This window comes from Pinus tabuliformis, chromosome J (assembly GCF_031772625.1).
Source record: "Pinus tabuliformis cultivar Carrire ecotype Pingquan chromosome J, CPIR1, whole genome shotgun sequence".
NCBI classification, from domain to species: domain Eukaryota; kingdom Viridiplantae; phylum Streptophyta; class Pinopsida; order Pinales; family Pinaceae; genus Pinus; species Pinus tabuliformis.
In genome coordinates, this window is record NC_142295.1 from 1,173,413,325 (window position 1) to 1,173,557,503 (window position 144,179).

Consider the following 144,179-nt stretch of genomic DNA (forward strand, 5'->3'; position numbering starts at 1 on the left):
TGAGATACTCCTTGAATATAGGATTTATTATTGGTATATTAATTTTGTCATCCAATAAATCTGTATAATAAAATTTTAAATAAATTAATTAAAAAAAATTCAAAATACAATTTAAAATTTAAAACATAATTATTTTCTTTGCCTTTCCAAATTCATAATTTTTATTTTATTTTCTACAATAACATCCATTTTACACCATAAAAGTTTGTTGATGATATTTTTTTTAAATATTTTTATTCATTTGTTATGATATTTTTTTAATATTTTTATTCATTTGTTTATATATATAGATAGAGATATTTGAAATATTAAATTTATATAATATTTTATGATTTTTAGAATATTAAATTTATTTAAATATTCAAATATATAATTAAATTAATGGATGTAATATTTCTGGATAAATATGTAAATATTTGAGTTTCTTTATTAAGTTATTTGGAAGATTAGAGCATGTTAAAGTGTTTGGTGTGAATAAGTTATGAACATGGATATCTTTAATTTTATTAATAAAAGAAATTTAAATAGTCAACTATAATGTTAAAAGGAAAGTAATGCTATAAGATTCTAGAACAGTTGAAAGATAGTTACGGGAAGAGTAATTTCCTACCCAAACTCCTCTCCCTAGAGATAAGCTATCTAAGTTGTGAAGAGGAAGCCAAGAGGGAAAGGAGGAACTGAAGACAACCTTTAGGAGAAAAGACTATAAAACTAAAACCTCTAATAGGACATTGCCAAATGAAGAGTTCTTGAGTTGGTTGGTTAGTGGAATTCTATGTGAAGCTTTAGTGCTCAGCCTTAAAGCCCTAGACTGAATCTAGTTGGGATTAAAAAAGTTCTAGGTTGGACCTATTGAGGTATGGATATGAAGTTGGCTTGGGAAAGTAAGAATAAATTCATAAATACATGGTCATATATGGCTTCATCTCAGCAATCATTAACAAAGAAAACTAAGAATTCCATTTATATCGAAATTGAGCCATGTAAGAGGAGTAACTAATTCATTATAATCACAAAACAAAAATTATAAACCATATGGCTTTAGGGTTAATATAAGACCCATCGATGGAGGGTTTATAACCTTTGTTTTGAGTTCAAAATACTGTAAATAAAAGCTCTTACACTTGAAAATTATCTCTAACCATTGCGGAAGGTCATAACTTAACAACATAAACTAATATATCTCATGTATTAAACATAGTGAAAGTTTGGGTATCACTGTAAAAGAAAAAAAATACATCCAATACTCCATTACTTATCAGCCTCTAGGGCTTTCGAGGGTCACAAGACCATTAACTTAAGAACCCCTTTGTAGCTCATGCAAATAGAGGCAACACCAAATAGTAAAACATATCAGGCGACAAAACTTAGGGTAGGGTGTGGCTGAACATGCTGATCTGTGGGATACAATAGAGAAAGGCTAAGAAGTGAATCTGGTACCCATTGAATTGAAAGGAGGCACACACTCGTACCAAATCTAGTTGAGATGAAAACCTATACATGTCAATTTGAGGACCAAAGTTAGCCAAAGTATAACCAATAATTTTAGTAGGTATCAAGAGGGTTAGGGTTGCAAAGAGTTACACCCGTGTGTGGCACACCAGGTGGCGCTAATCCCCTATACACCTTGTAGAACAAACCAAAATAACCATTGTTAACCATGGGAAACTGAAAAGCTAAATAGAAAAATGTCATTCCAAAGAGAGAAATGGGTTTGCCATGACACTGAGACCTAGAATTGAAGTGTCAGGGTTTGTTTCTCCTCCACGCCATTACTTCTCTAAGAAAGAGAGGCTCCTTTTATGTTTCCATTACAAATATTCAACCTGTAGATGATATGGTAATTAACAATTGAGAGTTTCAAAGGAACAATGGAAAATTGTAATAATATGACATTGAAAAGTCTAAACCCTACTTATGGAGGTACTAGGTGTTGTCTCAAACCTCATGGTGAGGGTTCAAGTTGCAGAGCATTTCCTTGGTGAGCGAGAGTGCGAATGAGTTGAGATGGCATGAGAGGGAAGGGAGCTTAGTTACCTTTGTAAATCCTCCATGCTACTAAGTTTAATGTCCATCAAGTCCAACAGTTGGAGCGTCTAGAAGTTTCCAACGGATCCACATAGCTCATTGCATGATAATTGAATAATAATATTATGTATTAGACTATAGAGTTAAACATAATAGCACGATAATACCCTATGCAACATGTGATTCATGAAAAACTCCCACATTTTCTATATAGCACCAAACACTACTATTATAAAAATTATTCCAACATTATAAAACTATAAACATGATTATATATGCACTATAAGTGAAATACAATGCATATAACATATGGAAAACTGATATATATATATATATATATATATATATATATATATATATATATATATATATATATATATATATATATCCTTTTAAAATATATAAGCATGAGTCAAGCCCCAAGGGTTAGCTCAGTTCGTCAAAAATCGTGCCTCGCCATCGAGAGGTCACAGGGTCGATTCTACCCGAAGCCCTTGGGGTTAGGTCTTGCTAGAAGGTCAAGTGGTGATTAACCCAGATTTTCCCGTGGATGTAGTGACCACTCATTGACCAGGGTGTTCATGAACCATAGCGTAAAAAGATAAAAAATAAAAAATAAATAAAAATATAAGCATGAGTCTTATTTTGACAATGTGTTCACAAACACTAAATTTACCTTATGACCAATTAATATTAATGCTAGAACTTTGTCAAATGTAATATAAAATTAATTTTTTTTATTGAGGTAATTTTGAGGTAAGGGAGATATTACAAGTGGTGTCAAAGCCTAGTTTCCACACTATGGCCTAATTGGGTAGATTAAGAGAATAAAAAAAGATGTATTTTATGCTCCATAGAGAAAGAAATATGAGAAGGGGAAGTGGTGTGATGTTTACACCACTGGTAAGACCAACCATGGGGTCTAATTCAATACCATGTACAACACTCAATCTAGAAATGTGGATATAACTAGGGGATACGTTTCGGACCACAACTACTATGTTGTTGGAGATAGTACAACATTTGAGGGTTGAGATGGCGAGTTTAATGGTTGATGATGAGAGAATGATGGAAGAGAAGGAAGGGATAATAAAAATCTTAACTAACAGACAAAGTCATAGGAATTTAGTCTTAATTGTTGATAACAGAAACATGGTAGAATCACATAGGAGGGAGGAAAATGTACTTGAGAAGAGTCATATGCAATAGTTAGAAGGTGATTGGGGAGACAAACAAGAAATAGTATGGAAATGTATCTAGGGAAAACATGCATAAAGAGTAAAAAATATAGAAGACAAAATTACAAGGAGAGATGAGAAAAATAAAACCTTCAACCTTTGACGGTGGGTCAGAGGAAGCCATAGAGGCATGGTTACTAAACGTAAACAAATATTTCTAGATTTGCGAACATAATAACAACTTGAAAGCTCATTTAGTGACCTATCATCTATAGTGAAAGGAAACTATGTTGTGGAAGGGAGTTAAGTAAGTGCATGGATTTGATGAACAAGAAATCACCTTAGAGAATTTTCATAAATATTTTAAGGGAAAGTACCTCACTGAATGATTTTATGATGATAAACATAAGGAATTCCATGATTTCATAATTCGAAAGTTTTCCATGGATCAGTATGTGCAAAAATTCACTTCCTTACTGTAGTATGTTCCTTATATATAATAATAAAAGGCTAAGGTGCAACAATTTATAAGTAGCTTTCCAGAATACATGAAAGAATGATTAGAATTTTGTATCCCTAATACTATGGATGAAGATGTTTGGAAAGCAAAAATTTATTATCAAAAAATGAAATAGAAGGATAATAATTAGACATGGACAACCAAGAAAGGGCAAAAAAGTTTAGAAAATATTAAAGACACAAAAAATATAAATGCTAAAAATTCCCATAAAAACCACCAAGGAAAAATTGGGGGAAAAGGACAGCAAAAACCTCGGTTATAGAATGAGTTAGAACTACCAAAATTGTTTAAAAAAATGAATCCATTTGACAACCACATAAGCCACTATTACAATGTTGGGGTTGTGGAGAACCACATTATATCAAAAATTTCCCTTATCGAGGAAGAACAAATCATGTAGAAAACATGCAAGAGGCTTCTATTGTAGGTGAAGTGGCAAGGATTTTATCTAAAATCAATGCTATATTAGATGGTCATCATGCCAAATATCAACCTACGATGATTTAATTTTAAGGTAAGATTTTCAGTCGCACTGTATCTATTTTAATAGATATTGGAGCAAGTTTAAGTTATATAAATCCTAAATTATTTGAGTTATGTTATCTTCAAGCTAATAAATTTAAGAACTCGAGGTTGGCTCAATCAGCCACAAGGGCAAAAGGGAGGGTGGTAGCTAAAGTATGAAATTATTTAGTTGAACTAGAGGGTCATCCCATAAAGGTGAATTTAAATGTTTTACCCTTAGGTTCCTGTAATGTTTTGATTGGTATGGATTGTTTGGAGGCGCATTGATCTCTTGTAAATTGTATGTTATGAAACCAACTCACAAAAAGATATAAAAGATAGATGAATTCCTTAGAAATAAGCCTCTTCGAGGGGGAAACCTCCTTTACATTACACAAATGAACAATTCTTGGATGATTCAAATAAAAAGACCTTCTTTCTATATATAGGAATCTAAGGGGTCATAATATAATCAGAGCTGACATAAAAATAATAATGTAAGGGCACAATTATAACAATAGTGGGCTTCTATGGGGCACAATAATAACAATATGGGGACTACATGGGCACAACAATATAATAAGGGGGTTGTACTAAAAATTGATCTTTTTCTAAATATGAGGTTGTAATACATACCTTTTGTAACAGTGGTACACCATGTAGATCAAAATATTTCTCCATCTATAGTATCCAATTTACCAGATGCTTTCCATCAAACTTCCTCATCTCGCTTTTCTTGATTTTAGGAGCTCGATCTTGAAACGACTGTAGCTTTGTAATTTCAGATCTCCACATTCTAAGATATCTTCTTGCGGTAGCTCTTTGATGTCTCTTTCTAACCACATACATCTGATTAGAATTTGATTATCCAAGAAAGAGTTATGCCAAATATCCCACGGTGACCTGATTATAGACTAGTTCAGTAGAGTGAACTTGTACGACATACCACATATCACTTGTTTTGACCTTAGTACCAGAAACTGATATAAAGAAAACTAGAGGAAGTCCTCTTTCTAAAACTTCTTACGAAATTTCAATTTGATGCTCAAAGAGAAAGTTATGACAATTTTCCCTGTGTCACCTGTTTAGGATGTAATTCAGGAGCCTGCAAAAACCATAAATGTCTCAGATTATATCTCCAAAAATATAGCGAGACAAGATGTAAAATTTGGAAGCGATGTTTAGAACGATTCCTTCTCAGATGGTTTTTTTTTAGCTTCTCAAACTTCATAGTGAAAAAGGTATAGCAAAAATGCACGATGACCTATTTGGAGCAGCGAAACCCTAGAATCCATAGCTCTCATACCAATGTTATGAAACCAGCTCACAAAAAGATATAAAAGATAGATGAACGCCTTAGAAATAAGCCTCTTAGAGGGGGAAACCTCCTTTACATTACACAAATGAACAATTCTTAGATGATTCAAATAACAAGACCTCCTTTCTACATATAGGAGTCTATGGGGTCATAATATAATCAGAGCTGACATAACAATAATAATGTAAGGGCATAATAATAACAATAGTGGGCTTTTATGGGGCACAATAATAAAAATATGGGGACTACATGGGCACAAAAATATAATAAGGGGGTTGTACTAATAACAATAAGGGGTTACAGTAGTAGTATAGGGACTTAACATTGTAAAGGTAAGAATATCATTTTTTTGAATGAAGGGGGGTGTTAGAAAGGAAATTAAAGGAATTAAGAGGCCTTTACAGTTGAGACCAATCACAACCTCATAATTGGGAAAATTTATTAGAAAGGGTTATCAAATATATGTAGTTTAGGTAGGATACAATAAATCTAAGTAAAAGGCAGCAACATTAACGAGTTTACCAATTTTTTAGAACTTTGTTGATGTATTTCCGAAGGAAAATCTTGGACTACCCCCTAAATGAGATATATATTTTAACATTGAACTAATTTCGAGAGTTTCCCTAGTGTCAAAGGCACCTTACCGTATGAGCATTCTAGAATTAATAGAAATAAAGATTCAATTACAAGAGCTACTTCATAAGAAATACATACATCTAAGTGTATGACCTTGGGGAGCCCCTGTCCTATTTGTTAAGAAAAATGATGGCACTTTAAGGTTTTGTGTTGATTACCAACAATTAAATAAATTGAACTTAAAAATAAAATATCCACTACCTATAATTGGTGATATGTTTGATCAATTCAAAGGTGCTACTGTATTTTCTAAGATTGACTTGCGTTTTGGGTACCATCAAATAAGGATACGGGATGAAAATATATGTAAAACTGCATTTAGAGCTCATTATGGACATTATGAATTTTTAGTTATACCTTTTGGGCGTACTAATGCCCCAACCACATTTATGTGCCTTATGAATAACATATTTCATCCATATCTTGACAAATTTGTGCTAATTTTTATTGATGACATCTTGATTTATTCTAGCAATATGGAAGAACATAAGAAGCATTTACAAATAGTATTACAAACCTTGTGGGAACATCATTTTATGGAAAATATAGTGAATGTGGATTTTACAAGGATCAAATACAATATCTAAAACATGTTATCACTTAGGAAGGAATAGCGGTAAATCCGGTAAAGATTAAAACTATCATGGAATGGCATATTCCAAAAATTGTTGTAGACATCTGATCCTTTACGAGGTTAGCAGTCTATTACAGCCACTTCATTGAAGGATTTTCTACAGTATCTTATCCCACAACATAGTTGCAGGATTTTAGTTTATTTTTAATTGGACAATAAAATGTCAACAAAACTTTGATCAACTAAAACATTTGCTCACTACAACCCCTTATTTAAGGATAGCAAACCCGAAAAAGGAATTTGTTGTCTGTATAGATGCATGTTAGGGAGGGAAAGGAGGTGTATTAATGTGGGAAGGTCAGGTGGTAACCTATGAGTCTTGGAAGTTAAAGGAGCATGAACCAAGATATTCTAATTATAATACAGGATTAATTGTCGTAGTCCATGCTTTGAAGGTATGGTGGCATTATTTATTAGGAAAGAATTGTATTCTAATGACTAACCATAGTAGTTTAACCATATTCTTTAAGTAACCTAACCTTAAAGCCTAACAAACACGGTGGAATAATTTTCTAAGTGAATTTGACTTTGATATAAAATTCTTTAAAGGTATGGAAAATTGGGTTGCAGACGCTCTAAGTAGGAGTTGTAGAAATTTTGTGATAGAATTGCAATTTCTCAAGTAATTTTAATCTAAATCAAGAGACACAATTCTACTCTATTGATCTACATAATTCAATTCACAATTTAGAGCAACAATCTCAGACATGTAATAAGAAATAACACACATGCACAATATTTTTATAAGGGAACCCAACTGGGAAAAACCCCTCAAGTCTCTTCACATTAATTCGATGAATAGAGATGTATTACAATTTCATTCCCTTTTTGAGCACAACCATCATGTGAATAACCTATCTTTCTACTCAATGCGAATATTTGACCCAGAATTAGTCAAATTCTTCCTATGCTTGAGCCCCTATTTCCTTTTTCTTTTCTTTTGGTAGGTAAGCACCCATGGGGGATTTGAACCAGTGACCTATCACAAGGAGTGCCTTAACAATGCACCCAATCACCGTCAATCCAAAGCCCTGTGGGCTTTCCTATTTCCTTTTCCAAATCCTAGAGAATTAACCCTTTTTTTATGAATTTTCCTCTAATTCATTGCACGATTCCCAAGGATTGATCATCTAACACCTGTACACCCAAACTAGTTTATAACTACTTGTTAAAATTCCTTAGAATCTCCACCACATCTAGGAACTTGAATTCTCTACATGCACTAGCTATTTTAGGTTGATTGATTAGTTAAGTAGATGATCATTGAGTTAGACTATTGTCCCACTGCACAACTGACCTTCTATTAGTTCTTCCAACTGTTAGAACTAGTTTAACTAAACTCAATTGGATATAAATGAAGTGGATTACTAAAATTTAGCAATCACGCATGTTTAACTAAACTCCAAGCCTTCTAATTTGGATTTACTGAGCTAACTGGGTGACAAGATCCATGTCACACGAGTTAATTGCATCCAATTTGTTTGTTGATGTGGAAATTCAAATTTTCTTAATTTGACTTAGTAAAAATCAAATTGAGACTTTCTTGGTGCACTTCCAACACTTCCTCTCAGCATGAATGGGATTATCAACCACCCCTATCCAGCACCTGTGGAACTCGAACTTCCCTCTTAACAAATCCTTTATCAAAATGTCAACATCTTGATCCTCTGTCAGAATGTATTGTAGCAATATTATCATCCTGTGTACCTAGTCACATAAATGATGATATCAAATATCTATATGCTTGGATCAATTTTGAAATATCGGATTCTCAAATAGCTCAATGAAAATCTGATTATCACAATAGATCACAGATGGATCCATCATCTAACCAAATACTCCCACAAGTAACTTTCTCATCCAGATCACCTCACATGTTGCTTGATTTGTAGCCATGTATTATGCTTTTGCCAAGCTGAGCTCCACAGATAGTTGCTTCATGTTATACAAGGAAACCACTATGGACTCAGCACTAAAAATTCCACTTGATTTACTCTTTCGGTCAGATGGAATCCCTACCCAATTTGCATCTGTGAAGCCACATAACTTCACTCCTTTTGTCTGTCTATACCATAATCCACACTGGGTAGTGCCTTTGAGGTACCATAAAACATGCTTAGCTACATTCCAATACAATTTGGTTGGCCTAACCATAGCTTGGCTCATCTAGTTGACTGCATAACACATATATGGTCGTGGGTTCACACGATACATTAGTGAACCCACTAACTATCAGTAAATGGTAGAATCCACCATGTTCACCTAAAGTGGTAGTCTCCTTCCTCTCGTTGGTCGCTAGAGGTGTATGCATGGGCTTAAAACTCTCCATGTTGAATCTCTATAATATCTTGTTGGAATACTTGCATTGAGACATAAAAAACTCCCCATCACCCTGTCATACTTCTAGCCCGAGGAATTAGTGCATGAGACCCATGTCCTTCATTTCAAATTACCTCGCAAGGTCCTCCTTGCCAGAGTTAATCAACTTTTGATCACCTATTAATATTAAATCATCTACATATAAAACAATGATAATAAATTTACCTTCTACCAAAATATGATAGAGTTTAGCATCCGCTTCACTTTTGGTGAGGCCCAAACCAGTGAGATAATTGTCAATCCTAGTGTACCAAGCACGGGGTGCCTATTTGAGACCATACAATGATCGCTTGAGTTTGCACACATGAGATTCTCGATCAAATGTCTTAAGAACTTCTAGTTCCTCGATGTACACCTCTACCTCAATAAAACTTTTGGGAAATGTTGTTTTTACATCCATCTGGTGGTTCTTCCACCCCATCTGTGGAGCCAGTGCAAGAATTGATCTAATGGATGAATACCTTGCTACAGAATCAAAGGAATCCTCATAGTCAATTCCCTCAAATTGAGAGAATACTTTGGCCACAAATTCAACCTTATACTTTTATATGCTTCAGTATATTACATGATTAACCTCTAAGATCCATCTCGAACCAATAACTGATTTATCTATCGGTCTTGGGACCACTTCCCAAACATTGTTCTTCATGATGGATTTGTATTCTTCCACCATTGCATCAACCCAAACTAGTTTCTCAACCGAATCCTCAAAAGATGATGGCTTAGTCTCTAAATCTCAGTCATTAGATCCATGTAGCCAGTGTACCTCTCAGGTTACCTCCTTTGTCTGCGAAAATTTGAAGGAAGTCCCACATTCTCCCTTACATATTGCAATAATCAATCAACTTCCCTGGTTCTTTTTCTCCCTTCTATGGATGGTTTTACATGAGTGGATGTCTCCACTCTTTGTTCCTCTATTTGTTTCTTCTCCAAAACTTCTTGACGATCCTCCTTCAGAGATAAATTATCCTCTTCTTGTGGAATCTGAAGCTCCCTCTCGAGAGAACATTGCCTCTCTTTCTCCTCATCAAACTTTACATCCCTTCACACAACTGTCATTCTAAGGGAAGGTAAGTACACACGTTAATTGTGTGGAGTTTTGGTGTAACCCACAAAATATCGTAACTCTATTGTAGGCTCAATATTCTTCCTTGAATCCTAGGGGACATGGCAGTAAATAGAGGCTCCAAAAATTTTGAAGTGGGACACATCTAAATTTCTCCTCGAGAAAGCCTCCTTCGGTGTAATCATAACCAGAATCTGATGAGGACTCTAGCTCTACAACTAGATTTTTTTGTTACATGAATATTCCCACAAATGCAGTTGTAGGCCTTGTTCATGTAGCATATCTCTCATAACTCTAACAATGCTTCGGTTCTTTCTCTTAGATATCACATTCTGTTGTGTGTTGTGGGGTGCTATTAACTCTCTTTTAAATCCTTATTTCGCATAGAAATCCTTGAAATTCGAAATATACTCACCTCCATTGTCACTCTTAAGAGCCTTCACCTTCCTACTAGTCTCTTTCTTAACCAGTTTCTTCAATTCTACAAACTTTTAGAATGTCTCATCCCTCTTCTGCATGAAGAAGATCCAAAACATTCTTGAAAAATCATCAATAAAAATAACAAATTACTTATGTATGGAAGTGGAGGTTGTCGACAAAGTTCGACAAACATCAGAGTGGGCTCTTTCCAAGACTGCATGTGCTTTGTTTTCTTGTTCATGGAATGTGGATTTTACATACTTACCCAAATTACAAGCCTTTCAAACATCTTGTTGCTCAAGTTCTCCTTTAGGGAGGCCATTGGATATTTGCTACATAATTTTCAAGATGCCATGATGCAAATGACCCAATTTATTATGCCAAAGTTCACTGACATCGTGACTCTTCAATTTCTTTCCCTTATTGCTTAATGTGGCATAACCTTCCATATCAAGGTTGTACAAGTTCTTCACATGAACACTGATCTGCTTCACTTGTCTAGTGGCTATGAGTCTCAGGTATGTTGTCCCTTTACTGGAGATCATATCATAATCAAGGTCTTCCAAAAGTTCTACAGAGATGAGATTTTTCTTTAGGCCTGGAACATGACATATTTTAGGTGAAGAGGAGATCCTTACTCCACATGAAAGGTTACTCTACCAATCTCGATAGCACTGTACCTTCTGTCATCTGGAAGCTCAATATGAATCTAGAGATATTTCCCCTCCAAGTCATTGAAAAACTCTCTACACCTTGTCATACAGAATGAGGAAACAGAGTCCAAGTACCACACACTCCCCATCACATTGCTAGCCATGCATCCGATAAGGGTGAAGTCTAGCTAAAACTATGAAGCTAATGCCTCATGTGCTGCTCCTCCTGAGTTCTTCTTTCTAGAACTTTTGTGTGGAAACTTTTTAGCATAGTGCTCGAATTCATGATAATTGAAAGATTTTATTTTGGAAAAGTCTTTCTTCTTGCCCACTTGGCTGGATTCTAGTTAGGTTTGAGATTTCTTCTTTTTTCCCTCCTTTCCCTTTCCAACCAATGCAAAATTTTAGTCATCCTCACCCTTAGATGAAGTTCCATTTCTAGTATTCCACCTGATCTCTTCTTGAACCAAATTATACCATAAGTGTTCTCAATTGGGTAATTTATCCATCCCATTAACCGAGTACTAGTAGTTATGCCATATTTTTGGAAGGCTTAGAAGAGCTAGGCTCACTAGGTCATCTTCTGCAACATTCACACTAACCCCTCCAAGCTCATCACAAACTTGTTTAAATCTGCTGAGATACCGTGGAATAGTGTCATTCTTCGACATCTTGATATTTCGAAGTTTGTCTTTAAGGGCCAGTTTCCCATGGTCATTACTATTATGGAATAGATCTAGCAGTGCTTACCACATTACGTAATGAGTTTCCCATTTAATAAGTTTTCCCATGGATGTTTGAGACAATTTGGTCTCGTACTCCCTCCAAGATTATTCTCCTTACCTTAGCTACATATTTCTATCATTGGGCTAGCTTATGGGCAACAACTGATGCTAGTTTTGCAATGTCTATCTTGACATATTCTAGTAATCGGCTATCATCAAGCATCACCTCCATGCGATCCTTCCATGCAATGAAATCCAAGTTGCCTTAAAAGACATACTCTAATCTCAGCCCATTGAAGGTCATTTTCCTGATCCTGAAGAAATCCTACTACCCTGAAGCTACAATTTCAAACTTCCTAAGAAACAGCTTTGAAATTCTTTCTCTAATGTGAATCCTACTTTGATACCTTGTAGAAATTTGGTGATGTAATTAAACTACTTAAGAAATCTTAATATAAATCAAGAGTAACAATTCTACTCTACTAATATGTGAAATTCAGTTCACAATTTAGAAAAACAATCTCAGACATGCAATAAGAAATAACACACCTGCACAGTATTTTTCTAGGCAAACCCAACTGGGAAAATGCCCTCAAGCCTCTTTGCATTAATCCGGATGAATAGAGATGTACTACAATTTATTTCCTACTCTGAGCACAACCTGCAAGTGAATAACCTATCTCTCTGTTCAATGAGAAGCTCTGACCTAGACTTATTCAAATTCTACCTATGCTTGAGCCCCCATTTCCTTGCACAAATCCTAGATAATTACCCCCTATTTTTTAGGAATTTCCTTCCAATTGATTGTGCAATTCCCAAGGATTGATCATCTGACTGCATGCAACACTTGTACACTCAAAATAGTTTACAACTACTTGTTACACTGCATTGGAATATCCACAACAACTGGGAAATCGAATTATCTGCATGCACTAGCTATTTTAGGTTGACTGATTAGTCAACTGGATGATCATGGAGTTAGACTGTTGTCCCACTACAAAAATAACCTTCAACTGGTTCCGCCAACTAGTAGAACTAGGTTAACTGAACTCAATTGGATATAACTGAATTGGATTACTAAAATTTAGCAATCACACATGCTTAATTGAACTCCAAGGCCTCTAACTCATACAATTTGTAGCTACTCCAGCATATTTGGCTCATGTCTAGTATGAAGCTGACAGGGCTAACAATTTTATTAAGCTCAATTAGCACATCTGCCACTAGGCCCACGACATATTGGACAGAGCCAATGCTAAGTACAAGCAGCTTCATGATCAACATCGGGTCCCACACAAGTTCTTGGTGGGTGAAAAAGTTTGGTTACATTTATAGAAGGGGCACCTCGTTGGGCCCGAACGCAAGCTTTGACCACTTCGATATGGGTCTTACACCATCACTAAGGTTGTAGGGGACAATGCTTTCAAGCTCATCATTCTACCATTCCTCAGCTTGCACCCATTGTTCAATGTGCACTGCCTTTGACCATACTTTCCACCATTACTCGACACATTAGACATTGCAAAACAACTCACACCAACAGAGTTAAATCCATACTACATGGAATAGGCCACAACTGATCGTATCATGGAAGAAAGATCAATAATACTCACCAAAAAAATATATAATTATATGGGGATTTCAAAGCTCAACAACTCCTACACCAAGGCAAGTGGCTCACTAGGGACCAAGTTCAACAGAAGTTTCCCCATCTCATTGAGGCACTCAAGGCAATGGGGACAATGGATTACTAAGGGGGGAGGAATAATCTAGGTAGATATTGGTGGCCAATTTTCTATTCAACTTGGACACCTACTGCTATTTCTTTCATTTTTTCAGTTTCTTTAATTGTAGCACAATTTACTGCTTTTGGAAGCTCTTTGGGTCCTCAACTTTTGGAGCCGTTTTGAGGCCCTAAATGACGTTTTTTTGGAAAATTTGGAAAAATTGAGGTTTTTATTAATGTTTTTGTAAAACGTTTTAGTCCTCAAACATATGTTTCTAATGAGGTATTGTGCATGTCAAATGGAGATCGTATTCCAAAGTTATGACCCTAGGAAGTTGATGTACCGATTTACCCAAACGGGGCCCATTGTTTTTGCGCTTCATCTCCTAGGGGTAAGTTTTTGGATGTTTAGGGTTTTCAATTATTTCTAAATAATAAATAGGCCTTCAAGCCTCATTATAACATAGTTTAGAAGCATTTAGGCACCACATCTCTTCTTAGAGATAAGCTACCATTGCTCGAGCTAGTTTATTTCCATTTCTGTATGTAAGCATATTTAAGTTCTTTGATATTAAAGAAATGAAGTTTTATTTCCACTTCATCTCTATGTATATGTGTATTTTTGTATTTTTTTTCATTCCTTCATAAGTCTAGATCCATCTTTCTTGATATGGGAAAACATATCCTTTTCCCTTTTGTCCCATTTGTATATCATGTCCTTCTTCACCATCTGCTGCATGGGTTTAACAATGTAAGCATAATCAGAGATAAACTTGTGGAGGAATTTAATATTCCCCATTAAGGACTACATATCTTTCTTATTGATTGGGAATAGAATCTGTGTGATGGTTCTAACCCTCTCAGGTTTTACCTTAAACCCACTCTTTGTGATAATATCTCCTAAGAGATTTCGCTCGAGTATTGCGAAAATGCTCTATTTGGGATTAAGGGATATCCATATTTGAGACATCGCTCGAAAATTTTCTTCAGATGGTGTAGGTGGCTAGGTCTCATTTTTTAAAACACTTTAACATCATCTAGATAGACCACTACACTTTTCCTGATGAGTCCACAGAATGCAATGTCCATGGCACATTGAAATGTCACACCGACATTGACCAACCCAAATGATATTATTTTAAATGTGAATGTGCCCTAATTCGTGTTGAATGTTGTTTTAGGTATTTCAAGCTTTCAGACTAGAACCTAGTTGTAACATGAATATCCTTGTAACAAGGAAAGAATCTCTGACCCCTATATTATCTACAATATTTGCTCCATAGACGACACAGGGTAGATATCCTTGTTCGAGGCGTGATTCAAGTTGCAAAAATCTACACACAAGCTGATTTTCCCAGACTTGTTTCTTACTAGGACCAGATTTGATACCAAGGTCCAATGTTGCACTTTGTATATGATCCGAGAATCCAATATTTTCCTTAGCTCATTTTCAATTAGAGGCTCAAGTGCTAGATGTACCTTCCACAAATTTTGTTGGAAATTCCCCTCGCCTTCTTTAATCGAAGTTACGTGCTAGATTATTCACGTGTCATAAGTTTTGAGCTCATCATACATCCACATGAAAACATTTTGGTACTACTTGAATAAGCAGATGAATGCTTTCCGCTCTTTCGGTGTGCAGCAAGTAACGAGATTAACAAAATTCAAATCTTTTTTTGTTCCAATATTTATTTTCTCATGTGACAACATTGAGCTATGGGTTTTTGTGTTAACTTCCCCTCTTAAGAATTTTTCCAAGTCATACAACTTTTCCAATGATACCACGCCTTTCGGCATGGGTTTCTCTTTGTTTACGTGAGCTGCATCCTACAACACTCTTGTTCTCATCTTTGTCGATAGCTACATCCTTGAATACATCAATGTTTTCCATAAAGTGCAGTATCTATTGGTCATCATTGAAAATGCATAAGTTAGTTATATTGTTAGGGATGGATGGCTTATAAATAATCTCTATGGAAAAATTGTCCCTAAGCTATGATAACCTAGCAAAAACATTTGCTAATGCATATGTAGTTGTATTATGCATTCTAGGAACATAAATAATATTGAAAGCATGGAAATGAGAAATCAAATGCCACACCTCGTGTTGATAATATGTTTATATGAGGTGACACACAGTGTATAGTATCACGTACCTATTTTGTGATAATTTCTGAGTCACCTATTGCTTTGAGGAATGGAACATTGAGGTCAATGTCTCATTCCAAACATAAGATGAGTGCTTCGTTTTCGACAGTGTTATTGGTGCACTCAAATTCCAAGTGGCTAGAGATTATATGTTTCCTCTGTCATGGGTCTATTAAAACACAACTAGACATAGAGCCCTCTTGCATCTTAAAACCGTCAAAATATATTGTCCAAACATCATATGTAAAAGGACTATGTATTGCACTAGTACTACTATTACTACTACTACTAACTGTACAAACGTCATTTTTTCCTATTAGACTAGGATGGAGTTCCAATTGTGTGTCAAGTGGGACTGGGGATGCATGAGCAAGATACCACCCCAGATAAATTTCTAAGAAGCAATTTCTGAAGATAAGATCTAAGAAATCCATAGGTTCATTTTTATCTTCGAAGGGAGTGATAGTGTGTTTGATGTAAGGCTCCGAGTTAACCTCGATTTGATTATTTATTCCCTTTACAAAAGCCATAAGTGTGACCAGTCCATAGAAAAATACCCTTGTAATTTTCTGGACGAATATCTGCTTAGCAATACACCATATGCTTCTGGGAAGATAATTACTATATTTATACATTGGTGAACTTGTTAGTCGGATGATAAAAATATAAGCACATTTATGAGGTCACCAATAGCACGGACAAGAGTTTTATCTAGACGAATGATCTGCGCATCTATTTTATCCCATTTTGCATTGATTTTCTTTGCTACAGATAAAGGTATTACGTTTACAGATGCACCAGAACCAGCTAAGAAATTGTGCACATTATATTGAAAATTTCAAATGTTAACCAAAATGGAGAGAAATGTGTATTTTCATCCAATGTTAAAGTGTTAAGTATGAGTTCTAGGGAATCAGAGGACTTTCCAGATCCCTTCTATGAAGAAGCATCCTTACCTAAGGTAGATAGTTCGAGTGCGTGGAGAAGCATTCCCCCTTGCCTCACGATATTAGTCAGTTCAAAAAGTAAGATATTCACGTGAGCTTTCTTCATATATTCAACTAGGTTGTACTCCAGTGTGGGAGACATTCCCGACGTGTCTGGTGGAGTTGCTTGATCTTCTACTTCTAGAATGCTGGAATTACTTTTGTTGTTCACGAAAGTACTTTTCATTGTAGTTGTATTGCCATACTTGCTTTGAGTGTTCTAGGATGAGTTAATGAGTAGTGTGATCTTTATCAACAAATTATATTTCAACTTATAATTTTTCAACCCTTATTCAGAGTTTGGTTCTTGGCTTCTCAAGTTATATCGAGTTTTCTGCTATTGAGTCGGGGCCTCACTCAGTGATTCTTCCTCAACAATCTTCTTCTTAGATGTGAAAACACAACTGAGTGTATTCACTTCATGTCTAACATTCATAGTTTCTTTGGCAATAGAATTATCTTCCTTCTCTTTAGCTAGCTTAGTCTAGTCATCATAAAGTATTGTATCAATAAAATTCACATCAAGAGCTTTCATGTTGTGGTTCTATTGTGGGCATGTGTTCTTCGAATGATACTCTTGATGAAATGAGAAATATTGTTCCAAGCCCATACTCTCAACATTCAACACAACGTTAGAGCTCTATGAAGACTCGGCTGGTTGGTTTCTGCTACATTCAAAGTTGGAAGCCCTTTTTAGAAAGTTGAACCTAGGAGGCTTGCTGCTCATAGTGGTCTCGCTTGACCTTTGTTTCAATTTTTCAAGCTCATTTGACAAAGACTTTATGGTGTGGGTCAACCTCTCGACTTCCTTCTCCTAGGCCTTACTTATAGAGGCTTGAGACATTTTACCCATGTATTTGGAGTTATTTATTGGTTAATCATCTTTGATGACTCCAATCGCACTCAAGTCATTTTCAATTGTGATCACTTCTTCATAAGTTTCAACTAATGTTGGCTTTGCAGTTCTTTTCACGAACTGCGCAATGCTTGTTGGTAAGGCATATGCGTAATAATCGATGGTGATGGAGTCATGAGGTTTTTTTATCTGCCAGAAATATATTCAAGATAAGGTTAAATATCTGATTTAAATATTTCACTTTCTCTTTATGCTCCATCTTAAGATTTCCCAACTCTCTTAAAAGCATGGTGTTATGAAACCAGCTCAAGAAAAGATAGAAAAGATAGATCAACGCCTTAGAATTCAGCCTCTTCGAGGGGGCAACCTCCTTTACATTACATAAATGAACAATTCTTGGATGATACAAATGACAAAACCTCCTTTCTATATATAGGAGTCTAAGGAGTCACAATATAATCCAGCCGACCTAACAATAATAATATAAAGCCACAAAAATAACAATAGAGGGATTCTATGGGGCATAGAAATAACAATATGGGGGTAATAGGGGTATAACTACAATAGTAATGGGGTAATCACTAGTATTATAGGGACCCAACATGCCCCTCTCCTTCAAAAAAGTGTTGTCCTCAACGCTTGAGTAGTTCTGGATACTTCTGCATAAAATTCTCATCCTCCCATGTGGAATCTTCAGCGGATAAGTTCTTCCACTTGATAATATACTCTGAAATTGATCGATTTCGTAGCTGTCGAGTTCTTGTTTCTATGATTGCTTCCGGTTCCAATATAATTTTTCCTTCCTCATCAAGTTCTGGCAATATTGTTTGAATTGGGAGCTTGTCACCTATAACCTTCTTTAAACATGAAACATGGAAGACTGGGTGCAATCGAGAAGCTGCAGGAAGCTCCAATTTGTATGCCATAGTACCAATCTTTTGCAACACCTTGTACGGACCATAATACTTTGGTGATAATTTATTATCCTTCTTAGCTTGCTTTAGGGACATTTGCTTATATGGTTGTAGCCGTAGGAATACCCAATCACCTACATCAAAACTTCTTTCACTGCGATGTTGATCTGCCTGTTGTTTCATTCTATTTTGTGCCAACACGAGGTTATCCTTTAAGAGTTGGAGGACTTGTTGTTGATGTTCGATGTGATGTTCCACTGCCTGAACCTTAGAATTTTCTCTTAAATATGATGTGATGGATGGTGGTTGATACCCATAAAGTGCCATAAATGGGGTCATTTTTGTTGCTATATGGAAGGAAGTGTTATACCACCATTCAGCCAGAGGCAACCATTTGACCCATTGTGTCTGTTTATCAGATACAAAGCAACGAAGATATCCTTCCAAACATTTGTTTACTATCTCAGTTTGCCCATCAGATTGAGGATGATAAGATGAGCTATGAGCTAACTGAGTACCAAGACAAGAAAATAATTCTGTCCAAAAATTTCCAGTGAAAATGGGATCTCTGTCACTTACAATAATCTTTGGGTTTCCATGTAGCTTTTGAACTGTTTCCATAAATGCAGTAGAAACTGTACTGGCTTTAAATGGATGTGATAATGCACAAAAGTGTGCATACTTGGTAAGTCTGTCAACTACCACCATGATGACACTCTTTCCCTCAGACTTGGGTAAACCTGTGATAAAATCCATTGAAACCTCCTCCCAATGTTGGCTTGGAATGGATAAAGGTTGTAATAGACCTGGTGTCTTAATTGTTTCAACTTTATTTTGCTGGCAAACCAAACATTCCGCCACAAACTTTTGAATATCTGATTTAAGGCCATCCCAAAAAAATTCCTTCTTAACCCTGTGGTAAGTTTTTAAAAATCCTGAGTGCCCTCCTAAGGGAGAAGTGTGCAATTCCATAAGAATCTTTTGTTTTAGCTGGGAATTCTTACAGAGGTATAAGCGATCTTTGTACCATAACGAATCATTTTTCCAGCTAAATGTATCAGAAGTACTGGAATCTTGTTGTAGCTTTCGAATAAGTGCCCACACTTCTTCGTCATTCTTCCATTCCTCCCTTGCTTCGTTTATCCAATCTGGTTGGATAATAGAAATGGCACACAACAATGCTTCCACATCCTCATCCTTTCTTGAGAGTGCATCTGCCACCACATTTTGCTTCCCTTTTTTGTAGATGATTTCAAAGTCATAACCCAACATCTTTGTGACCCACTTTTGTTGCTCTTCAGAGGATAATCTTTGTTCTAAAAAGTATTTAAGGCTATCATGATCCGTTTTTACCTTGAAGTGTCTTCCCATTAGGTAGGGTCGCCATTTCTTAAGTGCATGGAGTATTGCCAACATTTCCTTCTCATAAATAGCTTTGCTTAAAAACTTTCCCTTGATTGGACGACTTTCAAAAGCAATGGGTCTTTCATCTTGCATTAGAACAGCACCAATTCCATTTCCTGAAGCATCACATTCCACAATAAAGGTTTTTGTGAAGTCCGGTGTAGCTAAGACCGGTGCTTGGCACATTGCCTCTTTAAGATGTTCAAAGGCCTTTGTTGCTTCCGGAGTCCATGAAAATGAATCTTTCTTCAATAATGTTGTTAGAGGTGCTGCTATTCTCCCATAATTCTTAACAAACTTGCGATAATACCCTGTCAACCCAAGAAATCCTCGCAGATGCTTTATGGATGTGGGGATTTTCCATTCCTTAATGGCTTTAATTTTGCTAGGGTCTACCTTAACTCCTTCATGAGATACAATATGACCCAAATATTCCACCTCCTGGACTCCAAAGAAACATTTGGATCTTTTTGCATATAATTGTTTCTCCTCCAATAGTTGTAGCACCCTGTCAACATGTTCAACATGATCCTTCCAAGACTTGCTGTAGATTAGTATATCATCAAAAAATACTAACACAAATTTTCTAAGGAATGGTTTGAAAATTGAATTCATCAAACCTTGAAATGTTGAAGGTGCATTGGTAAGGCCAAAAGGCATGACCAAAAATTCATAATGACCCTCATGAGTTCTAAATGTCGTTTTTGGAATGTCTTCAATCTTCATTCTGATTTGATGATATCCCGAACGAAGATCCAACTTGGTGAAGTAAATTGATCCATGCAATTCATCCAGTAATTCATCAATAACAGGAATGGGGAACTTATCTTTAATAGTGAGCTTGTTGAGCTCCCTATAATCTGGACACATGCGCCATGATCCATCCTTCTTGTGCACCAATACTACTGGAGCTGAGAAAGAACTTTGACTCGGTTGAATTATACCAGCCTCTAGCATTTCTGCAACCATACGTTCAATTTCACTTTTTTGGACATAGGGATATCTGTACGGCCTGATGTTTGGAGGAACACTTCCTGGAATCAGATGAATAGCATGATCATGATCACGCATAGGTGGGAGACCCTTGGGAGTCTCAAATACCTTGGAATGATTGTCCAAGACTTTTTGGAGATCTGGAGAAATAGATGATTCCAATGTGGAAACATCTAGCGAACATAATTGTGCAATTACACCTCTTTGCTCCTTTTTTAGAAGCTTTGTCATACCATTAGAGCTGATTATCTTTCCTGGTTTCCCTGCAATACCCCTTAATTCAACTTCCTTTCCTTCTGAAGAAAATTTGATGAAAAGTTCTTGAAAATTAAAAGCTATTGTACCCAAGGATTGTAGCCATTGGACTCCTAGTACAACATCAGCACCTCCCATTGGAATGGAAAGCATTGGGCTAGTCAATACATATTCTCCCATGGATAGCTTGATATTATGGCACTTTCCAGAGCAATTTATTGTTCCTCCATTTGCAATCATCACTTGACACTCTGGTGCTGGATATAGGAAGCAATTCAATTCTTTTGCTACCCTACAATGAATAAAATTGTGGGTGCTTCCTGAATCAATCAACACTATTACCTTTTTCTTCTTGATTTGTCCTTCTATCTTGATGGTTTGAGGAGTGGTAATTCCCGCCAATGCATTACAAGATATGGTCGGATTTATTTGTTCTTCATCTAGGCTTTGTTCCTGGAGTATATATTCTTCTTTTGACCTTTCTTGCTCCTTTTCTTCTTCCTCTTCACAATCTATGTAGAATAATTTCTTCTCAGCACACTTATGACCTTTAGTGTATTTGCTATCACAACTGTAACAAAGCCCTTTTGCTCTTTTTTCTTCCAATTGTTGTGGTGTCAACCTTATAGGTTGTGGAAGACTAGGGGCAACAACACTTCCGTCTTTATAGTTGTGAGTGGTATGCTTCCTGGTTGCCATAATTTTGCTTTCCATTTTTCTTGCTAACCTGAATGCCTTCTCTAATGAATCAGGTTCCCAAAGGCGAACATCATGTTGGATATTATCCTTTAAAGACCCTATGAACACATCAATCCTATGCTCCTCTGGAATATCTTTTACCCTTATGTTCAATTTTTGGAACTCCTCAATGTGCTCCATTACTGAACCCTTTTGTTTGAGACTTATCAATTGGCTAAAAAAAGTGTTGCTTTTTGTATCTTCATAATGTGCTATCAATTCTTCCGTAAAAATTGCCCAAGTGATAAATTGTTTACGAGAGAAAAGCCATTGATACCATACAAACTGATTTGGTTCCAAATATACAGTTGCCATACGTACCTTTTGTGCATTTTGCACATTATTGAGATCGAAGAATTGCTCCATCTGTAATATCCATGTGGCGGGATCCTTGCCATCAAACTTCCTCATATCGATTTTTGGAATATGGTGATTCTTCGATCCAACATTAGCGTCTATGGAATCATGATTAACATTTCTTTTGTTCTCATCATGAGTTTCCTTTACTACCTTTTCACCATTAGTGACCCTTTCTTGTAGCAACTTCTTCAATTCTTCCATATCTGTCTTCAAATCTATCTTCAAATCTGCCATGTCTCTCTTCAAATCTGTCTTCGAATCATCCATCTTAGCTTCCATGCCCTTTATCTTAGATTCCACGCCACTTATCTTAGCTTCTGTTAGCTTTTGTGAGCGTGACAATTGTTGCACTTGTTCTTGTAATTTTGATATATCATGTAGCATTTCTTCTTCTTCTTCATGAGTCATGCTAGAGCTTTCGGGTTCCTTACTAGGTGTTTGCATTTTCTTTCCTCGGGGCATCAGTTACCGATAATAATGCTTTACTATGCCCTTTGAATTCTGTTAAACCAAGCTTACACAAAAATTAAAAAAAAACTACACACCTTTTTTCACTTTATAGAAGCCTGATATTGAATCTGATGTATCTCTGTAATTTCGGATCATCCAGTTCTCAAATTGCTACCTGTAGTAGCCTTGTGCGTCCTCTTTCCAATGCCACAAGTCTGAGGCAAATTGGATTCTCCAAGGAAGCGTTATGTGAAATCTCCCACAGTGACTTGCTTTTAGACTGGTTCAGTAGAGTGAACTTGTATGACGTGCCACGAGTCACTGTTTCAACCTTTGAATCTGAAACACACTTACAAGAAACTACAGTCCATCCTCTTTCTGTACCTTTTTACGAAATTTCAATCCGATCCTCAGAGAGAGAGTTATGACGATTTTCCCCAGGTCACCTGTTTTGAATGTAATTCAGGAGTCTGCAAAAAGGCCAACTTCCTCAGCTCATATCTCCGAAAATATCGCGCGAAAAGCTCTGAAATTCAGACCCAAGGTTCAGCGCCAATTCTTCTCAAATGGGTTTTTTTTGCGACTTCTGAAACGTCACAGAAAAAAGTTATAGCAAAAATGCCACGATGACCTGTTTGGAGCAGCGAAACCCTAGAATCCAAAGCTCTAATACCAAATGTTATGAAACCAGCTCAAGAAAAGATAGAAAAGATAGATCAACGCCTTAGAATTCAGCCTCTTCGAGGGGGCAACCTCCTTTACATTACATAAATGAACAATTCTTGGATGATACAAATGACAAAACCTCCTTTCTATATATAGGAGTCTAAGGAGTCACAATATAATCCAGCCGACCTAACAATAATAATATAAAGCCACAAAAATAACAATAGAGGGATTCTATGGGGCACATAAATAACAATATGGGGGTAATAGGGGCACAACAAAATAAATAAGGGGTATAACTACAATAGGAATGGGGTAATCACTAGTATTATAGGGACCCAACACATGGGGGAGGGGGTTTATCATTAGCAAATTTCTCAATAAATAGTTTCTTAAAACCCCTAAAATTCTAGATTTATTTTGGAGGAAGGTTTTTATACCATAAAGTTGCTCTACCATCAAAGGTACATATAAAACATTTACATGCAACATCACCATAACATACCTCAAGCATTTGCAGATGCGAGTAAAAGTTGTGTAAGTGCTCCTCCACCTTCACTGCTTAGTCAAGGTCATACCTTGTTAACAACTTCTTTGGGTGCCTCAACAGCTTGTGTAACACACCCAATAGTGAAAGTGGGCCCTGAGTCATCCATTCCAGATCTTGGTCCACCATGTCTTTGTCATCGTTCTTCTCCTCTTCGTCAAAATTTGATGGATCTTCTTCTTCTCTGGAATACGAGGGATCTTCTCCTTCTTCTTCTTAACCCCCTAAATCATGAAAAGTATTGTCCGAGAGTACAACATTATCCACATCACCTTCATGAAAGGATATAGGTTTTTCTAGTTTCTATGCAATTTCCGTAGTCTTTTCTAACTCTTCAATGGTGGCGAGAACCATATCTTCAACTGTAGAGGCCACTTTCTCAATAGAAGTGGTTTCATTCTTCTTGGGAAAATAAGGAATATTTTTAACTGCAGGAATCAATCTAATATCTTTTCCAAACCTATGGGTTATGGCTCGAATGGCCTAGATATGCTCTTATGATATTTCATAATTTTGTCCAATACTAGGCTGAGAAGAATCACCAACTTCAGGAATATGAGTAGGAGAGATGCTGCGAATATTGTTACCTTGACCAAAAGAAGTAGGATTTGGGTGGTGAGGTTATCAACCATAAAAGTCTAGCTTCCCTCCTAGCACCAAAAATGTTGATGGTGCTGGATCTGCTAGCATTCAAGGGGTCTCCCCAATATGTGGTCCAAATTAGACCTCACAACGTTTGGGATAGGAGCCTCATCTGGAATATGGCTCGATTTCCTATTTATTGAATATTTTCCTTCACTCTTACTATCAGCAAGAGAGAGGAATGAAAATGAGCCTTCGAAAACCAAGTGGGTGTGCCAGCTGAGCTTTTGGTTATAAGTGTGTTAAGGTTCTTCTACCATGGAGGGAGAAAGAAAGTGATCCTCTACGAGAGAGGTAATAGTACCACCCTAGTAGAGACACACATAATCAAGAAGGATCTATCTAATATCTAGCGGAATGGTCCACTAAGATGTGATGTTCATTACAACCAATCACCAAGACAAATTTGTCTAGTATCCCATAGAATACTCCACAAGGATATGACAACAATAGTAACCATTACAACACATGCTCAATATGATAAGTACTAAAATAACTGAAATAGTTCAACTAGTTTAGCACAGATTTAAGAAAACATGAATTACAAACATCCACAAAATAGTCTTAAAAATATTCATAATCCATGCATGACGAATGTGTTGGCCATGAGGCTTCTTATATTAAGTCGAAGTTCCAAGAAACATGTATACAATGAACACCACTAGCTCTAATAGTGCAGCGTTGGACTAACTCCTTGCTCCCTAAAAGAACTAGCTTGTATCTCTAATGCCTTACAGGAGGAGCCAAGGTGAAAAAACATTTTCTCATAAAATGAGGGTGTATATATAGCCAATGAGGTGATGCTTCACCTTCCTTCTGACTCTTTGACTACCCTAATCACTGTTTGACTTCCCATGAGATTTTGACTTTACATGATGCTTCATATTCTAAATGTGTCTATTGGACTTCCACTTTACAATACATTTTTAATAAGTAATTGCATAGTCCACAATAATGACGTGGCATATGAAAAATTGTTGTAGCGGTTACAACCAGCCTCCAAAACTTTTCCTTAGCTTTGTTTTGGAGCCTCCCTACCAACCTTTCACTGCACCATGTCTTGCTTTGTCAAGTACAAAAGCTTCAGTACTTTTCCTTGCAGAAAGACAGCCTATCTATCAAAGCTTGATGCATTCCCCTCACAGACTATTCCTTTGGAGTTGGTCCAGTTGTAGGTTGAGCAACTCCTTCAATAAATTGTGCAATTATAGAGGGAAACTAGCCTTCCCTCTAGAAATTTCACAATTCTGTCTGGAAACCTGCTAGGCTCCAAAATTGCGCAATTTTTCCAGTCAAGCTTCATCTAGAAAATTGTGCAATTCTTCCCAATAACGCTGCTCAACCTAGGAATTGCGCAATCTTGGGTAGCAATCAGCTGCTTTTCCTATAAATTGTGCAAACCTCCTTGGCAGCTAGCCAAGCTCCCATCCAGAAATGTGCATTTTCTCCCAGCAGTTGAGCAGCCTCTTGCATTGGTAGTTGGGTTGACCAGTTCCACCAAGGACCAAGGAAACTTGACTTGCATGCATGGCTTGCTTTTTCCCAGGATAGAAAAAGGAAACATGAAAAAAGAATCCCTTGATTCAAGGAGCTATTTTTAGCAGCTAGAGGTTACATGTAAAGTTCGTCTTAGAATCTTTCCTCTAAGTGTTGCTTTTTCGTAGCTTTGTGGCATGCGCGTCATGAGCCCAAACTTATCTATTCAACATACTAGAGCTCATTCTTTCACATCGATCTTTGATATCTGACATCCCACAACACATTGAGGACTCTTCGACACATCCAACTCAGTTATTTATGGGTAAGTGCTCTCAACTTGTCTTTTTCAACATTTCTATCACTTTTTGTGTTTTCACTTGTGTGAGTGTTGTTTTCTTTATTTATTTGAATGCTTGCTGTCATCTACATGAATACTAGGTTGTACTAGCACCGTTTCAATTTTTGTTGCTATCTCACTGCTATCACATCCATGAAATTGTTTTGCATGAACGGTTGCCGATTTGGCGACTTGCTTCATCCACATTCATTTTGTTCTATTTTCTGAATCTTTAATTCAATATTTGAAATAATGATCAATCACTTCTGCTTTCACTCAGTATTGCCATAAATTCACTTTCACATTTTCTTTCAATTTCTTGTCGATGGGTCTGGGCAACCTTGGCCCAGACTCTGCCACACCAAGACAACATTGCACAATTCAGGGAAGGAAGGCTCTGTCTTCCTCTCTAGAAATGCACATTTCTGTCCATGTACTGTCCTCTAGGACTTCTTTACAAATTTCCGAGGGATAGTGACTACTCGCCCAAAAAATTGTGCAATGAAGTCATTGAACCTGCAGTCATTGCGAGTTGGAATTGTGCATTGCGCAAGTCTAGTAGTCAACAATCAGCCTAGATTGCTTATTTCACAAATCCGACAGCTATTTTTGCCTCCCAAATAGCCTAGACTGCCCTCTGCACAGTTCTCGCATCCATTCACCCGTCATTGTAGCAGAAATTGTGTAATCTTTGCCTATCACTCCTCGAGTATGTGTCATGTCATTCCCAAATTTTCTTTCATTTTCACTGACAGATTTCTTTCCATGCATGTCGCTTTGTCTCCAGATCTTTCAGGTGTTCACCCACCTCTTGGTAGTGTAGGATCAATGGATTCCAAGAGAGCAGGATCAAAGGACACTGACAAAAGTGCAACTGGAGTAGCAATTGAGCGAGTGTCCTCAAGTCTACCGATCTATGAAGATACCAAGTTGTTTCTAGACAAGGACATCAAAGTTGAAATGGCAAGAGGTAAATGAAGCATTTGCAATAACTTTTAGGGAATACCTCGAAGACCGCTAGGTGTATGTGAACATTCACAAGTCTAGCTTGTATTGGATTGCATGCAGATACCCCACATTCCCAAGCGTGAACATGATACATTGGATCATCTCTCACACTGATCCCGAGACGAAGACTTTGAGCAGTGTTAGTGGGAGAAAGATTGAAACCTTCTAGGCATAGGATTATGATGAGATGTATCAGATGTTAGAGCCCGTGACTATCATGGAGACTCACTTCAGCTTACCTAGCAGTAATGCCAACTCTAGAGACATTCTGAAGAACTGGGTAAAGTAGCCAGCTAGATTCACGTTGACACCCAACCAAATCTACAAGACAACGATACTACGTAAGACATATCAATACTTGGTCATATTTTCATGTCAATTGTATGGCCAAGAAAGCACTGAAACCTTCCCATAGAGTTGGGTGATCGCGCTGGACCAACTGGCATGAGAAGGATGTAACTCGTCTAGCATGTTGGCTCATCAGCTAAGGGAACAGGTAGCAAAGGCTCAACAGTCACCCGGAGGTATGCAAGTGGAGGTCTACATGTTCGCTTACATCTTAGATGTATTCTATGCCATACATGAGTTCTTGTGAATGGAGTGGGCATGGTCACCGACGAAGACTGTTGTGAACACGTATTGTAAGTTATTGTCCAAATGCAGCTTCATGGGAGTTGTCACACGAATGTCTGATCATTTTGTCACCCCGGTTTACAAGATGATATTCGAATAGGATCCACCCTAGATGTACAAGACACTAATGGAGGCATTGATAGAAATTTCCAATTAGTATGCCTCACTATCCGACACCTTCATACGAATGTTCAGCACGGTTAAGCCTCTACATGTTCTACCGAAGTTTTCCTTGGATATACTCGTCATGCAGGAAGTAGGATATCACATCTCAGCAGGATTGACAACTAGACTACACTGGAAGAAGAAGGCACCTTGGCCTGCTCTTTCATTGGATATTGGGTTATATGAGATCCATATTTTCAAGCAAGTAGATGTCGAAGCAAAATAGATGAAGAAGTATCCATTCAACCTCTGAAGTTACAATCCATATGACCCACACTATATGGTGAGAGATCACTACACTAGAGTACAGTTCAACTAGATCCATGGGGCATTTCATTGGGTGGAGAAGGACCCATGGAGATATTGCTACAATTTATCTAGAGCCAACAAATAGGTCGGCTTTGTTGTGGAGTGTTAGCGAAGCAACATGAAGCAACATCCCGGAGAGCACCAGCACCAGAAGCAGCAACAATAGTAGAAGTAATCATACCAATGCGTGACAAGGGAAAGAAGAAGATTGTCGATCACATGGAGGAAGAGCAAAGCTGCAAGTTTCGAGAAGATCCACATGTGGAGAAACTAGCTTTGGCTATAGAGGCAAAGAGGCAATAGCGTGACAATCAAATCGTGTAAAGGAAAAAGGAGAAGAGAATAATGGAGGAAATAGAGAAGGAGTTGCATGAGCTGAAGGAGCAACTCCAGAAGGAACAAGACTTGTGACAATAGGAGAGAGAAGCGCAACAACAACATGTACAGTACGGGGCACAACATGTGAAAACAAATGAAACAACGCCCATACTGGTAGTGGACTCATGACAACAGCTAGCATCATGAAGACATGGTCAACCATCATAGGAGAAAGACTTTGCTCATGGGATAGAGCAAGCACTTCAGTAGTTGGATATGAATATGGAGCAACAAGAATTGGAACAAGATATCGACCTCATGCCTCACCACCAAAAGGTCGACTTACTCTCTTCACCGCATCCAAAATATGAGCAAGTCTCAAGCGACCAAGGAGGCACCGAGATCTTTGGAGATTAACTGGAAGGAGAGATGCACAACATCTCATTCGACGAGTCTCAACATAGAGTTGTGCAGTCTCATAGAGTGTTGAATTCGGATGATCATACATCTCCTGCACAAGTTGAGGAACAAGTGATCGTTTCTGATGTGCACAAACATCCATCAGCCTTGGCCAATGCTACCAGAGTGTATGCCAAAGCCACTAACTCAAGTGTTCGCTTTCTGATAGCTGAGAATGAGTGAATGGCTAAGGAACTACACACAGCCAAGCAAGGAGGAGAGTTGGTGACAGTGTCCACCTGAGCTGAACTGAAGAAGGCCATACTAGATGAAGTATTGCCCCTTGACACAGTTATGCAAGCGTTGTACTCCAAGTTTGGTATCGTGCATAAGGTGGTCGTCCATCTCAATGGATGATAACAATGATGTGCTAGAAGAGCATGTATCTTGGCGAACTTGCATGCTAGTGTTGATTACATGAAAACATGGACAATGAGATACAAGGGAGCCCTGATTCACTTACCTAAGATGATGAAGGCCCGTGTGGTCGAGATGATGGTACGTATCAGGAGTTAGATATGGAACTATGAAGAGCTCCTAGATATCATCACTAGTATACAGGCTTCCCATGCATGTGTATTCAAGAGGATGGATGTTTTGGTGCACGCACATGTGATCCCATCTATTACGACTCCCACCCAGATGAAGAGAAAGGAACAAGTCTGACTAGAGCTTGACTCGTACTTCGACAAGTTGATGCAAATTTCCACTAGCCTAGAATTTCCAATCTGTGCATACATCATGCACAAGTATGTTTCTGGTCCAGCCGCATTGAAGACAATGATGTGCATTCTTACATATGAGTTGGACAGAGGAGCCTAATCAATGTACCTATATGTTATTGAGGCAAGAGTCAAGTTCCAGAAAGATGTCACCTTGGAGCACATAGACATCATCGCGGACTACCAATCTTGGCATCAGTATGTTACTGTTGATCAGTGCGAGGATGTTGAGGAGCTAGATTTCCATGGTTGTCTAAGTGATAGTGATATCTAGCATGGCTTGGTCAATTCATGTTCTCTCACGTGGAAAAATGTGCATTGTATTGTAACATCTTGTCAAGTGTAAGTCATGTGTCGATAGTTGGATGTAACAGTCATAGAGTAGATGAAGAGTCATTAGGGTAGATGAACTGTCACAAAGGGGAATGTTAAGGGTCACCCTAACCTTTGCTATAAATAGTCCCTCATGACTCATTGTAAAGGCTTTTGGTCAGCCAACCTTCCGATAAGACTATCTTGGAGAGAGCTTGGACAATATTGTAACGAGCCTTAGCTTCTCCACTGTACAGAGCTAGTACATCTCTTTGGAGGAGTACGTGGTTGTGGTTGTAACATTCCGCTGTCGGAACTAGTGTTTGGACATGGATGTATTATATGACTGGAACTTACGCTTCTTAATATAACAAGAGACAACACGTTTCATGCATATGTTATATTGTATTCTATGTTATCTAGTTTACTCTAAATGATGTATGTATTTGTTTACTTACACATTCATGTATAGGTATCTATGTATGTATGTATGAATCTTTCTGAAATGTGTTGTTGGTTTAATTATCACTTTCGATTGCTAGCTAAATTTCCTTCCATGTTGTGATGCATATTTTCTCGTGTGTTCCCTTCTTAACTGCATGCTATCACAGGTTTCTATGCGGCACACTCATCTCAACCCCCATGTGTTAGAACCTCTCATGCACCTTCCTTGGCTCACTGCAGCTGTCACACCCTTGCTACCAACAAAGTCATATTACTTGCCTCTGTGTAAATCACAGTCAAGGCATTACTGTACAACCCACTGCTGTGACTCCTACACCAAACTGTCTGAGGTCTAATTTGAACTTCTTACCGGGGAGATCCCCTGACATGTTGGCAGGTCCAACACCATCAACATTTCTCTCATCCTATTTTGAACCTTTGCATATCTTTCATGGAGTATTGCACTCTTCTCCCTCTACGATGATTTTAGAACCACGAAGAGGTCACCATCACGAGGGACTTTTTCAATCACTTGTCCACTTACATGTATGATAGTGAAGGCGAAGTGGCCTGGCCTGAGTTTCTACATGACTTTCTTTCCATGCTTCTTGAGGAGGATGGCTTTTCTAACAAACATGCCAGTTTGTTGCTTGCACACACACTTCACGAATCTCCACATCGATGGTTGTGCAGCCTACTATTGAGGTATAAAAGGTGTCTTTTTAACTCCTAATTATCTTCACATTAGTTTATTAATCCGGGCAAAATTTTCTATTTCAATAGTGTACACAGTTTGTGGTGTCTATTTACTCAAAAGTAATGTTTCTAAATTGCAGTACAATGCTATCAAATACAAGAGTAAATGGATGCTTTAAATAAAATTCACTTGCAATCAAAGGAAACTCAATGCTCTGAAACTAAATCATTTACTCGACGAAGTAACATCAATTATCAATCAAGGATACAGTAGCAGTAACTCATTCCTTATTTAACTGATGTAAACTAAATCAAGCATAAATAAGATCTTCAATCTAAGATCTTTGATAGTAACAACCAATGTTCTTTACAGTTGTTGATCTCACACACACTACACTAAAGAACCAATTGGAAATGACAATGAATTAAATCAATAATGCTATTGTAACTTATTGAAATACGATAATTATGCTAACTGTAAGAATGCTAAAAATTAAATGATTACAGAAAGTAAATGAGCAACAAAGCTTTATAATAGAAATGAACAACAAAAATTATGTAATTTTAATGAACAACAAAGCTAAGTTACTGAAATGAACAATGAATCTCTTTAAGTAAAATGAATAGCACAACAATATGCTTGCGAAAAGCAATGATCTTGTTATGATGGAAATGAACAACAACGCAATTCAATTATAACATATAAAATAGATCAGTTCATTAAGTCTGGAAATATGAAACAGTAAAGCGATGTGACTACAATGGATAGAAATGAAACTAAACCATCATATGACAGAAATCATAAAGGAATGATACAAGAAAAACAAGTGAACCCATCAGGGTCGGGCCCTTAGCCACTACTGAACACCGCTGAATTACTTCTGTATGAAAGAAGGAACAACAACTGCATTATATATTAATCATATGAAAAATAGTTACAGCTAGTCCATGCTCTGTTTCAACAATGAGAGGCGATAATCAAAGTAAAAATACAAAAGTAATTTCTGAATAATCTTCCCTTGTTCTTCACAATCGCTGTCCCTTTTATAATGGTCAGGCGGATAAAATAGGAGCGAATAGAATAGTAACAACGATCCCTCAAGATCAAGAGATCCTGAGAGATCCACTCAATCTTCCATCTTCAGTTAATTCTTTGTCTTTTGCGCTGATGTTGTGATCTTCTCTGTCCTTGTCCATAATTGCACGCTCCACCTAGGCTTGCTGCCTGTACACTGCCTCCTTGTGAAGGAACAATAGTTACTCCACTTTGTCTTTTTCTTTCTCTCAGGTAGGTAATGGTAGTTTTCCCATTTCATTTTTTTCCTACATGAGAAAAGACAATAATTAGTTAAATTGTAATAATAAATAGTTCCCTAGTTTTTACTATAATCCCTTGATATATGAATATCTTTAGAATATAAAGGGAATATAATTAAAGGAAGGGATGATGAAATAAATGGCAAATTCATACCTTTTCCATAGCTTAACACCCTCCCCTGCTTACCCTTTTTCACACCCTCATGAAAACCATGTAGTTTGAGTGCAAAGCAGTCAAAGAATACACTGGAGAAGGGATGTCATGAGGTGGTCTAAAACCATGATTTTTAGCCAAAATTTCAAAGATGGGCCCTATCTATCCTTCAGGTAATTTGTATATGTCTTTATACCCTTCTGCAGGATACCAAACAATAGGACAACGAAATCGACAGACTAGCCAATATGGTCCTTCCCTCAAGATGAGGTTTCTATAAGTAACCAAGCAATCTACAACTAATTTAAAGTTTTTATAGTTAAATGGTTCTCTGTCCTCTACATTACGATTGGAAGTTTTCCATCTGAGTTTAGCTACTGCCAAAGAAGTGTCTTTGATAGAGAGAAAATACTCTACCCCTTACTGGAAAAGTTATTTTTGGATGGGTCCCAAGGTCTGGATTACTCCTTCCTTTTGCGTTAGACTCTTATGTTTGGTCAGCAGTTGTAATGGGCTTTTCGGTTCACCCCTGACCCAAAGATCCATCCGATTTTCTTGTCTTTGGAAAGTTTTATGGGCTTTGAACCACTTCAACTGGTTAACAGCAAATGAAATGAACACTTGAAACTGTACATCACCCACAAAAGGGCTGGGGTTCTTCTCCATTTCTTCTTCCAATATAAAATTATGCAAATAAAACTCACAGAGTAATCATTGAAATTTTACTCCATGGTCTTTACAGTAGTTTATAAAATCCTCAAAAGTTTTTAATTCTATAGGGTTCCCTTCCCTAACAACCTTAATTTTTAACTGTGAATACCTTTCTAATAAAAATAAAGCATAGTCCTTGGTAGGGAACCTACATGCTGAAAAAATCTGTGTAAAGGCAATAGAGAGTATCCATCTGACACATGATTGTTTCCAGTCTGTTCTTTATCTTTTCCATTCTTTCTTCTACCTTTCGACACTTCTCGAAGGCCTCATTTTCTGACGCGTTGATATTCTACAATTGTCTATGTAATTCCTGGTACCTTTGTTGAGGAATAGTCTCTTCCTCAAGCTTCTCTATAGTCAGCTGAGCCTATGCCAGCTTCTCTTGAAGACTTGTTATACTAGGATCAATACTTATTAAAAAATCTCTGGCTTGGATGTTTATCTGGGTGTCCACACTGTTGGAGGGTATTGCCTCCTTTGAACAGCCGTATTGCAGAAATGTGCAGTCTCTGTTTGGGTAGTCGCTTCTGTAATGGTTGCATGTTGTTCGTTATCGTTTTGAATGAGAATGGGCTTGGTTTGAGTCTTCGTAGCCCTTGTATCATGGAATTCAGTTTGAATGGTTGCATTCACCATTTTCGGGGTTCTATTTGCAATTTTTCTCCTTTTTAATATTCTTATCTCTTGTCTAAGTCTTTTCACTAAGCTCTACAACTTTTGTTGTTCCTTTCACAGCCTCTTAATTCTACTTTTCTACTTCTTGGGAGGAACAACTATTTCACTAATTGTTTCTACTCTTACTGAGCTTGGTTGCTTAGTTGGGTTTTGTTCTCCAAGGGCTATGTCTTTGTCCTGACTAGTTTCCATTTCCTCTGTTTGGCCCACATCTTCTGTGTTTACATTGACCTGACTAGGTTCTTCTGGAGAGGTAACCCTAGTTTGGTTTGCCTTTTCCTGAGTGGTTTCTTCCCTTACTTCTACTTCACCAACTATTTCTTCTGATATATTCCTATTATGGGCAGAGTCCTCTTCTGATTGTGTTGATTCAACATTGGGGTTGAGCAAACTTTCAGGCTGAATATATTCACTCATATTGGCCAAAATCTATGCCAATTCCTCCTCATATAATTGATCTTGTGGTGGACTTGTGCTGGGAGTTAGGGGCAGTTCTGCTTCATCCCTCTCTTCTTCACTAATATGCTCCGTTTCTTCCTCAAGTTTTGATTCTTGGCCATCTCTTCCTTCCAGCTATAAGGGTTGCTCATTTTCAGGGCTAGATAATTCTAAGGGTTGGCTACTACTACCCTAGAGGTTCTCAATTGTTCCCATGCTTGTTCTCAGTCTAGAAGAGTGTCTACGCTTTCGTGGTCTGTTTGCTATACTAGTGGTTCTTTTTCCTTTTGGGGCAGGTAAGGCTAACCCCCTGTCTATAGAAAACACTAATTCTTCCCAACTTGTATGTTGCTAGGCAAGATTATAGCTTACTATCAACTGAATTAGATAATGATGACTTACAACCGTATCTATATGCCGGGATTTCTTTATTCTTTGAGCAGCGTCATGCAACAAAAAATTCAAATATGCAGGCAGGTTTACAAAACATTTCTGTTTTAAACCTGCTAGTAATTTAAGGTGGTGTGGTCTTACCACATCCTTTCCTCCGTCACATGTAATGTAGCTCTTAACTACTCTAGCTAGCTCTGTCCATGGTTTTGCGAGAGATGAAGGCTGGAATCCTTTACCTTTGATAATCAGGTTCTGTCCCTCATCTTGAAAGACGGCCATGGCATCTTAAAGCCTCAATTTTTTATGTGTCAATATGGGTCTAACTGCTGGTAGTCCAGATACCTTAGTTATTATTGTATCCATCATTGTTATTCATCTTCCTCTTACTGTAGAATGATCATCCTACAAATTATGCAAAAATTCGATAGCCACAGTTTCATGGGGTTGCTGCAGACGTGTAAAATATGCAACCCAGCCAGCCCATACTAAAATTTCTTGTGCGACATCGAAAACTGCTAGTGTCTATGGCTCACTGGATACTAATCATCCTCCCATTTTGTCTAAGTTCTGCAAACTATTATTTTTACACAGCAATGTACCGAACCAATAATGGAACAACAAACTGTAAATATCGGATAATACCTTTTCTCTAACATAGATACCATTAAAACTTGCTATTATGGGATATTATTTAGCATAGTACAACCAAATAAAAGACTAACACATATGCAAAAGTTCTTTGGAAGTCACCCACGCCCCCCTAAAAAGTGATAGGTCGCCTTCAACCGGTTAAATGGAGGAACGACATACTGATGGTCATTGTACCGTGGTGAAAAACTGGCAAGGTCTACATATTTATGACAAGATCACAAAAGTATCGAGTTGCTGAAATCGATGCATTGGTATGGGAATTATGAATAAATATGGAGATGCTATGGAGTGATGCGAAAAAGGGAAAAAGGACCGCTGACGTAGGTAATATGCTATGCGGTCATTATTCCACTCAAACTGTTATGATTAACTTTTTAAACGATATTTCATCCATAAAAGGTTCAAAAGGAATTGGGAACATAATCTCTTTTGAAATAAAGATAAAGAAATAAGAAAAGGGGTTATAATTACTATTGATGTTTGAAATATATGACTCCAATACCATCAGTAGAGCTCTATTGCCCATAGTTGTTTATAACCTTGAAAAAGTTACTTTTTCACCCATTGGAACCATAATTCTTTATGTATGCCTAGGAAAGTGCCTTGTGATGTCAAAATGGAGGCCATTGTGTTGGCTTGGTAACCAGATGGATCACAATGCCATTTACTGGGAAGGAGTGAAAGGTGGACAGGCCAGCTCATAATGAGATCCCTTGTTCCAAGGACTTTTATTTTTTTGATGTGTCCATTGGATCATATCCCAGGTGTGGTGGCCATAGTGGGAATGCCACTTCACTGCTTCCTTAAGATCATGGTAGGCTGGCTCATGATGAGACCCCCTATCCTCCATCTGCCAAATCATAAAATTGTTAGTGAACATATGTATATTTTTTTCTTTTCTCTTTTTTTTCTTTTACTTTATATAGCACTTCATATTTATATATAGAGGATGGCTCAACACTCCTTAAGAGTAGCGATGGTGGAAGAAGTATGAACATATGAATAGTAGAAAAGATTCCCTTATTCTTAGTTACTAATTAATAATCAAAGAGAATTATGGGAATTAGGGATGAAACAACATGATAAAAGTAATCAATCAATTTGAGTTCTAGTGAAAATAAGGACAACAAAGTAATATAGATAGTTGTGTCCTTCCCTTTTACTAATCAATACAAAGCGATCTCATTAAAGATGATAATTTTTCTTTGATTTGCTTATTCCAGCAACCTCTAAATTTGTATCCTTGCATAAATTTGTATTCTTGATTCCAAAGGACCATGAAGAGTGAAACAATATTCACAAAAAAATGCACTAAAAAAAAGGGTGTTGTTCCTTAAATGGAACGACTACTGTTCCTTAAGAGGAACAACAAAAAGGAATTTGCATGCAAAATTGTTGTTCCTTAAGAGGAACAACAGAAAGATAAAAAAATTGCACACGAAATTGTTGTTCCTTAGGAGGAAAAACAAGTAAAACAGATGCAAATAAAAGTGTTGATCCTTCAATGGAACAACATAAAAACAAACCAAAGCGAAACTGTTGTTCCTTAAAAGGAACAACAACAACCAAAAAAATGACAAACTGTTGTTCCTTAGAAGGAACGACAGCTGTTCCTTAGGAGAAACAATAATTGTTCCTTAAATGGAACATCGTAAACACGCGGACACCAGTCTGTTGTTCCTTAGATCGAACGGTTGTTGTTCCTTTTAAAGGGAACAACAAATGTTCCTTAAATGGAACAACGTAAACAAATGTAAATGGGACTGCTAATCCTTAAATGGAATGGTTGTTGTTCCTTAAAAGGAACATCAGTTGTTCCTTAAGGGGAACAACAACATACAAAAATGCAGAACTATTGTTCCTTAAATGGAACAACTATTGTTCCTTAAGAGGAACAACAATTGTTTCTTAAGAGGAACAACAAACATTCAAGAATGCAAAATTGTTGTTCCTTAAATGGAACGGCTGTTGTTACTTAAGAGGAATAGCAAAAATACAAACACACAAAACTATTGTTCCTTAAGAGGAACAACAAAAATACAAACAAGCGAAATTGTTGTTCCTTAAGAGGAACAACGAAAATACAAACAGATGAAACTGCTGCTCGTTAAAAGGAACGACTGTTGTTCCTTAAGAGGAACAACAAAAATACAAACACGCGAAAAACTATTGTTCCTTAAATGGAACGGTTGTTGTTCCTTAAGAGGAACATCAGTTATTCCTTAAGAGGAACAGCAAAACGAAAACACACAAAAAACTATTCTTCCTTAAATGGAACAACAAAATGAAAACACACGCAAAAACTATTGTTCCTTAGATGGAATGGTTGTTGTTCCTTAAGAGGAACAACATGAAAATTAAATAAAGATAAAAGTGTTGTTCCTTAAATGTAATGGTTGCTATTCCTTAAGAGGAACATCAATTGTTCCTTAAATGGAAGAACACTAAAATCTATACAAAAAAACTGTTTATACAAGAAAATTTAAAAAAAAAGAAACGTTTATATACAAAATTCAAAAATAAATGAGTTGTTTACTAGATTGATGTTGAGGATGGGTTACCCTCCTCAACGAGAATTTTCATGGTGGAATTTTCTGTAACTATTGGTAAAAGGACTCCCTGGTAAGCGGTTTGTGATAAAGTTGCACTCTATGACCATTCGCTTTGAAAGAATATCCAAATCCATCAATGGTTGTTAATGTAATGGTGCCATTATCATGCACTTTTTGTATCTCATAAGGTCCAACCCATCGGGTCTAGAGTTTTCTGGGGAAATCTTGTAACCTTGAATCGTATAGGAGTGCCCAATCTACTTCATGGAAAATATTCTTTTTAATAAGGGCATCATGCCATTTCGCCCTCTGCTGTTGAATTAATGCAGTGCGTTGATGAGCCGAGAGCCTGATTTCATCTAATTCATTGATTTGTTGTAATCTATTGGTCTAAGCTTCATTTAAATTCAAACCCACCTCCTGTGTTGGTGTTAATGTTTGAATCTTGAATTCCATTGGGAAGATGGGTTCCTTACCAAATACCAATTGATATGGTGAATATCGTGTGGTGTTTCTCCATGTTGTGCGGTATGCCCACAAGGCTTCTTGAAATCTTGAAGCCTAGTCACGTCTGTGTGATGCAAATCTTTTTGTAAGTATTGCCTCAATCACCTTATTAGTACTTTCTACTTAGCCATTTTCCTGTGGGTGATGTTAGCCTCCTATTGCAATAGGTTTCATATTTCATGATTGACTGTTTCACATGCCAAATATGTCATCTTTTTCATGCTGCAAATGTTCCATATTTCCAAGAAAACCTAGAAAATTTAAAAAATGCAAAGAGGGTATGCCTTAAAAGAATAATCAAAGGGCAAAAAGAATGAATTGGCAAAAAGAAAAAATGAAAGAAATACCCCAAACAAAAGGCCAAGAAAGTGTGCAAGCTCAAATGCCACTACTTGTTCCATTTTTGATGAATTTTTCCATTTTTGAAGAGTTTCATAGTTAAGGGAAGACCAAACAGCTTAATCTTGGCTTCCCTAGGTTTAAATTGTTTGTTTTAGAAGATAAAGAATGAATATCTGTCCAAACGGTTTAATCTTGGCAGATTTGTAGATAGGTAGAGAAGCAAGGGTGCTCAACAACTTAATCTGAGCCCCTGGAAGAAATAAGGATCGATTTAGATAGGAGGATAGCAAAAAGAAAAGTTGAAAAGCTGGGTTTGCTAGTTCCAGTGCACCCAAACCAAAAAGAAGACAAAATTCTAGGTAAGTAGGTTGGGTAGGTAGTTCTGAGGTGGCAGAATGATGAATTGTGATTCATTTCATGTTTTCAAGTGTTAAATCTATTCAGATCACAAGTATAAGGCAAAATCCATTTGGAGCAGCTCAAGTGAGGCATGTCTAACTTCCCCTTCTTCCTTGTCCCCAAATCATTCACTAAATTCCCCTAAAGAGGTCAAGATCTACTTGACATCTCTTAAATTCATCATTTTTCATGACTTTTGCATAAGTAAAGATCTGCTTTACTTAGGAGTGCTCACATTTTATCTATAAGTCCTATTTCCCCTTTCAAGCTGAAGATTTCTAAACTTAGCGCTTTCTTCACCAGTTTCATATTAACTTCTAACATTATTATGTAAATCCCCATCTATTTCTCCCTTCCCCTACTAAAAATATGTTATAAATCCCTTTTATATACATATCCCCTCCTCTGGTTGAAAAATAACCATAAATATTCCCTTGGGAATTACTAAGTTTATTTGAAACTTAGTAAGAACCATCATTTTCCTCCTTAACCATCTTCCAAATGATTTGAACTCATTCCTATGCATAATACCCCTTTATCATTTCATAAAAAACCCCTTTTCATACTTTTGGACCCCTTCCAAAAGCATTAACAATCCTCCTTTTGTACATAAAAACCCCTCTGATGCATGAAAACCCCATTTTTTATGCATAAACCCTTCCTCGGATCATAAAAGGCCCGTTTGTATTATCTATACCCTCCTCCGATGGCATTCCCCCCCCCTCCAACGTGATATCACTGTCGGAGGTGGTAACAACATTGGCCCTTTGTATATATATATGCCCATTCCCCTTGGCTCCGATGCGATATCGCTATCAGGAGCCATCCATACCATATATCCCACATATTCCATATATTTTCGCTCTTTCGCATATCCCCGCTTTATCGTTTAAACTTAAGTTTTTTATAAAACTTAAGTTATAACGTTAAAAACCCGTGATTACCCATATATCGCATCGCTCCGCGCAATACATTAAAATCCCCCCCCTGGGTTTCCCCGATTGCGAAACTGCGACTTAATCGCAGCCGTCCATCACCCCCGCCCAGATCAACGGTCTAGAATCCATCGCTCCATCCATTTCGCTATCGGCATTTCGCATATGTATAAAGGTCACACCCATGGTTCCCCACCGACACAATATTGCGATCATGCGGCAACCGTTGGATCAACCCCCAGATCAACGGTCCAGATTTAGTCGGTGCCCCCCATTTCGCTCGCCCATCGCTATGTTTAAATCCCTTCCTCTCCCGATCGCCGATAGCGATATCGACGATCGGCCCATCGCTGAATCTGATATATATAAAGCCCTCCGCCCGCCGATATAGCGATATTGCGATTTAATCCTAGCCGTTGGATCTGCCTGTGCTAGATCCAACGGACAGGATTTAATCTAATGTACAGTGCCACGCCCACCCATATTTTTCATGAATTTTGCATAGAAATGGGTCTTTCCTGTGTAAAAGGAAAACGAGGAAATTTTTCATATTTTCACATATATGCCTGTACGTGCTCTGATAAGGGAAATCATGCATCCTTAAGCCATTTTGGATCGCTCCAATCCTAGTTTTGTTCCAGAAAGCCAGCCTCAGCCTCAGCACAGTCAGTAGCATACAAATCCTCCTCTTTTGCAGCATTTCTTCAGATTTTAGTACTATTTTTGATCGGCCAGCGCTGATAGCATTCCAAAGGCCACAGAAATCATTGCAGTAGTTATTTTTGCCTTGAAAGGGCAGAAAATGGGTGATTTGACAGTTTCAAGTATATCAGGGGAGAGAAAGTGGCCTGATTCAAGTGTCAAAGAGTATCAGAGGAAAGATAAAGCCCAGATTCAATTAAAAGAGTATCAGTGAAGCGGCAAAGTGTATCGGTGAAGAAATATTAGTGGAAATCATAAAGCCTACAACAGATAAACATTAAAAGCCCCCAAGCAAAGTCAAAAAAAGCGGTAAGGCCACTTAAGGCTCTCAGATCACAGATAATACACATCAAAGCCACTCAAGAGAAGTGGAGTAGAGACCAATGCGTAGTTATGATAAGTGAACAATGCATAATAGCAAAGGACACATATTTACTCATTTTTGAGGTAGCTGCCCCAGCGCAACACTTAGATAGATTTTTTATGCATTTACTTCAAGATAAGATAGATTAAAGCACTCATTTCCCTCAGATCTGTTTAAGATCTGCTGTAATAGATATTTTGGGATATTTTCCCTATATAAACCACCCTGATTCATTGTTTAAAGGGTTGGTTGGTTGATAATCCAGAGTTTAGACTTGCGTTGTATACTTGGAGAGCATCTACAATCAAAGATTGCTGGAATTCTTGGATGTTGAACTATCTATTGTGTTTTTAATGGCTAAAGAGTGACTGTGGAATTCCTGTGCTACTACATGGCTCAATAAGTGTTTCTTACCTCTGTTTACAGTTTATATATGCTTATGCCATCATTTTGTCACCATCTAAATAGCAGGAAGGAAGAATAGCTTAGACTTTGCTTGGTAGCACTCTATGCTCAATTTCTGTTATTTCTACATGTTTTCCTCAGAAATAGTTATGAATATGCATACTTAAATGATCATGTTTACACTGTTTCTTTCACATATGACTGTTATTTAGAAATTCTTGACTTCTCCTAGATAAACATTCATTCACCTTCCCTCCCTGTTAGCTGATGAAATATTCTTAGTTGCCTTTCATCTCTGGCCTTCATTCCATCTTTTTCAGCAATTGATATTGTTCTATGTGTAGCTATCCTGATCTGTATTCCTCTTGTGACCAAGAAAATGCAATAGCAAGCCCTAATCCATGACTCCATGCCCAATGGTTTGAACTCCTCATACTATGCATCCCAACTCTGCTTGAAAACATCATCCTTCCCACCAAAATCAAAACAAAACCCATGTACACCATAACTAGCCTAAAATAAACCAAAAACAAAGCTAAATTATAAAGGGAGAGCCCTCTCTGATTGCAGGTAGACTAGGACCTGTAGTCCAAAGATTGGTTTGTCGTTACCTCGGCCGTATCCCTTAAGGAGCCAAGGGAAAACATGAGTGATAACATCATTGGCGACTCCACTAGGGACTTATTCAGAAAATTCCAAAAAACAAGTTAGAAGCTGGCTCCCAAGAAGAAATCACGTAATACTAGGTCAAATCCAGACCCAAATCCCCTAGCTATTTTTGATAATCCCAATTTAATCCCTAGAAACCTTAGCAAACAAAAACAAGAAGATCTTGATGATTCTAGTCCTGAAACAGTTCAGCCAAACTATTTTCCAACCGCTATTAAAGTTTTATTTCGTTCAGCCCCTAGTTCCCCTTGTTCATCATCCACTTCTCCAAGCACCTTTTCCACACCTTCATTCATTGCACATACTACCACTGTTATTACAGTTGTTCCAGCTGTTCCATTTATCCCTGTTGTTCCACTTATCCCTGTAAATATGGCTAACAGATATGCACCTTTACAGTTGCCTGCAAATCCAGGGGCTATGCCTCAAGATTATCAGACTAAAATCACTTATTTTGATGGTACTGGTTCTTACACAACCCTGCAACATACCAAGAAAATGCAGGACTATTTTGATAATTATGAAATAGATGATGATGGTGTAAGAATGAAAACTTTTGTCCAAAGTTTGACTAGAGATGTAAGGCCCTGATTTAGAGCTCTTCCTGCCAATTCCATAGCTAACCTAGAGGCCCTCTACCAAACATTTCTTAACAGATGGGAGAAACGGAAAGATCCACTGCACATTCTAGCTGAATATGACACTATCAAAAGAGGCCCTCAAGAAGCTGTCTTAGACTATTGTGCCAGGTTTAACAATGTTTACAACGCTATTCCATAAAACCTTAGACCTCCACCTGATCTAGCTTTGTACAAATTCCCTGATGGATTTGATTCAGACATGGCTTATCAGTTAAGGGAAAGAGCACCTCAAACCTTAGCAGAGATGCAGAATATAGTTGTTAGTGTGGAGGAAAATCTGATTGCCAAACGAAATAGAGCAAGAGTTGAGAGAAGAATTACTTTCAAAGATAAACCTTCATCTTTTGAGCAGAAACTTGATGCTATAATGAAAGACATGGATAGTATTGGAGATAGAGTGGGAACCATTGAAAGAAAATCCTCATGGGAAGGACAGCAAAAAAAGGCTGTTAGAAACCCAAACTTTAGAAAAAACCAAAACCCAAACGTTGGAAGGGCTAGTCCTGACCATGATATAAGACCTCCTTTTCATGAAAACCATGCTGAAGCATCCACATCTAATGAGCCAACAGAAGACCCTCACATCAACTTAATGGGTTTGAAAAATGAACAACATGTTTTCCTAACTAAGGAAGACCAAGATGACCATGACATAACTCAATTTCAGACCAAGTTTGGAGATTCATTTGACTTCAAACAAGGCTATGATTCAACAGTTTATGAGGTGCACAAACAATACAAATTGAGAACAAGAACCATTGATGTGTCTAATCCCATCAAACCAAAGGATGCCAAGCAGCCTAAGAAGATAAAGGAAAAAGTTGTTATCACAGAACCTGCTGATAAAACAGACCCAAAATTAAAAGAAGTAACCATAGAGGATGTATCTGATATGCAACCCTCTAAAAAGCAGCCTTTTCTATCCTCTCCCTCAAAAGAGAATGTAAACATCACTCCTCAAAGCCTTCCCAAAACTGAACAATCTCAAGATAACAGTCAAAATCAAGAGAAGATCATTGAAGATGCAATTGAAAAAGGAAAATTTGCCAATCACAATACTAAAACACAGTCAGAAAAATCATTTGATTTAGAGGCAGAAATTTGTAAATTAAAGATATCTATCCCCCTCTCTGAGCTTGCCAAACATGATGCATATAGGCAGCAAATCAAAAGATCATTGCACATAACAGAGAACAGGGATGATGTTAATGTTTTAGATGATCAACCTGAGCTCCTTTTCGGTCCTGAAGTCAATGGTAAATCAGGACATGGAGCTATTTTACCCTTTTATGTCAGTCTACACAAACATGATAAAGTGTTGCACAATGCTATGTTTGATTTAGGTGCTTCACACAACCTAATGTTGAAAGCTGTAATGGAGAAGCTAAACCTTGATGTCACTAGACCCTACAAAGACTTATTTTCATTTGATTCTAGTCAGGTCAAGTGTTTAGGCTTAATCAAAGATTTATGTGTGTCTTTAGTCCAATACCCCAACAGAACAATCTTAATGGACGTGGTGTTTGCTGACATTCCACCAAAGCATGGCATGCTCTTATCAAGATCTTGGGGAGCAAAACTCCAAGGATCTCTCCAACTAGACCTCTCTTATGCCACTATTTTAGTCTTTGGGCAACCAAAGAGACTGTATAGGGAAACACTTACGAGATATGTGGTAAGTAGTGAGGACAAGCCCCAAAATTTTCCAATTTACTCAATCCATTCTGATATGGATTCTTTTACCTTGTTTAATGTTGATAGTTTCCCTCCCACTGATGATAAGCCTTTTGGATTTAGAACAAGAAACATGCATAGATGAGGGATCGGTTGCCCATACCCAAGAAACTGTCAAAACAATCAATGAAACCAGCACACAAGAGGAACTCAATAAAATAGAAAATTCAAATCTGCCCATTCCTAAAATAATTGAAACTCTCAATACTAGTCAAGAGCAAGAGCAAGAAATTCTATGGTATTTAGAGTTTGATGGTTCAGTCAATAAGCTAGGAGCAGGGGCAGGAGTATGGATCCATAATACACAAAACAATCATGCAGAGGGTCATGCTTATAGATTAAACTTCAGATGTACTAACAATATGGCAGAGTATGAAGCCCTCCTTTTAGGCCTTAAGCTAATCAAATCTCTAGGAGCTGCAAAAGTTTCCATTCTAGGTGACTCCGATTTGATCATTCAACAGATGAAAGGTAACTTTGTTACTAATGACAATAGGCTAAGAGCTTATAGGACTGCTGCCACAGAAATACTTGATACCTTCACCGAATGCAAGCTTGCCAAAATTCCAAGAAGCCATAATCTACATGCACACAGCCTAGCTACTTTTGCTAGCACATGCAAGCTGCCTTTTGAGCCCAATCACCATTTCTCAGCTGAGATAAAGCACAGGCCTGCTGTCCCTAATAATGTCAAAGACTGGCAAGTCTTTGAAAATGATGCACAGATCAACAATTTCTTGACTTTACAGCAAGAATTTTCAAGTTTAAACATTGATGAAGATGCCATAGATGATTCCCAACAGCAAAATAACGAAAATCAACAGACCATAACAGCTGAAACAGCAAATCAAATGCTGTCCCCAACCATTTTTGATGAGAAAAACATGCAAGAGCTGAAGCAAATACATTTAGAAGAAATAGCTGAAACAGAGGCCGAAATCATTGATTTAAAAGACAATTTTCTGCCTGCTGGCCTCACTCCATTGGAAGACATCTTTGATGCAAATGATGTCCCTAGAAAGCCAAAGACGCAACCATTAAACGCTGCAATTGAAGAATGCAATATTGGGACAGCTGAAAAGCCCAAAATGATAAAACTGTCCAAGTCTTTGCCTGCTGATCAAAAGCCAAAATATGTTGACTTGTTTAAAGAGTTCCAAGATGTCTTTGCATGGAGTTATGAGGACCTCAAGTCCTATGACACTTCAGTGATTCAACATACCATTCCCTTAAAGCCAAATCAAAAGCCTTTCAAAAAATAATTAAGGAGAATCAATCCTGTGCTTCTCCCTTTGATTGAGAAAGAAGTAAAAAGAATGTTTGAGGATGGTATCATAGCACCCATTAGATTTTCAGAATGGGTATCCAATCTTGTTCCCACAAAGAAGAAAACAGGTGAGATTAGACTACGTGTGGACTTAAGAAATCTGAACCAAGTCTCCCTTAAAGACCACTACCCATTGCCAAAGATGGACCATATTCTACAAAGAGTAGTGGGGTCATCTAGAATCTCTTTGCTAGATGGCTTTTCAGGTTTTAATCAAATACTTGTTCACCCGGATGACCAAGACAAGACAGCCTTTACAACACCGTGGGGAACCTTTAAATATGTGAAAATGCCTTTTGGGCTAAAGAATGCAGGTGCTACCTTTAAAAGCGCCATGGACATTGCATTTGCCAAGGAAATCCATGATTTCTTGGTGGTCTACCTTGATGACCTTACCCCTTTCTCAAAATCTGATCAAGAGCACCTTAAACACCTAAGGCAAGTATTCCTAACCTGTAGGAAATATGGCATTTCCTTAAATCCTAAGAAATCTCTCTTCGGCCTAGAAGAAGGCAAATTGTTGGGCCATATCATTTCAAAATATGGTATTAGGATTGATCCGGAAAGGATCCAAGCCATTCTTCAAATCCCCTATCCAAGAAACATCAAAGAATTGCAAGCATTCCTAGGACAGATCAATTTCCTAAGGAGATTTATCCCAAACTTGGCTGAGCTGATAAGAATGCTAAATAACATGTTCAAGAAAGATTCCAAGGTAAAATGGACTTTAGAGGCCAGGCAAGCCTTTGAGGGCATAAAATCTGCCTTAACTAATGCCCCAGTCCTCACAAGTCCTCAATTTGATAAGGATTTGATCATTTTCTCATTTTCATCTGAACATTCCATAGTTGTTGTCCTTTTGCAAAAGGATGATCAAGGAAATGAAAAGCCAATTGAATTTTTCAGCAGAGCCCTAAGAGATGCTCCATTGAAGTATCAAATCATGGAGAAGCAGGCCTATGCCCTGGTTAAAGCAATTAAAGATTTCAGAGTTTACATTTTATATTCACATGTGATTGCTTATGTGCCAAATGCTGTTGTAAAAGACATATTAACTCAAGAAGGCATAGAAGGCAAAAGAGGCAAATGGATTGCCAATATCCTTGAGTATGAAATTGAGACAAAACCCACCAAACTGATGAAGGGACAAGGTTTAGCCAAGCTGATGTCCGAAACCAATTTTCAAGCCTTAGACATTAATCAACTGGACAATGAACAGGAGCTGGCGACTCCACAGATCAGTGAAGCTTTTTTGCAATCCCCATGGTATGCTGATATTTGTTTTATATTGTTAAACTTGTTTGCTCCCCCAGGGTTGTCCAGAACCAAAAAGAGATTTTTAAAGATGAAAGCATCAAAGTTTTGTGTCTTAGATAGTGCCCTGTTTTGGAAGAATCATGAAGGAATTTTGCTTAACTGTTTAACTTTAAATGAAACTGACAGTGTCATGAAAGAATTCCATGCAGGGGACTGTGGAGGGCACTTATATTGGAAGTCCACTGCTGACAAGATTTTAAGGGCTGGTTTCTATTGGCCCTCTTTGTTTGCTGATGTGAGAAAGTTTGTTATTTCATGCCACAAATGCCAAATCTTTGAGGGCAAAAGAAAGCTGCTGCCCTTGCCCCTTAAGCCCATTCCAATCGAGAAGCCTTTTCAACACTAGGGTCTTGACTTCATTGGAGAAATCCATCCATCCTCTTCAGGCCAGCATAAGTGGATTCTAATAGCCACAGCTTACTTCACCAAGTGGATTGAGGCCATCCCATGCAGGAAAGCCAATGATTCCACAATTATCCAATTCCTTGAAACCAACATTTTGTCCAGATTTGGCTGTCCTGAGAAGATCATTACAGACAATGCTGTTGCCTTCAAATCCAAGAAAATGATCAGTTTTTGCCATAAATTTCACATTACCTTAGGCCACTCCACAGCCTATTACCCTCAAGGTAATGGCTTGGCCGAATCATCCAACAAGAGCCTCATCAATATCATTAAGAAAGTGTTGGAAGAAAACAAGAAGAACTGGCACAAAAAGCTTGTAAATTCCCTATGGGCAGATAGATTAACAACCAAGAGATCCATTGGGATGAGCCCATGTGAGTTAGTCTATGGCATGGAGGCCAAGTTCCCTTCTTCTTTGGGAATCCCTGTTATCAAATTGCTGCAAGAAATTCAGGCTGAGCCCAATGATATCCAAAGAAGAATAAACTAGAACATCCATTTGTAGCAAACAAGAGAGCAAGTCTATGACAGAGCTCAGAGTTTACAAGAGAAGCTCAAGAAAATGTTTGATAAAAGAACCAAGGCTGAAGATTTCTTCATTGGCAACAAAGTCTTAAGATGGGATTCAAGAAGAGAGGACAAAGGAAAGCATGGCAAGTTTGATTTCCTACGGAGAGGCCCCTTTATTATTTCTGCTGTGCAAGGCAACAACTCATATTTCTTGAAGAGATTGGATGACACAGAAGCTGAAGAAGGCCCTGTTAATGGTAGAATGCTCAAGCACTATCATGATCCCTTTTGATATATATAACTCAGCTCTATTTTTGTACATTAATATTTGTCTTTTCAGCACTTTTATTTACAACAGTCCAATAAGGGAATAACTCAGCAAATTTTGAATGAAGGACCAAAAGAAAGCTCCATTTCAGATCTCTATTTTTGAAATAATTCCAAAGAAGTGCTCAGGGCAGATTTGCATATGTTTAAAGCAACGAAAAGGCAAGAAGCAAAGCTGTAATTTTCTGCAATTCTGCTCAAAAGGGATACTGCATATCAGCTTATAATAATTCAGTCAAAGGCATCAAAGAGAAGGAGGATTTTCAGTCCTACAACAGCAGTTTATCAAGGCATTTTGACCTACTGTTCCTTGCTTTTCATCTTGAAAAACCATCCCCAAGTGGAGCCACTGTTAGCCTCCTATTGCAATAGGTTTCATATTTCTTGATTGACTGTTTTACATGCCAAATATGTCATCTTTTTCATGCTGCAAATGTTCCATATTTCCAAGAAAACCCAGAAAATTTAAAAAATGTAAAGAGGGTATGCCTTAAAAGAATAATCAAAGGGCAAAAAGAATGAATTGGCCAAAAGAAAAAATGAAAGAAATGAACCCCAAACAAAAGGCCAGGAAAGTGTGCAAGCTCAAATGCCACTACTTGTTCCATTTTTGATGAATTTTTCCATTTTTGAAGAGTTTCATAGTTAAGGGAAGGCCAAACAGCTTAATCTTGGCTTCCCTAGGTTTAAATTGTTTGTTTTAGAAGATAGAGAATGAATATCTGTCCAAACTGTTTAATCTTGGCAGATTTGTAGATAGGTAGAGAAGCAAGGGTGCTCAACAGCTTAATCTGAGCCCCTGGAAGAAATAAGGATCGATTTAGATAGGAGGATAGAAAAAAGAAAAGTTGAAAAGATGGGTTTGCTAGTTCAAGTGCACCCAAACCAAAAAGAAGACAAAATGCTAGGTAAGTAGGCTGGGTAGGTAGTTCTGAGGTGGCAGAATGATGAATTGTGATTCATTTCATGTTTTCAAGTGTTAAATCTATTCAGATCACAAGTATAAGGCAAAATCCATTTGGAGCAGCTCAAGCGAGGCATGTCTAACTTCCCCTTCTTCCTTGTCCCCAAATCATTCACTAACTTCCCCTAAAGAGGTCAAGATCTGCTTGACATCTCTTAAATTCATCATTTTTCATGACTTTTGCCTAAGTAAAGATCTGCTTTACTTAGAAGTGCTCACATTTCCTCTATAAGTCCTATTTCCCCTTTCAAGCCTAATATTTCTAAACTTAGCGCTTTCTTCACCAGTTTCATATTAACTTCTAACATTATTATGTAAATCCCCATATATTTCTCCCTTCCCCTACTAAAAATATGTTATAAATCCCTTTTATATACATATCCCCTCCTCTGGTTGGAAACTAACCATAAATATTCCCTTGGGAATTACTAAGTTTATTTGAAACTTACTAAGAACCCTCATTTTCCTCCTTAACCATTTTCCAAATGCTTTGGACTCATTCCCATGCATAATACCCCTTTATCATTTCATAAAAACCCCCTTTTCATACTTTTGGACCCCTTCTAAAAGCATTAACAATCCTCCTTTTGTACATAAAAACCCCATTTTTTATGCATAAACCCTTCCTCCGATCATAAAAGGCCTCTTTGTATTATTTAAACCCTCCTCCGATGGCATTCCCCCCCCCCTCCGACACGATATCGTTGTCGGAGGTGGTAACAACATTGGCACTTTGTATATATATATGCCCATTCCCCTTGGCTCCGATGTGATATCGCTATCGGGAGCCATCCGTACCATATATCCCACATATTCCATATATTTCCACTCTATCGAATATCCCCGATTTATCGTTTAAACTTAAATTTTTTATAAAACTTAAGTTATAACATTAAAAACCCATGTTTACCCATATATCGCATCGCTTTGCGCAATACATTAAAAGCCCACCCCCCGGGTTTCCCCGATTGTGGAATTGCGACTTAATCGCAGCCATCCATCACCCCCGCCCAAATCAACGGTCCAAAATCCATCTCTCCATCCATTTCGCTATCGGAATTTCGCATATGTATAAAGGCTGCACCCATGGTTCCCTGCCGACACGATATTGCGATTGCGAGGAAACTGTTGGATCAACCCCCAGATCAACGGTCTAGATTTAGTCGGCACCCCCCATTTCGCTCGCCCATTGCTGTGTTTAAAGCCCTTCCTCTCCCGATCGCCAATATTGATATCGGCGATCGGCCCATCACTGAATCTAATATATATAAAGCCCTCTGCCCGCCGATATAGTGATATTGCGATTTAATCCTAACCGTTGGATCTGCCCGTGCTAGATCCAATGGCCAGGATTTAATCTAATGTACAGTGTCGTGCCCACCCATATTTTTCACGAATTTTTCATAGAAATGGGTCTTTTCTGTGTAAAAGGAAAAGGATGCAATTTTTCATATTTTCACGTATATGCCTGTACGCGCTCCCGATAAGGGAAATCATGCATCCTTAAGCCATTTTGGATCGCTCCAAGCCCAGTTTTGTTCCAGAAAGCTAGCCTCGGCCTCAGCACAGTCAACAGCATACAAATCCTCCTCTTTTATAGCATTTCTTCATATTTTAGTACTATTTTTGATCGGCCAGCGCCAATAGCATTCCAAAGGCCATGGAAATCATTGCAGCAGTTATTTTTTCCTTGAAAGGGCAGAAAAGGGGCGATTTGATAGTTTCAAGTATATCAGGGGAGAGAAAGTGGCCCGATTCAAGTGTCAAAGAGTACCAGAGGAAGGATAAAGCCCAGATTCAATTAAAAGAGTATCAGTGAAGTGACAAAGTGTATCAGCGAAGAAATATCAGTGGAAATCATAAAGCCTGTAGCAGATAGACATTAAAAGCCCCCAAGCAAAGCTAAAAAAAGCGGTAAAGCCACTTAAGGCTCTCAGATCATAGTTAATACACATCAAAGCCACTCAAGAGCAGTGGAGCAGAGACCAATGCATAGTTATGATAAGTGAATAGCGCATAACAAAAAAGGACACATATTTACTCATTTTTGAGGCAGCTGCCCCAACGCAGCACTTAGATAGATTTTTTATGCATTTACTTCAAGATAAGATAGATTAAAGCACTCATTTCCCTCAGATCTGTTTAAGATCTGCTGTAATAGATATTTTGGGATATTTTCCCTATATAAACCACCCTGATTCATTGTTTAAAGGGTTGGTTGGTTGACAATCTAGAGCTTAGACTTACGCTGTCTACTTGGAGAGCATCTATAATCAAAGACTGTTGGAATGCTTGGATGTTAAACTATCTGTTGTGTTTTTAATGGCTGAAGAGTGACTGTGGAATTCCTTTGCTACTACATGGCTCAATAAGTGTTTCTTACCTCTGTTTACAGTTTATATATGCTTATGTCCCCATTCTGTCACCATCTAAATAGCAGGAAGGAAGAATAGCTTAGACTTTGCTTGGCAGCACTTTATGCTCAATTTATGTTATTTCTACATGTTTTCCTTAGAAATAGTTATGAATATGCATACTTAAATGATCATGTTTACACTGTTTCTTTCACATATGACTGTTATTTAGGAGTTCTTGACTGCTCCTAGATAAACATTCATTCACCTTCCCTCCCTGTTAGCTGATGAAAGATTCTTATTTGCCTTTCATCTCTGGCCTTCATTCCATATTTTTCAGCAATTGATATTGTTCTATGTGTATCTATCTTGCTCTGTATTCCTCTTGTGACCAAGAAAACACAACAGCAAGCCCTAGTCCATGACTCCATGCCTAATGGTTTGAACTCCTCACACTATGCATCCCAACTCTGCTTGAAAACATCATTCTTCCCACCAAAATAAAAAAAAAAACCCATGTACACCACAACTAGCCTAAAATCAACCCAAAACAAAGCTAAATTATAAAGAGAGAGCCCTCTCTGATTACAGGTAGGCTAGGACCTGCAGTCCAAAGATTGGTTTGTGGTTACCTCGGCCGTATCCCTTAAGGAGCCAAGGGACAACCCGAGTGATAACAGGTGGTATGGAGTTGTAATTTTGTGCCGGATATGGTAATTTCTCAATGTTGCGGCAATATTTTTACCTACAAATTGTGGTCCTCCATGTGCAATTATGTCTCTCGGTGGGCCATATTGCACAAATAATTGGAAAAGAAAATGTATGACTGAATCCTTTGTAGCTCTTGGCAATGCCTCTGCTTCAACCCATTTAGTAACATATTCTGTTACAACCAGTATGTATGTTTTTTGATTGGATGATGGGTTAATAGGACCAACAAAATCTAGCGCCCACTGCTCAAAAGGCTCGATTACTAATTGTGGGTTCAGAGGCATCTCATCAGATTGTCCAGGGCGTCCCGCCCTCAGGCAGCTGTCATAGGCTTGAACAAACTTTTTAGCATCTTTAAAGATAGTGGGCTAGTAATAGCCTGTTTGTAAGACTTTATGACTGATTCTATGGTCTGCAAAATGTCCACCAAAGGGCCCATCGTGGCATGCATTTAGAATGTCAAACACTTCGTCTTCCCAGGTGCATCTTCTGATGTGCATATCTTCCCCTGTATGGAATAAGTAGCCCCCAATCCAAGAGAATCGAGTACTGCATAGCGCTATTGTTTTTCGTTCATTAGGCGTTAGGTTCTTGGGTAATTTGCCCAGTGCCAAGTAATTTGCAACGTTAGCATACCATTGTGTTATAATAGTAACAGAAAATAAACGTTCACCAGGAAATTGATCCTCAACTGTTACTACATCCACTGGCTTTTGCATTCATGAGAGAAAATCAGCTACATGGTTTTCTTTTCCAGGTTGATCCTTAATTGTGATGTCAAATTCATGCAAGAGAATCAACCATCTTGTCACTCTTCCATTTCTAATAGGTTTATTTGCTAAATACTTAATGGCAGAGTGATCTGTATATAAAACTACAAGATATCCAATTATATAGTGCCTAAATTTATTTACAGCATATATTGCAGCTAAGAATTCTTTTTCGGTCACAGTATAGTTGAATTCAGCATCAGATAGATTTTTGCTGAGATAATATATTGCATGTGGCTTTTTATCTTCTTCTTGTCCAAGAACTGCTCCGATTGTTGTGTCTGAAGCATCAGATAAAATTTGGAATGGAAAATCCCAATTTGGGCCTCTTAGCACTTGGGCTATTGATACAAGCTTTTTTAGATCCTAGAAAGCATGGACACACTTATCATCCAAATGAAATCAATATTTCCTGTTAGTGTGTATAAAGGTGCAACAATCTAAGAGAAATGATGTATAAATCTTCTATAATAACCAGAAAATCCCAAAAAATTGCTTACCTCTGTTTGTGAGGTAGGGGTAGGTATTACAAAATTATCTAAATTTTAGCCAGATCTACCTGTATTCCAGCTGCTGAGATATAATGACCTAAGATGAGTCCCTCGGTCATCATCATATGACATTTTTCATGGCTCAAATAGAGCCTGGTGGCAATGCATCTTTGCAACACCTTTTCTAATGCTTGTAATGTTGGCTCAATGTCATCCCCATAAGGTGTGAAGTCATCCATATATACTTCAAGCCCTTCATTTATTAAATCTAAAAAAATGCTAAGTACAACCCTCTAAAATGTGGCATGGCCATTGCATAGCCCAAAGGGTAAGACCCTATAAGCAAATGTTCCCCAAGGACAGGTAAAGGTAGTTTTATCCTGATCTTCAGGGGAAATCTGAATCTGATTGTATCCACTGAAGCCATCTAGGAAAGAAAATAATTTATTTCCTGCTAAAGTGTCCAAGACCTGATCAATGAATGGAAGGGGGAAGTGGTATTTCCGGGTTTCTTTATTTAGTTCTCTATAGTCAACACATATCTGCCACTTTCCATTTTGTTTTGGCACCACTACTATAGGAGAGACCCACTTGCTCTCAAATATTGGGTATATAAAGTTTACAACTAAATTTTTTTGCAATTCAGCTTTCACAATATCCTTAAGATGAGGATTTAATCTCCTTTTGGGTTGGCGAATGGGTCTAGCATCTTTTTCTATATAGATGTGGTGCGTACACAACTGGGGATCAATTCCTTTCATGTCTGGTAATCCCATGCAAAGGCTTCTTTATATTTTCTCAGGAGTTGAACCAGCGTTTCTTCTTGTTCAACAGTCAGGCTTTTGTTAATGTTCAGAGTTTTTCCTGGCTCAATTTCTATGGTTTTGCTGTTGTAAACAAAGGTGGTTGGTATTGATTGATCATGAGTATCTTTCAGGGGATCTTCTTCTACTTCATTATCAAATGCTGCTTCGATCATGTGACATTTTAGATGGGATCTAGTTTCTGGTTGGTTAATGAAGTTGTTAATGATATCATCCTCTATTTGGTCTTTAAATTCTAGGGAATCTTCTATGGTTAATGGTGATCTAATGTTTTCAGTTAGGTATGATAGAGGCTATTTTTTTGTTTTGATTATTGTTAAACTAGCCTGGGCTGGAGGATATAAGGCTAAATTCTTTACATTGCTTCTTCTTGCTATAGTCATGCTTCCTTGTCGACAGCCAATGTAAGCATCAACAGTTGCTAGCCATGGTCTACCTAGAATTAAGGGGTGTCCATCCAGTCAGTTTTTAGGATTGATGATCAGAAAGTCTGCAAGGTACTCCCAGGAGTCTACAGACACCATTACATCATGTAATTTTCCTTCTGGTCTGACTACCAATCCATCAGCCAACTCCAATAAGGTTGTGGTTGGGTCTAATGATGTAATGCCAAGTTTTTGACATGTGGTGGTTGTAAGAATATTGATTGCAGCTCCTAAATCAACTAAGGCATTGGGGAAGGAGCATCCATTGATTTGCACCATGACTATAGGATTTCCTGGTTCCTCATATTTTACAAGTGCTTCTCTTCCTAATAGTAAGTTAGATAGGGTACTGACGACATGGATAGTTGGATTAATTGCTATTTTTCTCTTCGTCTTTTTCATACATAATTCTTCGATAGTTTTTGCATAAATTGGGTTGTCTTGAATAGCCTGGAGGAGTGGAATTTTTATACACAAATTTTTTAGTTCTCCCAGAATATGAAAATCAGGATGTTCTATTGGGTGAGGTATGATCAATGATTCTGGGAATGGTGGAGAAGAGGTGGTTGCTTGTTCATGAGTTTTCTGTCAAAGCAGGTTCTCTTCTTGTAGTGTTTGTTCTATGGGTAAAGGATTTTCAGTTTGAACATTTTTATCTCCCTCTGATTCTATTATACACCCAAATCTTAATTGAAGGTCATTGCACTCCCTTAAGTTGGTTTTTGGTTTTGGTCCTTCAATTATTTGCATAGAATGAACCAGTCTGTTGTTGGGGTTTGAGTTGGGTTGGGCTGGGAGTTGTGGTCTTAAGTTGGTCTGGTGGTTTTGTTGCAATCTATAAGGTGCTAGCAGTGTGGGTTGAGGGAGAGAGATCATTCCAACTGGTTGATTCATAAGTCTTTGCCAGTTTGACTGTCAGTTTTGACTCTGGGAGGTGGAGGGTGACCATTTTGTTGAATATGCATTATTTTGCCAAAATGGTGGACAGTAAGGAAATTTCGGCCAATTGGTTTGATTTGGCCATGGTGATATGGGGAATGGCTTCTGTGACCAACTGGAGAAAGGTGGCTGATTCTGCTACATTCCATTATACCGCTGAGCATTATACCGAGGAGGCTGAAAAGAAGAGGATGAATCAATGGGCATACCTGTTTTCCGCGACTGTCACTGGAGGCACTGATTTAGTAGGTAAACTGGTTCTATTTCTTCTTCTACTTCTTTGTAGACTTATTTTAGTCCTAGGAGTGATGGGTAGCTTTATGTGGCATGATCTTTCATACAAATACCACAGATTTTGACCGTATCTAGTAGGCACTCTTTGTGGTTATGTTTCTTTTTGCATCCAGGGTAGAATATCGACAAATTTTGTTCCACTTCTGCTTGCTTTTGTTTAGATTGCATAGTGTCCAACTACGTTGTTAGAGTCCCTAGAATATCAATTTTGAAATCTTCTAGTAGATTGCTGATTTCTGCATGGGTTATACCTTCACCAGAGATCTTGTTATCCCTTGTGATCATGTCATGTTCTACTGGCTTTAGTTTTGTGCTGCCTCTTGAACTCTTGATACACAAATCAATGATGTCAGCAAAATTTTTCTAATATATGTCACTTTTACCCATAATTTTTAATGTTTCAATCCATTGTTCTTTCATCCCTTTAATTAGTGTAGTTTTTAACACGTTGTTAGGCAAGGGTAAAGATGCATAAGGAGATCTCTGGAGATTGAATTGAAAGTGTTCTACATATTCCTCCAACATTTTGCTAGGTCTTGCTGTCATTTGAAATATTTCATCCTTTAATTCTCTAGATCTACAATAATCCTGATATTTCCTTAGAAAAGAAGTTTTCATATGATCCCAGTTATTTATAACTCTGCCACCTAACCCCATAAACCATCGTAAAGCTACTCCTTTTAATGTGGAGGGAAATAATTTTAGTTTTTGGGGATTGGTGGGATAGTCATACCCTCGGCATAATACATCAAACTAAAATAGAAATGCATCTGGATCCTCTGATGTTAGGCCATGGAATTTAGGAATATTCTTGAGAGGAATGGCCTTCATAGGTGCATTAAATACAGTGTCCACGATGAGATACTGTAGTGTGGAGGATTGAGGTGTTTGCTGGTTCTGGGCCATTTGATCAAAAATGTGCCAATACCTTTCTAGGATCTCTAGAGAGTTATTCCTAGGATGACTAGAAGGAATAGGAATGGGATTAAAAACACTTCCCTGGTTTGGGATGATGAGTGTTCCTTGCTAAACTACTATCTAGGGGGATCTTGGCTCCTCAGGTTCTTCTGCTGTGTTTTGGATAAACTTGACAACACTCCCCTTATCTGGGCTACTGATTGTTTGAACTATTTCGAGAGGGGATATTGGCTTTTCTGTTTCCCCTGTTTCTCCTCCTCCTTCACGGAGATTACTAGAATTCCCTTCTTGTAAAGAAATTGGGCGAGAATTCTCAATTTCTTGAAAATCTTGCTCACTTTATTCTATTTTGTTGTGCACCTCAGCAAAGGCTACAAATGGTGAGTCTGTGGCCCAAATGGAGCTAGTAGGTTGTCTAGAAGCAACTTTCCTAGGGCCTACTGAGGGCTGAGATTCGACTTTCTTAATGATATAGTCTATGAAGGTTGATCAACCAAGGGTCACCAATCCCTTAGCTTTGTCGAGCTTGGGTAGTGGTTTTGGACTATTTTCAAGTTTTTTCTTCTTAGTCATACAAACAACTCAAATATTGATTTCTACCCTAAGTTCTTTAACAATCCTGCTAGAAAGCGGGCGGGGGAGAAAGTATTTTACATGCTCCGTACGCAAGTTCTTACCTTCCATTTTTAATACCAACTATTTCCTAACATGAACCCATCAAATGCAAACTACTCCTTAGAAATGGCTACACTCTCCCCGGCAACGGTGCCAAAATGTTGAGGTATAAAAGGTGTCTTTTTAACTCCTCATTATCTTCACATTAGTTTATTAATCGGGCAAGATTTTGTATTTGAAGAGCATACACAATTGTGGTGGCTATTTACTCAAGAGTAATGTTTCTAAATTGCAGTACAGTGCTATCAAATACAAGAGTAAATGGATGCTTTAAATAAAACTCACATGCAATCAAAGGAAACTCAATGCTCTAAAACTAAATCATTTACTCGACGAAGTAACAACAATTATTAGTCAAGGATACAGTAGTAGTAACTCATTCCTTGTTTAATAGATGTAAACTAAATCAAGAGTAAATAAGATCTTCAATCTAAGATCTTTGACAGTAATAGCCAATGTTATTTACAATTGTTGATCTCACACACACCAAACTAAAGAACCAATTGGAAATGACAATGAATTAAATCAATAATGCTACTGTAACTTATTGAAATGAAATAATTATGCTAACTGTAAGAATGCTAAAAACTAAATGGTTGCAAAAAGTAAATGAGAAGCAACACTTTATAATAGAAATGAACAGCAAAACTTATGTAACTATAATGAACATAAAAGCTAAGTTATTGAAATGAACAATGAAGCTCTTTAAGTAAAATGAACAACACAACAATATGCTTGCGAAAAGCAGTGATCTTATTATGAGGGAAATGAATAGGAATGCAATTCAATTACAACATATAAAACAAATCAATTCATTAAGTCTTGAAATACGAAACAATAAAGCGATGCGACTACAATAAATAGAAATGAAACCAAACCATCACACGATAGAAATCGTAAAGGAATGATACAAGAACAACAAGTGAATCCACCAGGGCCGGGCCCTTAGATGCTAGTGAACACTGTCGAATTACTTCAGTATAAATGAAGGAACAACAACTGTATTATATATTAATCATATGCAAAATAGTTACAGCCAGTTCATGTTCTGTTTCAACAACGAGAGTTGATGATCAAAGTAAAAATATAAAAGTAATTTCTAATAATCTCGCCCTGTTCTTAACAATCATTGTCCCTTTTATAATGGCTAGGTAGATAAAATAGGAACAGTCGATAGAACAATAATAGCGATCCCTCAGGATCAAGAGATCTTGAGATATCTGCTCAATCTTCCATCTTTAGTTAACTCTTTGTCTTTTGCACTGATGTTGTGATCTTCTCTATCCTTATCCATAACTGTACGCTCCATCCTTGGCTTGTTTCCTGTACGCTACCTCTTGGTGAAGGAACAACAGTTACTCCACTTTGTCTTTTTCCTTCTCTCGGGTAGGGAACGGTAGTTTTCCCATTTCATCTTTTTCCTACATGAGAAGAGACAATAATTAGCTAAATTGTAATAATAAATTATTCCCTATTTTTTACTATAATCCCTTGATATATGAACATCTTTAGAATATAAAGGTAATATAATTAAAGGAAAGGATGATGAAATAAATGGCAAATTCATACCTTTTCCATAGCTCAACAACCATTGGATAACATCGTGCACTCACTTGAGCACTTATGTGATCTCATTGAAGACAATTTCTATCATTATTTATCCAGGCCATCTTGACCAAAAATTGTTACAACAATGGAAGGCTCTGCATGAATCGACTATGGATTTTTGGCAGCACTTCCACAATTTTCAGTTTCAATCTCCGAAGAGCCAGATGAAATTTTTCTATCTTTTGGAATGATTAGAGTATTGTGTTAAAAAATCTACTCATCCCAAGAAGAGGTTTGAAATCAAGCCTCACTCAGTATTATTTAGTGATGGAGCTGTCAAATCACGGATAGATGTGGTCACTGTCACAAGTGACTATCTTCCATCCCCTCATCAAACAACTCCATCACTCTAGAGTGATGTTGAGGATCATGCTCACACACCAGTTTAGCTGTCACATCCTCCCAAAATTACTTCGCTTAATTTTTGTGCAGATTTGGCTATGAGTCCATCGAGTTCTCATATGCATTTTATTCCACAACCTCTTTTCTCGCACTCGGATGTCCCTCTGGATGATACTGTCTTGTGTTCTTCCATTACGGACTCTATGCTTATTTTGAATGAGGAACAAGCCACTAAAGGAGTTGGTGTTACAAAACCAACATGTGTTGTCATTCATGAAGAGTATGAGTGAGAGCTTGAGAATCGACACTCAGCGAAGGATGACCCCCTCCCATCCGAGCACCCTCCGTTCCTTCCTGACATCTTTGGTGAACCTATCATCCATGATTTCTCATGTGTATCTTCATCCACGAATGCACCCATCGTTGATCACTTGTAGGACACACAAGATATCAGTCCATCATTCGACAATAGAGATGATAAGTTATTCATTGAAAATCCACTTGATCATTCATCTGACTTTACCAGAAACACAGAGGCTGAATTTTTTCACTTCTCATCTAACTCTCTATTTGATTCATCAGATCTTGAGGATGCTGATGAAATCATTGGTTTTTTCGATCATGGCTGTCATGATCCATTTTCTCTCATATTCAATCATGAGCATGATTCTATCGCAATTGATTTTTTGAAGCCACCGATCTATGATGATCTATCTGACGATGATGTTGAAACACTCTAGGTTGTCGTGGAACTTAAACCCGAGTTGATGGTAATGTCAGGCCCTCACTATTCAGAGGTCAGTTTCACTTCTGATTAGGAAATTGATCAATACCCAAGGCTCCTCATCACTCATCTGTATGCATTGAAGATCAATCTCACACACAGATCATGCTTCCTCCACTCAAACTACACGATCCCATCACTCATGCATTGGAGGGATCTTACATTGCAAGCACACGTGCATGATGCAATTTGTCATTGTTTCTTTCATTTTCTTGCATGTCAGAGTCCAGAATGTGCGTATACTTCATAGCTGCACACAATGTCACACACCACCATGATAAGTCCATGGACTGTTCGTCATGCACTTGCACTCACTCATGTCCCATGGGCACTATGAAACATGAAGTGTGTTTGTCTTCGTTGTTATATCTTTCTTGCTTGCTGGTTCAAACAACTAGGTTGATCATGGACCAAACCTTCACCAACATATCACTTGATGTGATCAGGCACATGCACCATTAGTTTAGGAGTAGGAGTAGTGTTTTCTTTCTGTTGGTTTGCTTGCATGATTGTCTACTTACTTGCTTTTTTTGCTTGTTTGTTTGCCTACTTGTTTGCTTTCCTTTCTTTCACTTTTGCATCTACTTCTCCTTTTCTTTTTTGTTCATTTATTTGCTTTTTTTGTTCATAGGTAGTTTCACATGAAACCATGTATGACTCTTGAAACAAGTTAGGTAAAGTATAAGAGGCCTTGTGCAACTATCACTACTTGGTTATCTGTCATCCTACCTCTATATGAAGAACTTATTAATTTTGGTCCATGATATGTTGAAGGAAAATACGTACTTTTGATGTGAACCCTGGTGAGAACACAACACTTGCATGACAACTAGTGTCACCTACTCTAGTCGGTTGTTTTTGGGTTAACCCTTGTCAGCTTAGTCAAGTAGAGTAAGGTGAGGGGGAAAACCTTTACAGGCATGTTAGAGGTATAATAAACTACTTCTCTTTTGTAATAACCTCTTCTACTCTCAATAAGTGAGGATCCCTATTCTACCTTTGAAATGAATAAGTTCTATGAATAGTTATGAAAAATGAAAAGTGAAAAAATTCAAAATGAAAAATGAATAAGGAAAAAGAAGAGAAAGGCTTCCTGTGTAGAAAGGTGATACAAGTAACTCCATCGGGTACGAACCAGGCTCGCTAGTAGCAGAGCCATGCTTGTGTTCCTATGTGACTTCACCGAGGTAGTGTCCAAACCTGCTGGCAGTGGAGCAACGCTAGAGATGAAACTAAGACTTTGACAACTATTTTTCTTGTGCACCAATATACCCCTCAACCCCAATCGAAACAATTGTGCTGCCTTGGCTTGGAATGTGTTTCAATCAACTAAGAGATTGGCAGATGCTACATCTTACAACCAGGCTAGTGCAAAACCAGCACGAACGAAGAACTGAACAATACTTCCGAAGGTGTTAGACTTGGTTTTCACCAACAAGGTCCATTCAGAGAGCTAGAGTTCTACCAGTGTGTCGCCAAGTGTTGTATCGGATACAACCACCCTCCAAAATTTTTCCTTAGCTTTGTTTTGCAGCCTCCCTACCAACCTTTAATAGCATTGTGTCTTGCTTTATCATGTACAGAAGCTTCAGTAATTTTCCTTGCAGAAAGACAGCATGTCTATCAAAGCTTAATGCATTCCCCTCACAGGTTGGACCTCCAGACTTGGTCTAGATATAGGCTGAGAAGCTCCTTCAAGAAATTGCACAGTTTTGGAGGGAAACCAACCTTCCCTCCAGAAATTGTGCAATTTTGTTTGGCAGCCTGCTGGGCTCAATAATTGCATAATTCTTCTAATCAAGCTTCATCGAGAAAATTGTACAATTCTTCCCAACAGGGCTGCTTAACTCAGGAATTGCACAATCCTAGGGATCAGTTAGCTGATTTGCCCAAAAATTGCACAAACCTCCTCCACAGTAGTTAGTTGATTTACCCAAAAATTGCACAAACGTCCTGGGCAGCCAGCCCAACTCCCATCCAGAAATGTGCATTTTCTCCTAACAGTTGAGCAACCTCTTACATGTGCATATGGGTTGACCAGTTCCACCCAGGACCAAGGAAACTTAACTTGCATCGATTGCTTTTCTCTTCCCAGAATAGTAAAAGGAAACATGAAAAAAGCATCCCTTGATTTAGGGAGCTAATTTTAGCAGCTGGAGGTTACATGCAAAGTTCGTTTTAGAATCTTCCCTCCATGTGTTGCTTTTTCCTAGATTTGTGGCATGCACGTCATGAGCCCAAACTTATTTATTCGACGTGTTAGATCTCATTCTTTCACATCAATCTTTGAGTTCTAACATCCCACACCACATCCAAGACTCTTTGACACATCCAACTCAATTCTTCATGGGTAAGTGCTCTCAACTTGTCTTTTTTAGTATTTCTATCACTTTTTGTGTTTTTGCTTGTGTGAGTGTTGTTTTCTTGATTTTTTTGAATTCTTTATGTCGCTTACATTCATACTAGCTTGTACTAGCACCATTTCAGTTTTCATTGCTATCTCACTGTTGTGACATACATGAAACTAGTCTTTGATTCAGCGACTCGCTTCATCCACATTCATGTTCTATTTTCTCAACATTTCATTCAATATTTGCATGCATGATCAATCACTTCTGCTTTCACTCAATATCGCCATGCATTTGCTTTCACATTTTGTTTCAGTTGCCCATCGGCAGGCCTAGGCAACCTTGGCCTAGACTCTGCCTCACCAAGACAGCATTGCACAATCTAGGGAAGGAAGGCTTTGTCCTCCTCTCCAGAAATACACATTTCTCCCCAGGAGCTTTACTTTGGGATTTCTTTGTGCATTTATGAGGGACAGTGACTACAGGCCCATAAACTTCTGCCATGTAGTCACTGAGTCTGCAGTCATTGCGAGCTAGAATTGCACATTGCACAATTCCAGCAGTCAATAGTCAGCCTGGATTATGCATTGTGCAAATATAGTAGCCAGTCTTGCTTCCTAGATAGCCCAAAATACCTTTTACATAGTTCTGGTAGCCAGTCACCTAGCCTCCTTGAAGAAATTGCGCAATCTTTTCCTATCAATTGCTAGGTATGTGTCATGTCATTCCTGAATTTGCTTTGATTTTTGCTGACAGCTTTCTTGCCATGCATGTCACTTTGTCTCCAAATTTTTTAGGTGTTCATCTACCTCTTAGCAGTGCAGGATCAATGGTTTCCAAGAGATTAGGATCAAAGGACACTAACAGAAGTGCAAGTGGAGCATCATTTGAGCGAGTGTCCTCAAGTCTACTGATCTATGAAGCTACCAAGTTGTTTTTAGACTTGAAGATCAAGATGAAATGGCAAGAGATTAATCAAGCATTTTCAAGTACCTTTAGGGAAGACCTCGAAGACCACCAGGTGTATGTGAACATTCACAAGTTTGGCTTGTACAGGATTGCATGTAAATACCCCGCATTCCCATGCACGAACATGACACATTAGATCATCTCGCACACTGATCCCGGGATGATGACTTTGAGTAGTGTTAGCAAGACGAAGATTGCAAACTTCTGGGCATAGGATTATGATGAGATGTATCAGATGTTGTAGCCCATGACTATCATGGAGACTCCCTTCAGCTTACCCAGTAGCAGTGCCAACTCCAGAGACATTCTAAAGAAATAGGTAAGGGAACTGACTAGATTCACGATGATACCCAACCAGATCTACAAGATGAGGATACAACGGAAGGAATTTCAATACTTGGTCATATTTTCATGTCGACTTTATGGCCAAGAAAGCACAGAAACCTTCCCAGAGAGTTGGGTGATCGTGCTAGAACAACTGGCCAGAGAAGGAAAACCATGTAACTGGTTGAGCATGTTGTCTCATCAGCTAAAGGAATAGGTAACAAAGGCTCAACAGTCACTCGGAGGTATGCAAGCGGAGGTCTACATGTCCGCCTACATCTTAGATGAAATCTATGCTCGTTAGGAGTTCTCGGGCTTATAGTGGGCATGGTCACCTGCAGAGACTGCTGTGAACACATATTGTAAGTTGTTGTATAAATGCAGATTCAGAGGAGTTATCACATAGCTATACAATCATTTTTTCACCCCGGTTTACAAGATGATATTCGAAGAGGATCCACCCTACATGTCAAAGGCAGCAATGGAGGCACTGATAGACATTGTTGATTGGTATGTCTCACCATCCAACACCTTCATACAAATGTTCAGCATGTTCTACCAAAGTTTTTCTTAGACATACTCATCATGCAGGAAGTAGCATATCACATCTCGATAAGATTGACAGCTATACCGCACTGGAAGAAGAAGGCACCTTGGCCCACTCTTTCATTAGAGATTGAGTTATATGAGATCTAGAGTTTCAAGAAAGCGGATGTCAAAGCAGAACATATGAAGAAGTATCCATTCAACCTTCAAAGATACAATATGTATGACCCTCATTGTTTGGTGAAAGATCACTACATGAGAGTACAATTCAACTAGATCCATCAGGCATTTCATTGGGCGGAGGATGACCCATGGATATATTTCTACAGTTTCTCCAGACCCAATGAACAGGTTGGCTTTGTTGTGGAGTGGTTAGTGAAGCAACATGAAATAACATCTTGGAGAGCACTAGCACCAAAAGAAGCAGTAGTAGCAGAAGTAAGCATACTAGTGGGCGACAATGGCAAGAAGAAGATTGTCGATCGCATGGAGGAAGATCAAAGTTGAAAGTTACAAGTATATCCACTTATGGAGAAAACATCTTTGGCTATAGGGGCAAAGAGGAAATAATGCAAGAAGTTAATCACAAAAAGGCAGAAGGATAAGAAAAGAATGGAGGAAACAGAGAAGGAGTCGCATGAATTGAAGGAGCAACTCCGAAAGGAACAAGAGTTACATAAACAGGAGAGGGAACTACAACAACAATAGGTACAATAGGGGAAGAAACATGTGAAAAAAGATGAAACAACACCCTTACTAGTAGTGGACTCATCAGAATAGATGGCATCATGCGAGAAAGGTGAACCAATCAAGGAGCAGGACTTCACTCATGAGATAGAGCAAGAACTTCAACAGTTGGATAAATATATGGAGCAACAGGAATTGAAATAGGACATCGACCTCATGCCTGACCACCAAGAGGTTGACTTACCCGCTTCACCACATCGAGAAGATGAGCAAGTCTCAAGCTACCAAGGAGGCACCTAGATCCTTGGAGATCAACCAAAAGGATAGATGCACAACATCTCATTTGACGAGTCTCAACATAGATTTGTGCAGTCTTGTAGAGTGTCGACTCTAGATGATCAATCATCTCCTACGTAAGTTGAGGAATAAGTGATCATGTCTGACATACACAAACATCTAGGAGCTTTGGCCGATGCTACTAGACTGTATGTCGAAGCCACCAGCTTAAGTGTTCGCTTTATGATAGTTGAGAATGAGCAAATGGGTAAGGAACTAGAGACGACCAAGTAAGGAGGAGAGTTGGTGATAGCGTCTGCCCAAGCTAAACTGAAGAAATAAATACTAGATGAAGTATTGTCCCTTGACACAGTTATGTGAGTGTTGTACTCCAAATTTCATACTATGCATAAGGTGGTCATCCATCTCAACGACGCTAGAAGAGAACATATCCTAGCGAACTTTCATGCTACTGGTGATTACATGAAAACATGGACAATGAGATATAGGGTATCCCCACTTCACTTCCCTAACACTTTGAAGTCTGGTGTGGTCGAGCTGAAGGAATGTATCTAGAGTCAGATCTGGAATTATGAAGAGCTCTCGCAGTGCATCACTAGTATACAGGCTTCCCATGCACATGTATTCAAGAGTATGGATGTTGTGGTGCACGCACATGTGATCCCATCTATTGAGACTCTCACATAGGCAAAGACAAAGGCACAGGTCCGACTAGAGCTTGACTCGTACTTCGATGAGTTGATGCACATTCCCACCAGCCGAGACTTGCCCATCAATGTAGAAATCATGCACAATTATGTTATTGATCGAGTTGTTAGAGTCGGTCTTGTCAGTCCTCCATCAGAGATCAAAAATCTTTTTGCATTTCATTTTTAGGTGTCCCATCCTGCTCGATCACTTGCATTCTTCTAGGAGCATGCCATAAATCTGATGGAAGGGCTTTGTCACTCATCCCTTCATGTCTTATACCTGTTGGCTTAGGTTTTTTCATTGATGCTTATTAAAGTCCATGACAACCAATGTTTGGTCTTTTAATGGGCAACGAGTCATGTCAATCATAGGTCTAAGGTTTCAAAAATTGAGTCATTAAAGTGTTCAAATGCTAGCAGGCCAGAGGGAGGTTCTACACATGTTTTCTATTTCACAAATTTCATCATTATATCAGTGGATTATGACTATTCTTCAAAACTCTGTTTTGAAGAAAAGTCAACATTTTGTCCTTTGTAATAATTTTCAAAAGTTTTTAGTTTTTGAAATCTTCAGGCGCAGCCCTAGTCAAAAATTTTGCAAGAATTTCATTGTTTGAGTCAAAAAATCAAAAGGAAATTCAAAAACAGAGTTGTATTAAAATAGAAAAGGTGCCAATGCCAAAACATTATAAAGATGGGTTTTGGAGAGTCAAAAACTAAATCCATGCCTTTATAAAGACATTTTCATGAAGATCAATGTTATTTGCATGCCAAGACCAAGGAGAAAGCCACTCAAAGCAAATTGGTTGAGTTGGTGTGCGATTTGGGGAAAGTTAGAGGAAATTTGGCCGGCGCGGCACACAGAGCAGGTGGCGCGGAACAGTGGGGAGGCGCAGCGCACTGGGAGAAAATTTCCAGTGTAAATCTGAATGGGCATGACGCACTGGGACAGCATGGTGCGTTGGGTATGTGGCGCAACGCATACACCTGAAAGCCCAAAAACGTTTCAAATTTCTCCAAATTGCCATCTATTTGCATGGATTCGCCATGTAGGGTCGACATCTCAATGTTTCATCCATTTTTGTGCTGAGTGATGGTGGTTTATGGATGTTAATGATTGAAGCAAAAATCCAAACCCTACTTCAAATGTGCCTCAAAGGAAACTGTTGTGGTTTCCACAATTTACTGTTTTGCTACCAAAGTCACTTCTCCATCATTCCCTTCTCCCTTATTCCATTTCTCCTAAATTTCATTCTTCCCTATCCCCAAAAGTTACTAAACCCCTATCCTAAAATTCCCTTTCCCAAAACTTTCAAATGTGGAAAACCCTAAAACCTATTCCCATACCTAAATTACTAAACCCCCTCCCATATTTCCCAAACAAATCTCTCCCAATAATTCCTAATCCCTTGATATTATCTCCCTTTCTTAACAGTCCTTGTTTCATTGGTTTTCCCGTTTGGTGGTAGAGTTTGCACACATTACGAAAAGAGCAGTCTAAACAGTTTTCATACACCAGCATTTTCATCTTCAAGGTAGTTTGAAAAACAGCAGTCATGGCATCTGAGCATTCATCGGACTATGAAGTGGAAACCCAAAGTGACTCACCCTTGGAAGAACAAACACCTCGAAGGCCTCATAAAAGTGGCAGACATGTTAGAGAAGAACCAACCACCCTTATAGAATTTCAGGCCTGCCCTCTTGCTATGTTGTGTTTCCAACATCAGTCATGCTTTGAGTTTTGTCAAAAGGTGGCTAGTGTTCAATTTCATCATGAGCTGGCTCGTTTATTCGTGTTGCACTTACATGGAGATCAAGCTATCTTAGCTGGTGTCACCTTCACACTTACACCAGAATCTATCTCATTAGCAACCGGCATACCGAACATTGGAGAACCATGGAACAAGAAGCAGAAGATTGACCGACAGCATTATGAGCCATACATTAAAACTGGTTTCTTGAGGAAACTCAAGAGAGTGTTCCCATTCCGATATCTGAAAGATGAATATGCTCCACTAATGAAATTGATCATGAAATATTTCAGCTGTGAGGGACGGTTCTCTCGTCTCTATGCTTATCACATCAGGTTTCTCATGCATTTCACCAGGGTAAAGATGATGAACATTCCGTATTTCATTAGCCGGAACATAGAGAGGATTACCACACTTGTGCAACATAAAACCCCTCAGCAGCAACTTAACAGTGTCTATCATTTTGCTCTTATTAAGATTTTGGTGGTTCATCAGCTTGAATTATAGGGCATCACTTGGGATGATTTCATCTCTCATGACTTCTCCAAAGCTTCACAAGGATTATCAAAGGTTAAGCATGAAGGTAGAACTTCTCATCAGTATGAGCTCCATGAGACCACTAGTGTGCTGGTATTCATCACATATCAGAGAGGTACCAGACATTTGTTTGTAGCGGCAAAGCGAGTGTTATCTCCACCCGGGGTAGAAGGGGCCTCTTTTCCTCCATCAACATCATAGGTACAGGATAAAGTCAAGAGGCCAATGCAGGATGAGGGGCCTCAGGTGAAAAAGAGATTCATTCTCATTCATGATGATGATACAGATACGGGCCCACAAAGTGCCAAACTTAGGGAGATCATCCAGGAGCAGCAAACAGAGATACAAGCCTTATCCCTTGACTTGGAGACAGCTAAGTGGACCATGAAATATTTGGAGTAGAGGAACAAATAGCTTGAAGATTATCAAGCAATCATGGAGCTACAGAACATCTGCGAGAATCGCCAGGCTGCACAAAGGAGAAGAATTGAGCTCACGTCATTGGAGCAAGAGATTAATGAGGATCGGGAGTATAATATCGAGAGAGTTAACATGCACTTAGAGAGGCTGTTGGACAAGGCTGATAAGGATCATGCAGTTCTGAGACACATGGCTTTCCACTACATGGCACGAAACAAGGTCTGCAAGGCACAAATCAGGAATTTAAAGGCAAAATTGAGGAGGGAAATAAGGAAGCAAAAGAGGCAAAGGTAGCTTGATCATCTTCAGATATTGGCCAAAGACTCTTTAGCCCAGCATAACACTTAACAAAGAAGCTCCAGCCAAAATTTCAAGAAATTTGGGGCATTTTTGGCATTTGGCAAATTTTGGTACAAAAAAGAGGGTTATTCTCCCTGTGCGCCATGCCACCTCGCGCGCGCTTTTGCTAGGGAGCTCCAAACTACAGAAAGTTTATATTTTTGGATTTCGCATGAAAAATCATGACTACTGGTGCATGGCCAAGAATTTTGGGCAAGTTTTGAGTCCCTAGGAGGTCAAAAACCCTCAAAACATTACCTCACTGCCCCTATTTTGACACACAGGAAGCAGTCTTGGGAGATTGAAGTTTTGGAGGGGTACATGGGCACCAAATTCAGAAATTCCTTTTGGGTTGGAAAGTAGACAGGTGTGGCTTTCCAACAAGTACACTTGGGCTCAATTTTGACTTCACGAAGTGCCTCAAAATCAGCCCCAAAGTGGCATGACACATACAGATTTTGGCGCGGTGCATAGAGAATTTTGGCTTGTTTTTCATTGTTCAGCTCAACAATTCACCCAGTTTTGACCAGTTTTGCTTCTTGAAGTCATTCTTGACCTTTCATGATTTAATTTGACAACCATGATGTAATATTGGCACATTTTTACTTGTTCTAGAAGATTCATTCACCAAAAGGTGAAATGTGAGTGAATGAATCAGTTTCCCAGCATATAGGGGTAAGTTGTTTGACTACCTAATTTTCAGTTCCTTGTTTAGAATTGGTTCAAACAACTCCTAGAATGATGAGCATGAACCCTAGGGGTGAGTGAATGGGTTGGGCTAGTCTATATCATGTAATTCCTAAGTCATTTTCAGGGTTGGACACTAGGGATTTCTTTGGCATATCATTGTACATTCTATCTCTGCATTTTTGGCTAAGGAAAGACCAGGGTTTTGCAGCACTGTTTGGGATTCATGTGGCTTTATGTTTTCATGGTGTTCTTCTCTAAGTAATTGTAAGTTCATTAGTGTTATGTGTATCATTTTCCTGTCTCTTCTTCTGAATTTGAACAAAGGAGTGATTAAGGTAGAATCCATTAACTGCTATGCTCTGCCTTTGAATTTGTTTAAATTTCCATGTTTTCATCTGTTTAAGGAGAATTATTGAGACTCTCTTGCTCTCCTTAGCTCCTCACCAGTCTAATCTATCCGTTCACTCACTTTAAAGCATCAAAATGATTTCCTTCCTTTCCCCAATCAGAACTCTGCAGAAACTGTGCCTCATTCCCGAGCCCAATTTGCCTTTCCCTGTTTCCAACACAAAACCCACAAAAACTCAAATCAAACCCTTGTACTTCATACCTAGCCTAAAATTAGCTTTTATTTCAGTCATCTCAAGCCCCATCACTTTTTTTTTTGTCGAGATCGACCCAGAGAGAGCCCTCTCCTGTCCTCGTAGGGCTAGCTACGAGGCTGAGTGTGGTTTGATGTGGACCTAGAACCTTGTCTTTTTAGCCTGAGGCTAATCTAGGCTCTAACATAGTGGAAACCATGCTGGGGACAACAAAATGGTTTGCTTGTTGAAGTCATTGCTTTTATAAGCTAGAGACGGAGCCTGAAGTTATGCCAGGAAGCCTTCAAAATGCTTTTGCTTTGCATTAGTGCAAGTAGATAAACGCTACTTCAGTCAATCTCCGGTCTAGCTTGTAGTTGTGACACTCTACCTGTAAATCACCCCAGTACCTTTGAGAATTCTAAGCTTGTGGATGATAAGTTTAGAATTTGAAAGGTTGGACCATTTGTTTGTCTTCCTTTGATTTCTTGAAATTAATACGTTGGCTTCAAAGAGATATACCAGAGCTAATCCAAATCCTCCCCCTTTTTACGAAAATCCCAATCTGATTTCAAGAATTGTTCGTCAACAGAGCTTTGTGACTCCCATGTTCAAATCCCATTCTTGCCCTGCAATTTTCAAGTATCTTGAAGAGCTTTATTTTGATAAAAAGTTTGAACTGTCATTGTTTAAAACCAAATCCGAAAACACTCTTGAGTCTATCGTCCTAAATCCAGACTTTCTTGCTGCTCTAGAAATTGAAAAATCTAATAAGTCCATTGAAAATTTCATTCTAAGATAGCTCCAAACTGACATTGAGGCTGCAAATATCATTGATTTCCTAGAAGCTGCATCTGCAACTCTTGGAGCTGCCGCAACTCTATCTAGCTCAAGGGTTCCCACGGAGCCGCCTTTCATTCCCACCCTTCCCACGCAGCCTACTATTGCTGATTAAAAGTCTGTTGTAAATTCACCTCCATCTACTCCTTCTACATCCAAAATTTCTTCACCTCTGCATACACCTCCTCATTCACCTCACACATTAGTTGTACCTTCTCCCCCAACATCTCCAAGGCCGATTGCAAATCCACCAAGAGCAATGGCTACTCAATTTGCACCTCTCGCACTGCCTTAAGTTTTGGGTGACATGCCCGCAGATTATCAGAGTAAAATTCCTTTGTTTAATTGCACTCCTCAAAGTACCATGGCTCAACAACATGTGGATAAGATGATAGATTTTTTTGAGCTTCATGAGATTGATGCAAAAAACGTGACCATGAGATTATTCGTGCAGATTTTCGCGGGTGAGGTGAGAAAATGGTTCAGAGCTTTGACAGCCAGAAGTATTCCCACATTAGAAGAGCTTCAAAGACAGTTTTTGGATTGTTGGGAATTCAAGAAAGATCCTCTTCAGATCACTTCTAAATCAACCAAGATCAAGCGGAATGTTGGTGAATCCATGCAAGACTATTGTACTAGATTCAATGTGGTTTATAATGCAATTCCTGATGATTTAAGGCCAACTAGAAAGTCAACTTTGCTAAAGTTCCTGGATGGTTTTGATCCGGACATGGCTTATCAATTAAGAGAGAGAGATCCAGCTACCTTAGAAGAAATGCAGAAAATCACCGTTAGTGTTGAGGCAAATTTGAATGATAAGAGAGCTAGATTGAAAACCAAGAAGAGAGTTTCAATAAAGGAAGAAGCTTCTACCTCAGATCAGGTGCTTCGCAAGGTAGAAAAGATGATTGAAAGGTAAAAACTTGATAAACCTGAACCCAAAATCCTAATTTCTGTGGGCAACAACAACCTCAATTCAGAATCAAATAGTGTGAGCAACGAGCACAAGAACCGGCATCACAACAGCAGCAAGTAAAGACACCTCTTCAGCAGAATTTTGTTGGTCCCGAATCTGATGATGAAGACCATGTAATAGGGGAAGAAAATCACTTTTTTACTCCTGATGATCTGCCCACCTTTATCACTGAAGATGATGAGTATGCAGAAAGTTTAGCTGTACAGCAGGATGCAAATTTTATCTTGGAAAATGACACAGCTCTTGAAGAGGAGTCAGATGAGTATCAGAGAGGGTATATGCATGCCTTGTCCACCCAACAACATCAGTATTCATTAAGAAACAGAAATGTCCCCATGAATCCAATCCAAAAGAGAAAGGAAGGTCCAGCATCTAAGAATGAGCCACCTGTTGCACCAAATAAAGGAAAAGAAGTTGCTGATCCAACTCCTAGCGAATCTCCATCAGCAAATGAAAGAGTCAATTAGCCAATTGTATCAAAATATAAAGCTGAGAAGAAAGAGGTTCCAGCCAAAGAGGTAGAGAAGACTTCCGCTTTTAGTTTAGAAAATGAAATTTCTAAATTGAAGGTATCCATTCCCTTCACAAAGCTGATGAGGAACGACAGTTATAGAGGTCAGGTTTACAAAATTTTGAATTTTGATCCAATGTCTGATATGGTGAGTATAGAAGATGATCAAATTCAACTGATTTTTGGACCAGCATTGAATGGTGAGTCTCCAGATAGTGTTGTGCCTCCTTTTTATATCAGTTTGAAAGTGCATGAGTTTGTGTTGCATAATGCTATGTTTGATTCTGGCGCCTCCCACAATCTTATGCCAAAGGCTATCATGGAAAAGTTGGGTTTGGACATTACCAGGAAATACCATGATCTTTATTCATTTGATTCCAATAGGGTGAGATGTATTGGGCTCATTAAAGACTTGGTGGTCAGTTTGGATCAGATTCCAGCAAAGAACGTTTTGATGGATGTGGTGGTGGCAGATATACCTCCTAGATTTGGAATGCTTCTTTCTAGATCTTGGGGAGCAAAGATTAAAGGAACTATGCAACTTGATTTCTCCTATGCAATGATTCCTGTGTTTGGTCAAATGAGAAAACTTTATCGGGAGCAGAAAATGAAATACATGATTACAAGTAAGGAGAAACCAATTAATCATCTGATTAATTATGTACATACAGATTTAGAGTCTTTTGTTTTGTATTCAGATAGTTTCAATGAGATTGATAGTCAGTTAGTTGCAGCAGATGATATTCTAGAAATAGTAGAGAATTTCAGAGAAGTTTTGAAGAAAGAAAATCAAGAACAGGGCAATAGCATTCAGCGATCAGAAAAGGATAATGGACAGCAAGCAGAAAAAATACAGCAAATAGAGTTTCAACACTTAGAAGAAGAGTAAGATGGCCTATGGACTATGGATTTCGATGGAGCAATGAGAAATGATGGTGTTGGAATTGGAATTTGGGTACACAGTCCTTTTTCTGCTCCAAATAAAGTGCCGAGTAATGTGCGGGTATGTTCTTACAAACTTGCTTTTGATCGCTCAAACAATGAAGCTGAGTATGAGGCTTTGATTGCTGGCCTAAAGATCCTAAGAATGATGAATGCTAAGAGGATTACTGTATATGGTGACTCCGAATTGGTGATTAAGCAAATTAAAGGTGAATATCAAGCAAAGCATCCTCGAATGCGGGCATACCGGAATGCTGTTCTAGACATTTTGAAGCTGTTTTTAGATTACACCTTGACGTGTGTGCCTCGTATTCAAAATAGTATTGCTAATGCACTTGCTAAGGTAGCAAGTAATTTGAAGATTCCTATGAATTCAAGTAATAAATTTGAAATCCAAGTGAAACATCGTCCAACTGTCTCGGACAATCAGAGATATTGGCAAGGTTTCCAAGATGATGAGGAGATTGATGATTTTCTACGAAACAAAGGTAAGTTCAAAGATACCTCAATTGATGTGGAACATGATGATGGTAAAGATGATGTGCAGATCAATCAAATGGAAGTGTTGCAGCTCAAGAATAATGTGATTCCTAAAGGCTTGATACCTTTGAAGAACTCTTTGATCATGATGACGTAGCCCACAAACCAACATTGCAGCCAAAAGAGAAGGGAGTTGGAGAGGTGAATATTGGAACAGCAGAACATCCGAAGATGGTAAAACTGTCCAAAGCATTGCCACCAAAGGTAAAAGCCAAATATATCAGTTTGTTGTCATCTTTTTCCTATGTGTTTGCTTGGGACTATTTTGATTTGAAAACATATGATACCAATATAATTCAACACACAATTCCTATTAAGCCTAATTAGAAACCTTTCAGACAGAAGTTAAGAAAGATTAATCCAAAATTGTTGCCATCAATTGAGAAGGAGATCAATCAGTTGTAAAAATCAGGAATCATTGTTCCCATCCGTTTTTCTGATTGGATATCTAATTTGGTGCCCATACGAAAGAAGACATGTGAGATTCGTTTGTGCATTGATTTTTGGAATCTCAACAAAATTTCATTGAAAGATAATTATCTGTTGCCAAAAATGGATCACATACTTCAGCGAGTAGTTGGAGCATCTCGCATGTCACTACTCGATGGTTATTTCGGATATAACTAAATTTTAGTCCATGAAGATGACCGAGACAAAACAGTGTTTACCACTTTGTGGGGGACTTTTCATTACGTTAAAATGCCTTTCGGTTTGAAGAATGCGGGTGCCACTTTTCAGCGGGCAATGGACTTGGCTTTCGCAAATGAGAAGGATGTCTTCTTGGTTGTGTACCTTGATGATTTGACCGTGTTTTCTAAATCAGATGAAGAACACTTATATCATTTAAAAATTGTCTTTCAAAAGTGCAGAAAATATGGTGTGTTGCTGAATCCTAAGAAGAGCTTGTTTTCCATGGATGAAGGCAAATTACTTGCGAACATTATCTCAAAGGATGGCATCCATATTGATCCAGAACGTGTGGAAGCGATTCAGTAAATTGACATGCCCCAGAATAAGAAGGAGATTCAATTGTTTAATGGTAAGATGAATTTTCTGCGCTGCTTTGTTCCTAATCTTGCTGAACATCTAAGGGAGATTACAAACATGCTTAAGAAGGGCATCCAAGTGACGTGGATAGAAGAGGCTGTAAAATATTTCAATTTAGTGAAATTGGCTCTTTCTTCATCCCCGGTTCTATGCAGCCCGGATTATACTCAGGATTTTATATTGTTTTCATTTGCTTCGGAGCATACTATGGCAGCTGTTTTAATGCAGGAAAAAGATGAGCATGAAAGACCCATTGCTTTCTTTAGTCGGACTATAAGAGATGCTGCTTTGAAATACAACATTATTGAGAAGCAAGCTTTAGCACTTGTAAAATCACTGAAGGATTTCCGCGTGTATATTCTGCATTCCCATATTTTAGCTTATGTTCCTAACACTGCTGTCAAAGATGTTTTGGTCCAGATAGATCCTGAAGGAAGACATGGCAAGTGGATTGCAGCTTTGCTGGAGTATGATGGGGAGATAAGGTCCATGAAGCCTGTTAAATGATAGGGATTGGCAAAGTTAATGGCTGAATCAAATCTGCACGTCTTAGACATAAATCTGATTGCTGTTATTTCTGATGAGAATGAGGAAAGTTCGTCCATTCAGGTAGTTGAAATCTTTGTTCTTTCTCCATGGTATTCAGATATCATATATGTACTTCAGAATTTGTCCGCACCGCCTGGTATGGCTAGAAACAAAGCTAGAAATCTTAAGTTAAAGGTTGCTAAGTTTTGTATTTTGAATTCTGCACTTTATTGGAAAGATCCCAGTGGCATTTTGTTAAATTGTTTGGTGGAAGAAGAAGCGAAGTAGGTCATGGAGGATTTCCATAAAGGAGATTGTGGCGGTCACCTTTTTTGGAAAACAATGGCAAATAAAATTTTGAGAGACTGATATTATTGGCCGAAATTGTTTGCTGATGTGTTCAAGACTGTCAAGAGCTATCATAACTGTTGGATTTTTTAAGGAAAGCAGAAATTACAGCCTTGCCGCTTAAACCCATTGAGGTGAGTGCTCCTTTTCAGAAGTGGGGATTGGATTTCATTGGTGAAATTCATCCTGCTTCTTCAGGTCAGCATCGATGGATCCTCACGGTGACATATTATTTCACGAAGTGGATCGAAGCAGTTCCCACTAGGCAGGCTACGGATGCGGTAATAATTTCATTCCTTGAGAATAATATTTTGTCTCGTTTTGGTTGCCCGAGTAAGTTAATCACTGATAATGCAATAGCTTTCAAGTCAAAAAGGATGGTTGAGTTTTGTAATAAATATCACATTACTTTGGGGCACTCAACCGCCTATCATCCACAAGGCAATGGATTGGTGGAGTCTTCCAACAAATCTTTGGTTAATATCATTAAGAAGATGTTGGAAATAAACAAGAAAAGTTGGCATAAGAAGTTGGTTCATGCACTTTGGGCAGATCGAGTGACTCAGAAGAAATCCATTGGTATGTCCCCCTTTGAGCTAGTTTATGGAGTTGATACCATGTTCCCTACCTCTCTTGCAGCTCTGGTAGTCAAACTTCTTCAGGAGGCTGGTAGTGACGATGACCCAATGCAGAGAAGACTAAATCAAATGATCCACTTGCAGCAGACACGGGAAGATGTTTTTCAAAACACATTCAAGTTGCAGGCGAGAAGTAAAAAGATTTATGACAGAAAAGCAAAGGCGGAGACATTTCAGTTGGATGATGTGGTGTTAAAGTGGGATGCAAGGAATGAGGAAAAGGGCAAGCATGGTAAGTTTGAAAATCTCTGGAAAGGTCCTTTCAAGATTGCAGCATATCGGGGTCAGAATGCCTTTCTTCTGAAGGAGATGAACAGGGAAGATTGTCTCGGAGGGCTTGTCAATGGTCGGTTGCTCAAGCGGTACCTTTTCTGAGTTATTTCTGCTGTTATCATTGTCACTGTAAATACCATTTTATTTCAGTTTCATTGCAAGTGTGTGCTGTGATCTTTTCTTCAGTCTGGGGCCTGAAGTGAAGGCTATAATTCTGAAGAAAGATTTCAGTTTTGAGTTTAGTTTGTCGAGTCAATTTTTCAGTCATTTTAGTTTCATAATCAAGTCATTTTGTGTCAAGTTTCAGTCACATAAATTGAGTTAGAGTCTTGTGTTGTTTGTCGAAATAATGACTCCATAGCCCAATGGACGAAGGCACTGTCTAGCTCTCCCAGAGGTCTGCCGTTCTTGGCACCTCCAAGGAGCTACCATCCCCATTGGAGCCAATGTTAGAGTCAGTCTTGTCTGTCCTCCGTCAAAGATAAAAACTATTTTTGCATTTCATTTTTAGGTGTCCCATCCTGCTCGATCACTTGCATTCTGCTAGGAGCATGCCATAAATCTGACGGAAGGGCTTTGTCATTCATTCCCCTCATGTCTTATACCTGTTGGCTTAGGTTTTTTCATCGATGTTTATTAAAGTCCATGAGAGTAAATGTTTGATCTTTTAATGGGCAACGAGTCATGTCAATCATAGGTCTAGGGTTTCAAAAATTGAGTCGTTAAAGTGTTCAAATGCCAGCAGGCCAGAGGGAGGTTCTACACATGTTTTCTATTTCGTGAATTTCATCATTATATTGATGGATTATGACTGTTCTTCAAAACTTTGTTTTGAAGAAAAGTCAACATTTTGTCCTTTGTAATAATTTTCAAAATTTTTCAGCTTTTTAAATCTTCAGGCGCAGCCCTGGTCTCCTTTGCCAAATTCCATGTCAGCTATCCCTGCAAAACTTTGCCGAGAATTTCATTGTTTCAGTCGAAAAACCAAAAGGAAATTCAAAAACAGAGTTGTATTAAAATAGAAAAAGTTCCAATGCTAAAACATTATAAAGATGGGTTTTGGAGAGTCAAAAATTAAATCCATGCCTTTATAAAGACATTTTCATGAAGATCAATGTTATTTGCATGCCAAGACAAAGGAGAAAGCCACTCAAAGCAAATTGGTTGAGTTGGTGTGTGATTTGGGGAAAGTTAGAGGAAATTTGGCTGGCGCGGTGCACAGAACAGGTGGCGCAGTGCACTGGGGAGGCGCGGCACACTGGGAGAAAATTTCTAGTGTAAATCTGAACGGGCGCGACGTACTGGGATGACACGGCGCGTTGGGTATGCAGCACGGCCCATACACCTGAAAGCCCAAAAACGTTTCAAATTTCTCCAAATTTCCATTTATTTGTGTGGATTCACTAGGTAGGGTCGACATCTCAATGTTTCATCCATTTTTTTGCTGAGTGATGGTGGTTTATGGATGTTAATGATTGAAGAAAAAATCCAAACCCTACTTCAAACATGCCTCAAAGGAAATTGATGTGGTTTCCACAATGTACTGTTTTGCTACCAAAGTCACTTCTCCTTCATTCCCTTCTCCCTTATTCCATTTCTCCTAGATTTCATTCTTCCCTATCACCAAAAGTCACTAAACCCCTATCCTAAAATTCCCTTTCCCAAAACTTTCAAATGTGAAAAACCCTAAAAATTACTAAACCCCCTCCCATATTTCCCAAACAAATCTCTCCCAATAATTCCTAATCCCTTGATATTATCTCCCTTTCCTAACAGTCCCTGTTTCATTGGTTTTCCCCTTTGGTGGCAGAGATGGCACACATTACTAAAAGAGCAGTCTAAACAGTTTTCATACACCAGTATTTTCATCTTCAAGGCAGTTTGAAAAACAACAGTCATGGCATCTGAGCATTCATCTGACTATGAAGTGGAAACCCAAAGTGACTCACCCTTGGAAGAATAGGCACCCTGAAGGCCTCATAAAAGTGGCAGACATGTTAGAGAAGAACTGACCGCCCTTATAGAATTGCAGGCTTGCCCTCTTGCTATGTTGTGCTTCTAGCATCAGTCATGCTTTGAGTTTTGTCAAAAGGTGGCTAGTGTTCAATTTCATCATGAGCTGGCTCGTTTATTCGTGTTGCACTTACATGGAGATCAAGCTATCTTAGCCGGTGTCACCTTCACAATTACACCAGAATCTGCCTCATTAACAACCAGCATACTGAACATTGGAGAACCATGAACAAGAAGCAGAAGATTGACCGACAGCATTATGAGCCATACATTAAAACCAGTTTCTTGAGGCAGCTCAAGAGAGTGTTCCCATTCCGATATCTAAAAGATGAATATGCTCCACTAATGAAATTGATCATGAAATATTTCACCTGTGAGGGACGATTCTCTCGTCTCTATGCTTATCACATCAGGTTGCTCATGCATTTCACCAGGGTAGGGATGATGAACATTTTGTATTTCATTTGCTAGAACATAGAGAGGATGACCACACTTGTGCAGCATAAAACCCCTCAACAGCAACTTAACAGTGTCTATCATTTTTCTCTTATTAATATTTAGGTGGTTTATCAGCTTCAATTACAGGGCATCACTTGGGATGATTTCATCTCTCGTGACTTCTTCATAGCTTCACAGGGATTATCAGAGGGTAAGCATGAAGGTAGACCTTCTCATCCGTATGAGCGCCATGAGACCACTAGTGTGACGGTATTCATCTCATATCAGAGAGGTACCAGACGTTTGTTTGCAGTGGCAAAGCGAGTGTTATCTCCACCCGGGGTGAAAGGGGCCTCGTTTCCTCCATCAGCATCATAGGTGTAGGACAAAGGCAAGAGGAAAATTTAGGATGAGGGGCCTTCAGGTGAAAAAGAGACCGACTTCATTCTCATTCATGATGATGATACAAATACGGGCCCACAAAGTGCCAAACTTAGGGAGATCATCCAGGAGTAGCAAACAGAGATCCAAGCCTTATCCCTTGACTTGGAGAGAGCTAATTGGATCAGGAAATATTTGGAGCAGAGGAACAAACAGCTTGAAGATTAGAAAGCAATCATGGAGCTATAGAACATCTGCGAGAATCACCAGGCTGCACAAAGGAGAAGAATTGAGCTCACGTCATTAGAGCAAGAGATTAATGAGGATCGGGAGTCTAATCTTAAGAGAGTTAACATGCACTTAGAGAGGCTGTTGGAAAAGACCGATAAGGATCATGCATTGCTGAGACACATGGCTTTCCACTACATGGCACGAAACAAGGTCTGCAAGGCACGAATAAGGAATTTAAAGGCAAAATTGAGGAAGGCAATAAGGAAGCAAAGAGGCAAAGGGAGCTTGATCATTTTCAGATATTGGCCAAAGCCTCTTTAGCCCAGCATAACACTTAATGAAAAAGCTCCAGCCCAAATTTCAAGAAATTTGGGGCATTTTTGGCATTTTGGCAAATTTTGGTACAAAAAACAGGGTTTTTCTCCCTATGCGCCACGCCACCTGGCGCGCGCTTTTTCTAGGGAGCTCCAAACTGCAAAAAGTTTATATTTTTGGATTTGGCATGAAAAATCATGACTTCTGGTGCATGGCCAAGAATTTTGGGCAAGTTTTGAGTCCCCAGGAGGTAAAAAACACTCAAACAATGACCTCACTACCCCTATTTTGACACACATGAAGCAATCTTGGGAGATTGAAGTTTTGGAGGGGCAAATGGGCACCAAATTCAGAAATTCCTCTTGGGTTGGAAATTAGACAGGTAGGGATTTCCAACAAGCACACTTGGGCTCAATTTGGACTTTAGGAAGTGCCTTAAAATCAGCCCCGAAGTGGCATGACGCATACAGATTTTGGCACAACGCATAGAGAATTTTGGCTTGTTTTTCACTGTTCAACTCAGCAATTCACCCAGTTTTGACTAGTTTTTCTTCTTAAAGTTATTCTTGAATTTTTATGATGTAATTTGACAACCATGATGTAATATTGGCACATTTTTACTTGTTCTAGAAGATTCATTCACCAAAAGGTGAAATGTGAGTGAATGAATCCATTTCCTAGCATATAGGGGTAAGTTGTTTGGCTACCTAGTTTTTAGTTCCTTGTTTAGAATTGGTTCAAACAACTCCTAGAATGATAAGCTTGACCCCTAGAAGCAAGGGAATGGGTTGGGCTACTCTATATCATGTAATTCCTAAGTCATTTTCAGGGTTGGACACTAGGGATTGTTTTGGCATATCATTGTACATTCTATCTCTGCATTTTTGGCTAAGGAAAGACCAGGGTTTTGCAGCACTGTTTGGGATCCATGTGGCTTTATGTTTTTATGGTGTTATTCTCTAAGTAATTGTAAGTTCATTAGTGTTATGTGTATCATTTTCCTATCTCTTCTTCTGAATTTGAACAAATGAGTGATTAAGGTAGAATCCATTAACTGCTATTCTCTGTCTTTGAATTTGTTTAAATTTCCATGTTTTCATCTATTTAAGGAGAATTATTGAGACTCTCTTGCTCTCCTTAGCTCCTCACCAGTCTGATCTATCTGTTCACTCATTTTAAAGCATCAAAACGATTGCCTTCCTTTCCCAATAAGAACTCTGCAGAAACTATGCCTCATCTCTGAGCCCAATTTGCCTTTCCTTGTTTCCAATACAAAACCCCAAAAAAACTCAAATCAAACCCTTTTACTTCATACCTAGCCTAAAATTAGCTTTTATTTCAGTCATCTCGAGCCCCATATCTTGTCTTTTGCCGAGATCAACCCGGAGAGAGCCCTCTCCTGTCCTCGTAGGGCTAGCTAGGAGGCTGAGCGTGGTCTGATGTGGACCTAGAACCTTGTCTTTTCAGCCTGAGGAAAATCTAGGCTCTAACATGAGCCACATTGAAGACAATGACGTGCATGCTTAGAGAGAGGTTGGACAAAGGAGTCTGAGTAGTGTTAGGATATTCCGACACATAGGAAATAGTTAAGTTCAACTTGGTCTAGTATAGAGTTAGGTATAGAGTTAGGTAAAGTGTGTTTCTTTACCGTTGTACATTTTGTAACATACAATCCGACGGTCACGATATGTAGTGATCCGACGGTTCACTCTCTCCTCGGTATTACCGACACTTGATCCGTGGCTTGACACCCAATTGGTCCATGAGTTCTATTTAAAGCGCATGGAGGGTCATTGTTCAGGTAATCCGTGCATGAGAGAAGCTTATGTAAATTTTCATTCTTTGATTAATAAATTGCTTGTAGTAGCCACGTTGGTGCAGGTCGTGGACTGTTTCCCTCTTTGAGGGTTTTAACCACGTCAAAAATACTGGTGTATTGATCTGTGATCTGGTTGTGAGCGGTGTCCTTTTGGTGTTCTTTCTGAGGAACTTACCCTGTAAATTCCTACATGGTATCAGAGCTATTTGAGGGCCGCGTCCGTTGGTGATCCAAATCTGAAGCCGGTTGAACTGCATCCGACTGCCGTTTCCTAGATCTGTTGTTTCTGTATGCTTTCGGGCCGAGAGGACTGCTCTGTTGTGTTCGGAGCATCTGTTCCAGTGAGAAACCCCTTTCGTTTCACGCGAAAAGGTTTCCGGTAGCCCTAGCTGCGTCATTTTTTAGATCTGGAGGTATACAGTCTTTATTTGCAGTTTACTGTTATTTTCTCTCTGCTTATTTCGGTTTCTGTTTATTTAGCCTTTTTTTATTACCGGATCTATACCTTTCATTTCTGCGTATGCTCTTTGCCCTGCGACTCTGTGCGATCTGGGCAAATCAGAAACAGAAAGGAAGTTTTTTTTCTCATGCGTATGCTCTTTTCCCTGCACCTTAGTGTGATCTTGGAAAATCAGAAACATTGAGAAAAATATTTAGTTTCCGGCTAAAGCTAAATTTGAGCCGCAAGGTCCATTTTTTTAAAATATCTAGTTTTTGGCTAAAGCTAACTTCGAGCCATAAGGTTCGTTTTCTTTGCATGTCCGTGTTGGGTTTTTGTGTTTTGTAGGGAAAAAGAGCTTTCTCAAGGCAAGCACGCAAACCAAGCCCCCCCCCCCCCCCCCCCCTCTCTCTCTCTCTCTCTCTCTCTCTCAATTTTTTTGTATAGATCAATTGGTTCAAAGCTATTTTAAGAGAGTAGAGGCCTTGGGTTCAAGTCTCCATTTTGTAGGGGCGGATTTTTTTCATTTCCGCACATTCGCGCACTTTGCCGGCAACTTCAACAATTTTGTTTTCAAAAAGCCATAACTTCTTCATCCGGAAGCCTTTTTCAGAGCCGTTTTTTTAAAAACCGCCTAATTTTTCGAGATCTATCCATTGGAACACTTACTTTCAGCATCTTTAGCTTCAGTTTTTTTAAAATGGAAAGTCCATGCCAAGTCATTCTTGACAGTACTAACTACTTCCAATGGATATCCTACATGGAAGATTTACTTAGAAGTAAAGGTCTCTACAGAATAGCCACAGGCCAAGAGAAGAAACCAAAAGATGAAGACAAGGCTGCAAAATGGGAAAATAGACAAGATCAAGCACGTGGTTTGATAGGGATGTCTATTTCTCCAGATCTTAGATTCCATATTGCAGAACTTGAAACTCCTCATGAAGCATTGGAACAAATCACTAAAGTTTTTGGGATTAAAAATGAAATTAGAGCCCATCAACTTGAAAATGAGTTGCTTACATTGGATCCTAATAATTTTTCTTGCATTGAAGATTTCTTGTCCAAATTCAAGACCCTTAGATATCTCTTGGAAAGTGTTAAGGTTAAGAAAGAAGATAGTAACCTTATTTATTCCATCCTTACTAAGTTGGGACCAGCCTACTCTGTATTTGTTTCCACCTTCCATTCTACAAGGGAAGCTTTCATTTGTCAAGGAAAAGACTACAAGGCCCCTTCCTTTGACTCTTTTTGTGATTCTTTAATAAGAGAACAAGAAAAACTCTTACACCTTGGTCTTCTTCATCTTGGAAACTCTTCCAAGAAAGCGTTAGCCGCCTAGCAGCAACCAAATTCAAAGAATCCTAAGAAGTCATATCCTAAAAAGAATGGTCCTAAACCAAACAAGGGTCCTAAGCAAACTCAGCCTCAAAATGACAGATCATTTCAGCAAAATGATAAGACCAATAAAAACAAATGGAAGAAGACTGATAGACATTGTAACTTTTGTAATCGAGATGGCCACTTAGAATCTAAATGCTTTAAGAAGATGGAAGCCTTGGAAGCCGCAATGAAGAAACATAACATCCATGTGGAGCATTCTTTAACTTCAACTTCAACTTCATCTTCGGGAATGGCACTTTCTACATGTCGTTGTCAATCATCTCAGTCTGGTTATGCATTAAATGTATCTTCTTCTTCTCATTCTCATGAGTGGCTCATTAATTCTGGAGCCTCTTATCACATGGCCAAAAACGAAGCCATGTTTTCTTCTTTAAATGATTGTAACACCAAAAATATATATGTTGGTGATGATAGATCTCTTAATGTTGTAGGGACTGGAACTGTTCATCTAGACAATGGTCAGTTTAATGATGTATTATGTGTTCCAACCTTATCCTGCAACCTTCTATCTGTATATCAGATAACTCGTTCAGGTGAAGGTAAAATTGTTGAATTTTCACCTCATGATGTTGTAATCAAGGATCTAAGAGATCCTAAACAGATTCTAGCTACTGGTATTGCTGATGATTCCACAAGGTTGTATAAGTTTCACAACTTTGGGTCATCAAATCTTCCCTCAGTATTTGTTGCTCATAATGATGAAGTGAGCAAACTTTGGCATGAGCGATTTGGTCACTTAAACTATCGCTCCCTTCAGCATCTATGTAAAGAAAATATGGTGACAGGTCTTCCTATGGTATCTTGCAGAGATGGTGTTTGTTCCGGATGTGTACTCGGAAAACATCATCGGGACAGTTTTGAAAAATGTGCCTCTTGGCACGCCTCAGCCCCTTTACAGCTTGTGCACAGTGATTTATGTGGTCCACTTCCTGTTGCTTCATTCTCTGGCTGCAAGTATTTCTTAACTTTCATTGATGATTTCTCCAGACGCACTTGGGTATACTTCTTAAAACTCAAGAGCGAAGTATTTAACACTTTTTTGGCCTTCAAAGCCTTTGTTGAAAAACAATCTGGACATAAAATTCTTAAGCTAAGAACTGATAATGGTGGAGAATATGTTAAAAACACATTCATCAACTTTTGCACCGAAAATGGAATTCAAATGCAACATACTGTTCCATACACTCCACAACAAAATGGTGTAGCTGAAAGGAAAAATCACACCTTAAAGGAAATGGCTAATTATATGCTGCAATCTAAAGGACACAGTCTTAGTTTTTGGGCCGAAGCAATTAATTGTGCAAATTATATAATCAATCGCACTCCTACTAAGGTTCTAAACAATATCACTCCAGAAGAAGCTTGGAGTTCCATTAAACCAGATGTAAGTCACTTTCGTGTTTTTGGAAGTGAAGCATGGGCCCATATTCCAGATGAAAAGCATAAAGCTTTAGAACCTAAGAGTGAGAAATGTACTTTTGTTGGATATTCTGAAGATGTAAAAGGTTATAGACTTATTCCATTTAAGTCCAAAAATGTTATCATTAGAAGAGATGTAAAATTTGATGAAAATAAATCGGCCTGCGAACCTAGTCCGGCGGATGTGCCACCTCTTCCTATCTCTTCTACTTTTGAAAACATTTCTTCTTCAGATGATGAAAGTGAGGATGACAATCGTCCCCCACCTTCTCAGGATCCTCAACTTCCAAGATGGGTCCGTGCTACTCGGGATGCAGCAGGTGATCTTGCCGGTGATCCTACAGATGAGCGACGTACACGTTCTCAGTTTGAAAGAGCCTCTTCCTTACTGGCTCAAGCTCCAGTAAATCATGATCCTGACACTTTTGCAGAAGCTTCAGGCCATCCACATTGGGAAGCAGCTATGAATGAAGAATATCTTTCATTGTTGACAAATGATACATGGGATCTTGTTCCTCTACCAAAGGGACGCAAACTTGTTAGATGTAAATGGGTTTACAGAATCAAGTATGGACCAGATGGGAAAGTTGATAAACATAAAGCTCGTCTTGTTGCTAAGGGTTTTTCACAGGTTGAAGGCATTGACTACACTGAAACCTTCTCCCCTGTTGCCAAAATGAACTCTATCCGCCTTGTTCTTTCCCTTGCTGCCTCTTTAAAATGGGAAGTCCATCGGATGGATGTTAAATCTGCCTTCTTGCATGGGGACTTGCATGAAGAAATCTATATGGAACAACCCATTGGCTTCATCCAAACAGACTCCAGCCTTGTATTTCGACTTAAGAAATCTCTCTATGGTCTCAAGCAAGCTCCTCGGGCTTGGTATGCCAAAATGGATAGCTTTCTTTTAGAATCTGGCTTTTCTAGGTGTTATTCTGACAATACTGTCTACACCAAGAAAGTGGGCAACTCTCTTATCATCCTTGTTCTTTATGTTGATGATCTTATTCTTACTGGTAGTGATCCCAACCTTATCAACCATGTGAAGTCCAACCTTAAAAAGAAATTTGAAATGACAGACTTAGGACACTTACACTATTTTCTCGGTCTTCAAGTCTTGCAATCCAAGGAGGGTATTTCCCTTTCCCAGTCCAAGTATGCTTGTGATATTCTTCATCATTTTCACATGGAAGACTGTAAGCCAGCCCCTTCTCCCTTTCAGTCTGGAGTCAAACTTTCAGTCTCTTGTACTTCTCCTGAAGTTGATGCTACCTTATACCATCAACTTGAAGGAAAACTCTTGTATTTAACCCATACTCGTCCTGATCTTTCCTTTGCTGTTGGCCTTGTTGCTCATTTTATGCAAAACCCCCGTGAAAGTCATTGGAAAGCAGCCAAAAGAATACTTCGTTATGTTCAAGGTACAATACAGTTTGGGATTCATTACAGTGCCAAAGCCGCTCCTCTATTAGTTGGTTTCACTGATTCTGATTGGGCTGGTGACCCTGATGATCGGAAGTCTACTGCCGGTTATGTCTTCACTCTTGGTTCAGGACCTATTACATGGGCTTGTAAGAAGCAGGCTGCCATTTCTCTTTCATCAGCAAAAGCAGAGTATCTTGGTGCCGTGGAAGCTAGTAAGGAAGCCTTGTGGCTTCATCAGATCCTATCAGAGTTTGGCTTTGAGCAGCAGCATCCAACCACACTTTGGTGTGATAATCAAAGTGCCATTCAGCTATGCAAAGATCCAGTCCAGCATCAGCGCAGCAAACACATTGAACTACACATGCACTTCATGACCATGTTCTTGAAGTGCAATATTGTTCAACAGATGATCAGGTTGCAGACATCTTCACAAAGGCTCTCATAGAGGCGAAGTTCACTAAACTTCAATATATGCTTGGAGTTCAGGAAGTTGTCACTAAGGGGGGATAGGCTCTAGTGCCTCCTTCCTTCTCCTATTGTGTCATATTTGTAAATCCTTCAATCCTATCCCAAGTTGTTCTTAAGGGGGGATGTTAGGATATTCCGACACATAGGAAATAGTTAAGTTCAACTTGGTCTAGTATAGAGTTAGGTATAGAGTTAGGTAAAGTGTGTTTCTTTACCGTTGTTCATTTTGTAACTTACAATCCGACAGTCACGATATGTAGTGAATCGACGGTTCACTCTCTCCTCGGTATTACCGACACTTGATCCATGGCTTGACACCCGATTGGTCCATGAGTTATATTTAAAGCGCATGGAGGGTCATTGTTCGGGTAATCCGTGCATGAGAGAAGCTTATGTAAATTTTCATTCTTTGATTAATAAATTGCCTGTAGTAGCCACGTTGGCGCAGGCCGTGGACTGTTTCCCTCTTTGAGGGTTTTAACCACGTCAAAAATACTGGTGTATTGATCTGTGATCTGGTTGTGAGCGGTGTCCTTTTGGTGTTCTTTCTGAGGAACTTACCCTGTAAATTCCTACAAGTAGTGTACCGGGATATTATGCAGGCAAGAGCCGAGTTCTAAAAATATGTCACCTTGGAGCACATGGACACCATCGCGGACTACCGATCTTGGCATCAGTATGTTACTATTGATCAACACGAGGATGTTGAGGAGTTGGACTTCCATGGTTTTCTAAGTCATAGTGATGTCTAGCATGACTTTCTCAAGCCATTTTGTCTCACACGGGTACATGTGCATTGTAATGTAACGTCTTGTCAAGTGTTGGTAGTTGGATGTAACAATCATAGAGTGGATGAAGAGTTGTGAGGGTAGATGAACTATCACAAATGGGAATGTCAAGGGTCACCCCACCCTTTGCTATAAATAGTCCCTCGTGACTCATTGTAAAGGCTTTTGGTTAGCCAAGCTTTTGATAAGACTATCTTGGAGAGAGCTTGGACAGTATTATAACTAACTTTGGCTTCTACACTGCATAGAGCTAGTAATATCTTTGGAGGAGTGGGTGGTTGTGGCTATAATGTTCCATTGTTGGAACTAGTGGTTGGACATGGATGTATTGTATGACTGGAACTTACACTCTTAATATAAAAAGAGCTAGCACATTTCATGCATATGTTATATTGTATTTTATGCTATCTGGTTTACTCTAAATGATGTATATATCTATTTGCTTATGCATGCATGTATACTATCTGTGTATGTTCGTATGAATCTTTCTAAAATGTGTTGCTGGTTTAACCATCAATTTGGATTGCTATCTAACTTGCCTTCTATGTTGTGATGCATCTTTTCTCTTATGTTCCCTTCTTAATTGCGTTCTATGATAGGTTTCCAAGGGGCGCACTCATCTCAACCCCCATGTGTTAGAACTACTCATGCACCTTTCTTGCTTCACTGCAGCTGTCACACCATTGTTACCAACAGAGTTCTATTACTTGCCTCTGTGTGAAATCATGGTCAAGGTGTTGGAAATAATACTGAGAGGGGGGGTGAATCAGTATTATCAGATTAATCAAACTTTTCAAATGCCCAAAACATATACGCTACTTCAGTTAAGTGAACCAGCGTGTACACGCTACTGCTGCAAGTTGTCTCTATCTTTCTTAATATGAAACTTCAGTTTACAATCTTTTGTACTGGTGCAGCCTTATACCAGTACGCAGGCTACAACCTGCAGAAGGCTTCAACCTTCTCTCGTTCTCCAAACTTCCTTGGAAGGGAGCTCCAACCCCCTTTTGCTTTTGTACTAGCCAAGATACTAGTACGTAGGTGCTGACCTACAATCTTCCTTCTTCCAGGTATCACTTTTCATACATTTTCAGACTTGGATATTCCTGAAGCACAACATTACAATCTGAAGACCACAATTCATTCAATTTTCACAACAGATCATTGAAGCATAAAACAACCAACTTTGAATCACTGAACCACTGAACCCTGTCAATCACCAGTTACCAGAACACAGAGCAGACTACAGAACTCTGTAATAACAGTCAGATCCCACTGTAAACCCAAATCAAGCTTCAAAAGATATACGCTACTTTAATGAGCAGAAACCGCGTATACACGCGCTTTTACCGAAGCCAACCTGCGTACAGATCTAAAAATAAACTTTCTCAACTTGCAGCTGTACCAGATATTAGTTAGACTCAGAACGTAACATTGCGACAATATGCAGATCTAGAAATACGCATAATCAACCATAACATGATAGTGCATTTCAAACCATTTGATCCCGATCTCTCCTTAGATCTAGTTCTCCATCAACCGATGAGATCTCTCCTTAGCTCAGATCAACCAACTCAGAACCTGCATATCAGATCTCTTTCTCTCTTAGATATTCATGCCTTGTCGAAAGATGATCTTTGCCTAATGATCTTCTTCTCCTTATATAGCCTTAGGCCTTTCTCAATACCAAGAGCCAAAACCATAGTAACACAATACCATCAACTTTAAAACTAGGGATCGACACGCCCGTCGAGACATAATGGTCCGAAATCATAGGCACAACTTCCAAGGTCTAACCACCATGAACCAAAGGAACCTTTCCACATACACGCGCTTTTTATGAATCGAACTTGCGTGTACACGCGACTTGGGCTTAACGAAACAGCGTGTATGAGCTTTCTTGCCATGCTGTACTGAGATCTGTCTTCTGATTAAGTTGCCATCACCTGTACTAACCTTTGAGCACCTGTACCATCCACTGAGTGAGTTGCCATCAAGGACAACACTTGAACCATAATGCCAACAATCTCCCCCTTTGGACTTGATGGCAACCACCACACCAAGTCACTCTCCCCCTTTGACATCAAGGGCAAAGGGAGGACCAAGATATTCTCTTCCTTGGTAATCCTTCTGCTGTCCATACTGCTGTCCATACTCCCCCTGAGTACATGCTGAAATCTCCAAGTGTGCTCCCCCTTTGTGAATGCCAAAGAGTACCAATCTATCCATCCTGCTCACCAAGTGCTGTTCATGCTCCCCTTGACTGTAGGCAAGATCTGCAAAAGATGTTCTTCAAGAAGAACATGACTCTATACATCATAAAAGACCTTCCTATAACCAAAGACTCATACATACATCCATTTCTCAACTAAGTGAGGATATACAAAAAAATGACTCATCCACCCAACCAAGTGGGGATACATCAATATTGACTCATCCACCTAACCATGATAATACATGAACATTTCATCATTCATCCCAGGCATAGTGGGGAAACCAACAAAGGCCGTTACATGACCTTGACACCATAAAAGAGACAAGAGAGATACATGACATAGAGACAACAGATCTAGACCAAGACTTAGGAAAGACACCAGCAGCATCTGATAAACATCTTGTTAGATCAGCAACGAGAATTTCTTTCTGAGCTCCTTCTTAAACCAATCAACCAAAACATCTGAATGCCAACAATGCTTTATGAGACTTTTGAGCTGCTCCCCCTGAACCTGTGCCTGTTGCACTCCCTGAAACTGTGCCTGAATACTTCTGACATTCCTATTGCTGTTCAGAACTTCAGAGTTTTCCTTTGCTGTTCAGAACTTCATATACGCGTTTTATCCTGTATAAAGCAGCGTATGTACGCGGATATTCTTTCTGCAACAAGCGTCCAGCATACACGCGACTTACTCAACATAAATCCGCGTGTATACGCTCATATCCCTTCCGTAACCTGCGTATACCAACTTTTCTGTAGAACAAACAAATTTCAACAACAGGATGAAGCATCAACTACTCCCAGCTTTTGTCTGAGATATTCAAAAGTTTCCCTGGGCAGTGGTTTTGTGAGAATATCAGCAACTTGCTCCTTAGAAGGAACATACTCCAATTTGACCTTCTGCTCAAGCACTTGTTCCCGAAGAAAATGGTACTTGATTGGTATGTGCTTGGTCTTTGAGTGCATGACTGGATTCTTTGAAATGCTGATTGCACTTGTATTATCACATAAGATAGAGACAGGTGGAGTGCAAGTGATTTGAAAGTCCTGCAAGGTCTGCATCATCCAAAGAAGTTGTGTGCAACAAGATGCTGCAGCCACATATTCTGCTTCAGCTGTAGATAAGGCAATCGAACTTTGCTTCTTGCTGAACCAAGACACTAATCTGGAACCCATGAAGAAAGCACCTCCACTTGTGCTTTTCCTATCATCCACACTTCCAGCCCAATCTGCATCTGTGTAAGCATGAAGAGTGAGATCTGTATTTCTAGGATACCATAAGCCATAGTTTTGGGTCCCTTGAAGATATTTGAAGATTCTTTTGACTGCCTGAAGATGGGTTTCCTTTGGGTTGGCTTGAAATCTTCCAACCATCCCTACTGCATGAGTAATATCTGGTCGAGTACCTGCCAAATAAAGCAAACTCCCAATCATGGATCTATAAGTGGGTTGGTGAACTGCTGCTGATTCATCATTTGCACTGAGGCTGCATCCTGTAACCATGGGTGTACATACTGGTTTTGACTCTTCCATGCCATACTTCTTCAAGATCTGCTTGAGGTATTTGGTTTGAGACAAGAAGATACCTCCTTCATTTTGTTGGATTTGCAATCCAAGAAAATATGTCAATTCTCCAAGAAGTGACATTTCGAACTCTTTCTGCATAACCAAGGCAAAGTTTTGACTCATAGTTTCTTCATTGCTGCCAAAAATAATATCATCTACATAAACAACAAGAATTAGCAATTTGTTATTTTCAACTTTTATATAGAGATTGCTATCTGCTGATCCTTTTGAAAAGCCTTGTTGGTGAAGATATTTGTCCAACCGATAGTACCAAGCCCTTGGGGCTTGTTTGAGCCCATAGAGAGCCTTTTTCAATCTGCATACAAGGTTTGGATCATTCCCAAGAATGAACCCATCTGGCTGCTCAATATATACTTCTTCTTCTAAGTCTCCATTCAGGAAGGCTGATTTCACGTCCATTTGAAATACCTTGAAGTTTTGAAAGCTTGAGAGAGCAAGGAACATTCGGATGGCCTCTAGTCTTGCCACAGGAGCAAAGGTCTCTTCAAAATCTATTCCTTCTTGCTGTGCATACCCTTTACAAACAAGTCTGGCCTTGTTTCTAATTACTTCTCCATTTTCATTTAACTTATTCTTGAAGACCCATTTTGTTCCTATTACATTCTTATCTTTTGGTCTAGGAACCAATTCCCAAGTGTTGTTCCTTTCGATTTGCTCAAGTTCTTCATCCATTGCTTTGACCCAACATTCATCTTTGCATGCTTCTTTCACATTTTGTGGTTCAATGGAGGAGAGTAGAGCCAAGTAGCTTGAAGCTTCTGCAAGTGTCCTTCTTGTTTGTACTCCTGCTTCTTTCTGCCCCACAATCTGAGTTTCTGGATGATTCTTTTGGACATATCTGGATGGAGTCTTTTCTTCTATTCTTGTCTGCTCCTCTGGTTCTTCTTGAGATTCTTCTTCTTCTTGAGGTTCTTCTTCTTCATCATTTCGCCTTTGAGAGTAACCTTCATCTTCTTCATGATGAACTTGCCTAGGAATATATCCCTTCTCATCAACCACTATATCAATACTGTCAACAATTCTGCCAAGTCTTTTATTGTAGCACTTGTATGCTTTGCTATGTGGAGAATAACCAAGAAGAATGCCCTCATCTGCTCTAGGTTCAAGTTTGCCAAGTTGCTCATCAGTGTTCTTAATATAACATTTGCTCCCAAAGATTTTGAAATGCTTCACGGAAGGAGTTTTACCACTCCAAAGCTCATGAGGTGTTTGAGTGCTGTTTACTCGGACATTTGTTTTGTTAAGAATGATAACAGCAGCATGTGCGGCTTCTCCCCAGAAGGTTGCAGGAGTACCTGATTCATCGAGCATAGCACGAGCCATTTGTTGGATAGTTCTGTTCATTCTTTCCACAACCCCATTTTGCTGAGGAGTTCTAGCTGTAGAGAATTCTCTTCTTATCCCATGTTCATCGCAGAAATCAAAAAATTCATTTGATGTGAACTCCCCACCTCTGTCAGATCTGAGGCACTTGATTTTGTGTCCTGATTCATTTTCGGCCAATGCTTTGAAGGATTTGAATTTTTCGAATGCTTCATCTTTGTGCTTCATAAGCCCTAACCAAACAAACCTTGAGAAATCATCAATGAATAATATCAGATATTCTTCTCCTCGAGGTGACCTTTTCCTAAATGGACCACATACATCTGTATGGACTAGCTCAAGAGGCAAGCTAGCTGACCCTTCCTTCTCTGGAAAGTTAGTTCTGGTCTGCTTTCCAAACTGACAAGATTTGCATATGGTGTTGTCTGGAATTTTGATATCTGGAAGATCGCGAACTGCCTGATATTTGCATGCTTTCCTTATTTGTGAGAAGCTTAGATGTCCCAACCTTCGATGCCATAACCAGTGCTCTTCATCCTTGCTAAGATAGCATTGTTGTTGTTCTTCTTCAAATATGTACAGATTATTTGGAGTTCTTTTGCCTTTGAGAACTGTTTTACCTGTATCAAGATCACGAACAAGACATCCATTCGATCTGAAAATAACCTCTGTTTTTTGATCACACATCTGGCTGACACTTAGAAGATTATGTTTCAATCCATCAACATACAAAACATTTCCAGCCTTGACCTTTTCTTTTAAAGGAGCAATACCTTTTCCTTTTATAGTAGCAGGAGTATCATTTCCAAAAGAGACTTTCTTTCCCTTTTCTAAAGTAGAATAAGATTCAAGTTTTTCTTTATCACCTGTCATATGTTTCGAACATCCACTGTCAATGTACCATAGATTTTCCTGTCCTTCTGCATAAAATGCTATCCCACATCTTTCTGTTTGAGGTTCCTTTATTCTCCATGTTTTGGTGCTTGTGGCTTGTTCCTTTTTCTCCTGAAACCTGCTCCTGCATTCAGAGTCTTTATGACCAAAATTATTGCAAATAGAACATTCAACTTCATTTTCAAGCACCGAAAAGTTGTTATAGGTCCTTTTTGTAATCCCTGTCATACTTCTTTGTTTTTGAGCTTCCCTAGTCATGATTGTTTTATATGCAACACATTGAGCTGCTCTGTGACCAAAGTTGTGGCAAGAAAAGCATTGTCCATTGAAGAAGCTTCTGCGGTTATTGAATCTACCAGCCAACTGATTGTAATTTCTATTTTCATCTATTCTTGAGCCAAACTGAGAAGATTTTACCTGTGGTTGGTTGTAGCTTTTGTTCATCCTTAAGGAGGATTGTCCCTGATAGTTTCTGTTTGTAACTCGTCCCTGCTTTACCTGATTATCTTCATTGTTCTTCCGCTCATTTCCTCTTGCTGCATCAAGATAACTTTTTGAGGTGGATGCTTGAGAGGTTTCTCCATTATAGCCCAAACCTGTTTTGTTTAGAGGAGACCGCTGCACACTAATAATCTCATCCAAGGTTTCAGATCCTTTGACAAATTTAAGATTAATAGTTTTGGTTTTCTCAATTTCTTTTCTGAGACCAACAATTTCACCTTCTAGTTTTTCAAGATGTTTTTCCTTTTCATCAATTTGAAATTGCAAAGTATCAATAATCACATTCCTTTCTTCTATGCTTCTCTTGAGTCTAGTGATTTCATTATAGAGATTATCCACATCTATAGCATCCTCATAATCATCATCTTCAAATGCCATTAACAGCTTATATTTATTACCTTGTTCATCCTCATCACTGTTTGATAAGCCATCACTATCTTCATGGGTGTAGTAGCTTTTCCTATTTGCACTTTGTTTCTTGTTCCATCTAGCAGGTTCTTTTCCTTTATCCTTATAAGGACATTTTGCAGCATAATGACCTACTTTCCCACAAGCAAAACATTTGAAAGGTAGCTTACCTCTGAACCTTCCAGAACCCCTTTGAAGATTTCTGACAAAATTTGATTCTTCTTCCTCTTCTTCTGGAACATGGCTTGCTTCATAGTAATCTTCTTTTCCTGATGCCTTAAAAGCAGCTTCCCTTCTGTCAGATGGACCTCCCTTTCTCATTTCATAAGCGGTTAGAATTCCATGTAGCTGAGACATAGTGAGAACACGGAGATTTTCTTTTTCTTCTATTGCAGATACTTTAGATTCAAACTTGGGGGATAAAGATCTTAGAACCTTTTGAACTACTATAGTTTCTCTTATTTCTTCACCCAAGTTTTTCATACAATTAACAATCTCATCTACCCGGAGAAAATAATTAGCCACACTTTCATCATTATACATCCTGAGAGTCTCATATTGAATCCTGAGTGTTTGAAGTTTAGCTTCCTTTACCTGTTCATCTCCTTCATAGCTAGTGATCATTTTGTCCCATATTTCTTTTGCTGATTTGAAGTGCATGACCTTCATGAATTCTGTTTGAGATATACTTCCTAATAGGGTAGCGACTGCTTTTGCATTTGTTTCATATGCCTTTTTTTCATCTGGATCTGTAGGAGTAGCTGAGGGAAAAGCATAGCCTTTTTCTACAATGTCCCAAACTTCTGTACCAAGAGATTGAAGATATGCAGTAACTCTTACCTTCCAATAATTGAAATTTGTTCCATCAAAAACCGGTGGCCTGATTGATGCTTCTTTCTCGTAGTTGCTCATGATGAATGATCTTCCTTCAAGCGATCAAGCTTCTTTGAAGGACCTGCTCTGATACCAATTGTTGGAAATAATACTGAGAGGGGGGGTGAATCAGTATTATCAGATTAATCAAACTTTTCAAATGCCCAAAACATATACGCTACTTCAGTTAAGTGAACCAGCGTGTACACGCTACTGCTGCAAGTTGTCTCTATCTTTCTTAATATGAAACTTCAGTTTACAATCTTTTGTACTGGTGCAGCCTTATACCAGTACGCAGGCTACAACCTGCAGAAGGCTTCAACCTTCTCTCGTTCTCCAAACTTCCTTGGAAGGGAGCTCCAACCCCCTTTTGCTTTTGTACTAGCCAAGATACTAGTACGTAGGTGCTGACCTACAATCTTCCTTCTTCCAGGTATCACTTTTCATACATTTTCAGACTTGGATATTCCTGAAGCACAACATTACAATCTGAAGACCACAATTCATTCAATTTTCACAACAGATCATTGAAGCATAAAACAACCAACTTTGAATCACTGAACCACTGAACCCTGTCAATCACCAGTTACCAGAACACAGAGCAGACTACAGAACTCTGTAATAACAGTCAGATCCCACTGTAAACCCAAATCAAGCTTCAAAAGATATACGCTACTTTAATGAGCAGAAACCGCGTATACACGCGCTTTTACCGAAGCCAACCTGCGTACAGATCTAAAAATAAACTTTCTCAACTTGCAGCTGTACCAGATATTAGTTAGACTCAGAACGTAACATTGCGACAATATGCAGATCTAGAAATACGCATAATCAACCATAACATGATAGTGCATTTCAAACCATTTGATCCCGATCTCTCCTTAGATCTAGTTCTCCATCAACCGATGAGATCTCTCCTTAGCTCAGATCAACCAACTCAGAACCTGCATATCAGATCTCTTTCTCTCTTAGATATTCATGCCTTGTCGAAAGATGATCTTTGCCTAATGATCTTCTTCTCCTTATATAGCCTTAGGCCTTTCTCAATACCAAGAGCCAAAACCATAGTAACACAATACCATCAACTTTAAAACTAGGGATCGACACGCCCGTCGAGACATAATGGTCCGAAATCATAGGCACAACTTCCAAGGTCTAACCACCATGAACCAAAGGAACCTTTCCACATACACGCGCTTTTTATGAATCGAACTTGCGTGTACACGCGACTTGGGCTTAACGAAACAGCGTGTATGAGCTTTCTTGCCATGCTGTACTGAGATCTGTCTTCTGATTAAGTTGCCATCACCTGTACTAACCTTTGAGCACCTGTACCATCCACTGAGTGAGTTGCCATCAAGGACAACACTTGAACCATAATGCCAACACAAGGCATTACCGTACAACCCACTACTGGGAATCCTACACCAAACGGTGTGAGGTATAATTAGGACTTCTTACTGGGGAGATCCTCTGACTTGTTGGCAAGTCTAGCACTGTCAACACAGCTCATGACATGACATGACATGACACTACTGACATGGACTATTTGATGACATGGCAATGTCAAGCCACTTCTACTACTGCTTGCTACATCTCTTCTTGAGGATGCTCTTCCATCCACCTCCTTATGGCTTAGAAGTATGGCTTAGAAGTAAGGAGTCTTCAATGATAACATGTATTGAGTCATCATCACAAACTGGTGTCCCTTTTGTCTTCTCTTGATTGATCATCTTGTATAATTAGCTACAAATATTTCTTTTAGCATGTTTCCATTCTCCATCTCCTTCTCCATTATCCTATCATGGTGTGATAGAGTACCTACATCTACAATTCACTCATGATGAGACGACATTAGTCTGATAAACCCTTAGTTTAAGATGGTGCATGTTGATCCAATGACTGAGCTAGAATCGGGTATGATCTGAATGGAAATTAGCATCTACCCATGGTATTTATCTAGTCATGTAATATACCAATGGTATTATAAGTGGCATCCACTCATGGTATTTATCCACCCATGGAATTTATCCATGGTATTGTAAGTGGCATCCACTCATGGTATTCGTTCACCCATGGTATCTACCCACCCATGGAATTTACCTGTGGTATTATAACTAAAAAAATTCTAAAAGTAACAAGTCGCATTTTATAAAAGGACATATTGTTCACCACAATGTAACTTTTACAATTATTCTCTATTTTAATAAAACATTTCTCAGTGGTTTTTTAATGTGTGTTCTCCTATTTTCTTCTAGCATTTCAATTTTTCAGATCTTGGGGGCCTCCCAACCCAATATCCATTTCAATTTTTTTGATCTTGGAGACCTCCCCCGAAGATTCAAATCAGTGGTATCAAATTCAACTTACGGCTCCATGGGAATGAGTGTTTGATGCATATTTTAGTTTTAAAGTTATGCAACAATCTTCAATAAACTTCATGCATGTGCTAAAACTTTCACATAACACTTTCTTAGCCAAAGCGGGAAGATATTTTTTTTCATTTTGTAAGAGATTTTTGGGTGACGCATTTGTAGATCAGATTTGAAACTTTAAGTACAAAATTTACCAAAAAAAAAAAACAATCTAGATTCATTGCAGAAAAATACCCAAGTTCAAAAAATAAATCGGTCGAATCAGAGTCCGGATGAGGGAGATATAGATGATTTAAAATCAGCTTTGTTGTAGAAATTGTTCTTACGACAATTCGTGGATGATGATTCTCCTATCATTTTTTGTAGCTTTTGTGCAAAATTTCAGAAAAAATATTGCATATCTAAGATCCTATTGATAAATCACCCAATTTAAAAAAGAAAAAGAAGGTTGAATCGGAGTTCGAATGAGGGATATATCACTGATTTAAAATCAACTATTTTTTTAAACTTTTGGGACGATGAGATAGTTGCAGCGCAGATCTAAGTTTCCAGAGTGTCCAGATAGGGATTTCAATCACATGGGAAGATGTAGAATGGTCATTCTATTTCCCGAAACAAGATATAATAAATATTATGAGTTATATTGACCGAGTTATGCCCATTTTAAATTAGTTTTTATATTTGGAGCAGCATTCAGAGCGGGTTCCCTTTAGAGACATTCGCTCCCACCCCACTTTAGTAGGCACCTGCTTCACATTCATTGGTTTCATCATAGTAGCATCTAGCTTGGGTTCTTTGGAGATGTGGCCTCCCACCCTAGGCTATGTAGGCACCTTCTACTTCATCAACAGTCAGCATAATTATTATGGGTCAACTGGACAAAATCCTTGTCATCAAAGTCCATTTGCTAGGTCGCACACTATTAGTGTCACAGTTGGCCATAAGCATTACATGGTATCTCTATCCTTGTATCTTCGTTTGTCATGCTTATGGGTCATCCACAAACCGAAACTTCACCGAATTCTGTTTTCTAGCAAGTATCACAGTTGGTCATAAGCATTACATGGTATATCTATCCTCAGATTTTCTTTCATCATGGTTATGGGTTAGCCACACAAAACCCTTCTCTTTAGTGGCTCTTCATATGCAACAAAGGCTTCCCTGGAGGGAACTTCACGTAATGGGTACCATTGCCTCTTAAGTAGGGAGAAATGATCTGAATGGAAATTGGCATCCACCCATGGTATTTATCCACTCATGGAATATACCCATGGTATTTTAAGTGGCATCCACCCATGGAATTTACCCATGGTAAACATAGTTACCGATCAAACGAGAAAATTACCTAGTACCCGTTTTTTTGAGATAGTAAAAAATCACTCGATTTTGAAAAATGGTGATTCAGAATACAATTTCTTTTTGGAGCATATTTTTGGCACTTTAAATTTTTTTATGTATCAAGTATAAACATTCTTTTTAAATGTTAGTGATTTTCATGCTGATTTTAAAAAGCATTGATTTTCACGTCAACATATTTTTTTAGAGGGCTTATTTTTTACTCTTTAATTTTTTTTATGTATCAAGTATGAACATTTTTTTTTGTTAGTGATTTTCAACTTGATTTTGAAAAGTGTTGATGACCGTCAACCCTTTTTGTTTAAAGGGCTTATTTTTTACACTTTAAATTTTCTAATGTATTAAGTGTGGATAATTTTTTTAAATGTTGGTGATTTTCATGTTGGTAACCAAAAAAAACAAAACAAAACAAAACAAAAACCATGATAAAAAAAGAAATGAAATATAAAAATATATATAAAAAATTTAAATAACAAATAAAAAATAAACACACAAATAAATAAATAAATATCAAAAAATAAATAAAAAATTGAAATTTAAAAAAACATTTTTTTCGGTAAAAAAAAAAAAGAAAGAAAAAAAAACTCATAATTTTTTTTTAATAATTACGAAAAAAATTAAATAAAAAATAAAAATTTAAAATTTAAAATTAAAATAAAAATAAAAATAAAAACTCAAAACAATTAAAATTAAAAAAATTAAATTAAAAATTTAAAAATTTAAAAAATTAACAGAAGTTAAACAAAAATAAATAATTAAAATTTAAAAAGCTTTAAAATTAAAATTAATATATATATATATATATATATATATATATAGAGAGAGAGAGAGAGAGAGAGAGAGAGATAAAATGAATAAATAAAAAAATCTCGGCCAACCCCACCTTGTCCTCTCTCCCTCCCACACCTCCTTTGCCACCCCATGTGCCCTCCCTTCCTCTCCTCCCCATGGCCCACCCCATGTCCCAACTGACCCGGAGTGGCTAGGGGCCTTGACAGCTCGATCTGGTTGGGTAGCGGGGTGGACGAGGCTGGAATCGACCCCTCGCCACCCTTGGTTGGTTGGGCCATGAGGAGGGCGGGTAAGGTGGCGTGGGAGAGAGGGAGGGGTGGGGAGGAGTGGGAGGATGGGATAGGCAGGGAGGTGTGGGAGGGGTTTGGTGGCAGGGGGGCGTGGGTGTGTTTGGGTGGGTTGAGATTTTTTATTTTAGTTTTCTTTATTTTCATTTTTTTAATTTTTAATTTTTAATTTTTAATTATTTTTTAAATTTTTACTTAGTTATTTTTTAATGTTTTCTTTAAACTTTTAATTTTTTCTCTTTTTTTAAATTTTTTATTTTTTTACTAATTATTATTTTTTTTTATGAGGTTTTTTTTTAATTAACTTGAAAATAATTGATTTAGATTTTTCCTTTTCTTTTCAATTATATGTTTTTGAAATATTTTCATTTTTTTATTATTTTTATTTATCTTATGTTTTGTTTTTGTTTTTGTTTTTTTTACATTTTTATGATTTTTTTCTTTTTATGTATTTTCTTAAATCAGCACCTTGCCACCCTTGTCGGTTGGGCCTCGGGGTGGACGGGGAAATTTAGATTTTTTTATTTTATTTTATTTTATTTTAAAATTTAAATTATTTAAATTTTTAAATTTTGATGTCTTATTTTATTTTTGTAATTTTTTTTATTTTTCTTATTTTTTTATATACTTTTATTTTTTATTCCGTTTTATTTTTTATTTTTTCTTAACTTAAGAAAATGTTTTTTGATTTTTCTGTTGTTAATATTTAACTTGTTTTTATTAAATTATGTCTATTTTTGAAATATTTTCCCCTTTTTTATTTATTTTTATTTAATTTTATTTTTGTTTGTTTTTTATTTTTATTTATTTTTGTTTAAATTTTTTTAATTTTACAAGTTAATTTTGATTTTTTTTATATATTATATAGTTTTTCTTTGTCCTTTCTATATAATTTTTATATTTGATTTTTTTGTCATGTTTTTTTATGTTTTATTATTTGTTATTATTCTCTATTTTTTTGTGTTTCTTTTTTATTATTTTTATTATTTTCAATTTTTTAATTTTTGTTTTCTTTTTTTATTATTTTTTATTGTTTTTAGGTTTTTCAATATTTGAATTTTTGTTTTCTTTTGTATTTTACTTATTTATTTATTTATTATTATTATTATTATCTTTTATTTGCTATAGGTCAATGTCATTGCTCATCAATTTCATGGTTGGTCTTTAAGTTTTCATTACATTGGGTTGAATTCACCAACACTGTATGTCAATTTGATGTTTTTTTTTTTTTGCAATTGTATTAAGTTGTCTTAGGCTAAGATTTTAAAATTGCTATACATTTAACATTTTAAAAAAATTTACTCTTGGTATAATAACTCTTTCATTCAGGTGTTCATTTTTAAAGTTTTTTTAGTCATAAAATTTTTCCATAATGTCATGCTTGAAATATTTTGAAAACTTAAGATTGTTTTGTAGTCATAATCTTTGGTTCTAATTCCATGGTTGCAAAATTTGTCAAGATTTTAATGTTTTCTAAGTCGTGATATTTTATCTTTAATGTCATGCTTGAAAATTGTTGAAAATTTATGGTTTTTCATAGTCACGATATTTTATTTTTAACGTCATTATTAAAAAATGTTGAAAATGTATCGTGGAAAAAAATTACACTATTCCAACATAAACACTTTTCATTTTTAGGGTGTTTTTTGCAAAAAAATAAATTGTTCTTACTGTCATTTTTAAAAAACGTTGAAAATGTACCCTGAAAAAAAAATGTTATTTCAGCATCAACAGTTTTTGTTTTCAGCTTGTTTTTTCATTTTTTTGGGGGTTTTTGGGCTAGAGAACCCATTTTGAGGTAATAGTTCTTGTTTGATAGGTGACTACACTGGTATTGTAAGTGGAATCCACCCATGGTATTGTAAATGAGATCCACCCATAGTATTCAATCACCCATGGTATCTACCCACCCATGGAATTTACCTGTGGTATTATAACTAAAAAAGTCTATCAGTAACATGTCGCATTTTATCAAAGGACATATTGTCCACCATAATGTAGCTCTTACAATTATTCTCTATTCTCTAAAAAGTTTCTTGGTGGTTTTCTTTAATGTGTGTTCTCCTATTTTATTTTGGCATTTGCACTTTTTCAGATCTTGGAGGGCTCCCCACCCAAGATCCATTTCAATTCTTTTGACCTTGGGGGCCTCCCTCCAAGATTCAGATCAAGGTGGCAAGATCAGAGAGAGGATTAGTGATTGCGCAATTACACAACTCAGGAAGTTAGGGGTGAAGCTTGAGCCTTGAGACTACATAATGCACAGTTCAGGCTGGACTGAGGAATGAAACTTTGTAGTCTGGGAAGTCAATGTCATAGGTTGAGGGGATGGGCACTTGTTCATCCTATTGTGTAGTTCTGGAAGGAAGAGGAGGTAGGGTAACTGGACAATTATGCAGCTTGGGATTTCAAAGAATGAGCTTGAGCTTAAAGACTACACAATGTGTAGTTAAGGCTAGGCTAGAGAGTTGGATTGTGCAATTTTAGGGGCCAAGGTCTAGGCTTAAGCACTTGAACTGCATAGTGCAAAGTCTTGGGAGGTAGGAATTGTACATCGCCTAGTGTCAAGGGAAAATGTTGCACAATGATGATATGAACTACGGAATGCATAGTTGGGGAAGGCTGGATGAAGCTAAGTTGCTGAAAAATTTGTGAAATTTGGCTAAGTGTGGGGTTAGTGAACTGATGTGATTAGTGACATGATTTGACTATGCCCACACACTTAGAACAGTTGAAAACACAATAACATAGATTATTGATGACATTATTTGACTATGCCCACACACTTAGAACAATTGAAAACACAATAACATAGATTATTGATGACACATGAACCAGACATTTCCCTGAATGTGACATCTTTGTGTGACTTACAACAACTGCGACAACAAAGATACACATTGAAACGACCACAATGGCACTTGTGTGACAGTGCTTAAAAAATTGGGGATGAGTGCGACAAATGTTTAAATGGTTAGATCAACTCATTTGCACAGAAATAACCCCTTTAAACCACCACAACATACATTATGCGACAACTAACATGTGAAAAGGCGCCATTTTTCCTTTCTTGCAAAAGGGACCAAAACACTCAAGGAAAACATATGGGATGGATTTCAATGTTTCTGAAAACACTACACAAGACCATGGTAGGTTCTAAGCTTTAGTGCAGGCCAAAATTTTGGAGGGTGTTATAGCAGCGAAAACAAGGTGACAAAATACTGCACAAGGTTATGTGGGCCAGTTTCTACTAGCCCACATTATTCAAAGATGCTCACACATATGCCTACAAGTGTCTGGTCTATCAAAAGTGTATCGACCAAGGAAAGAAGTCAGCCACCATGTTGTAGCCTATCGCTATGGAAGAACCATTTGAACAATGGGGACTAGATGTTATTGGTGAAATTATTTTGCACTCATCAAACCAGTACCACTACATTCTCATTCCCACATACTACTTCAGGCAGTGGGCAGAAGCAGTGCCACTCAAATAGGTGAATGATCAGGAAAGCATTAGTTTCCTTAAGAAAAATATCATTTCCAAGTTCAACATTCTGACTTCAATTGTTTTTTACAATGGAATTTATTTTGCATTGGAAAATGGAATTTTATTAAAACATTCAACTAATTACTATCCGCAGGGAAATGATCTTACTGAGTCCACTAACAAGAACCTTCTTTGCATTATCAAGAAGATCATTTTCTCTGAATAGAGGAATTGGTGCTCTGCTTTGGTGAATGCCTTATGGGCTGATAGAGTCACACGAAAACCTTCTCTGAATACATCTCCTTACTTCTTGGTGTATGGAAAGGAAGTCATCCTACACCCAAACATCTATTTACCTACCCTTCAATTTTCAAAAGAATCCCAGGGAAAGCCATGCTTATTGGTTTAGAGAAGGATAGACACTCTCTACAAGTTACATGAAGAAAGAAAGCAAAAGACTTTTTTTTCTTCACCAGAGTCATATCAAGAGGTGGTTCGATAAGAAGTTTGCAGGGAAGCATGAATTCAATGTGGGTTACCTAGTCTTAAAGTGGGACAGATCCCATGAGGACAAAGGCAAACACATGAAGTTTCAATACCTGTGGATCAGACCATTCACTGTCCATGAAAAGCTTGGCCAACGCATATATTGTCTTCAATCACTAGACGGGAAGATTGATTCTCTTCATCTTAATGGACAAGACTTAAAACAATATTTTCAATGATGATCTAGGGTTGTGCCCTACCCTATGTCCATAGTTTCTTTTCTTGTTTGTTGTCTATTTTGTCTTGTGTTTTTTTTCCTTATGTAAATAAGTGTTGCACGTGAATGTGTTTACTGGCTTCTATGAGTGTGGCTCAGATGAAAAGAGTTTTGTGACACTACAAAATTTGGTTAACCTTCGATGGACCTCCTATTTTGTGTTGGTTACATATTTTGGTCAATGATGTTTTGATGGAAAATATGATCCATCTATAAGGAGTGTTTTATGTTGAACCATGATACTTGTGATTATTCTAGAAACCTTATACCCACACTCAGTTCCTTATGTTTCGATGTTTTCATGCTTATTCAATCAGGAGAGGAGGAAAAGGGGAAACAAATTAAACGAGAAAACATAAATAAGAGGTCTCTATATCCTTCTTTGAAGGAACAACCTATCCCACTCTCAATAAGTCGGGATCCCTCTTCCACCAATAAAAAGAATAAGTGCATATGCACAATCCTCTTTAAATATATATATAAAGGTGAAAGAAGTGAAAGGATTCCTACATAGAGAGGTGAAGCAAGCAACTCTGTGAGGGTATTGTCTAGGCTTGCTGGTAGTGAAGCAATATTTTTGTTCCTGTAGTGACTCTATTGGGGTATTAGCTAAGGCTTTTGGCAGTGAATCAACACTAGAGATGAAAAACCATACTTTGAAAATCTAAAGCTCATGACCTATACTACCCTTTTTGATTCAAAACATTGTGATATGGATGATATTATCTTTATGTTTAGCCTAGATGGAAAATATGGGACCATGTTTACTCATGGGGTAAGTGGGGAAGCCCAAGTGACCTGCACAATGAATCAATACACCCTAAAGAACCGAGACCCTACACAAAAGAATCAACCAAGATAGAGAAGCTGGAATTCTACCAGTTTGTTGCCAAGTGTTTTCACAGCTACAACACCCTCCAGATTTTGGCTTGCACCCAAAATTCAAAGCCTATTGTGATCTTACACAAGGTCATCATAAACATTGAGACTCATTACATGTGTTTTCTCTAAGTGTTTTGCTCCCATTTGAAAGAAAATCAAATTGTCATATTTTTTCATGTTAACTGTCATACGATGTATATGAATCTATTTTGGTGGGTTATATGGGTTTATATTTAGTTAAATTATTTGTTCTTACTATGTAAACCTTCATTGCACTTATTTCCAAATTTTTAACCATTCTTGCACAAGTGTCATCAAGGTCGTCGCAAAGTGTATCTTTGGTGTCACACTTGTCATTACAAAGTTATCACATTGAGGAAAGTTTGTTTTTCATGTGTTACGGATGATGTATGTTGTGTCATCAAGTGTTCTACATGTGTGATCATAGCCAAGTCCTATCACTATTCACATCGGCTTCATCGATCCCAAACTTAGCCAAATTTGGGAAAACGTATGACCAAGCAACTTAGCCTCAGCTGGCCCTCCTTAATTATGCATTGTACAATATTAGCCCTCGATATAAAACCATGCCTCTTCAGACTACGTAATGCATAGTTCCTACCTCCAATGACTATGCACTGAAATCACAGTGCTCAAACTAAGCCTCTAACCCAAAAAACTTTGCAATTTCTCTCTCCTGCCTAGTCAGTACTACAGATTGCATAATCAAAAGGCTAAAGCCTTAGCCTCGAGTCCTTGAAATGAGAAAATTTGAAACCATATGGCCTCCTCTACCTTCTAGAACTGTGCAGTGGGAAAAATCAGTGCTCAAGCCCATAGCTTGGCTCCCTAAGCTCCCAAATTGTGAAATTTTCTTGCTCAGTATAACCTAAACTATACATTACATAATCTAAAGGCTTAAGCATGACCCCTAACTACTTGAGATATGCAATTGGATAGTCATTGAGCCTCTCCCTCAGCCTACCTGTTATAGACATTTTTGGGCACTGCAACCCCAAGCATAAAATGTCCATAAACCAAGGGCTCCTAAGTCCCTAAAAGTGTTGTTCCAACCCCTAAAGGAACAAGGTCAACTGATTACAGCTTCTCCCAGAAGTTCTCCATGAAAAACTACTCAGAACTGGTCAAAACAGGATCATTTCACCTGCTTCATAGGTAGAGTGCATTGCATCTCACCTAAGTACACTCAGTAGGTGCGTTGCATTTCAAAAATCCCTTCTATGGGGTGCGATGGGCGAGAAGAAACAAATGGTAGTGTCAATCTGCGAGGTGGAAAAGCATGTAATCTTCCAGAAAATTCTCCTGTGACACTTGCCATTCTGAATTCGACCAAGGATGAGTAAGAGATCATCAATCTCCAAGTGGAAGTAAGAACTATCAGAGGGAAGACACTAATCAAATCACAAGCTGACTCATCTCCCTTACAGATATCTATATATGGATCCCTCATCCTAGAGATCTAGAGGCTGGAATTTTGCATCTTATAAGGAATTGCTGTTGGTTTCCTGAGGCAACATCATAGTGTTGGGTGATCTAAGCTTTTGTATGAGGTGAAGAAGGGTTTACTTGCTGAGAGGATGATGCTGGGTCAGAACAACTGGTTGTAACTCTCTTGGCTCTTTCTTGATTATCAATAAGGCTATTCAAGTTTTCCTCCATACTCTTGTGTCATTTATGTTTCATGCATTTGTATGGTCAAGTTACATCTGATCCTAGATTGTTTATGATAATAGATCCATGTTCTTGTATAGTGTTATGCTACTTTGATTCTACAGGTACTCTGTGAAGCTGGGTGTACAAGGAAGCAAGTAGCAAAGGACTATCAAAAGAGAGAGGAATCGAGCAAGGAACCAAGCGCAAGACAAAGGTTGGTCTCCTTTATTCTTCTCTCATCTATCTTTCATAAAGGAAAAATGAAAGTAGTTTTACTTTGTTTGTTTCTAAGGTAGCTACCACACCTTAGTGGGATTAGTAGTTCTGCATAGACACTTTTCCCTATAACAAAATGGTGACTCCACTGGGGAGCGACTAGGTTGTTTGTTTATCTACATTTTTGTTTACTTTATAAACTTACAGACGGAGCCTGAAGTTGAGCCAGGTAGCTTTCAAACTGCATTTGCTATGCAAATGCAAAGTATATAAATGCCGCTTCAGTCAATCTCCAGGTTTTGTTTATGAATTAAACAACTGATTTACAAACTCTCTAATTTCCCTTGTGGTGGCTCTAGTAACCTCCTTAGATCTACCCCTGTTGTTGATTTACTGATTACCACTTTCTCGGCCAAAATCCCTGAACTAAACTGCAAACTGTGACTCGTAACCCAAGGAAAGTCTCGTCTCTGGCCCAACGCACTCTCTGTTCTGTGAATCTGAAATTTAGGGCACTTCCTGAGTGTAGTAGGTGCGCTGCATTTCAAATTCACTGTGTTACAGGTGCGCTGATCAGACTAGACATTATTCTTGAATGTTGGTTTCTGTTCACTCTTTTCAGATCTATTCAAGAATTTCGTTGCCTGTAATCAGTACAACTCTGCTTGAAACCCCTTTCCTTGCTGATATTCCGCCTCTATTGTGCAAATAACTGTAAATGTTTTTGTGTATTTGTTGAGTCATTTTCAGTTCTCCTTTGCAAAAAAAAAGTAATGTAATTGTACTATCCTTTCTTGATTTGAAAGTGTCGCAAGTGTGGTTTTCAGTCATAGAAGAGAGTTTGATTGCTCTTGATAGTCGACTACCCTGTTACTATTGTATTTGATCTGAATTTGTAGTTTTTCTAGTGTCGAAAGCAAGTATTCATTTCCAAATCGCAAAGTGTTGTCATTGTCTTCATTTGTGATTTTGAAAAGAAACTTGTTAGTAATTGTCGCTTGAAAAGTAATTCAGATTTGCGCATTAGATTTCTTTTTATCATTCACATATTAAGAAGGCTAAAAACAAATACATGCATGTGCATTTGCATTTAGACCGTTTGATTGGTTTGATTTAGGACAATGCATATAGTGTGTGCTCTTTGCTCTTTGTTGAAAGAATTCTATCTTTCTTTCCTTAGTAGCTAGGATTTTCATTGCACAAAGAAGATAAAAGACTGTTTATCATCTTAGATTGCATTTTAGGAATTGTACATCTACATCACACGGTGAACCTGAAAGGAAAATTTCTTAAACAAGATCAACTATAAAATAAATTTAATGAATCTAACAACGCTTTGGAACCTAACGCACAACATCTAGAAGTCTAGGCTAGAGACGTATTCCGACGTCGTAAAGCCTGGTAACTGTTGTTCTCACTGTTGGTTGGGTGATTCCTCCACTTTGAGGCGATAAGTGCCAGTACAGACTTGCGCTCCCACGTACCATCGAGTATATTTTGGGAGACCACAATAGGCTTAATCCTTTATCCATAGGAAGCCATGTCTGCCACCCTATCGATCGCAATGCACTGAACACAGCATTCAGGAAGATTGATTGTCATACCGTAAAAAGTATTCTGCAGTTTTGCTATTGGTTTGGTAATCCCTCTACCTAGATTTCCAAAGCAGTCCCTTTCGTTCCTTTTCAGACTCCTCAACGGAAAAGGTCCATCTGAGCACTTGTCACTTCAGGCTCATTAAAAATCGAAGGCGACTAGAGTCATCTTTTGTTTTTTCTCGACTCTTTAAAATTGAAAAAACAAGTTGTGTCAAAGCATCTAAAATTTATTTTAAATGGAATAATCATCACCTTTCCTACGTTGGTCTTAGGTTGAGAAAATGGAATCCACCAACCAAGGGATTCCCCTTGGAGGAAATCCTAGTCCCTTCTCCTCTTGGGGAGACGTTGGTGCACCCCACATGGCCACATTGTCGCTTCTAGGATTGACAATCGGCTTGCCCGTATGGCTCTTCTCAACCTCTGCCGTTCAGAACACCGCAATTCCTGAACAATCGAGTCAGCAATTAGACGATTCCAGAGTTATCCCCCAACCCTCTACTTCCTCCAATTCTTCCTCTCCTCCTTCCTCTTTGCTTGATGAGGTTGGTAAAGCCAAAAATCAAGTACCAGAGAAGAAGAAAGAAAAGAAGAAGAAAGAGAAGAAGAAGAAGGAGCCAAAGGCGAAAAGGGGCAACCAAGCATCGTCTAGCGAAAATCCACACACTGCACTGACCAGGCCTAAATCGCCATGTGTCATTTGCAAAGGAGACCACTACCATAGAGATTGTCCTTGCATCCCTTAGATTTTAAGGGACTGGTCTCCTCTTTTTCACAATCCGGTGTCGTCAACCTCTGATGATCATGTTGAAAACACACCGTCGACTAGTGAAAGTGAAGCCCCAAGACAAAAAGGAAAATATAGATTTCTTTGTAAACTGTGCGAAGGCGATCATGCCATCCACCATTGTCCCTTATTAGACAAGGCTAAAAGAGTTTTGGACGATCGTCCGGTTTCACCGTTACAACTTCCTCCTGGATATAAAAAACTCTTGCCGAGTCCGTCACTAGTTGAAAATCTGGCTGACCCACCCAGGTGGTCGGCCGAAGCATCTATCATTTAAGATGAACCATCTGAACCCATACCAGACGAAAGTCAAATGGTCAAGACGGCAGTTGACCCGATCTTTCCTTCAGAGGTTCCATCTTTAGATGATATAGTCACCGAAGAGAACAAGGATGACACCGTACAAATTCTTTTCGTAAGCACAGACTCCGATGAACATGCGGGCAATTTACCCATTCCTTTACCGCAGGAAGGAAGTTCATCAGAGTCGTATCTGGTTGTCTATTCAGTCCCACCTCCAAGCAACCTAGTTGTTTCCTTTGACTGGAATCAACTAGGCAGACCCCGTTTACCAGCTAGTATACTATTATGAATCATTGCTCAAATATATAGAATGGTTATGGCCGGTACCATCATAGATGAAGGGGCTTCTGTGAGTATCCTTTCCTCGACTGCTTGGAAAGCGCTTGGTTCGCCATCGCTTTTTCCTGAGATGAGAAATCTAACAGGCTTTGACAAAGGAACCAGATGACCATTAGGGATCCTTCCCAATGTGCCCATAACATTAAGAGGGAAAGCCGTTCATATGAACGTAATGGTAGTCCAAGGACCCCTGGATTATAATCTACTCCTTGGACGAGACTATATTTATTGCATGGGAGCCATTGCCTCATCACTCTTTAGAGTAATGTGTTTTCCGCACGAAGGAAGAGTGGTCAAGGTCGTAGAACAGCTTTCATTTCCTAGATCACACATAGAAAATAGTCATATACCATCCCTGAATGGTCTTTTCACACAAGGAATGTCTCATCAATCCCCAGTCCATCCACCTGATGAGCGCGAGTTATTCGGGGGACATGACTGAAACCCAGGGGGCATGCGCCCTGGTCTGCTTCGGCAGGAAAACTTTGGGTATAGGGTAGGTTTCCGTGAGAGATATATGACTAGTCTGTACTCCCGTCCGTGATTGGAAAAGGGGGTTAGACTGGAATAAGATTCCCTCGTCAAAATTATGTGAGTGGAGACGTCTGCACCGCTCACCTTTGTCTATTTCGGTAGACATCGCCAAAGAAGTGTTTTGTTTGCGGTGTGAATAGAATAATCTTTGGTAAGCTGAAAGAGGTAGACCTTTCCTGGTAAAACAAATGTTTTTTCGGTAGAATAAAAGGTGACCTTGAAGCTTTATTTTATACCTGGGGGCATGAAAACCTTTTGGCATGCAAGTGAAGAGCGACCATTTATTTTTTAAATTTGTAGGTCCTCTAACCCTTTAAACTCATAGGATTGGTCGTTTCCTAACTTGCATAAAGAAAGGATGTGGGGCAAAACTCTAAAAATTGTCGTTTTCATATATGAGACATTCTGATTATACGAATGGATTAATCGAGCAGTTTTAACTCGGACTTCATGCTCGTTAAAAAATAAACATAAGAAATGAGCAAATGTTTCCCCCAGCGTTTGAGCTCAATAAAAAATGAACCAAATCCTGGTAAATAACCATCGTGAATGTAGTACTTTAGCCTTTAAAGCCCTGGTCGTGTTCCCATCATCACCTCCACTCTGTATCGGCCAATCATTCACCTCCATTTGATTGTTTACCCCTTTTGAGGAACATCTGCGAAGAGTGATCCCACTAGCCATCCTTGTAACACTGTCATGATTGGAAAATTCCAAACCTTACATAGAATCAGCTGCTACCCAATTTTATCACTCGTTCCTCAAAGACAAGTCTCCTTTAAGCTCTTTTCAACTGACTTATAAAATATGAAAAGATTGCCGAGCCATTGGCCTCTCCAGCTCGTTAAAGGGACCGGAAGTGCTATCCCTCCTTTAGATTTTAATCTTTTTGGACCTGAGGGATTATTACACAAAAAGATCGAGCGCTTGTTTTGTTCGGCTCGTTAAAAGTATCGAAAATTCATCCCTTCTGTATTGTTTTATACTTTTTCGGACTTAAGGGATTAGATGACGAAAGAGGATTTTTGGAGTTTCCTTTACATCCCTTTTCAGACTCTCTAAAATTGAAAAGGACTGAGTTATCTTTGTTGTTAAACTCATTAAAACCTAATAGTGACAAACTTGTCCATAGCAGACAAGAACGAGTTTCACTATTGCTAGGCTCGTTAAAACATAGCGATGGGTTTGCCCGAAGGGAAAATTATAGAACAAGCATATGTTATCCTCCTCAAGCTTGACAAAAATAAAGAGGTACTGGTCAGTAATCACTGTGGAAAAATTGGGAAGAAAACTTTAAGAAACTTTGTTGGTAGCAAGTCGCTCTTGAACATGACACTTTCACTCCGCATCCAAGTCAGGTTGGGTTGTTTCATTCACTGGTCACATCACCATGGTCCCATCACACCATCCACATTTGGGGTTAATGATACCAATCCATCATGTCAGTGTCGCCGATATGTTCAAGAGAAGTCACTCAAAGAATTCACCTGCGTCTCAGCCACTGTGATACATTTACGCTCCATTCTTTCATGACCGCCACCCTGAACCTTATATCACCAGATCGTTTTCACCTCCATTAGAATCATTTGCTCTGTTCCATGTCATTGATGTGGGATTCATTAAGGCCCTCCTATGACGGATCGCTTCTTGTCTACATCAACTCATTATCCAAGAAATTGATCTAGGGACACCCCTTTCAGTACTTTGAAGCTTGCATGCCTCAATGGCAAGTTTCTCACTTCCGGCGACAGGTTTACATCAATGGCCTTCGACCGAAAGATTTTGTGTGGTGTTCGACGCCAAGTCCTTTATTCACACCACGTGAATTGTACTGCAGTACCTTGAGGGTCATTATCATTATCGGTGATTCCTCTCGCGCCTGTTAACAACTTACATCATTGGCTGATAATTAGGCGATGTCTTTCCATGTTCGACTCCAAAACATCTCTCACATGGATCAACTTGTACTTTGAGTGAAGATCGAACGAGATTGAAGACCCCGGATCTAGTTTCATCCATCCGGGCTACGATATATATTCAGGAAAATAAAGACATCAAATGTACATCATTGCTGCACAGATAATCATCCAATCAAAGGGATGATGGCTCTACCAGAATCATCAGTCTACACTCACACGATTGTCTGTCCTATGTACATGAAAATGAATTTATAAAGCTGAAAATGGGAATGCTCGCCTCAACTAGATCATGAAAATATTATGAAGATAATGTATTATATTGTATCTTATTACACGTCTCCTCCCAGCTTGAAAGAACTTCAGATCGTCATGATAAAGCATTTCACCCGACATCAAAAATGGATTAACGACCTCATTCTTTAGGGGGCAACTGTTATAGACATTTTTGGGCACTGCAACCCCAAGCATAAAATTTCCATAAACCAAGGGCTCCTAAGTCCCTAAAAGTGTTGTTCCAACCCTTAAAGGAACAAGGTCAACTGATAACAGCTTCTCCCAAAAGTTCTCCATGAAAAACTACTCAGAACTGGTCAAAACAGGATCATTTCACCTGCTCCATAGGCAAAGTGCATTGCATCTCACCTAAGTACACTCAGTAGGTGCGTTTCATTTCAAAAATCCCTTCTATGGGGTGCGATGGGCGAGAAGAGAAAAATGGCAGTGTCAATCCACGAGGTGGAAAAGCATGGAATCTTCCAGAAACTTCTCCTGTGACACTTGCCATTCTGAATTCGACCAAGGATGAGTAAGAGATCATTAATCTCCAAGTGGAAGCAAGAACTATCGGAGGGAAGACACTAATCAAATCACAAGCTGACTCATCTCCCTTACAGATATCTATATATGGATCCCTCATCCCAGAGATCCAGAGGCTGGAATTTTGCATCTTGTAAGGAATTGTTGTTGGCTTCTTGAGGCAACATCATAGCGTTGGGTGATCTAAGCTTTTGTATGAGGTGAAGAAGGGATTACTTGCTGAGAGGATGATGCTGGGTCAGAACAACTGGTTATAACTCTCTTGGCTCTTTCTTGATTATCAATAAAGCTATTCAAGTTTTCCTCCATACTCTTGTGTCATTTATGTTTCATGCATTTGTATGGTAAATTTACATCTGATCCTAGATTGTTTATGATAATAGATCCATGTTTTGTATAGTGTTATGCTACTTTGATTCTATAGGTACTCTGTGAAGCTGGGTGTACAAGGAAGCAAGTAGCAAAGGACTATCAGAAGAGAGAGGAATCGAGCAAGGAACCAAGTGCAAGACAGAGGTTGGTCTCCTTTATTCTTCTCTCATCTATCCTTCATAAAGGAAAAATGAAAGTAGTTTTACTTTGTTTGTTTCTAAGGTAGCTACCACACCTTAGTGGGATTAGCAGTTCTACATAGACACTTTTCCCTGTAACACTACCACCCAGTTCCTGCTCAATCAATGGATTTTCATGAAACATGTTAGACTAGGGGTTTATCAAAATGATGTTGTCTTGTCATGCATGAATTGCATATGCAGGTACTCTATCATACCATGATAGGATGATAAAGAAGGATATGGAGAAGGGGTACATGTGAGAATACACCTATATAATATGCAAGTGGATCAATAAAAAGAAAGCAAAGGTACACCAGTTTGTGACTGCTACTCAAGGTCGGATATCACTAAAGGCTCCTCACATCCAAGCCATATTGGAGGTGGACAATAGAGCATTCTCAAGAAGACAGATAGCAAGAAGCAACAAGAATGACTTGACATTTCCATGTCGTCATATATTCCATGTCAGTAGTGTCATGTCATAAGTCACCATGTGTCACACCACTTTTGTTGAATATGTAAATTCTTATTCAAAATGTATTTTAAAGTGGAAGTCAAAAGAAAATGTATAGAATATGAAGAGCCATGTAAACTTGAAAAGTCATAGCAAGTAAAACAGTCATGAGGGTAGTCAAAGAGTCACAAGGGAGGTAAAGCATCACCCCATTGGTTATATATACACCCTCATTGTATGAGAAAATGAATTTTCAACGTGGCTCCTCCCGTAAGGTATCAGAGAGACAAGTTATTTATTTTTTGGAGAAAGTAGTCGTGCCAACGCTCCACTATTAGAACTAATGGTGTTCATTGTATACATGTGTCTAGGGAATTTTACTTAATATATGAATCCCGATGACCAACACGTTCTCCATGCATGGATTGTGAATTTTTGTAAGACTATTTTGTGAATATTTATGATTAACGTTTGTTTTCACCTGTATTATTTTTTTTATTTTAGTGTTTATCATATTGAGAATGTGTTGCAGTGGTTGCAATTCTTGTCACATGTTTGTGGATTATTCCACTGGATATTAGATGGATATGTCCCATTTTTGTGTGTTTTTATCAAAGTGGTACTATTACCTCTCTCCTAGAGGCTCAACTTCTTTTCCCTCCATAGTAGAAGAACCTTTACACACCTACAATCGAACACTCACTAGGCACAATCTTTTCAAAGGCACACATGTGTTCCTCTCTCTTGCTAATAGTTAGAGCCAAGGAAAATCTCTAAGAAAACAGCAGTTGAGACGTATTCTGGAAGAGGCACCTATCCCAGACTGTCTCAGGTATATTTGGGACCACATGTCGAGGAGACCGCTTGAATGTTGGCAGGTCCAACACTATCAACAATAATATAATATGATGGATAGTTGGGTTCCCCATTATGTTTTGTGTGAATATTTGAATATATGTTGTTGTTTACACCGTATTGGATTTATGCATATTGAACATTTTATGACAATTTTGAATATTCATAATTACTTTCCATGGTCTGGTAAGTTATAAGACTATTAAGGGTTTCAAATATTATTGTATTTCTGTAAAGAACTAGTCTCTAATATTGTTGATATCACCAATACTGGCCAAAGGTGTAACATACTTTGACTTCAAGTTTGTTGTCATTTATGAGTTGTGTATTGTTTGGTATACTAAGGGGCTCGAAGCACTATGCAGTGCACAACATTAGGAGAATGGTGTTGGAATTATGGTACAGGTGTTGTCCTTGATGGAAACCCACTGACAGGTCAGTTCAGATTTGATAAAGGGAAACTCACATTGTAACAGATCAATTTAGAGGTAACAGGGTAACGGTACAGAAGAACAGGATGATGGGACAAAGGACTATAGATCAGAATCAACAAATTGATGAAAAAGAATGTTTTTAGTTGTATACGCTATTTCATCTAATCCAAATAGTGTATACAAGATGGTTCACAGAACAAAAGGCGTGTATACGTATGAACACACTTTCACAAGAGGAAAAACGCCTATGGCATGGAAAATTAACATTAATGAATACCAAGGGTCCATTCCATGGTAATAGCCCACAATATTGAGTGGAATAATGGTTACTTGATCTCGTCCAAGAATACCACAGGTTAAGTGTTGTTTTGGTCCGAGGTATTCAGAAAGGATAGAACTATATAAGGAGGACAAGATCAAAGGTATAAGTGTGTAAGTGAAAGGGTTTTTCATGAATACTTCTATCTAGATTATATTTTATGTTGCAAGCGATATGGTTATGATATGATCTGAAATACCTCGTGCACCTTTGGATACAATGTTGGATCAGGATCCTGAGACCTGAAATGACGTATCATTTTATGATCTGATAATGGATGGGCTAGATCTGAATGCTAACGCATGTTTTATCCTTTATATATTATGATCTGGGTATGTCTGAAGTCTAGAATGGTTGTGAAGTTATAAGTTATTATTTGTAGATCTATATGTTGATTCGCCTTGGTGAAAGCGCATATACACACTAGTTCGGCTCTTCCAAGTAGTGTATGCAAAAGAAAAGCTTGTTGTTAGGAGAGGATTGATCTATCTGATCGGCGTTGCTATTTTACTATTATCTGTCAATATTGTCTTCATCGGATATGAAAGTAGAACTGATACTATAAGGAAATTGAGTCTGATTGATTGATTGAGTGAGTGAGAAGGGTGATCTTTGTCGCTATCTATTTAGAACTCTGTAATTTGATAGTAGATCTTCAAAATATTATTGGTTGGTACATTTTTTGGTTAAGAAATTTTATGATTCAGTATTTTTAGAGGTATATGCAGGTTGGGTTACAGAAAGTAGCATATACATGCAGGTTGGCTTCATTGAAGTAGCGTATACATTTTGACATATGATTTTTGAGGTTGCATTTGTTTCTTATTGTTGATGCAATGTTCTAGTGACAGTGATCTGACTGTTCATATTGACTGATTGTTGATAGATGCAGTTGTATTTGATGGTTGTATTGCAGTGGTGATTGATTTTGAGCTTCAATGTACTGATGGGTCCAGTATGAAAATTTGATGAAAAGTGGCCTTCATATTGTGTTATTATGTGCTAGGAGTTTCCAGCCTAAAAATTTATGAAACGTGGTCCTTGGAGGAAGAGTGAATGTAGTAGCCTTCTATACACTGGTGCCTACGTACTTGTAAACATATCATTGAGTACAAGAGCTAGGGGGTTACAGCTCCCTTACAATAGAATATGGAAAACATGTGAAGGTTGTAGCCTTCAGCAGGTAGATGCATGCGTACTGGAAAATTTTGCACCAGTACAAAACTTGTAAACAATTTTTATTATAATAAGATTGAATACTGAGACAACAACAATGGTAGTTTTTTCCCACATTGGGTTTCCACCTGAAAAATACTAGTATTCATGTGTGCTTCTTATGTGTGTTGATTTATTCTGTTCTTACTACATATGTTTACTTCTTAATGCATCACACTCTGATTTAGGACAATGAATTAGTTGTTTATCAAGTTTATTATAGATACGCTGGTTTCATTCCTTATAGGTGCGGATATATGTTGGTAGGTTTTGGTAAAATAGCGTATATAGTTTGAAAAAGAAAAAAATGATATTAAAAGTTAAAATATTGATTCACCCCCCTCTCAGTGTTTTTCCCAACAATTGGTATCAAAGCAGGTCCTTGAGAAGAAGCTTGATCTCTTGAAGGAAGATCTCACAAGATGAGAAATCACAAAGAAATGGGATCTATCAGACGACTAATTTTCAACGGAAACAACTTAGTATATTGGAAGATAAGAACCATAGCCTATCTTCAGTCACTTGGAGCTGATGTTTGGGAAATTGTGGAAGGAGGATGCAAATTTCTAGTAGCAATACCCATAGATACAACAAGAAATAATTCATATGAAACCAATGCCAAAGTCGTCAATATTTTATTGGGAAGTTCGTTAGAATCAGAATTCATCAAAGTCATGCAGCTCAAGAAAACCGAAGAAATATGGGACAAAATAATTTAGTGCTACAAAGGAAACTCCCAGGTAAAATGTGCTAAGCTCCAAACACTCATAATTCAATATGAAACTCTCAAGATTCAAAGTGATGAAAGTATTGCTAGTTATTTTTTACCAATAGATGAGATTGTAAATTGTATGAAGAATCTGGGTGAAGAAATAAAGGAGGCTACTTTAGTAGAGAAAATTTTGAGACCTCTATCTTCTAGATTTGAGTCAAAAGTATCTGCCATTGAAGAGTAGTAGGATCTACAATCTATTACTTTTTTCCAACAAAATGGAATTTTAACTGCCTTTGAAATGAGGAAAGGAGTTCCATCAGATATTAGAGAAGCCACTTTCAAAGCCTCAGAAAAGGGAAAATAAAAGGAATATCTCAAGGAATTAGGATATATATCAGAAGAAGATGAGGTAAGCTCTGTAAAGAAGCTTCAATACGGTTTTGGAATATTGGGAGGTAAGCTTCCCTTAAAATGTTTTTCTTGTGGTAGAGTTCGTCATTATGATGCTAAATGTCCTCATAAAGATAATCATGAGAGAGGAAGAAGAAGCAGAAGAAGCCACAAATGCCTCTAGTTAGGAAATCACCAAGGAAAATCCCCATGGAACAATGGGCTAAGGAGCGAATTGATACGCTGAATCAATTGATGGAGCCCCAATATTTGGAAGAGGAAGAAGTGGCCAATGGATAGAGGATATCAACATAGATGAGGTGGAACTGATCTCCAGATTTCCACCCTATATTCCATTGTGGAAGCCAACCTAAAAGGTGAACAAGGACCTAGATGCTATAAAATTTAAGGTCTTTACACCCTTGTTACTAGAGGAGGTACTGATTGAGGGAAAATTGCTGGCAAGGGTGCCACAACTACGCATGGAGGACTGGGATCTTAATGATCGAAGAAAGTATCCCAAATTCGATCCCAACAAGTATCTGAAATCCATTTACCATGAGGAAGTTGGAGTAACAAGGGTTGAACTGCTGTCGTGGGTAGCAAGAATTCAATGACTTGGGTTGTTGAATATGCTCTATGTTCCACACTTTGGGTGCACTAACATAAACACAATTTGTGTGCACCAACTATTGAAATTAGTGCATGATGGGTGTTTTTGGCTTAGAACAAGGATCCCCATTAATGATATGCTAATTAGAAGGATCATTGTGCTACTTTACTAAGGAGCTAACCCCGCCGATGCATTTGTCATGAAGTCTTAGGGAAAAGGTTAGATGATTAGATGAAGAATGACATCAGTTTGATTAAGAAATCCCAGAGATATTCCATTAGCTCTAATAGTGATCTGGTTATGCATTTTTCCATGCACATTTTGGCTATTAAGGTAATGAGAAGGTGTTGGGAAAATGATGTGCTGACCCTAGTTATATCTTTGGCTACGTGGTACAACAAGGGGGTACAATTTAACTGGGTAGGGTATTTATGTTAGAAAATTTTGGATGATTGTTGAGAAGTGAAAGAAGATGAGAAGTAATTCCACTACATGTGACTATTTCTCTTAATCGTACTAACAACATGGAGAACGTCAGAAGATTCATAGTTCCCCACTATGGACCCTGATGTGTTCGAGGTTGTGAGCTATGCCTCACTATGGGCATCTAAGCAACCGACCCAGGTTATAGAGAACAAATTGTTACAATTCTTATTTGAGATGGATCTGTGCACAATGATCAGCCAAAAGCCATGGCTATCACCAGTTCTGTTTGAAGAATATCGTAGCATTATCGACTTTAAAGCAGATTTTCACCATGTATATATCCATGCAAAGAAATATTTAGAGGAGGTATGGTATGAGATGCCATATTTGGTTACTAAGGATGACGTCCTACTAATAATAAGTAAGTGGTATAGTAATTGGCTCACCCCAAATAAAGAAGAGGAAAAGCAGGTAGGCATAAGTAAGACAAAGCAAGCCATTGGAGGTGTGCATCTCGAAAAGCTAGTGAAAAAGATGGATACAAAGAAGGTGCCTTAGAAGGTCACAATTGACCTTGAGAAGAACACTACACAGAAAATAGAGTGTGAAGTTTAACAGGAGGAACAAGCCTCCGAAAAGGGTGATCAGGGTGGTGAAGACCCTTTTGTGGACATAGAGGACTTTGATTCCCTGTTTATAGTGAAAATGTGGAAGAAGCAGAGTGATAGAGGTGTACGAAAGAAGAAAAAGTCTGACAAATATGAAAATGCAGAGCCAATGGTCCTTATTGAGGCGGATTTTGATGAAATTGGAGACATCATCAAAGCTTTGATGATGGATATTTTGGGAAACATTGAAGATCATTATAAGGAAGTATTGACAAAGGTCCAACTGGGCCTCAAAGAGTTGCAGGTTCAAGCGAGCATATTCCAAGCAAGCATGGTTTAGGAGAGTGTGAGTCAGCGAGCGTAAAACCTTCAACTTCAGTTAGTAAATAGATGGTACTCACAACATAGCTATAAGTTGTGCACTTACCAGATTGATCCCTACATTTGGAGACTGCATAAGAGTGGGAGATTGCACAAAACTTAAAGAATCTGAGTCTCAATCTTGTGCAATCCCCATTTCGGAATTTCATTAGTTAGATAATGGCGTTACATATGAACTCAAGGTGTGAGAGTAGAGAATTGTTGGGACAGGGTCCCCTGGGGTCAAATTTTGTAAAGTTTTGTTAAATATTGTAAATACTTTGCATTTTGAGGAGTGGAGCGCGAGTAGCACAGGTCAACAGGAGTCAAAGAGACTTTTAGAAGGTAAAAGCCATTTATTCGTTAAGATTCAAGCTATTTTGTGACCTGCCCATGGTTCGTGGACCATGGTATTATAATGAAGAATTATATAAAAAGGAGTCATAGAGATAGAGGAAGGGATAGAAATGCAGGATTTGGGTCTATTTTGTCTATTTTGTACTTGGTCGAAGGGGAAGGCTCCTACAAATTTGTGCATGGAGACCTTGGTAAGTCTGCAATTGAGTGTGTGGGCCCCTACAGCTATGTGCGCAAGATTGGAAATGACTGTAATTTAAGATCTAAGAATAATAAAGCCTCGTTTTGAATAATTATATTTGTATCCGTGTATTACTGATTCTCTCTAAATTTACTGTATTTTTGATCTGTAAAATGAAATTAGTCATAAAAGTACTAAATAGATTCACAAATGAGTAGATCTATTTATTTGTATAATGATATAAATGTTTAGCATAATTGGTGAAGGGAATAAATCTTCTAACTATTAATTACTGTGATTTTCGGATCTTAAACGTTAAGGGTTCACGAAAGTCAAGATAAAGCCATAAGTTTGATAGAAACACATCACATTATCCTTTGGATGAAAAAACTTTGTTCAAGCATCCCCAATATTTCCTCGGGTGAGACTACGACCTGCGCTATGTGGGTTGTTTCCGAAAGTACCAATAGTGTAAGGTTTTTTTGGTTAACGCAACTAACTTTGAACCTGGGTCCAAGCCGCCTCAAGTCATGACTTTGTGTTGGGGGCCTGTTGGGATGGGGTCCCTTGGGGTCGAATTTTGTAAAGTTTTGTTAAATATTTTAAAGTCTCCACATTTTGATGAGCAGAGCGCAAGTAGCATAGGTCAATAGGAGTGAAAGGGGCTTTTAGAAGAACAAAGCCCCTTAGTTTGTTAAGAGTCAAGTTGTTTTGTGACACGCCCATGGTTCATGGACCATGGTCTTGTAATGAAGAATAATATAAAAAGAAGTCATAGAAGAGTCATAGAGATGGAGGAAAGGATAGAATTGTGGGATTTGGGGTTTCTTTGTCTATTCTATAATTGGGCAAAGGGGAAGGCTCCTAAATTTCTGTGCGTAGAGACATTCGTAAGTATACAACTGAGCACGCAGGCCCCTGTAGCTATGTACGTAGGATTGGAAAGGATGGTAGTTGAATATCTAAGAATAATAAAGGCTAGTTTTGAAGGATTATCTGTGTATCTATGTATTCCTACTTCTCTCTGAATTTACTGTATTTTTTATCTATTAAATTAAATTAATTAGAAAATTACTTAATAGATTTGTGAAGGAGTATATATGTTTGTTTATATAATGTTATGAATGTTTAGCATAATCGACGAAGGGCATAAATCCATTAACTGTTAATTACTGTGATTTACATATCTTAAGGGTTAAGGGTTTCCAAAGGTCAGGATAAAGCCCTAATTTTGATAGAAACACATCACATAGTCCTTTGGATGCATAAACCTAGTTCTCTCATCCCCCAATATTTCCTCGGTTGATATTGCGGCTTGCGCTAGGCAATTTGTTGCCAAAAGGGCCGATAGTGTAGGGTTTTGTTGGTTAGCACAAGTAACTTTTAACATGGGTCGAGGCCCCATCAAGTCATGACTTTGTGTTGGGGGCCTGTTAGGACAAGGTCCTGTAGGGTTGAATTTTGTAAATTTTTGTTAAATATTGTAAAGTCCCCACATTTTTAGGAGTAGAGCATGAGTAGTGCAGGTCAAGAGGAGTCACAGGGGATTTTAGAAGGTCAAATCCCCTTAGTTTGTTAAGAGTCAAGTTGGTTTGTGACCTGCCCATGGTTTGTCAACCATGGTATTGTAATGAAGAATAATATAAAAAGGAGTAATAGAAGAAAGGATAGAAGTGGAGAATTTGGGTCTATTTTGTCTATTTTGTGCTTTGGCGAAAGGGAAGGCTCCAACAGCTGTGTGCACGGAGACCTTGGTAAGTCCACAACTGAGTGCGTGGGTTGCTATAGTTGTGTGCGCAGGATTAGAAAGGAATGTAATTGAATATCTAAGCATAATAAAGGCTTTTTTTGAAGAATTATCTATGTATCTCTTAGAATTTATTGTATTTTTTATATGTTAAATGCAATTAATCAGAAAATTACTCAATAGATTCACGAAGGAGTAGATATGTTCATTTATATAATTGTTGGGCGTGGGATACCCCAAGGGCAGTTTTGGAGCTTAAATTCCATATTTTGGTCCAATTTTGTAATCATAATGTAAATGCTCTACATTTTGTGGCCGTGGAGCACATAGATGTCAAAGAGTCATAGGATTGTCCACCCTTATTTTGATAATGTAATGTTGGTTGTAAAAGATCTACCCATGGTCTGCAGACCATGGGATTGTATAAATAGATCTAAGCTCTAAGTAGATAAAAAAGAATGTAATAGAACAAGATATGATGTATGAGAGATAGCTCTAAGGTAGAAGTCCAAGTTTTGGGTTGTAACATAGGCAGAGGCTCTACAACTGAGTGCGTAGAGGCCTAAAATTCCGCAATTGAGTGCACGGACCCCTGCAGCTGAGTGCACAGGGCGAGTTGAGTCTGTAATCATATGGAATTATCAATAAAGAGAAGTCTTCTATAATTTTTGTGTCTTTATTTCTTGTTTATGCGTCTGTTATATTCGGTATGAATTTCACTTCTAATGCTTATATGATGCGCAAATGTGTATAACTGTATTGGTTAAGAGAATGCAAGTAAGAACATATGTTTACATTAAGCTAACTACGATCTATTAATAAATCAAGTAAGATACTTAGTGTAGTTAGTGAAATATCACAGTTCGTTGCCCTAGCAGCATGGAAGCATATCAGCCCCTGGTTAGCACTGCACAGAAGTTGATTGTAACATTTCGAGAAGGTACTGAAGGGTAGAGAAGAGGGATAAAAAACCTACGTGAAGGCAGGTGTAGTTGGAATAAATGGGCATCACATCCATCTCAAGGGTACGAAAACTTGGTTCCAGCATCCCCCATACCGCTTCGGGTGAGACTTCAGTCTGCGCTCTACGGGTTGATGCCGAAAGGGTGAGTAGTGTATGGATTTGTTTGGCTAACTAATTTTGAACTTGGTTCAAGCCCCCACAAGCCAACAAATCGTTCTATTTTTGGTCCAGAATCTGCATGAGAGATGTGCGATGTCGTATCACTATAATCCAACTAAGAAAGAAATCGAAGGTAGGCTGGACAAAAGGATTCATGAGTTCACAACGCATGAGAACAGAAACTTGCAACTGTCAAAAGAACAGTCGTTGGACCGATACTTATATACTGAGATCCATGAAATATTTTTTTCCTCTTTCCCTACTGAGCTATACGAGTGGATAACAAAGCTAGCAGATAGCCAAGGGAGGTGGAAACTTAACAGTCTTATTGTGTGGACGATAGAGCTAGTGCAAAGATTGGAAGCATTAGAGGATAAGATCATGCATTATGTCGATCATTGGCTCGATCACATTATAGAAGGATTTGTTACTGAGTTCGCAGTCGACACCTCCATCAGTTATAGTGAGGCAGAGTGACACCTTTTCAAAGGACTGCAAGGTAAGTACGTAAAATCTCTGAATACTTGGATTAAAATGTTGTTGTGCAAAAAAAAAGTTATGTAGTTACCTTGATATTTGGGACCATGCGAAGTGGAAAATGTTATAGAAATGAAGGAAATAAGGGTCCAGAGTATAGCCCCTTGATTTCACCACCACGGAGAGACGAAGAAGGGTTAGCGAAGGTCTCTCCACAAAGTCATATTCAATTGACAAGATAGGGATTTCCACAAATACCACCTCCACCCACACCACCTCCATCTTCACCACCAGCAGCTCCAACTTCACCCGTACTACCTCCACCACCACCATGATTCAGTATGGCAAACACAATGAAGTTTCCTTTGTTCAAGGGCTTGAGAAATGGGGAGCCAAACTAATTCTGGTTTGTTGTGAGGGCTATATGGGAAGCTCAAGGTGTTACGAATGATAACATAAAGAAGGCAACACTGATTAGTGCTCTACAAGATTGCACGCTAACCTCGTATATTAAATACTCCAACGATAACCCAAATGCTAGAGTAGAGGACATCTAAACAACACTAAATAGGGAATTTAGCAGATCTAAATAGGAAGCGCAGTCGATTGTGGGATTCAAAGAGATCACGATGCTACCAGGCGAGATGCCTTGGGAACTAGATCAGAGCATGAAATGTATGATCCATGAAGCCAACATGAATTTGACAGATGGACAGCATCGTGAATGGTTTGTGGCTTTGCTACTACCACATTTAAGGAGTGCACTATCGCAGCAGAAGATAACAACTTAGGTAGAGGCCTTGGAGATTTCCATGAGACTAAATGAGACCTTGATGAAGGATCCCAATATAGGAGTTCAGCAGATCCTTGTGCTGCTGAAAAATTTGTCCCTTGAGATGCAAAGCTTCAAGCAAGATAGGATGGTTTAGCCAGAGGTATGCAAAGAAGTATGGTGTGTGAAATGCAAGAGTCAGGGTCACGACAAAGACTGTTGCCCAGTATTTACAAATTAACTTGTAGGAGGAGTACCAATGCCTTTAAGGTCGGAAGCTCAAGGAGGACCTATTGCGTCGCTTGCTTTGTGGTGTGCTATATGTCAAATAACTAGAAAACATGCCATAAATATTTGCCACTTGTTACAGAAGTATATGCAAACTCCGCAATAGTTGTTCTGCAACTTTTGTAGGTTTGTGGGACATGACAAGCATACTTGCAAGAGCTATGAATTGATGATGGATAGAACTCCCACCTACAGGGTTTAGGATGAAACGTGGCCCCTTGACCAGAATGCAGCGATGGGGCAGATAGGATTTCATTGGCACAGACGAGGCCAAGGGCAAGAAGGACCTAGTAGAGGTTGCGAACAGTTGATTTGCTACAATTGTAGAGGGCCAGGACACTATGCCCGCGATTGCACTAATCCAATGTGCCCGTCATGTAAGTATTTCACACTATTTGATCATGAGACAGAAGAATTTCCTACCATAATAGCCAGGAAATGTGAAAAAGGAGCAATACCACCTCCCCCAACTCAGAACCTATATATGATGAGGTCTGAGCCATGCGAGGAAGACTCAAATGTAAATATAGTGCTTCGGAGTGGAATTACGACAGAGGATTACAAGGGAAAATAGCCAGAAGATAGTACATGGGTTCACAAAGCACCGGTGAAAGAGGCCGAGTTTGATTTGGAGCTCACTCGAGAAACCTTCATGGAAGCTAAGAAGAGCTTTGCTAAGGCCTCCACTTTAGGAAGAAAAGATAAACTAGAGCCGGAAATGGACCCATCCATGCTCACAACTTTCCTCGAAACCTGTATGAAGTTACTATGCAATAGTAAGGCTATGAAAGGATTGCAGGAACTCATCAACATATGTTCTAGGACCATGCCAGGTGAACCTCACGTAGTCCACAAGATCAAAAAGAATAAGACAAGGATGGGACGTGAAATGAGACGGATCGTGCAAATCGGAGAGTATGAAATGGTTCAAGTCATTCTGTATTTGGGATCAGATGTGAATGTTCTATCGAAACAGACATGGGAGTGAATGGGGAGACCTGCACTGCAATGGTCTCCAATTCAGCTAAGGATGGAAAATTAGCAGAAAATTATAACCATGGGGTGACTACAGGGAATAACCATGGATATTGATGGAGCGAGCGCACTGGTAGATTTTGAAGTAATATAGATTGTCGATGACAACAATCCCTACCTTGTGCTCTTGGGAATTGACCAGGCTATTGATATGAATGGGATAATCAATATGAAGAAGCAAAAGATGATATTTGAGAATAAATCACTGCACGTAATAATACCCGTTGACCCTGTTGAAGGATTATGCTATACGGAGCTGGTCCTCGACTATGAGAGTGATGATGACTTGGACTACATCTATAAGATAACAAAAAGAGACCAAGACTGGGTAAATCCCACCATGGATGGGTGGATTGCATGGGAGCATGAGCGTTCTTGCACATCTGATTCTGAAGAGGAAATAAAACACTACTAGAATTGGTTACATGAAGTAACTATGTTGAATTGAAATAGGATGACTAGGTCGTTGCGCTGCATATCATCAGAGGTAAGAAATTTGCCTATTTATGATGGAATAAATGAGGTAAATACCTTTTTGGATGCATTTTAGAGGGAGGTTCCAAAAAAGAAACACTTCTAGGGCTTGGACTGAGCACTGCGTACTACGCCCACAAGATGGTAGGGTACACACAAGGGGAGTTTTGATGATTGGTGCAAGTGTAGGAAAATGATGCGAATATGATTTGAGAATCCTAAGATGTGATTGAAAGACAAGTATGATGGATAGAATGATCCACACATGCATCTAGCCAAGTGGACAGAGGCTTATGGAGAAAAACCCCAACCTGAGCAGGTGCACTTGTACTCCATGCTAAAATACCTAGTCAATAAGCCTGTGTTGGGGTGGCACATTTGCATATGGCTATTATTGTTCTAGGAATACGATTTTAAAGTTGTTGTGAAGCCTGAAAAATTGAACGCAGGACCAAACTACCTATTGCACATCAAGACAGGGGAGGAACCTACTAATTTGGTGGAAGGATTACCTGACGCACAACTCTTCGCTATGCACATTACAGATGGACATTTCGAGGATATAATACACTTCTTACTAACTGGAACTACGTTGGAAGGATAATATGTCCAACAAAAGAAGGAATTGTTGGTGTGCATAGCATATTTCTGTCATTTCTGGGCATCTATACAAGACATGGAATGATAAAATACTGCAAAGGTATGTACCTAAGTTTGAATGAAGCAGCATCCTCACAGACACTCATGGGGGTGCCACGGGAGGAAATTATGCAAGAAAAGAATCACGCAGAAGATTCTACATGTAGGGTTGTGGTGGACAACCCTTCATTAGGATTCAAAAGCATATTACAAGGCATGCGGCGTATGTCAAAGAATAGGAAGGTCATCGTGGAGGGATGAATTGCCTTTGAATCCACAAAGGACATTGCAACCTTTCAAAAAGTGGGCAATATATTTTGTAGGACCTATTTAGCCCCAATGAAAGACAGGTGCGAGGTACATTATCACTGCGATGGAGTATTTGACTCGGTGGGTAGAAGCACAGTCGGTGAAGGATTGCACAGGCGCGACTGCCATGAAGTTTCTATTTGAACATGTACTGATGTGATTTGGATGCCCAAAGATCTTTATGAGTCATTGGGGTACGCACTTTCTGAATGAAACAATCAGTGCACTAACGGAGGAATTTTAGGTGTATCATCAAAAGAGCACACCTTATCACCCGTAGGCTAATAGGATAGTGGAGGCATTCAACAAAGTACTAGAGACCACACTAACCAAGGTATGCAATTCTCAACAAAGTGATTGGGACCTATACATACCTGCAGTATTGTGGGCTTATCAGACAACATGCAAGAAGTTAATGGGACAAACACCCTTTAGGTTGGTATACGGGGTTGAAGCCATGATGTCTATGGAATATTTCATGCCTAGTTTGTGCATAGTAGCGCTCACAGTTATGATAGATCGCAGAGCCCTGGAAGAGAGGCTCGCGTAGTTGGATGAGCTTGAAGAAGAGATATTTTTTAATGGATTTCACCAGCAGTTACAAAAGCAGCGTGAAAAGGCATGGAACGATTGACATATTAAGCTGTGCACCTTTAAGGTGAATGACTTAGTGCTATTATATGACAATAAGTTTGATAAATTTCCAGGGAAACTCAGGATGCATTGGCTGGGGCCATATGTTATTAAGGAGATTACCAATGCTGGCATGGTCTAGTTGGTTAAGTTGAATGGAGATCCCTTCCCAGGAAAAGTGAATGGTAGTCATTTGAAGCCATACACATGGTGCCTGGCCACCTGACTAGTCAATAGAAGCACAATCATAGCACTGTAGGTAACTGAAAGGAGGCGTGGTGTTATAGACATTTTTGGGCCCTACAACCCCAAGCATGAAATGTCCATAAACCAAGGGCTCCTAAGTCCCTAAAAGTGTTGTTCTAACCCCTAAAGGAACAAGGCCAACAGATTACAGCTTCTCCCAGAAGTTCTCCATGAAAAACTGCTCAGAATTGGTCAAAACAGGATCATTTCAGCTGCTCCACTGGCTAGGTGCGTTGCATCTCACCTAAATGCACTGTGTGGGTGCGTTGCATTTCAAAAATCCCTTCTGTGGGGTGCGATGGGCAAGAAATGACAAATGGCAGTGTCATTCCGCGAGGTGGAGAGGCAATGGAAGCTTCAAGAATCTTCTCCTGTGACACTTGCCTCACTGAATTCGACCAAGGATGAGTAAGAGGCCATCAGTCTCCAAGTGGAAGCAAGAACTATCAGAGAGAAGACACTAATCAAATCATAGGCTGACTCATCCCCCTTATAGATATCTATATATGGATCCCTCATCCCAGAGATCCAGAGGTTGGAATTTTTCATATTGTAAGGAATTGATGTTGGTTTCTTGAGACAAACATCAGATTGTTGGGTGATCTAAGCTTTGTTTGAGGTGAAGAGGGGCTTCTTTGCTGGGAGGCTGATGCTGGGTCAGAACAACTGGTTGTAACTCCTCCTGGCTCTTTTCTTGTTTATCAATAAAAGCTATTCGAGTTTTCCTCCATGCTTTTGTATCATTGATGCTTGTTACATTTGTATGGTCAATTTACATCTGATCCTAGATTGTTTATGATTATAGATCCATGTCTTTGTATAGTGTTATGCTTCTGTGATCTTACAGGTACTTTGTGAAGCTGGGCGTGTAAGGGAGTAGGTAGCTGAAGGACTATCAAAGAAGAGAGGGATCAAATCGAGAGATTAGCGCAAGACAGAGGTTGGTCTTTCTGTTCCTCTCTATCTATAATTCATAAAGGAAAAACTAAAGTAGCTTTTCTCTGTTTGTTTCTAAGGTAGCTTTCACACCTAAGTGGGATAGAGCAGTTCTATATAGACACTTTTCCCTGTAACAAAATGGCGACTCCACTGGGGAGATAATTAGTTTGTTTGTTTATCATTCTTTGTTGTTTGTTTCATAAACTTACAAGTAGCATTCGAACTGCATTTGCCATAACAAATGCAAAGTAGATAACTGCTGCTTCAATCCATCCACTGGATCTGTTTATGATTTAAACAACTGATTCACAAACTATCTGATTGCCCTTGTGATAGCTCTTAGATCCTCCTTAGATCTATCCCTGATTGTTGCATTACTGATTGCTTTTTGCTCGGCCAAAACCCAAGAACTGAACTGCAAACTGTGACCCGGAACCCGAACAGAGTCTCGTTTCTGGCCCAGCGCAGGTATTGTTCAGAGATTCTGAATTTCAGCGCACTTCCCGAGTGGACAAGCTGCGCTGCATTTCATATTCTCTGTGTTGCAGGTGCGCTGATGAGACTAGCTCTGTGCAGTTGTGGCTTCTGTGGTTCATTCTTTCCAGTTCTATTCCTGAATTTTGCTGCCTGTGATCAGTATATGTCTATTTGAAACCCCTTTTCCTTGCTGTTATTCCGCCTCCTTTGTACAAAAGAACTGTAGATTTTTTTCTGTGTTTGTTGAGTCGTTTACAGTTCTCCTTTGCAAAAGTAGCGTAATCGTACTGTCGTCCTCTAATTTGAAACTGTCGCAAGTGTTGATTTCAATCATAGGAAAGAGCTTGATTGTTGTTGATGGTCGATTATCCTGTTACTGTTGCTTTTGGTCTGAATTTGTAATTTTCTAGTGTCTAGAACAAGTATTCATTTCAAAATCGTAGGGTGTTGTGATTGTCTCCATTTTTTGATTTCGAAAAGAAACTTGTTGATATTTTTCGCTTGAAAAGAAATTCAGATTTGTACATCAAATTTCTTTTTAGCATTCATATACTAAGAAAGTCGAAAAAAAATACATGCATGTGCATTTGCATATAGACAGTCTGATTGGCTTGATTTAGGAAAGTGCATTTAGAGTGTGCTCTTTGCTCTTTGTGAAAAGATTATGTCTTTCTTTTCCCTATTAGCTAGGATTTTCAGTGCACAAAAGATATAAAAAGTTTGTTTATCATCTTATATTGCATTTTAGGAATTACATCTACATCTCGTGGTGAACTTGAAAGGAAAACTTCATAAACAAGATCAACTTAAAATAAATTTAATGAATCTAACAACGCTTTGGAACTTAACGCATAACATTTAGAAGTCTAGGCTAGAGACGTATTCCGGCGTCGTAAAGCCTGGTAATTGTTGTTCTCACTGATGGTTGGGTGATTCCTCCACTTTGAGACGATAAGTGCTAGTACGGACTTGTGCTCCCACGTACCATCGAGTATATTTTGGGAGACCCCAACAAGCTTAATCCTTTATCCATAGGAAGCCGTGTCTGCCGCCCTATTGATCGCAATGCACCGAACACACCATTCGGGAAGATTGATTGCCGTACCGTAAAAAGTATTCTGCAGTTTTGCGATTGGTTTGGTAATCCCTCTACCTAGATTTCCAGATCAGTCCCTTTCGTTCCTTTTCAGACTCCTTAACGGAAAAGGTCCATCTGAGCACTTGTCACTTCAGGCTCATTAAAAATCGAAGGAGACTAGAGTCATCTTTTGCTTTTTCTCGACTCTTAAAAATTGAAAAAACAAGTTGTGTCAAAGCATCTAAAATTCATTTAGTTCGGAAACATACTTCCCCTTTATTTTAGTTGATCGAGTAATCCGCAATTGTGGAAGAAAGTCAATTGAAACCCCGTTGTTCGCGGAGGCTTACGAGTCAACCATCTTTGTCTCCGGAATCAAAGCTAGTACGGACAAAGCGAACTCGTTTAACCGGTTCCAAATCTCCTGTTAAAGTTAGAACAAGTGTTCCAACAACATTAGAGACTCTAGTTACTCCAAACATTTCTGGAACCCCTGCCTCTACAGAAGAAGTTTAGCAGCCACAGAAGGACAGTGATACTAATCCTAGTCTAAGAGTAAACACTTGTGTTACTGAACCAGTTCCATTTTCAACCAGTTCGGAGAGTCTTGCTCTTCAAACATCTGTCGCTGCCGATTCCATACCTTCTTTGGCACCAGAAATATTCTACAGACCTGACGGTCTTCCCCTTCCACCTGGTCTGATTGCCATAGAAGAGATTGTGGAAGATCCTCCAATGAGTACTCCATCGCAATTTGGAGTCGGGATCACTCTATATCCTTCTTCATCAGAAGTTAGTCTACCACCAGTGGAAGCTCCTGTAGAATTGCTAGGTAATCTTTTGGATAGACTAGAAATGTCTGAAAAACCGTCAACATCTAGGATTGTGTCGTCTAACACAGCGACGATAGAACTCCCTGCTATCACTCCAACGATGTTCGCCGGTATACCATCTGTCCCGACTAGCTCTCAACCGCTAGAAGGAGCCCACTCAGGGGCCATTTCAACAGTATGGTTTGTTCCTGTTTGTTCATCCGGAATAATATCCGGGAACCCTTGTGTTGAGTCTCAACAAATTGATCCATTTGGAGGTCAATTTGGGCAGTCCAGCCCCCAGGGGCAAACCATTCCCTTGAGTTCTAGATTACCACCATATGGGGGGAAGCATACCCTTTCATTATCCCCTCCGAGAGGATATCCATATGGAAGTTCACAACAACATTCAGGTTATACTGGAATTACCTCAAGCAGTTGGGTACCAATACTACCTCAACAGCCAAGAGTTGTATATTCAATGCAACGATGCTTACCTATGTCAAAAATACCGACTACACCAGCTATTGTGACAATGTCACAAGTTCAAGCGCTGCCTGTTGTATGCCAACCTCAGGTTTCTCAGGTTGTAATGCAACAACCCCTTGACCCTGCGACTCAGCCACAATCGCCGACTGGTGGAATGACACAGGTTCAGACAGGTACAATTACCCCTCATCTTGGTCAAACTGTTAGTATCGGGCAACAACACATGGCTTCATAGCCATGGCTAGTACAATACCAACAACCGCAATTCCAACAAGTATACCAAGGTCCTGAGCAACAAATCTTTGCAAATAGTGGACAGCCGTATATTCAAAACGGTCAAAATGAACCATTTTACAATGGTCATGCCCACCAACCTTACCAAAGTTACTAGCATCAAATGCATTATGCCAGTATGCAAAGACCAACTGCTCAGGCAATCCCATCTTATCCTGGGTATGCTTCACCTAACCTGAACCAGCAGTTACCCTTTGTGGCGACTTCAGAGTTACCTGATTTAAATTGGTTAACAAACGATCCAATCGCTTACGCCCCTTGGTGGCTGGCGATTCTGCATAAGCTTCCATTAGATATTCCTAAATTTAATGGAAATCCAGGTGAAGATCCATCGAATCATGTGATGACCTTTCATCTGTGGTGTTCATCAAACACCCTAAATGATGATTCGATAAGGCTTCGCCTCTTTCAGAGGACGTTAACTGGTCCAGCGACAAAATGGTACATCGAATTGCCTACAGCTTCGTTCGACAACTTCAGTACCTTAGCCACAACCTTTTTAACCCATTTTAAGTTACCAATAAGGTACGAAACGGGAACAGAACTTCTTACCAACTTCAAACAGACAATAGCCACTCACATATCTGATCATATACATGAGTGGCGACATCGTCGTAGAATGGTAAAAACGTATGTTCCTGATCAGCTATTAGCTGAATGGTTTATCAAGTCATTACTGCCTTCCATCACGGAAGATGTGGCAAAGGGGGGAGTCGTAACAGAAGAGCAAGTTATCGCTCGTGCACAATATTTGGACTTGATTTACACTCAGTCCGGCACGCTCTACGATAAAATACCTGACGCCCCTAGATCGGAATTCTCAATTCCTCCTCCTCCTAAATCAAACAATGACTCTCATGCCGGCGATGGCGTGATTGGCACAACAGACACGAAATCGACAAAGGCTACATTCAAAAAGGCCCGTAAGATTTCAGGTCAAAATGCAAAAGATGAACTTCTTGCCTCGGAAGTAAATGCTGTATCGACAGATAAAGGCAAAGAAACCGAACAACCAGGGAGCAAGAAGAAAGGCAAGGGGAAGAAGAAGAAACAGGAGGAATCATCACCTGGAAAATCTTCTTCAAACCCTCCTGGAGATAGGAAACCAAAAAATCCATGCTTTATATGCGACGAGGATCATTGGACCACGAATTGTCCACACAGAGCTGAGCTTAAGAAATTCTTCAAGAATTCAAAAACCTCCGCAGTGTTAACTGATTCGTTTCCAAATCCAGGAACAAATCTGGTTGAAAGTGGAAATGCTTCCCCGTCTCAAGTGCTAATGTTGTCGGTTTCAAAACAGAAAAATGATGCTTTGATATTGACAAGGAACAAAGTTTATGGGAATCCACAGCTGTCGACCAACAAGGATAAAGATCAACCTAGTAGTTCAACAACAACTTCGACAGAAGTTGCGCTGCCCATCATTCCTGAATTGACAATAAAACCGCCAAAGGGAGTAGTACACAAGTCGATGTTTAATCCCCACGCTAGAGCGACACAACATTATAATATAGTGGAATATTTGGCCCAATCGCCATCTGCTATGTCGACTCTTGAAGTACCACAAAATTGCCCATCCCAAAGGCAGGCTTTATTATCAGCCATTGGTGGGATAGACCCAAAGGATTCCAATCTTGTATCTTTCGACCATAAAGGATACGATCCTCAATTACCAGCTCAACTAGCTTTCCTTGTTCAAGTGAAAGCCCTCAACAAAACTATTCATCGAACAATTATTGATGAGGGAGCATCTACATGCATTATGTCGATGAGTTGCTGGAAAACTTTAATATCTCCAACCTTGTCGCGATCTTCGACGACATTAAAAGCATTCGACGGAAGGACATATACCCCATATGGTATTCTAAGTAACTTGAAAGTTGAACTAGGAGGGAAAACAGTAGAAATAGATGTTGAAGTAATCGATGGAAATCTTGATTACAACATCCTACTAGGAAGACCATGGATATATGCTATGGCTGCTGTTGTGTCGACCTATTTTAGGAAGATTGCATTCCCCTTTCAAAGAGGGATTACAATCGTCGATCAACAAAACTTCCTACCCAATGGTTCTCAGGTTACAGGAAGCATTCCCATGATCCATGGAAGCCCCCATTCACTTCAAAATATCGGAGTAGGCCTACTAAAAGATCCTATACTAATGGGAACTTTCACCCTTCCACCTCCAATCAACCCGGCGGAAGTAGCGTCGATAGGAACCTGCAATATGATATCTTCTAAAAAGATCTCAGAAAATGATATCGACATGGATCATGCAATGGTTTTTCCCCCAAGCCCAACGGAAATATTGTAGCAATCAATGTTCCTAGCCTGGATGGCAAACCCAGATCAACGCTTATCAAGCGTTTGGATAGATAGGTCTAAAGAATATGGTACCCCTTCAGATCCTTGGTCGCGAGTGCATGTCACCGACGAAGGAATTGTCCAATCAATGGTAATTGAAGGGACACCATGGAATGATTCCCACCATCTTTCCCTTCTTCCGGATTGTGGAGAAGATACTCAAGATGACCTTTATCATCCTTCAGTTTTTGGTTTTCTATCAAATACTGTAAACACGGTGGATTCCGAGCGAAACTTGTCCAACATTGAAGAGACTATCGCCATAAATATCTCGACCAAAATAGATGTTGTAGAGAATATTTATGTTGGAAAATGTTGTTCTCCTTCAGAACTAGAAATATATAACGCTCTTTTTCGTGAATTCAGAGATGTCTTTGCTTGGTCGTATAGTGAAATGCCAGGCATTGACTCGAGCATCGTTGAACACGAAATTAAGATGTATCCAGATGTCAAACCAGTACGACAACGGCTACGGCAGGTGCACCCCAAGAAAGCCGCTGCCATTAAGGCAGAAGTTGAAAAACTTCTCCATGTTGGTTTCATTTACCCAGTTCCTCTAACTGATTGGGTATCGAATATTGTCCCTGTTATGAAAAAACAAGGAACAATTAGAGTGTGCATCGATTATAGGGATGTAAATCAAGCTTGTCCAAAAGACAACTACCCTACACCCTTCATCGGCCAGATAATTGATGAATGCGCCGGATGTGAAATCTTTTCATTCATGGATGGATTCTCTGGGTATAATCAAATAAATATACGTCCACAGGACCAGTCAAAGACTGCATTTATTTGTCCGTGGGGCACATTTGCATATCGAAAATTACCCTTTGGTTTAAAGAACGCAGGGGCGACGTTTCAGAGGGCGATGAATTATGCCTTCCATGACATCAAAAACATCGTTCAACCATACCTCGACGACCTTCCAGCTCATTCGCGAAAGCGGACTGATCACCCGCAGCATTTAAGAGCGATATTTCTACGTTGCCAACACTACAAGATACGACTCAATCCACACAAATGTGTATTTTGCATCAGTTCTGGTCATTTACTTGGCTTTGTAGTCTCAAAGGACGAGATTCGTCTCGACCCATGTAAGGTCCAGGCAATCATAAATTTGCCTCCACCTTCGAATTTGCTTCAGATTTAGAAACTCCAAGGGAAAGCGAACTTTCTGAGGAGGTTCATTCCAAATTACGCCGAACTTGCTAAAGGTTATACACGTCTTTTGAAAAAGGAAGTACCCTTTGTCTGAGATCAGGTTGCGCAAGCTTCCTTTGATGCTTTAAAAGAATCCCTAATGAAAGCATCATTAATGTACGCTCCTGATTATCAAAAAGATTTTAACCTGTATCTGGCTGCAGCGGATACGACCATCGCAATGGTTTTAGTTCAAGAAGTCAACGGAATTGAACATCCTATATATTATTATGTAAAAAATTAAATGATACGGAAAGCAAATATTCTTACATTGAAAAGCTAGCACTCGCAGTTGTTCAAGCGATACAGAGATTTCGACACTATGTCCTCTTTCGGAAAACTACCATTCTGCCAGATTGCAACCCCGTGACTTATATATTGTCGCGACAGTTGCTGGGGGGAAAATATTCAAAATGGATAGCAATCCTGCAAGAGTTTGATCTGGAATTTGTAAAATCCAAGTCAAAGAAAGCTCTAGTTTTCGCAGAATTATTATGCGATCTCCCAACGTCGTCCAACGATGAAACATCCGAAGAAACAATCGTGGACGAAAGTTTGTTTCTGATATCTTCAAGAAATGAGTGGTATGGGGATATAATCATTTATCTCCAAACCCAAAAATATAGGCCAAAGACCTCCCGCTCTGAACAAAAACGTATTCGATACCAAGCAAAAGACTACATGATCATCGGTGATACACTTTACCGTCGTGGCTTGGATCATGTAAGTTCTGAGAAGGTGCCTCACCCATGAGGAGGCCGAAAAAGTCCTGAATGATTGTCATTCAGGCGCGTGTGAGGGGAATCAATCTGGTTATGCTACAGTGCAGAAAATCTTACGAGCAGGATACTTCTGGCCAACAATGTTCAAAGATTGCATAACCGCAGTCAGAAGTTGCCATGCTTGTCAAATTTTCGATAGTAAAACCAGAAGACCACCCGCACCTCTGCAACCAATAGTTGCAGTTGGGCCATTCGCCAAATGGGGCATCAATTTCATGACATGTAACCCCACCTCGACCGGGGGGCATGGGTATATCATAGTCACAGTTGACTATTTTACCAAATGGGCCGAGGCGATGCCTACATTAGATAATACTAGTGAAACAACTGCCCTCTTTTTTTTCAATCATGTAGTCGCCAGATTCGGCGTACCACAGGCTATAGTCACAGATCATGGATCACATTTTCGCAATCACATGATGGTCGAATTAGCTGCCAAACTAGGGTTGTCTCATGACAGCCCTACTCCATATTATCCGCAAGCCAACGGACAAGTTGAAGCAATCAACAACGTCCTGAAGCGCATGCTGCAAAGGATGATTGGAGTTCACAAAAGAAGATGGCACCTAATCCTGTACTCAACTTTGTGGGCTTACCGAACATTGGTAAGGAATGCAACCAGGTTTACACCTTTCCAACTGGTATATGGCCTGGAAGCAGTCTTACCAATCCAGTGCGAAATCTCATCTCTCAAACTCGCAATTGATCTCCTCCCCGGAACTTCAGAAGAAGAAGCTCGTTTCTTGGAATTAATCGAATTGGATGAAACCCATCATGACGCCGCTTTGGCTAACGAAGCCCATAAGAAACGACTCAAGGCACAGTTCAACAAAAATGTCAAACCCCGTGTCTTCTCAGAAGGTGACTTGGTCTTGCTTTACAACCAAGAATCCGATAAATTGGGAGCAGGCAAATTTAAGTCTTTATGGATGGGCCCCTATATTGTTAAACGAGTGTTAGCAAAAGGAGCCTACGAGTTAATGGATTATGATGGAATTCCACTGGCGCAACCTCGTAATGGGTTGTACCTCAAGCGTTACTATGCATAATGGTAACCTGTATGCTTTTGTTATGTTTTTTGTTTTCGCTAAAGTGTTTATTTTGGTCAAGTAAATCCACTTTTTACATTTATTGCAGATGTCAAACCTATTGGAGTCATGTGTTGGATATGCCGACGGAGCAAGTCGTAGTTCGTGGAATCTATCTTCCGCGGCCTGGGCCATTTTTGATCCAAGCGGCGAGTTAGTAAGTTTCAGAGGGGTATGTATTGGTTGATCAACAAATAACATCGCTGAATATAGTGCGTTGATAGAACTTCTCTCTGATGCCATCACACATGGTATATGCCGGCTAACTGTCAGGCTAGACTCACAACTCGTAATACTACAACTCACTGGTATCTATTCTGTCCGAAATCCAGCTATTTATCGCATGTTCCTGAGGGTTAAGATTTTGGAAAGACAATTCGATTTTATTCAATATCAACATATTTCCAGAAACTTAAACACATTAACTAACTCATTGGCAAATTATGTGTTAGATAGACATTTGCAACATTTATAAAAAGAAACATACCATCAATGTTTGCACTTGGATCATGTAACTTAATCAAAATAAAACTCCGAAAACCAAAAATATATATAACTGTTTGTGGTTTACACATAATGTTCTGTAACCAAGACAAAATCAGTCGAATGACCAAAAAACTAAAAATGCTAGGGGGCACCCTAGTCTAATGATGCTCGTGATAGCAAGTCACAGCCTGTGCGATCATGCGTAAGAGACGAGTCCATCGTCTTGGCACACCAGTAGTATGTCGCTGTAACCTCAAAGGTAGCTTTTCAGTCCTCACATCTGGAATACCAAGAGTGAGGCCCTCAACCTGCTCCTGTAATGCTGTGAGAGTCTCGGCCACATCGAGGTCACGAAGAATAGCCCTTCTGACGGCCTCTCCTACTGGAGCGGCAGCTGGTACTCTCAGGCGAACTACTGGACGAACAGGACCAACATCTGCATGTACACATGAGTTTGGTTAAAGTCTTGATAGAATAAAGCACAAGGACATTATAAATGAAAAAGGATAAACAGGAATATGGTCAAAGATTTTACCAATGGCGCCCCACTGTTCGCCATCCGGCAGTACTAAATCTGGATCACCCCGGAAGTCCATGCCAGCATATGGATACTCGGAATAAACCATCTCCTGCCGATCAAGCCACCTGAAGGAGGTATCAGAAAATGAAATCTGAGACTGACCAGCATGCCTAGACATATGGTCAACCCATCTCTGCATACGTGGTTCAGTAGGTGAAGGTAAATCGAGTGCAATATATTGCGGCTGCAGTAGTGGTATATTCTCCAAGGCAAAGGCGGTCAAAATAGAACCATACCCAAAGTTCTTCAACCTCCCGCTCTTTATCTTGGTCAACTGTTCTTTCATCACAAGAAGTACTGCGTCACACCAGTTGAACACCTTCGGTTGGAGGCATTCGAAGGCATACTGCATATAAGATCGGTTGGCTACATGAAGAGTCGCACCACTGGCCATCCTACCAAAAGTAAACAGAATAGTCCTGAGGGACCTGTCAGTGACATCACAGATGATGATCTTGCCATCTTTACTCGGCTGAGATCCCTCTCTGCAGTACCGGCGAACATAATCTCTCACAGAGTCACCTCCTCGGGCCGAACTTGATAAAGAGATGGGGGCACCCTGCCTCGACAAGCCAGTCAAGAAATAGATGTCTACTACAATCAAGGGGATAGATTTGCCCCTGATCTAGAAAACCTGGTTGGTAGGATCCCAAGCATCGAGCAAATACTGCAGTAAGTTGATCTGTTGTCTCATGCTAGAGATGTGGAAGAACTTCAACAAGCCACAATTCCGCAGTGCATTTACTGTAACCGGATCATGTAGGGCAAGCATGTCCTCTTGTTCATGCTCACGTTCTTGCCATGTAATGGTCATCTTACTCCAAAGATCTCTGAAAAACAAACAAGAGAAGAGCTAGATCCTGATTTTGGTAAGAAATAGGAAAAATTTCCATCAAAAATTGTGCATAGAAGTCCTTTTCTGCGCCCAACGCACCTACAGTAGTGTTCTGGGTGCGTTGCATGTCAAATAGCCTTTAGACAGGCCAACATTCAACGCACCTTTCGATACACAGAGGGTGCGCTGACAGCAGAATGAGTTTTTCAAACCCCAGAGGCTCAGAAAAACTAGGAATCAAGCTCAGAATGTAAAATGGAAACCATGAAATGAAAGAGCTCAGGTTTAGCTCCTACCTGGTCCAGACGACACCGAGAATCGTCCACAGAATCTCCCAGAATCAGCTGATGAAAATCAAATGGGGAAAGCACCTCCAAAGCTCCAACAAACCAAAGTTCAAATGAAATGGTAAAATGAGAGGTAAAAACACTTTTTCATTACTTTTTACGTAGTTCAAAGTAAAATATTAGTGTTCTAACTCATTTTCAAACATATATTGTTCATTTCTGACTTGTTTGATGAAGCATTTGAAAATATAGTACAATCTTTGAAAGAACAGAGCTATTTATGGTAAAATCAAAATGGGACCATTCAATCGAGCAGTGTTACCGCAAGGTTCAAGCTCGTTAAAAAATAAACCCGCATCGAGCAGTGTTACCGCAAGGTTCAAGCTCGTTAAAAAATAAACCCGCATCGAGTAGTTTTAGCACATAGTTCAAGCTCGTTAAAAAATAAACATAAGCCATGAGCAAATGTTTCCCCCCGCGTTTAAGCTCGTTAAAAAATGAACTATTCCCCGGTAAATAACCATCGTGAATGTAGTACTTCAGCCATTAAAGCCTTGGTCGTGTTTGCACTGTCACCTCCACTTTTACATTGGCCGATCATTCACCTCCATTTGATTGTTTACCCATTTTGAGGAACAGCTGCGAAGAGTGATTTCACTAGCCATCCTTGTAACACTGCCGTGATTGGAAAATTCCAAACCTTACCTGGAATCAGCTGCTACCCATTTTATCACTCGTTCCTCAAAAGACGAGTCTCCTTTAAGCTCTTTTCAACTGACTCGTAAAATATGAAAAGATTGCCGAGCCATTGGCCTCTCCAGCTCGTTAAAGGGACAGGAAGTGCTATCCCTCCTCTAGATTTTAATCTTTTTGGACCTGAGGGATTATTACACAAAAAGATCAAGCGCTTGTTTTGTTCGGCTCGTTAAAAGTATCGAAAATTCATCCCTTCTGTATTGTTTTATACTTTTTCGGACTTAAGGGCTTAGATGACGAAAAACGAATTTTGGAGTTTCCTTTACGTTCCTCTTCAGACTCTCTAAAATTGAAAAGGACCGAGTTATCTTTGTCGTTAAGCTCGTTAAAATTTTAATAGCGACAAACTTGTCTATAGACGAGAACGAGTTTCACTATCGCTAGGCTCGTTAAAACATAGCGATGGGTTTGCCCGAAGGGAAAATTATAGAAAAAGCATATGTTATCCTCCTCAAGCTTGACAAAAATAAAGAGGTACTGGTCAGCAATGACTGGGGAAAATTGGGAAGAAAACTTGAAGAAACTTTGTTGGTAGCAAGTCACTCTTGAACATGACACTTCCACTCCGTGTCCGAGTCAGGTTGGGTTGTTTCATTCACCAGTCACATCACCATAGTCACATCATACCATCCACATTTGGGGTTAATGCTACCAATCCATCACATCAGTGTCGCCGATATGTTCAAGAGAAGTCATTCAGAGAATTCACCTGTGTCTCACCCACTACCATACATTATACTCCATTCTTTCATGACCGCCACCCTGAACCTTATATCACCAGATCGTTTTCACCTCCATTAAAATCATTTGCTCCGTTCCGTGTCATTGATCTGGGATTCATTAAGGCCCTTCTGTGACGGATCACTTCTTGTCGACATCAGCTCATTATCCAAGAAGTTGATCTAGGAACACCCCATTCAGTACTTTGAAGCTTGCATGCCTCAATGGCAAGTTTCTCACTTCCGGCGACAGGTTTACATCAATGGCCTTCGACCGAAAGATTTTGCATGGTGTTCGACGCCAAGTCTTCTATTCACACCACGTGAATTGTACTGCAGTACCTTGAGGGTCATTATCATTATTGGCGATTCCTCTCACGCTTGTTAACATTTTACATCATTGGCTGGTAATCAAGCGATGTCTTTCCATGTTCGACTTCAGAACATTTCTCACATGGATCGACTTGTACTTCGAGTGAAGATCGAACGAGATTGAAGACCCCGGATCCAGTTCCATCCATCCGGGCTGCGATATATATTTAGGGAAATAAAGACATTAAATGTACATCATTGCTGCACAGATAATCATCCACTCAAAAGGATGATGGCTCTATCAGAATCATCAGTCTACACTTAGACGATTGTCTGTCCTATGTACATGAAAATGAACTTAT